General features: G+C 39.5%; 13 protein-coding genes, 1 long non-coding RNA gene, 1 other non-coding gene and 2 pseudogenes across 18 annotated transcripts in view; 5 read left to right on the top strand and 12 right to left on the bottom strand.

Annotated features, from left to right (window-relative positions):
* The window catches only part of LOC110057588 (uncharacterized), a 7,760-nt gene extending 3,546 nt beyond the window's left edge, over positions 1-4,214 (top strand). Inside the window, exons 3-9 of the mRNA XM_089273946.1 lie at positions 1-473; positions 877-939; positions 1,355-1,584; positions 2,053-2,391; positions 2,888-3,087; positions 3,277-3,428; positions 3,827-4,214. The exon at positions 1-473 is cut by the window's left edge and continues 534 nt beyond it. Coding sequence (XP_089130072.1) covers positions 1-473; positions 877-939; positions 1,355-1,584; positions 2,053-2,391; positions 2,888-3,087; positions 3,277-3,428; positions 3,827-3,852 — 1,483 coding nt within the window. The 3' untranslated portion in view covers positions 3,853-4,214. The remainder of the gene's footprint in view (positions 474-876; positions 940-1,354; positions 1,585-2,052; positions 2,392-2,887; positions 3,088-3,276; positions 3,429-3,826) is intronic.
* Positions 4,215-5,121: 907 nt separating this feature from the next.
* On the bottom strand, positions 5,122-15,436 carry LOC110057586 (ubiquitin carboxyl-terminal hydrolase 46-like). The gene is made up of 11 exons (XM_020764178.2): positions 15,333-15,436; positions 15,171-15,248; positions 14,863-15,076; positions 13,319-13,399; positions 12,207-12,397; positions 11,669-11,745; positions 10,596-10,679; positions 10,024-10,156; positions 7,130-7,194; positions 6,351-6,429; positions 5,122-5,946 (listed from the first exon to the last, which is right to left on the bottom strand). Exons 1-11 carry the CDS (start codon positions 15,333-15,335, stop codon positions 5,845-5,847), a joined length of 1,107 nt encoding a protein of 368 aa, XP_020619837.1. The 5' UTR covers positions 15,336-15,436; the 3' UTR covers positions 5,122-5,844.
* Positions 15,437-18,020: 2,584 nt separating this feature from the next.
* On the top strand, positions 18,021-19,284 carry LOC110057554 (uncharacterized). Its single transcript, XM_020764146.2, has 2 exons — positions 18,021-18,161; positions 18,522-19,284. Exons 1-2 carry the CDS (start codon positions 18,064-18,066, stop codon positions 19,252-19,254), a joined length of 831 nt encoding a protein of 276 aa, XP_020619805.1. The 5' UTR covers positions 18,021-18,063; the 3' UTR covers positions 19,255-19,284.
* A 3,343-nt stretch (positions 19,285-22,627) lies between these two features.
* On the bottom strand, positions 22,628-22,925 carry LOC149103311 (signal recognition particle RNA). Its single transcript, XR_016202258.1, has one exon.
* Positions 22,926-32,738: 9,813 nt separating this feature from the next.
* On the top strand, positions 32,739-33,485 carry LOC110057607 (cyclic nucleotide-gated channel rod photoreceptor subunit alpha-like). Its single transcript, XM_020764203.2, has one exon. It carries the CDS (start codon positions 32,739-32,741, stop codon positions 33,483-33,485), a length of 747 nt encoding a protein of 248 aa, XP_020619862.2.
* Positions 33,486-34,567: 1,082 nt separating this feature from the next.
* Positions 34,568-38,176, bottom strand: LOC110057620 (uncharacterized). 2 transcript variants are annotated; one of them, XM_020764218.2, is made up of 3 exons: positions 36,686-38,176; positions 35,490-35,689; positions 34,568-35,276 (listed from the first exon to the last, which is right to left on the bottom strand). In XM_020764218.2, the coding sequence occupies exons 1-3, from the start codon at positions 36,881-36,883 to the stop codon at positions 35,102-35,104; spliced, it is 573 nt and encodes a 190-aa protein (XP_020619877.1). In that variant the 5' UTR covers positions 36,884-38,176; the 3' UTR covers positions 34,568-35,101. The 2 variants fall into 2 exon arrangements, with proteins under 2 accessions (XP_020619877.1, XP_020619878.1); XM_020764219.2 differs by having other exon boundaries at positions 34,568-34,725; positions 36,686-38,175.
* A 3,047-nt stretch (positions 38,177-41,223) lies between these two features.
* Positions 41,224-44,684, bottom strand: LOC110057569 (uncharacterized). Its single transcript, XM_020764160.2, has 3 exons — positions 44,489-44,684; positions 43,657-43,719; positions 41,224-43,249 (listed from the first exon to the last, which is right to left on the bottom strand). The coding sequence occupies exons 1-3, from the start codon at positions 44,682-44,684 to the stop codon at positions 43,170-43,172; spliced, it is 339 nt and encodes a 112-aa protein (XP_020619819.2). The 3' UTR covers positions 41,224-43,169.
* On the bottom strand, positions 44,635-46,503 carry LOC149103310 (somatostatin receptor type 4-like). Its single transcript, XM_089273918.1, has one exon. It carries the CDS (start codon positions 46,293-46,295, stop codon positions 45,261-45,263), a length of 1,035 nt encoding a protein of 344 aa, XP_089130044.1. The 5' UTR covers positions 46,296-46,503; the 3' UTR covers positions 44,635-45,260.
* An 860-nt stretch (positions 46,504-47,363) lies between these two features.
* LOC110057601 (uncharacterized) lies at positions 47,364-79,183 on the bottom strand. Its single transcript, XM_020764194.2, has 6 exons — positions 78,603-79,183; positions 78,251-78,417; positions 72,067-72,342; positions 70,714-70,839; positions 69,618-70,052; positions 47,364-53,658 (listed from the first exon to the last, which is right to left on the bottom strand). The coding sequence occupies exons 2-6, from the start codon at positions 78,321-78,323 to the stop codon at positions 52,244-52,246; spliced, it is 2,325 nt and encodes a 774-aa protein (XP_020619853.2). The 5' UTR covers positions 78,324-78,417; positions 78,603-79,183; the 3' UTR covers positions 47,364-52,243.
* Positions 61,116-68,460, top strand: LOC149103309 (uncharacterized). 3 transcript variants are annotated; one of them, XR_016202118.1, is made up of 5 exons: positions 61,116-61,914; positions 64,559-64,682; positions 66,481-66,608; positions 67,053-67,275; positions 67,589-68,460. It is a non-coding gene; the product is annotated as an uncharacterized LOC149103309 (long non-coding RNA). The 3 variants fall into 3 exon arrangements; XR_016202117.1 differs by having other exon boundaries at positions 64,377-64,682; XR_016202116.1 differs by lacking the exon at positions 67,589-68,460 and having other exon boundaries at positions 64,083-64,682; positions 67,053-67,235.
* A 4,698-nt stretch (positions 79,184-83,881) lies between the features above and the next one.
* LOC149103308 (uncharacterized) lies at positions 83,882-84,689 on the bottom strand (annotated as a pseudogene).
* A 6,112-nt stretch (positions 84,690-90,801) lies between these two features.
* LOC110057557 (uncharacterized) lies at positions 90,802-107,363 on the bottom strand. Its single transcript, XM_089273910.1, has 7 exons — positions 106,623-107,363; positions 106,245-106,375; positions 97,487-97,762; positions 97,131-97,406; positions 95,654-95,791; positions 94,619-95,038; positions 90,802-93,069 (listed from the first exon to the last, which is right to left on the bottom strand). Exons 2-7 carry the CDS (start codon positions 106,294-106,296, stop codon positions 91,790-91,792), a joined length of 2,442 nt encoding a protein of 813 aa, XP_089130036.1. The 5' UTR covers positions 106,297-106,375; positions 106,623-107,363; the 3' UTR covers positions 90,802-91,789.
* Positions 107,364-107,934: 571 nt separating this feature from the next.
* On the bottom strand, positions 107,935-112,832 carry LOC149103307 (uncharacterized). Its single transcript, XM_089274175.1, has 3 exons — positions 112,771-112,832; positions 112,305-112,570; positions 107,935-109,026 (listed from the first exon to the last, which is right to left on the bottom strand). Exons 1-3 carry the CDS (start codon positions 112,830-112,832, stop codon positions 108,212-108,214), a joined length of 1,143 nt encoding a protein of 380 aa, XP_089130301.1. The 3' UTR covers positions 107,935-108,211.
* Positions 112,833-121,403: 8,571 nt separating this feature from the next.
* LOC110057555 (kappa-type opioid receptor-like) lies at positions 121,404-123,800 on the bottom strand. The gene has a single exon (XM_020764147.2). The coding sequence runs from the start codon at positions 123,711-123,713 to the stop codon at positions 122,706-122,708; it is 1,008 nt and encodes a 335-aa protein (XP_020619806.1). The 5' UTR covers positions 123,714-123,800; the 3' UTR covers positions 121,404-122,705.
* Positions 123,801-123,877: 77 nt separating this feature from the next.
* LOC149103306 (rhodopsin, GQ-coupled-like) lies at positions 123,878-126,805 on the bottom strand. Its single transcript, XM_089273919.1, has one exon. The coding sequence runs from the start codon at positions 126,486-126,488 to the stop codon at positions 125,469-125,471; it is 1,020 nt and encodes a 339-aa protein (XP_089130045.1). The 5' UTR covers positions 126,489-126,805; the 3' UTR covers positions 123,878-125,468.
* Positions 126,806-128,824: 2,019 nt separating this feature from the next.
* On the top strand, positions 128,825-130,399 carry LOC149103305 (rhodopsin, GQ-coupled-like). The gene has a single exon (XM_089273926.1). The coding sequence runs from the start codon at positions 128,960-128,962 to the stop codon at positions 129,827-129,829; it is 870 nt and encodes a 289-aa protein (XP_089130052.1). The 5' UTR covers positions 128,825-128,959; the 3' UTR covers positions 129,830-130,399.
* On the bottom strand, positions 130,253-139,312 carry LOC149103304 (uncharacterized; annotated as a pseudogene).
* Between the last annotated feature and the right edge of the window lie 2,537 nt (positions 139,313-141,849).

Genomic DNA, 141,849 nt, shown 5'->3' with positions numbered 1-141,849 from the left:
CACACCACCATTGGAAACTGCTGACGATTTGACGCTTCCAGATGAAACCGGATCAACACCAACTGTAGCTAAATCTACGATTGTGACAGTTACCTCGGCAACTGTCCTTTCATTGCCGACTCCTCCCATGGACTTACTCAGCTCTTCCAAGGATTCTAAAGAACGAACGAACGCCGTTGCCTTGGAAACAGGTACCACGAACTCTTCGACAGAATCCTGTAAGACACCAGTTGCTCCATCCAGTGACGTCATGATATCAATGGAAGATGACGAGTTGAAGTCGCCGTTGTTGATTTCGGAAAACGAGTCCTCGTCCGCGGAAATGATCTACGTGAGAGGAGAATCAACAACGGAGACGAAGGTTGACATTGATGTAAAACAAGGACCGTGTAGTGAAGTTATGAACACGAATGATGATGAAGGAGCACAATGTGATAACGATGACATGGCTATGAAAGACCTTTCTGACGAAGGTAAGCAATTTGTCATAATCCATTCTAATGACCCCTGCAGACGTCTCCTTCACAATAATAGATCGAAGAAAATTTAAACTCGTGGTATTGTATTCTAAAACAAAGAATTCAGGGGTGAAAAGGTCTGAAAATACGTTAATATCCATTAATAAAACTGATATCCAAATGGCCTGGAGATATTTACATTAAAATGTCAATTTCAATTCTAAACAGAGATAGCGGGATTGAGCAACACTGCTGGACTGTAAAATATATTGCTTTACTTATTATCGAGGAAAATATTTATAAGAAGGTTTTGAGAACGCCAAAAAAATTTTTCAAGGGGAAACGGTGGGGCCATATTCAAATCATAAATCATTTAAACAGAACAAAATTGATTGTATTTGTATGCTATGATTTGTAGGCAAGCCACCATTGCCCCCTCCACTAACCCAGCCTCCATCCGCTACCATGGAACTGCGTCAAGGTAAACATATATACTAACAATATAGTGTAGCTAAGAAGAAAGCTGATCGTAGAACGAACAGAACGATAAAAAACTATAGTCATTTGATTTAATGGAATCGCAGGAAGAGACATCTTTAGAAGAGGATCAAAGTAGTATTGTTTATTATTCATTATGTTAAGTTGTACAACTTTCATAACTGGTAGCCTCACATTAAAATTTATGCTGGAACTACTGAACTGCTATTTAGGATGACGTCATGCAGACTCTTGTTTCCTGGCACCTTTCTGAAGAAAAATCGGGGAAACGAGTGCAATTCAATGAACCCGCAAAACACACCTTTATCTGGATCTGATACCGTGGACCTTGGTATTTTATGCTGTTGACGATCTGTGCTGCGGTATTTAGTTACATCTTAAGTTTGATTTTCTTTCAGGAAAGTCGGTGATTGGCGGACGGAAGTCTTTAGAGAATCGGCGTTTTATCAAGCATCTTACATCCAGGCAACATTCTAGTGGTTTCCACGGTGACCTTCACAAGGCTCTGGACAAAATTATGATTGGGAATAAACACATGGTGGATAAGAGCAAAGAAAAGAGAAAGGTGATTAAGCAGCAAACGAAGGAGACAAAGACGTCCATGGCAGAGAATATAAAACTGGCAAAGGTAAACTTTTCACAACAAATGGTTCAAGTGTGAGGAAAATGATGGAAACTTTAGCCAGGCTCAATGTTCTCTTGGGGAGGGAGAGAAGTATTTGCGGCCTGAAAATTTAACGGAGAGCGAGGACATAATAAATTAAGTAATCAGTTTAAGTAATATTCTCATATTTATTTCTATAACAAAGACCATTTTTTCAGTCCAAGGACAGGAAAATCGATTGAATAGTGGAGGGTGGAGAAGTTTTCAGAATCTGCTTTTAATTAATCAACATGGAAAAAGTTTATTAAGAGATAGGAGATGGTGAAAGCAAATAAGAGAATAATTTGCAAAGATTTCAGTGGTATGGTTAAGACAGTGAGCTAAAATGGCGTGAAAATGTTGTAAGTAGATACGGCCAATATATTTCTTCACTCAAGCCTGTGAGCACCTCATTCTCAAGCTTTTCCTTTCTAATCACTTTATTTTGTTTAGTCACTCATAATGAACGAGCAACTGGACAGCAAGCGAGACAGGAAATCTGCTTTGCGTCGCCGCGTCATCCATAAGGCGCTGTCACATCCGGCTGATTCAACCATTCGATCCCATGCTCCTCTCTCACAGCAAGTCGCCTTTGCAAAGTCAGTGATTTTACCAAAGCCTACTGATCCAAAGACTGAACAAAAGACCAAGGAACGACGTAAGGTCGTAAACGAATTGGTGGACGAATTGAGTAACCCCTCGTTTGAGGACGTCATAAAAATCTTTGCTTCAACTTTCAACCCTGATGAAAGAACACGAGACCTGAATGAGAGAAACAAATATAAGAGAGGTGTAAGTATTCAAAAACGAACCGGCTATTGAAATAGAATAGTCACGTGTTGATTAATATAAAGAAAAGCAGAAACCTAGCATTTGCACCAACCTAGAACTAGAATCCCCACAAAACAGTCCACAGCCCTTGTACTATTCTATTACCCACAATACACAAGACCGTTTCAAAGTGAACGGCTTATAGCCCGAGAAATTTGGCTTTATGTCTGTCATCTTAGTGGTGAACTGTTTTCGAGTCCTGCCGGGTTTACTGTGTTGCGTTCTGGGGCAAGATACTTTATCCTTAAGACAAGATATTTTACGTCTTCTGAGGGATACTTTACTTCTTAGACAAGATACTTTGTTGTTAAAGATGTGAAGTACCCTGTAGGGGCGGCTGAAGGGCTATGCATCCAAGGAAATAGCGATTTTTCCCGGCCGCAACATGGTAAAGAAAGTTGGGCACCGGGGCTTATGAACGACAAAACTTGAAATGCTTTACTTATTTAACTTTCAGGTCATTCAGATGGACGCAGTGTTGCTCAAAGAGAACAATCAGAAAAGTTCTTTTCCATTGGACATAGAGTTTGTCAGAAATGTACTTTGTGGTCCCTCTACTCTTGATCACGAGGAAAATCCAAGATTGGGATGCCAGTGTTATTATTGTGAGAAGCATTGGAAGAAAACAGGAGGCCCTCCCTGCTTCAATCCACCAAGGTGCGCTTTGTGTTGGCTTTGGCGGGAAAGTAATTAGTCTTAGTTCCTCAAAAACACCGAGAAACAAACAAACCATAGCTATGTTGGTTTAATCACCAGATTTAACATTGCATGAGTTAGACGATAATTATCAGATAAGAAATCAATATATTGTGACGCAATATTTGTTTCTTCGAATTTATTTTTTAGCAATTACGACATAGCCAAGGACGTGTATTTGATCGATGGCGAGATTTACATTCAGAAACCCCAAACTTCAGTGACTGCAGGCGCCAGCACGAGTGCCAGCAGTTCATCAGAGTACCGCCCTGGAATTGATACTGCACACGTATTACTCATGGGTAAGTGCCGGATTCACGTGCCTGGTAGATCTGGTCGATAATTGGCAAAATAAATATTATGCAGTCGTCAAGACCTCTGGCCAGGGAGCTGGTTGCGATACGTCTAGACTTTTTTGTTGTTGTTGTTGCGATTTTTAAAAATTACCTTGAAATTGTAAGAGACTTTGCTAGGAACACTAGAGCGCGACAAATGCGTCATCTTTGCGTTGCGACACTGAACACCTACCTCTGAGCGAGCTTTGTACCCAGTTCTCTCCCTCTCACTCTCTATTTGGCGGGATACTTTATGACGTCACTAAGGGTAACTTGTTCCTAGGCATTATGCTAAGTTAACGGGGTGTGACAAATTTAATATTGCGTTATTTTCTAAACATTTCCTTTCTTATTTTCTATTTCAGGCAACTTCACTACGAATTTCCTTTAATGTATGATCAACTCTCTTTTAATAATTTGATTGGACAAGTCTGTTTCTTTCTGCTTATTTTGTTGTGTAAATTGACACATTTTTACAGACACGTCCTCATCGTTGACAACGCTGCAAATGTTGAAGAAAGAAAATTTGTGAATGTAATAAAATGAAGCTTTTTTGTATGTAATTCGTTTACTGTATTGAGACGGCCTGAATTGAGTCGCCTGCAGGGCAACAAGCAAGCGATCGTCAGTGGTCATAGGACAATGGCGACCTTTTCGAAATATTCCAGCTACTTTTAGTTAATTGTCTTGATATTCATTGCAATACTCATGTAGCGTATCTATACGACAATCTCGATCGTGATTGGTTCTCCGCGCGCCTATTTGTCACGTAATCAGAGCGCGATCACGTGGGTGTCCAATTACAGGTATTCAATTTGAACTTTTTATGATTGGATACCTATAATTGGATACCCACGTGATTCGCACGTCAGTTACACGAGCTTTAATAGCTTCCTTCTTAATGTTTCCAACAGTTTCAAAACTTATGTTAAACGCTACTGATCTTTTCGTTAAAAAGAACTTCTCCAAAGACTTTTTAATTTCGAAATTTGTTATAAGTAAGATTAATTAGTAACTGGACCTCGTGTCGTTCAATTTAGGGAGTAATCTTGCTCGTAGTTTCAAATCGGCCTTGCGCTTCGCGCTCGTCTGATTTTGAAATTACTCGCGCGATTACCCCCTAAATTGTACTCCACTGGGTCCAATTACTATTCTCAATAAAGTAAGCGTTACTCCAAGTCATTGCGACTTGCACCCAAATTCTGATCGGACAATTGATTGATTGAATCGAATTTGAACACAAACCGAAGCCGTCTTTCGTGAGAGGAGTATCATTCAAGGTAAACAATCAGCAGCAAATGGATAAATGAATGAATGAATGAATGAATGAATGAATGAATGAATGAATGAATGAATGAATGAATGAATGAATGAATGAATGAATGAATGAATGAATGAATGAATGGACAAACGAACAAAGGAACAAAAGATCGACATTGCGGAGTGAAGGAACTGTCGATCAGCTGTCGTCTTGGAAGAAGAAAAAAGACGGCCTCGTCTCCAGGCGTCCCTCTAACCATCAAGCAACGCACTCCCTATTCCCGCTCCTCACTGACGAAACGCAATGGCGTTCTAGGGACGAGGTGGGAGAAACAGTATGTCGAGACAACTGGAGGCATTTACACAGCTTTTCATTAGGTTGACGATATACAATACAAACTGTAGATGACAAGGATATACTTTATTAGCAGCGCAGACTTAATCAAAATATTTAACAACAAAATAATACAAAATTAAATACCAAGAGATTAACAAGACTACTCGTTCAAAACTACGAAATGAGAAATGTACATTTTAGCATTGCAGGTCAACTGAATGCATTTTGAAGTAAAACAGCTACATTGTACATGTAATTTCTTTTCAACAGCCACATTGAGGCCTAACATAGTAATCATTTACAGTAACCTGCCACAAGATCTTCTTCCCCTGGCCAGGGGGAGAGGGGAGGGGGAGGGACTCTCGTCTGAAGGCTTAGGATGTTTGACGTAGAATCCTAAAAGAGACCAATCTGGGTGTGGTTCAAGCTGTATTTGACCCCTACGAGATACCATAATTTTATTGTAAAAACAAATTCACACCTGATTGGTCTAGACGATCAGCACAACGTGATGGCATTTTGCACATACAGCCCTAAACAATACTTTGAGGGCTAAAAATACTGAACTGGATACCCTTAATGATACTAAAATATTCAATGTACACTCCTAAACAAGATGTCAAGCATCCCGACCCTTGCACATGAAAGTCTCCCATGGGCTTCTTGAGAAAGCAACAAAATAAATCCAACGTGAATATACATTTAAAACATGGATATTTTGTAAGTCCTCTGAGTATCTTTCAGTGCCCCTTATAAATTATTATCAGAGTTTTTCGTCATTTAATTCTATCCCCTTGCTTCATAGAAAAGGATGTAGCCTGATTCTGACGACTTCTGGATTTCTGATGTCAAGCCATAGAATTCTTCTATCGCTTGAGCTTCAATTTTCTGAAAAAAAAAAAAAAAAAAAAGAAAATGTGAAAAACAAAGTAAATGACGTCTTGGCACAGAGTGAGGAATATTGCATACCATCAAATTGATTGCTTAAACAACGTAATTGAACTGAAAGCTAAACATTATTTTGCTTTGACCAAATAAAATTTTGCTGCTTTTATTAGTTGTTAAGTCAGCAGAAAATTTCAAATTGAGGTAAAATGCCAATCAAAATGTGGTTTCCAGTGATAAGCAACTCGCTGCATACAACAAATGGTCCCATAAATAAGAATTTGTCACATACAAATTTCAAAATAAAAAAGTTTGGTGAAAACTTGCTAACTGACTTAACGAAGGTTTTTTAAGCCTACACTGTTACTGTTGGGTTACAAGTATTTCAATATGACTACTACACTAACCTCTACAATATCATCATCAAAGAGAAGCCAAAGACCATGACTTTTCACTATTGTGATATAGTGACCCCTGTTTGGTCCACTAAAAGAACACAAATTAAGCAAAATACATCACAAAAATTGCCCAAAAGAGACAGACACACACAGAGACAGACAAACAGACAAACAAACACCCAGAAGCAGAGTTTGCTTTGATCTTCCAGCAGACTGAGAGATGAATAGAGAGAGTAAGTTTCTAAAGAAACTGTGGTGCTGTGTCGGTGGGGAGTATAACAAGATAATTTGGTTTTATCAACTGGGTTGATAATGTAAATTGGCCACTGTAAAGAGATTCAAATCTCTTAACGGTGGCCAATTTACATTATCAACCCAGTTGATAAAACCAAATGGACTGAGAGATGGACAGACAGCAAGGGTCACTGATCTTATTGCACGATGTGAAGTCTTCATGATATCTTCATGATATTTTTGATAGGTTCAAGAATATTTTACTTTAGATAAAAAAGGCCACACTATTGGGCTTGCTCTTCTCTTTTTCCATGTAGCATGTATTTCATTACTCTTAACTTTAGGGCAAGGAGTACATATCCTCTACATTTGTCAATTACTTTTTCACAGTTTAGGAAACTGGTCTGAAGAATTCATAATTACTATTTCCAAGCTCTGTCATATATTAATGATAACTGTTTCAGGTGTTTCTTAAAACAAATAAGGATACTGCTAAATAAATAAAAATATTCATTATGATGTATTTAAAATGTTAAATGATGTACACTGTTTACCTGCCACAATGTATGACAACAGCAACCAGGTCATAAAGTTTTTCATGATTAATTGCATCATCAGACTGGAAAAAACAAGTAACCAAAATAAATTTATAAAAAAGAAGAAAACACCTTGTACCTGGTTAATGCCAAAAACAGAAAAAGAAACACTTATTAACAAGTTAAAATATATTTCTTGCAAAAAACAGCAACTTCAGTAATGAACTCCTGTATGTGGTGTGTTTCAAGACAATATTTACATCATCAGAAGTTTGGTGAAAGCCAATCTTATTTGCACTGCCTCACTTTTTGGATTGATATTGTCAGCTACATCGCTAAAGAAGAAAGATGGAGTTTGGTTGAATTCTTGTGCCTTTGCTTGTGCTTATTTTACCCCAGTTACCATTTGTGAAATACGCAAACACTAAGTGAAAAAACCAAATGCGCAAGCACCAGAAAAAGGGAAATGTTACTTTCTTTTTCTTGTTCTTATGCTTACTTCACAAGTGTGAACCAGGTTTAATGTTTCACATGTACAACTATGCAGTGAATTTTATTTGATCACACCACACTTGTCAAAGTTACAGAATGTTACAAATGACTTGTTTCAGTTTATTTGTTTGACTAGTACTCGTAGGTTGATATCACACAAAAATATCTACCTTGGGACAGATAGACTACAATCCTGGTCAAAGTCTTGGCCAGGGACACTTTGTACTTTTGCCAACATAAAAATTATGGTCTTTCTGTCCACCTCCACCTCCACACCCCCAACCGGGGTCCAAAATTGCGCTTTCCTGGTCGCCAATGCGACTAAAAATTTTGCACTGGCGACCAGAATTTCACAGCTGGTCGCCAGCGGGCGATTAACTATTTCAAGCCACAATAATTACACTAACTTAGATTTTCAGCCAAATTGATTAAAATAAAATTCAAAGTCGCCCACCAATTGGTCACTTACTTTTAACCTTTCTGCTGCTTTTGAAGTATAAAACCGATTTTCCTGTTATTATAACTCTACCACAACGTTTCACAGCTACGATCAGTGCGAAGCTTTGCTGCCATGTTTCTCCAGCGGTTTCCCATTACATACGTATTGCGGGCGCAGAAGGCCACGTGCATTCTTTCGTCATGAATATTTATTCAGGCGATGTGGTGTCCAAAGATGTCCTAAAATCTTTCCGTAATTTATTACAAAGTGGAGACGGAACATCCGCGAAGAAATTAGTGGAAGATTTCAATATTCAACATGGTGATCCGTCGATTGTCTTGACAAAACGCGAAAGGAAAGATCATTTTGCACATAGAGCAAAGAACCAAACGGCAGTTTTCAGTCGGGTACATTTCTTCTCCAAAAGGTAGAGACAAGAGAAGGTATAAAATTGACTTGAAACATTTGGCTGTCGCACGAAACTGCGTATATGCCCAGCATTCGATTCGTTCGTTGTGGGTTTTCAGTGGAAGGTGTATAAATAATCAGCGTGTTTGTATTTAATCTTATCGTTAACGGAAAAATTGCCATCATTGCGACGCCAAACGCGTTCTCCTCATTCCGATTCTTAAAAGAAAAAATTGGCGAGCAGAATTTTCCATCTGGCAACCAAAAATTTTGGTTTGTGTTTCGCTGCGAAGGAAAATTTTATTGACACTTTTTGGCGACCAAATTTTTCCATATGGTGACTGAAAAAAAAATTTCAGTTGCCAGTTGGCGCCTGCCTAAAAAAGTTAATTTCGGACCCTGCCAACACAATGTTGATGTTGATTCATCCAACAGAGACCCTCTATTCCAACATTGTTTTTGGGGGAAGTGGGGTTCGGCAAATTATATAATGACTTCCCACTTCAAATCATGCATCACCAGTTGTCACTTTGTCAAGTGTCCCAAGGACTTGTGGCCAATTTTGTAGATATTAATCTAAAGAATTTATCTTCGCTTGTATGAATTTGGTGATTCCAGAAAATATCCATATCCTACCACGGGCAGCATGAAAATTTTAACACCCCCTTGCCTTCGGAAATTTCAAAATACTCTATCTCCCATGCCCTCCAAATTCCAAAATCACTAACCTGCCCCCTCCCTTCTGGATTTCCATTTTTTACTTCAACCATCTGGAATCCAAGTTTGACTCCCAAAGACTTCCAATGAAAGTGATTTGACACTTTTACATCTTCCCAGAAGTTTACCAACTGTCTACAGGGTTTCAAATTATGACTATTACGATCACATGCATTCTTGACTAAATGACTAAAACTTCCTCCAATTCAGTCGCAACTTTGCAACTAGTTTTCGACTTAACTAGTGAACAGAAGGAACAAAAATTTCAATTGTTTTGTGTGTTAATTACTATGGAAATTAGAACATACATTGGCAAATCCTGCCTAATTTACCTTTGATAATACAAATACTATTCACTTGTTCAGATGCTATTTGAGAAGTTTCCTTATGAATATGTATCGCTGGTACATAGTAAACAAACATGGCGGGTCAGGGTTTGTCACAAACGATTTTCTGACAAGAAATTCATCAACCTTAAGGTCTCTGGAGCCAAATGTACAACCCAGATTTTATAGTTTTCTGTCTGTAAATGAACATGAACACATGCATGATCGATCAATGCTTGTCTTGTATCTTGCTTTCCGCATTAGTTAACAGTGTTGTCAGTTCGTTTGTGCTTTCACACTCTTGTCTGTCCCCTCTAGAAATCCCCCCCCCCCCCCCCCCATGCCCTTGGATCTCCAATCGTAAGTATCCCCATGCCTTTGGATTTCCAGTTCAAAGAACCCTCCCTTGCCCTCAGAATTCCAAAAAGTCACCCATGGTATACATATGGATGTTTTCTGGAATCACCCATTAATACATTTATTGATGCAAAGAAATATTAACTTGTGCAAGTGGAGCTACTTGTACTTACTGTGTTAAAGAGCCTTAGTTCAAAGGGAAACACTACTCGGTAGGATAGCTTTGCATATCTCTGCAGCTGTTCCATGTATTTAAACCTCTTCAAGTGAAGTGCTAGAATCTTTGGTAGTTTCTTCACTCTCATTCTGAAGGAGAAATGGGTATAACAAATACATGAACATGATTTTCCAGTTCACCAATGCTGAGAACTATACTTCAGTCCTGGGTGGAAGAAAAGAAGCATCTTGCCTGATCATGAGTAGGCCAACATGTCTCTTGCCATCTTTATAGAAACTCTCAGCATGGCTGACGCACGGTTATGTGTCAATAACTTTTTGTACCCTGACAACTTAAATGAAGTCTCTAACTTACAAAACCAAATGTGGGGCCCCAATACACCTCAGAGACAGCATTTACAGTAATGTTATATAACCTACATGTACCAGTAATGTACATAGTGATACTGGCAAAGGATGAAAGGTAAAACTTTTTTTTAATGATTTGCAGCTCCCAGAAGTAATTAATTTAAGCATAATGTAGGGCTTGTTCCTGTACAATTTTAAGAGCAAGGCAACTGTAAAATACCTTTTTTGTGCCTCTTGCTTACTACAGCATGTTTCACAGAAGTATTTGTGTTCACTGCAAAGTGTCTCAGTTGATGAGAAGCCTCTGGTTAAGAACAAAACAAAAGAAAGTTCAGTGCAAATCAAATGAAATAAGTATCTGGATTGGGTGGAGTACAGTGGAACCCTGTTAATCTGTCATCAATACATGTAGGCCACAGAAATCTAGTTACAAGTATTAATTAACAGAGTAGCTGTACTAAGGGGGTTCTTTGAATAAGACAAATAGTGACTGAGCTTACAAGTTGGGGCCAGAATAAAGTAGTCATAATGGCAAGAAATATCATCTCTGGGCAGTGAGACAGAATCCACCAGAAATTCCAGTAACAAATGGACAAAAACCTAGTACCAAGATTATAATTTTACATTGCATTGCAAACTTCTGTGCGACTGTTTTAAATATCTTCTTAAAAAAAAAAAAATCATTTCTAGCAACACCAAATGTTGAAAACGAATGTTGACCTTCGTATGAAATACTTGAAAGTACTGGTAAAATGAAACTGATGATGGAATTTTGCCTGTGTTTGCAAAAGTGCCCTGAACTTTGAAATTTATTTTCTCTCGTTCCCATGGGAAATTGTTTTCGGTGTTATTCCCTGGGCAATTATTTATGTATTTAGCTTCAAGAAAATGTAAAAATGACTGTAAAATACTTAAAATTATTCTGGTACCAGATGTTTGTCCACTAAAACCTGAAATTGCTTGATTTTCTATCGGATTTGGTCTTAATATGATACAACTTTTGAGCTGTAGAAAATTTACCCAGAAGACATTGGCCAGTAAACGGCAATCTGATCAGCTGATTTTAGCTATTGCTCAGTTAACAATGAACAGAACAGAATTTACCAAGAGTACAAATTAGTTATTAGTAATTGGACCAAGTCGAGTACAAATATTCAGGCAGCACTGGCCTGAAAAATGTCAAAATCAGACAAGTGCCAAGCTGATTTGAAATTACGAGACGTGCGCAGAACCAATCATGATCGAGAAGTTTGTTATAGATACGATTAATTTAATAGTTATACAGTTACTCACTTGAGACAATGTGTTATTGACGTATTTTGTTCGACATCCACCGAAAGATCCAGAAATGATTCATCCTTGCTACTTACCTAAAAAAAGTTATTATTAATGAAAACAATAATTATTTACTTCAACAAAAGGAATTATGTTTGGTTAATATTTAATAACCTACTACAGTGTATATGAAAATAATTTAATAGACGGTTCACAGCTAAATAACTCAACATTCCCAGTCGGTTTCAACCAGAGTAGCACCACACAACACGATGTACATTTTTGTACATTGTTCATATCATGGTTTAAATTTTGTTCTTTGTTCCAAATTTTTAAATCAGTTTGAATTTTCCTCTGCTTCAATTATACTTTATGAATATGAAACAGTTGGAAACTTGAACTTAAAAAGCAAACTTACTCACAACGTACCCCTGTACATACAAAATGGAAAAATTATCCTCATGAAGCTATGAAAGCATGACAATTTCAAACTATCATTCCAGAAAACTACATCTGTCTCCAATAGCATTCAGTTTGGATGTTCAAGTTAACTTACTGTTTCACAGCAGAGACATCTTGTTTCATTTGTAAGAATTCCTTCAAAGATATCATGAACCCATGTAGGCTCTGTTTTGGAGTTTTGCTGTGATCCTCCGTTTGTTGTTCCCGCAGAAGAGATGCTGCTTTTACTGCTGACACTGCTAGTGCTGCTATGTTTATCTTTTTCTTTCTCCTTTGCTTTTTCTCCTTCAATTGAAAGTTTAGCATAAGTCAGTCCATCGCAAGGTTACCATCCCCCCCACCACACCTTAAATTTATATTAAATTTACACTTAGGTACTCATTTAATATACACCTGTGGGTAGCAAGGCATTGTGAGAGTAAAAGGTGTTTTGCCCAAGAACACAATGCAATGACCCTAGCCAGGGCTCAAACCTGGTCTTTTCAAATGCAACCATTAACTCCTTATCACTGATATGTTGGGTGATGTAGCAGCTCTCGTAAGGTGTCACATGAATGGCTTGATAGCCTTTGAGAGAACAATAGAACAAACAACAGAAACAATGCACCTAGCCCTAAAACAATAACAGCTATACACTATGATGACAAATAGAACAACAAGCTTATGAGAGCTGCTACACTTCTGGATATGTCCCTACACAGGCCCCCATTAAAAGCTAGTTCTGAGATGTTGAGAATAAGAGTATGGTCTTTCCTGGGCAAAGTAAAGCAGTCAACTCATGGAGCAGTAGACAAATAGCAATAATTGCTCAGTAGCAACAGGCAATTTACACAATGACATCATTTGACTACAACTACAAGAATCACGCACTGTTTCTTTTTCTTAATTAACACAATTGTTTTTTAAAAGTAAACTCACTACAGCTTTAAAACTCATAGAACAGAGGAAAATGAAATAAGTTCTAGTATTTGCAGCCAAAATAGATTGTGGAAGTCTGCCACTGCAGTGGAAAACCACCTTCCTTTGTTATGCAGCAAGTTTCTTCAAACCTTATTACTAAACCCCTGCATAAGGAACACAAGACAAATTTTCTTTGCCAAAGAGTGATAGAGTAGCATGACTTGCATGCAGTGTACAAAACCTAATATAATAAATTATTGGATAGTTTGGGGTTGACATACAAAATATTAAATTTTACATGTGTACCTTGTAACAGGTCTGCTATTGTATTAAGAAGATAATTTAAGAATTCATGTGCATCTTGTTGCATGTAGTTGTCAAAAAGTTCTGTGAAAAGAATGAATTAAATTCCATGAATAATCAAAGTGACTTTTTTACAACTTGAAAAACATCCAAAAAAGTATTTATGAAATGTTCCAGCATCAACATCAATGCAATGGCCAGGCTGCAGCTCAAACATTGTGTCTTGATCTATAGTGTTAAACATCATTGAAAATGAGTAAACATTTTGTTTTCTGATTCTGCTGAATTTGTATGGAATATAACAAAATTGCTTAGGAAGGTTGGGAAACACCTAAAAGAAACAAGTAATGCTTTAAAGATGGAAAACAAAAGTATCCCATCATTACAAGGGAGGACAAAAGACTCTGAAGAAGGACCAGGGCTGCAATTGAAATCCACTGAGAAAGATGAATGTTTTGACATTCTTATAAACAAGGTAAGTAAATATACCCCGCAGAATACTTTACCAAACAAAGTTGAAGGATATGGCCAGGCCAAGAGGTAAGAAATATAATTTTCACCCTCCATAATTTTCCCACCAACTGCTACTTGGTTTTGCAGACAAATTTAAAATGTAATTACTTCAGAGAAATTCCAGAAATTTAAGTACATTTGTAAGCATGCCCAATTAGATACAAGATGGCCAACTTTCACATGTACATTTCATGTAGTAATTTTTGCTGAGTTTGCCAACCAAAATGGCTAGAAGAACCGTGGGAAGGTCTGTGACTTGGAAGAGAATTAACAAATATTAAGACATCCCCCTGCTACCATAGAAGAATAATATATTATATTAAATATCACCAAATTCCATCAACATCTCTATATCACTCTTTCCTTTGGATATCATCATGATCAACATCAACTGATATTCATGAATAGAGTCACTAGCATTAATGATGATGACTGCACATTAATTGACATACACTTTAAATATATTGATTACATCATCCTTATTGCTAGACATTCAGAATTTTTACAAATTTTTGATGTGTATTTTTACTCCAAAGGAAAACATCTGTCCATCTTAGTTTCATTTGTAACAGTAAAATAGATTTCTACCAACGGGCAACACATATATGCAAATTATGCATTATCAGAGTAAACTCAATTTTAACCCACAGTGCTTACTAAGCATTTTCATGGAAGTTACTACAACATAATCACATTCTTCACTTTTCACGAAAAATTCCCCGAAAGACTCCGCTTGCTTTGGGTGGGTAAGAAATTCTGATCCTCAATTAATTAGCACCTGGAACAAAACTTAGTTTCAACTCACTCGGTTCAGTTCTATCGCTGTATGCCATCTTTCGAACACATTTATATACCGATCTATCGACTTTTACAAGGAGCAGATTTATTCAACGAAAGGCCAAAGCCATGGACTCGATAAATCTGGTCATAAGCTTGCATATAAACGGGCAATCAAAACTATAGGCTAGATAAACTTCTGCCTGCATACTGCAGCTTCGATTCCTTAAACTGCAGATCTCCGTAAATCAACTTACCGTTCTCCTTTCTAAGTCTGGCTACGAATTTCTTGGGTGCCAAAACACCAACTTTCTTCTTTTGAGAAGCGATGTTGCCAAAAAGATCAGCCAAACAAGTCAGCAAGGATTCTTTCCTCTTGGAAAGGGGTTTGTACCCCAGCACCCTCTCTCGAAATGGACGACAGAAAAATAGCGCTTGCAGCACGGAGTTACAGTAACAAGTATTCCCAAACTGCAACGATGCAATAACAATTATGACTTAGCGCATTACACTAGGAATTCCATTTTTTACATACACGACTGAAGGAATTCACGCATGTACTTACATTTACCAGACCAAAATAATGTTCATTTTGAGGAAATTCATGACCGATTTCCTTCTCCAGTTGCGACGCGGTGGCACCCTACAAATTAAAATCCCCGAATTACTAAGTCGTCAAATTATACAACAAGACACTTCAAACACACCGGAGGCTACGTTGTAATACCATAGTTATCTTTCAACCCATTCTTTTAGCCCATTTCTTCCACGACAATGCTAAAGTCTGTCAAACCTGCCATTGGTAATTAGTTGAAAACCAAAATAAAGGTGAGAGATAGATCTGCGCATGACTGGCCAGTCACCAGTCTTCTTCGAGTTTCTTCGCGTCTCAGAGCGTCAGCACACAGGTTGTTCATTCGATTGCTAAACGCGTCACATGATTGAATACTGGGGAATATCCGAGTGATATTCCTCAATTTTCATATCCTGGGTGTTGCGAAAAATATTTGAAGTATGATAAACACAATAGCCTCCGTTTGACTTGAAAAATATATGGATATGTGTGTGGGGATTACCTTGGTTTTCTTGGGCATTTATCTGTTCCTCGGAGCTAACAGTTTTCGTCGAGCTTCGCGATCTCGAAAAACTTTTTGCACCTCGGAACAAATAATGTCCGCGGACAAATATCCGAGCACATTTTCGCACCAAATGGAGGCTATTGTCTATATATGGCACAAAGTGCTATCACACGTACCTGATTACTAGGTAAGGGCCTGTTTACAGGGAAGGAGGGTACCCCGGCTAACCAGGCTACCTGGCTAGAAGGGTTGACACATAGCCCGCCTTTACATGTAACTCACCTAACCGGGGCAGTGAGTGGGCTGCGTGGGCTATCTTTTGAGCGGCCGCTAAGCACAACAAACAAAATGGCCGACCAAAGAAACTATTTGACACCTTATTTCAGCTTCTTGCACGGGCACGGGCCTGTTCTCTGCCTGAGACTCATCTGCTACATTGATCTCTTCAGATTGACCGTCATTCTGTTCGGCAGATAACACTGGCAAATGGTAACTACAAAAAAATTCACCTCGCGCCGCCATGTTTTTGCGGTTTATCCCCGGGGGGGATACTTTGGGAATTTCTGGGTAGGGATGTGCCGCTGGGACCCTGAAACCCTTAGCCTAAACCAGAGCTAGTTCAGCTGAATTTTGCTACCCTATACTAGAGTTAACTCCCCAAATCCCCCTATCTGTCGACACTGTGGAGGCTTATTTGCGTAAATTTAAACTTACCGATTTGATTTTTTTTATATTTTTGAGTGGCAATTCCTGGTTTTCATAGTCTAGATAAACTCTTCAACCAACTGGTCAGTTTCGTGAAAAATGATACCCTATTCTAGACCCAAATGCTCTGATTTATATACCCTATCCGGTTGCTTGCTTAAACATTTTATGGCCTATCCTAGAGTGAACTGCTTAAAAACCATACCCTTCACAGCGGCACATACCTATATAGCCCATATATGACAGTACCCCCCCGTGGGGGGTTATCTCACCTCGGCTAGCCGGGATAGCCCGGCACGAACCGTTTACATGGTTAAAAGATATCCCACCTACCCGGGTGCCCCGGGCAAGTAGACAGGGTGCCGGTGCCCCGGGTAGGCGGGCTACCCTGTCTAGCATTGAAACGCTTCAATGCGTTTTCTAAAGAAACGTATCAGAAGTTAGCCCTCCCAGGGTAGCTCGGTTAGCCGGGGCACCCTCCCTGCATGTAAACAGGCCCTAAGTCAGTAATAACCAAAGTGCAAAGGTTAGGCAGTGCGGGCGGGGTCGATGGAGGGAGTTGGAGGATAAATAAACGTTTTATTAGACGTGTAGTACCATATAACAGTCATGCATTTATGCAGCTAAAACTGTATCTGGTATGCGCCAAGGTTATCAAGAAGCCAATTTTGATCTGATAAAATTCTATCTTAGGGGTATCGAATGGTCTTAGTGAGCACTTACAAACATGCGAGCAGTGCGTTTGTTTTTGCAAGCACGAGCAGTGATCACGTTTACCTTGACTGCGAGACATGGGGCATAAAAAGCATAGATATATTCATTCCCCATCCTCGATCTGATTTATTTATTTCACAAGCCTTGAAGCTATTTTAAATGTCAATAAATCGAAATAGGCCCAGAATTGTGAGCAAGGCGAAATGATGAAACACAACAAAAAAATTATTGTAAAAAGTAACAAGATACAAAACCGATATGTAACTACGGCCACCCTGACCACCGTCACTGCACCCTCGCCACCCTAGCCACGGTCCAACCCTCGCCGCTCTGACCATCTTGGCAAACCTAACCACTATCGCTGCCCCCACAACCCTGACTACACCCTAGTCACCTTTTCCATGCATCCAAGCTACCTCGCCACCCAAGTGACCCCCGGTTGCAGGCCATCCTGGCCACCCTCACCACCCTCGTCATCCTTATCATCCTTGCTACCGACATTACCCTGGCTACAAAATGTTTAAGCAAGCAACCGTGTACGATGATCCTGCTGGTTGGATCAATAATGATCTAACTGGCTTATCATAAGAAATGAGGAATAATATAATCGGTACTATAATCGGCTGGCAAAACCAGGCGTGGGAATTCACGGTATTACACTAATATTAACAATAATTATTATCAATAATTATTGTTCTGCCTCAGAGTAAAATTTGAACCCTGGCCACCGTTGCCTCCCCATTCTTACCACCGGCTAGGCAACCCGGCCACCCTGATTCTGCGTGGCACTTTTTTGCTTGGCCTGAAAACCCTTAGGCTCGATTTCCAGCCGTTTTGGGAAGGCGGTTGTTTATCCTCCGAGCAACGAGCTTAGAAACCAGGGCGAAACCCTCCGCTCCCTCCGCTCCCTGCGGACAGTGGGTCACCTCTGACCAAAAGCGCGCGGGCTCTGCAATCAAGATGGCGGCGGATTATTCGGAAGTTTTGTTATGTGCTAACTGTGGACGTAAACAAAGAGTTATGAAACTCTGTACCGCCTGCAGACAAGTGTTTTATTGGTAACATTGATATATATTGTTTCTTACTAAGTATTATTGGTCAGACATGTTTAAATTGCAAAAACCTGAAAAAACCTTGAAAACCAAAACAACAAAAATTATGAATGATGTCAACTGTGATAAGCTCATGACATATTCTACATAAAACAATCTGCATGTTTTACGACGGAATGCTTACCATCTTAGCAGATTAACAGCTGTTAATGGGTCTTAACAAATCTGCTGGGTTTTTTATACAGCCCAAGAATGGCAGAGACCTTGTTAGTCATGATTTATAATTAGTTCATCTTATTTCATATCATTTCGATTCCTAACAGAACTTGTCATTTGATGACTAACATCAACTGTTTGTGAATATAGTTGTAAGAAGTGCCAAGTATGTCACTGGCCATACCACAAGCAAAGTTGCCAGGATTTTAATACCAGGGACAGTGAAAGGAATACATCTCTAACTTCTGTGCCTTCTACACGACCTTCTAATTCACTACTCTGGAAATCGTCTTTTTCGGTGGATAACAGTGGCTTAGGTGAACTATATAAGAAGGAAGACATATCTGACGAATATTCCAACTGTTCCTCTCATGTTATAAACAGTAACAGTTCTGTTAGTGAAGGAGAGTGGAAAAAAGGTGGAGAAAAAACTTTTGACTCTGATAAACTTAGTAATGCAATACAACAAATCTGCTTGCCATCTTCACAGGAAAGCAACAAAACTGAAAATGTCGCAGAGAAGGAAACTGTTAAAATTGTCATTAAACACAACAAAGTGAAGCAGGAACTCACAGTGTCAAAATCAGACAATCATGGTGATTCAATTTTACAAGTTATTTCAGATTCTGTTAGCATCCCAAAATCAAAGCTAAAACTTATCCATAAAGGTAAGATTGTGACAAGCGATAATATAAAGGAGATGCTATTTGATAAAGCTTTATTTTTAGCATTTGGAGAAATTTCTGAAAGTGAAGAAGGCTTAGAGAAGGCAGACATTGACTTGATTGTTGAGCAGCTTGGCATAGATAGAAATCTTGCTATCAGAACCTTAAGAAAGACAGGCAATGTTCTTGATGCTATAATCGAGATTGGAAATATGTGAAGATGTGTTAAATAAAGTGAGTAAAATATTGCTAGGCCTGTTTGTTCAATCCTAGTCTGTCTTAATGCATAGCTAGTTACTCTTAATTAGTCATCAGTTCATGAATGAAACATTGGCGATAATTGTCAGGAACATTTTAAGACACCTTAAAAGCTGTCAGAATTCATGCTAGGGGGCTTGACACAAGTCAAGTTTTAACCCTGAGAGGTACACATCATGCGCATAGACATTAATATTGATGAATAATAAGTAGTGTAAGTGGTACCGGCCATCATCCAAGAGCCACAAAAAAAATCACAGACAGAAAATACAGTAAATTCACCTCTTGACATTTAGTTCAAAAGACAGGCTTACATGTATCTGTGGCTTACTAAATATACCATTGATGATATGTAAGGGTAAAGTCTGCTTTGAATCGTAGTGGCTGATTAGGCCGACACTTATCTTCAATTTCCTTGACATGAAGTAACTAAGAGCTCAACTGACAGAAGGTTGGATGACAGAAGGTGGGATGGTGCTATGGTGGGGGCTGGGGAAGCACTTTTTTCCTGCCAGTATTGCTAGGGTCCCCTGAGGAGGAATCTAAATTTAAGGTATTTACTGGTTGTGTCAGCCAAAAGACTAGGTGACTGAGAGGGTTTTGGTCTGAAATAATGTTATGAAGTCAGCATTTTGGTCTGAAATAACTTGTTATGTTCTATGTTCTGGAAGGGACTTGAAAAACCATACATCAGCTGACACCAAATTGTTGCTGTGGGTATCAGTGAAAATAACCAACCTTCAAGTCCTTCAAGTTAACAAGGAAGATTGAAAAAGAAAACCGAAAAGTTAGATTGATCAATCACCACTTATGAAAACACCATTCTAAAGTTAGATGTAAGAGGCCTTATTTTCAGGATTTCAAAACAATTTTCCTTTTGTACCATAGGTTCTTAGAGGCTCAGAGGTTCCCTATAATCATCAAGAGTCTGGACTCCTGGGGATACTTCCTTTTATTATATAAGCACCAGTGAAATACCAGGGTTTTTCCTTTTACTGAAAAGTCATATCTTCATCACATGCAGTGAAGTTACTATTTTTATCTTTCACATTGTGAAGATGTCATTCCTTTTTGATAACATTTTTTTTGTCCCTTTAACTACACAAATTTGTTGATGTGTGATCGAAACATCTTCGGATCTTCTTTGGCCGTCTTTGGTAATCTGCAGGAAATGTTTGGAAATGTTCAGAAAATGTTCAGAAGCGTTCATCTGGCCTTAGAAACAATTTTGAAAAATTTCAGAAATCTGCGGAAAGTGGTCGGAAATCTTCGGAAAATTGTCAAAAACGTTGTCATATGTATGTTTATATAATAAACAGAATATTAAATGCCCCCTTGTGGATACAAATTTTATCTTCTCGTGTTCAACTCAATATATCGAGCATGCAAAGATAAAATTTGTATCCATGCGCAGGCATGTGATATCTATATATGGGCTATGTAGGTGTGGTCAGAAATGGGAGTATGGTTTTTGCACTAGTCTTGAATTGGGTATGTTTTTAAGAAGAAGCTATCCTAGCTAACAAAAGAATATAAACATTGCCCTTAACATTGATCTGAACTAATTATGAGGCAGGACTGAAACAGGGTATTGATTTAAGGGCCAGGTCTTAAGTAGGATATTGAATTTTTGGTCAGGTCATAAATAGGGTAGGGAAAATTGTAGATTTTGGTCTTAAAGAGGGTAAGGGTTTTGGGAAGTAGGCTGTACAACACCAAATTTTCTGGGAGCACCCCTTTGCCCTTGGGGGGGGGGGGGGAAGGGGGGAGGAACTGGCCTCCAAATTGAGTGATCTGGGTTTGAGCTCTCGTTGGGGTCACTGTACTGTGTTCTTAGGCAGGACTCTTTACTGTTCATGGAGCTCCTTTTCACGCAAGTGTATCAATAGGTATTAGTAATGGTAATAGGACTGAGTGGAGTCCAATTCGGTCGGTTATCATAAGAGTGATAACAAAATCGTATGACCACGCAGTGGGAGTCTGATTTGTTTATCACGAGTATGATTACAGACCTAATAATATACATGAAAAAATTCCTCGATTCTGATTGGCTGAGAGCAGTGCAGTTCAAGTGTAACAGTGCAAAAAGTGTAACACCAGTGCAAATTACACATCGTAATTCTCGATTTTAATTGGCTGAAAGGCAATAAGAAATTTTCTAAGCCAATGATGTCATGTAAAATGATGACAAAAATTTTGTGCAAAAACTTTGAAAAAAGTTTTCTTGAATGAGAAAAAGTGGCTTCAAGAAAGATCTTCCAGCACTTCCTCCATGCAATTTTTTTCATGTTTATATCATTAATAAGTAATCATACAGTTTTTCTTGTTCAATTTGGAATTAATTTGCACTTGTGAGTTTTTCAAAAAGCAGAAATTACACTTGCCGAAGTGGCTTGTGCAATTTCAGCTTTTTGAAAAACTCACTTGAGCAAATTAATTCCAAATTGAACTCGAAACTGTATGATTACCTAAACGAATTGAATGACACAAAGTCTTATAACCAATTAATCATAAAAGTTACAATTTCTGAGAAAAGAAGAACAGCCAAGTTATGAAAGAATGGGAAAATTTGCATTAAAATACCTACAAAGGAGATGTAAACATTCTAAGGCCACTGTGCCTCCTACCAGCAATTAGGCACCAAAAACACAAAAGCAAGCACGTGCATGCATGCATGTAACTACAACTTTGAATGTGATTGGTTGATTTAAACTACAACTTTGGATGTGATTGGCTTATTGAACTGTCCAATAACAAACTGTCCGATAACAACTTGGCAAGTGAATTAGTGGAAAATAGGAGTTTTTTAAACCAATTACAATCGAGGAAATTGTAATTTTTATGATTAACCTAATATCAGTGTTTGTTTTGATATGGTTCGAGTTATCGAGGGTAAAATCATATAGAAAATGACCTGAAGGAAACGAAAATTGCTTCGAGTTAGCGGGAGGTTCGAGTTATCCAGCTGTCGAGTTACCGGGGGTAAAATTACAGTAAATGTATGACGGAAATCCAGGGGAAATCGATTTTGGTTCGAGTTAGCGGGAGGTTCGAGTTAGCGAGGGTTCGAGTTATCGTGAGTCGACTGTGCTGTCCATCCGGGTATTTTCCTATGAGGGGCACAACTGTGTCAGTGTCTCTCCGCCGATGAACACTATCACGCTTAGGCCAATGGTGAACTATATCGAGTTACAAAAACACAATTTTCAGCCAACGTTGCTTGTAATTTCTTTGGCCATTTTTTTTTTAAACGTGGCAATGGTAAGGCCAAAGTAAACGTTGAATATCCGCAATGGAATAAGGTAGAAAAAGAAAATAAATAAAGAAAGAAAAACAGGGTCGAGTTTGACTATCTCGACCGGGCTGTGAACGACCGTCTATTCACAGGTGCTATCCCACTACTGTTTGACGCGAGAGCATTTGCCTGCTGTGTTTCCACCCTGGGCCGGTTCGCTCCTCTTTAACCAACCTGGAGAACCCAAACTCCTCTGTGTTCACCATATTGACGCCAAACTTAGCGCGGACACCCGATCCACATAGAACAGCCGCCCCCAGGAATCCCGCCCTCAAGCCATTCAACGACCCCAGCCTCCAAGTAACTGGATTACAGGCGTGCGCCACTACGCCCGGCTGACGACATTAGAGCAATTTTAACAGGTCAATCGTAACAAGCCTCGACTGCGCGCCGGAAGCTAGAAAGCTCATATCTTGAACACAAAGAGCCGTTCGTGTTTAATATTCCCTGCCTAATTCCCATCCAAAATTGTAAAGTAAAACTTAAAAATACGTAACAGGGTAGTTATGTTGCTCGCGTCGTTTAGGGACTAAATTAAAATGTAGCAATCGAACGACATTTTGTGGGCGGAAGTTATAGAGAGCTTGGATTACGAAAAGATTATTGGAACGGACTTCCGGCATATGGAAATAAAAACAAGTGTGTTCCCTGTGAAAGGGTAACCCGAAAACACTGACCCCCGGTCCGCGGACCCCCACTACGGACCGGGTCAGGGGACTACCCTACGGACCGGTCCATGGACTACCCCTACAGACCCCTCTACGGACCACCCTAAAATAGTGTAGACATAATAAATAAAGATTTTACTTATAGGTTGTCTAATAGTCACAGACTCGTGTCGGTGATTTTTCGAGTGTTACACTGTGCAAATGTAACAGACTTGCGTTTTTAACACCCCACCCCCCTCCCCCCAAAAATGCCTAAAAGCTGTTTTCAGCGTAAGGAGATAATGCCGATGGTAACAAGAAGGAAAGTTCTTGCCTTCCATTCGTGGCTCAACCTGGCTATGGAAGATATATTTTTAGGCCGTTTATTCTTGTTTGTATCTATTATTCCGCTGAGCAAATTGTGAAGCCTGGAACGAGTTCATGGACCCACGGGAGAATGGGCTGAACAAAATGGCAGAGGGGAAAGAGCACAAATTTCGAGGCTTACTGGAGGCTTTCCCGTACGCGTCTTTCATATACTTTATGACCACAGCAAAGGAAATGGCAATGTGTAATGATATAAATTGCACTCGAGCCTGAATTCAGGTCGGTTACATTTGCACAAGGTAACGTTCGAAATTTCGCCGTCACGAGTAATCTATTAGACAACCAGTAACTGAAATATTTATTTATTATTTTTATTCTATTTTGGGGGTTGGTCCGTAGAGTGGGTCCGTAAGGGTAGTCCGTGGACCGGTCCATTGGTAGTCCGCGGACCCGGTCCGTAGTGGGGGTCCGCGGACCGGGGGTCAATATTTTCGGGTCACCCCCTGCGAAAGGTGAATTGATCGACATGACACGAGCGTAGGACAAAGAAAAAAAATTTGAGTCCCCGACAGGAACCGAACTCACTGCACTAGGGCGAACAAAACTCACTAACTCCCAAGGGAAACCACAACTTGAACTTTAGCCTCGCACGTGATCCTGAGTCGTGCTCTTTATTTGTGTGTCAGTCGGTGTCAAGAAAATAATTACTCGGGCTTCCGCAGGAAAGCCCGAGTCATAAAATGCAAGCGTTTTGGTCGCCAAAAGGGGGGTCCTGGTCCCAGGCGTTCCATGCGTAGACGATGGAAACTGGGGACGAGAAACGCGACATTGCTCGCTCTTCGTGACAGAACGTGGTGTTTTTGCGAAGAGAGTTTTGGTGAGAATCGCGCCTTATATGTTCATCTCGCATACAAAGATGTCGATCGTTTTCGGAAAAGGTCGGTCCACGAATTATATTGCTTGAAAGCTAGCCAGGTAAGCAAAGGTCAAGCTCGAAACGTTCTCGTTAGATAACAATTGAGCCGATCGCGGTATGAGTTCAAACTACGAAAACAGTCAATGGAGACTTAAAGATATGGTACGGCTAGGCTGTAGTACGGCGGCAGATAGTGAAGATCACTTCCGGTGACGTCATCACGCGCGTACCAGTACGGCTTTCCCGCCGTAGCCTTGCTTTCTACTACTGGAAAGTGCCTGGTTTCACGTACTCCTCACTACGTGAGTATAAGCCCGCTTTTTACTTCTCATTTTAACGCTTTTTGCACTGTTTGAACAGCCTAGTTTGAAGAAAAAGTTCTCAATCATAAAAATCAGTTCTAAGATCATTGTTTCTTTGTCATTTGTAGAGAAAATTTGAACGATTTTAGCACCTACCGAGAGAGGATCAATTCAGTCATATTAGTATCGGGCCGAAAACTGTTTATAAGAAAGCTTCGTATGTTCTAATCTGAGCTATAATTGTTTATTACTGTTCAAAATGTATTTTATTATAATCGAAAGTTTTGTATTTATAATGGTAATAGGACTGAGTGGAGTCCAATTCGGTCGGTAATCATACGAGTGATTAACAAAATCGGACGACCGCGAAGCGGGAGTCCGATTTGTTAATCACGAGTATGATAACAGACCGAATTGGACGACACGATGTCCTGTTACCAATTAATCAAAACTATGACAAAATTCGAGAAACGAACAAACCATCGATTGATCGCTGAACGATTAAACGTCGTTACGAATGCTGCGTACTGTCCAATTACAAGCATGACGCGTACACTGTACAATTAATGTTCAAATCGGGCTGCTGATAGCCAATCACGTTCGAGAATTTTGTTATAGTTTTGATTATTCGGGCTTATCACGTAATCGTTGTACGAACGACCTGTCCGTGTTGAAATCGAGCTTTTTATATCAGAGTTTATATTTTGTTTTGTGGTTGGAATTACAGGCGGTTCTATCAAGTTCTAAAAGGCAAATCTGAGTTCTGGGAGATGTAAGACGAATACAGGAGAAGGAAATCATTGTCATTAATCAAGCCTATTTCGTGTGAAAGTAGAATGATCTCTGGTTTCCTTGAAAGTAGTCATTTTTGTAAAGACACGTAGAGACTGCACATACCGTTGCCGTACAGCAAAATCTTAATCATTTGAGTTTGGCGGGTAAAACGCCGTTGTCAGCCTAGTCCCCCACGGCAAAAGTAGCCGTAGTAACACCTCGTCGTAGCGTATCTAAGGACGGTGCCTACTTTTGTTAGTGCGCACACGTTCTGCGCATCACGCAAGCCATGGTTTAAGCGCCACGCGCGCGCTAGGGTTGACATTGACGCAATCAACTACGCTACCAAGTACACGACTAATAAATGAAAGCAAAATTCTCACTGTGACCAAATCAAGTTTAATGAACCTGTACTTAAACCAGGGACACTAGAATAGTAGCATATCGCTAACCACTAACTCTTAACGTCCTCAAGCTGAAAACCTAGCTGTTATCTGTCGAAAATTATACTGAAATCCAGCTGTAAACATGTATATTGCTCCAGTGATTTGGTTAACGTCGGTTCACAAACTGCTGTTTATTAAAATTCTATAAACACCGTGAGAACTAAATAAAGGATACAAATAAATTACAAATTAGCTTGTGAAAATAACAGGATATAAATACATTTCACATGCTTCGAAAGTTACAAAAGTGAAAGGAGAAAACTTCAGATCGATTTACAAATAACGGTAAAACGATGTCGTATACAACTTGACTTTATCTAAAACCTTAAGACTTAAATTTACAATTCACAAGCGATGAAACTGAACTTAAACGGCTAAAGATATAAACTGCTTACGTAAACAAACTAAAATAGCGTAAAATTAATTACCTTGGTGCTGCCTTGATCACCAGAACAATGATAAACTTGGAGAAACTTGTTAACTTGCGGTGAATTAACAGATCTTGCGTCAACTGATCTTGCTAACGAAAAAACTACTCTTTTATAACGCTAGTTGGGTGTCGCGGCGCTACGCGTGTGCTTTCGCGACACCACAGAACTTACTAGAAAGACCTAGAAGCAAGGGTAGCGTACACGTGAAACAAATACGCATGAAAAGACCTTAAATAACTGAATACACGTTCAAATAAACTTCCAATGACTAAAAAATAGTACTCTCAAGGCTACAAAGTATAGTAATTGAGCGTAAAACAGCTTAAATTAGAAACTCGTTGAAACTTGCGCAATGTTGCGCGTGCAAAGTTGTTGCAGAAGCGCGCGCCGCTTCAAGTGTCGTACATCGCGCGCGCACAACTTAACTGCTGTAGCTACAATGTACCTACAGATGGCGTAGTGCGCGCGCAAGAAAAGTGCGAGATACGCAAATGTCTTACTTACTGGGGAGGTGACAGGAAAAAATGCAACGGGCACCGTAAAAGTTTTCGAAAGAGATGAATAACTTTAAAAAAACGCGTGGTTACCTTCATATTTTATGTTATGAAATGGAAGTGGCAATTATGCCTTGTCATAGGGCTGTTGTTTTCGCGAAGGAGTTTATCTATTCGCACTCCAGAGGAGATATGACTCTTAAAAAGGTTTTAGATCGCGACACGGCAAAGATATTCAGCTGCAAAATTCACTCGGATCGCCACGACAAGTAAACGAACTTCGTACAATTTCTTCTAGCATGTACAATGTAATCGCCATAAGTTGTAAAAAGACCTCGAAGATTCTTTGCAAACAAGTTCTCTGTAAATGCGCAGACAGCTGTGCTTGATTCTTGAACCAAAATGGTTTAAACTCACAACTTGCGATTGGATTAGGAGGGCACTCAACGAAGCAACTTAAACAGTAAATATCTAAGCGGAACTCTTCTGCTAAAGTATCCTAATTTTTTAATTTGCTTTTATTGTGTCTAATACGCGTTTTCGGAAAGCACGATTTGATACTGCGGTGCGAAGCCCCAGTAAACGTTCTTAGAGCGTCTAGTTTTTAGGCATTTTGTTCTATTTTGAGTTGGGAGGTATAACAAAACACTTAATGACTTGGCTTACGGGAAACAGTGAGTTCTGTTTCCCCTCAACCCTCAATGTTCGCCTCGGGGAACATTGAAGGTCTCGGGGAAACAAAACTCACCGTTTCCCTTGGAGCCAGTCATTAGGTGCTTTACGTCTCCTCATGCCATATAAACACAGTTGAATTCAAATCAAGTAAAAAGACCTTGCCACATCGGTGCGCACTTCCAAACACTTCATGATGCTTCAGCTGAAAGAATTAAAACCAAGTCCTCTTAGTAATAAAAAGAGAGGACTTCAGATTGCTAACACCAAGAAACGCCGTTAAATTAAGCAACTACAAAAAAGAAAATAAAAAAGAAATCAAACAAACACAAGAACAAAACATAATAATTTTGGACGCCAGAAAAAATAAAGAAATAAACTAAAGATGACATCTGCCAAAACAAAGCAATTAACCATTACAGCATTTCACTCTTTGTTCTCCTGTGTTCCTTACATTCTCGTTCCCAGAGCCTCCAATGTTTGGTCACCTCGTCGACGAAACGAGGGCTACTGGAAAAGACATTTTAACACGAGTAACCCTGGGGACGAGTATGTGAGCATTGCAAAATGCAGTACATGAAAGTTGGTACGTTGAACTATAAACTGTACAAGAGAGAAGAATGCACAACTGACAATTTTAAATTGATAATTAAGTACCACGTAAAAAGTGGCCCGAGTATTTCATATAAAGAGGAATTAGGTAGAAAATCTGGATTACATCAGTTAATTACTTTTTTTTCTATCGGAACCATAGTTAGTAGAACTATATGTCGGAACTGAACACAAGTAATGGTGAAAGCCCAAGTGGTCAACTCCGAAAACAATGCAATTAGTTTGGACGTTTTAATTGCTGATTTCGGGGTGGCCAATTAGTGTATAGATCGTTTTCACGCGACGTCATCAAATTCCAAAATCCAAAACTAAAGAGCCACGAAAATTTTTATCCTCATAAGGCATAAGGGGATCTAAACTTAAATCTGTTTACAACTTTTAAGCTCAATAGTGTGCTTGGTTTAGAAACCAGTGCCGTTTGAAGTTCAGAGTTATGTCGGTGGGTGACATACCACTCCGATCGCGTTTGTGGAGAAATATACACTTATTTAATGATTTTTAGCCTTTTTAGGAGTTAAAGTGTTAGGAAAAGTGCTTGTTTAAATGTTTGTTGGTTCAGTTCAGATAATTAGTCACCTAGATAGCCAAAGTAAGTTCCAGATGTTTGCACTATTTTCCGGCCGCCATGTTGGTGGAGCACAGAGCTCCACCAACATGGCGGCTCCATACTGGGCTCTGTAAATTTGCGCAAAACATTTCGACGAATATCTGAAGTTTGGGAAAACGCAGAGACCCAAAAATTGGAGAAGTGTCTCCTTTACCTGTCTCCTATAATATCAAAATTTCTTGACTTTATCCACTGAATAGTTTTCGATTTATTTTTTCGTTGCGTGACAGTGAAAACCATCTATATGTTGTATTGATTCGAATCTACGGGATTAGGTCAATCCTTTGTAAAGAGCAACCCTTTCTTTTCTGCAAAATCAACTGATTATAAACTGATTTAGTCGCTGGCAAATGTCTACATCCGCAGAGATTAAGAAGTGGAGCAAATCGACCACCCTGAAGAGTGACTGGACAGTTACTTTGTTATTACACTCAATCGATCGGAGATCACGGGCTTTGTTATGTGTGTGAAAGGACAACAAAGCAATCGGATTACAGATTGCGTATTCTACGAGTTTGTTCTGTTCACTTATTGAATAGAGTCCGGTGTTATCACAAATGATTATTAAATAAAAGTCGCACGGGAATAGAACGGTTTTCAATTGAGTGTCGTAAAACCAAAACCAAACCAGTTACTTACCAATTAGACTACTCAGCCAATCTCAAACCGTAGTAAAACCAAAACCAAAGTAATTGTCTAATTACTTTCGACACTCAAATGAAAACCGCTCTAGATCTATTATTCTTAAACCAATTAGTGGTAAGTCTGTTTTTATAAGGACGTCAAGAATTGTTCGTTTACATCTGACCAACAGTTTTGACCTGGCGAGAGCTCGGTACTATTTCTTGAAAGCTGATCCGGTCACTGTGTGTACCGCAGTGAAATCTTTCAAAGAGATTACTTAAGTGTTTTGTTGGTATTCAAAGTCCAGACAGGTTATCAAGAAATAACGGTGAAGCTACAGTCTACATAGATAACAAAAACATGATTTGGTAAGTCATTAGTAAGCAATGATTTATGCCGAAGTCCAACAACAACTTTAACATGGATCATGCGATAAAAGTTTATGTTTCCCCGGCAAGCAACAGCTCGGAGTATTTAGAATCGATTTCTACTCAGTCAACTGGAAACGAGGACTCTGGCGAAAAAATGGACGAGGGTACACTTGTAAATGAGGAACTTAACGAACTACAGAAGACTTCGGGCCAATCATCTGAACCGACTAACGATTAAGATGACGACGAAGTTTTCACCAAAACTGAGGATGTAGGAGAGAATGACAATCTTAAAGAAATGGAAAATAGAGACACGAATAAGTCGCCGTCTGCATTGGCACAAGTTGCTCGCACACTACAAATGGTGAGTTCATGGTTAAATCGAACTCGCGCCAACAGCGACAAACGAGCCCCCCGCGTGGACTCTTTCCTCGAAAAGCTAGAAATGGCCGGTCCGTCCCACGTTACGCGAGACAACAACCTCACTGATTCTTCCACTTCGTCAATTTTGTAGATCCTTCGCAAGCGTTCCATTTCTACTGGTTGATGGTTGTTACGATTTGCGTGTTGTGCAACTGGATCTTCATAATTGCTCGCGCAGCATTCGCTGACTTACAGAGTCGTTCCGTAATACTTTGGCTTGTTTTGGAATACTTTTCAGATTTAATATACATAGTGGATATATTTATACAGTTTAAGAGTGGTAAGTAGTTGCTGGCATGAGATAACAACATCTGACTGTCTACATAAAAGCAAAAAAATGCAAGCAAGTTTAGAAGCTAATGTCTTTTGTGTTTAATAATGTCTTTTGATACTCCTTAATTTCGCCCTCAAATACGCAATCTAAATATAGCCAACTGATCAACATTTTACAGCCAAATTAGAATTCTAAGTTTGCCGAAATAATTGTTTCTGCCTTCCACATGGATCATTCCTGGAAAGTTATCCGTCTATCTTAAGGGCGCTAACTGACTCAAGGACAAAATATCTGTCCGCTAGAATCATATATCATTTATCTTCTGCTTTGAGGAAACAATACTTAGCGTTATTTCAGCGATATCGACCACTGCTGAATTGTTGCAAAACAAAAATGCTTGAAAATGTACAATACTTTCGCTTTTTAGTGTTTGATCTGCGGTGATCGAGCTTGCATTGTTAAAGACTGTCTGAAAAAAAATTCACGGTAGTCAAGATATGCTAATTAAAGAGTAAATCAATATCAAGATCAACTCAGTAGTAACTGAATAATGAGGGTTCCAGGCAATTTAACTCGCGCCTTTTAACGCAATAGTTATGTAATGCCGAATATTACCTGTTTTGTTATGACTGTTCTTGGTGGCAGAAGGGCATTTACAATTTTCTGTTGTAATTTTATTTGTAATATTTTGATTCCAGTTCAGCTTATAGGGCCAGCAACACATCAATTACAAACACCTTTCGGAAAGATTAGTTTTTAATAACTTTTTTAGATAAATTCAGTGAATGTTAGTGGCGCATAGCTATTCAGAAGTTGAGATAATTTTGCGACGTTCAAAGTGATGTTTCCCAGATATTTTCCAGAAAACGAAGTTTGAATTACAACTTGAAACATCTCTCGTTGTTCATGAGTCTTCAGAGAAATTAGTATTTTCATCTTCTAAGACTAAAAACACTCATTAAGTGGCCGTGTTGGCACACATTTTAAGTGAAAATGGATTGTGTGGGTTGGCCATCTATTAATGAGATTAGCAGTCAATTTAGGTCGACAGGCTCATTAGTATCTTTTGTTGTACAGGAAGATTGATTGCTGTGAAAACAAAACTCGTGAAAATGAACACACTCACATAGATAGACAAAGCATCAACAATAGCTCTTATTGAACAATTAGAATTTAGAGACGCAAAACGATTTCAGGAAGGTTGTGTTATGTGCAATTACCAATCCCATTCATAGACGAGGAATATGGGTTCTTTTGTATTCACTGTACTGTACAATACCTTAGACAAACAGGCGCCCTTCCCCTAAGCTGTTAAAGGACTCAAACAATCAGTAATTGCATGTTAATAGATAGTCCGGCGCCAGAAGTCTATCATTAACCAGGCTGAATGAAAAGCATGCGCTCGTTTTAGCATAATTTAGCCCATTCTCGTCCCCAGTGTTACCTGTTTTAAAATGTCGCCACGAGTAGCTCTGAACACCCCCGAAAATTGGGCCTGGAATTTATGCACAGCAGTGTTGATCTTAACACTGCCTTCGTGCTCGAAGATATTCAAAAGGATTTTTTTGCAAAGCCAGTTATAACCTGATAGATTGAGAGAATTAAGAGGATCACCAACTTTGCTTTGATATTCAGAAAAAGTTTCAAGTTTGTTCTCAAAGTTGTCAAACACTTGAAAAAGAATTTGTCTCCTGCTTGCCTCTTCAAAATCAGTACTTCTGGGCTTTTTTTCTGTGTAACACTAGATAATAGCGCGGACTACCTTTTTTCCCCGCACCCTCGAGTTTTCGATTGAAAACCGCTCTAAACTAACGGTATTTGTCTTCTTATTAGGCTATCTGGCGCATGGAATTCTCGTCAGAGATCCCAAAAAGCTGCATCAAAACTACATGTTGAAAGCGACTTTCAAAATAGACTGCCCTTCAATTCTTCCACTAGACCTCTTCTACTTTGTTGGAGGAATCAACATGGTTGCACTGAGGCTGCCGCGCATGCTTCGTCTGCATCGTCTCTTGGAGCTAAGGAGCACTACAGAAACCCTCTCCCGTCTCCCAAATTTTTTACGCCTGTGTTTTTTGGTTGTTATGGTTTTGCTCATCTTCCACTGGAATGCGTGTTTTTATTATATATTGTCAAGATGGATTGGATTGGGTCTACCCGAAACTTACAAAACCGGGCTTCGATTCTCTAGCGCGACAGTATCTCTTCAGCTTGAATTGGTCGTCAAGAATGCTTACAACTGGAGAAACTGAAAACCCACCCCAGACTAACGTAGAGCTCCTGTTTGTAACTGTCGACCTCACCGTCGGATTTCTTGTTTTCGCCGCCATAGTAGGTCAATTTGGAAGTATGATAACACACATGTTACTGGTGCGAAGGGAATTCCTTGGACAAGCCGAAGCTCTGAAGCAGTATTTAGTTTTTCACGGAATAGGTGACGATTTACAAAGACGAGTCGTTGCTTGGTTTAATTACATGTGGGTAACGAAGAAGTCGTGCTTTGATAGCGATAACGTCCTTTGCAAACATCCCCACCCGCTTAGAACTGAAATAGCCGTGCAAGTGCATTTGGAAACGTTAAAAAGAGTACAAATTTTCGCCGACGTTGAGCCTGGTTTACTGAAGGAAATCGTTTTGAAACTTCGCTTGCAAGTTTATTCTCCTGGCGATTACATCTGCAAAAAAGGCGAGCCGGGAAAAGAGATGTACATAGTGAGCAGCGGTCGACTGCAAGTTATGCAGGACGATTCTGAGACCGTAATCGCTACTCTGCACGACGGAAGCTACTTTGGCGAGATAAGTATTCTGAATTTATCAAATACTGGAAATCGACGGACTGCGAACGTTCGGTCCGAGGGATATTCAGAACTACTGTGCCTGTCAAAGGAAGATTTACTCGAGGCATTGACCGAGTATCCCGAGGCTAGAAAATTGCTTGAGATATGCGGGAGAAGGTTCCTCCAGAGATCTCGATAACAAAGCCCGTGACACACAACTAATCCCTTTAAAGAACTTTGGATATAGAAATAGCGAGCGTAAATAGCCCTTTTCACGGTTAATTTTTCTCATTTGCGCTACAATGTAATCCAACGTGGATGCGAGGCAATTTCGGGCTAAAACTACAAAATAGCCCGAAACTATGCCTCACATACATGCTAGATTTTATTGTAATGCAAATGAGCAAAGGTAACCGCGAAAAGGGCTATTAGAAAATGTTTTTCCCAGAGGCCGCGATCACTTTGGTCAGCATCAAGAACCACTAGAGAAGGGTAACGCGGGCTCTTAAGACGCCATTAATGTTCCCTACTGGCATCTCTTGTGAAACGAATCGCGTATTTGTTCAATCAACTTTCACCCTTGCAAACAGTCAGTAGAACGTATGGGGCAGGCTTATAGTAAGGTTGTCGCATGCATTAAACTTGTTTCGTCTAAACCGTCTTTTAAAGACAATTTCTGACACGAAGACCCTGTTTAATAATTCCCTTGTAATTCGAAATTGTTTTTGTTGGTATTTTCTGGTGTGATTTCATCCCCTAAGAGAACTTACTTAGCTTAGTGCCTCGAAGCCTTATTCGTTCGAAGTTGAAGACGCTTGATCATTCATAAACAGGAGACCGTTGTACATAGGTTTAAGTGTAAAATGCCTCCCTTCCTTACAGTTCAAGTTGTCCATATTAGTTCATTTACTGCTGATTGATTTACCTTGAATGATACTCACCTCTCGGAAGACGGTTTAGATTTGTGCACTTCTAAGAAATATATCGGAAATATCAAATTCGATCACCTCAGTGATCGAGAATTCGGTTGGAAGTCGCAATGGACTATTAACTTGTAAGTGATAGTTTGCGAGCCTCGAAGTAAGGCTTACTTTATTAATAGTAATAGCTACCATGAGATATTTTGATGAATACGAAGACCATTAACTAAAAAGTAGCTGGAATATTTCGTAAAGGTCGGTATTGTCCTGTGATCACTGACGATGGCTTGCTTGTTGCCTGCAGGCGACTGAGTTCTGGCCGTCTAAATACAGTAAACGAATTACATAAAAAAAAACTTCATTTTATTACATTTAAAAATTTTATTTCTTCAACATTTACAGCGTTGTCAACGATGAGGGTTCTTCTGCAAAAATGTGTCAATTTACACAACAAAATAAGCAGAAAGAAAGAGGGAAGAGGGCTGATCAGACAGTAAATGAAATTCGCAGTGAAGTTGCCTGAAATAGAAAATAAGATAATGAATGTTTATAAAATACAGAGATCTTAAATTTGTTACACCTGCCAACTTAGCAAAAAGGCCTAGGAACAAGTTACTATTAGTGAAGTCATGAATGTTCTCCGCCAAAGAGAGTGAGAGGGAAGAGAACTGGGTACAAAGCTCGATCAGAGCTACATGTTCAGTGTCGCAACGCAAAGATGACGCATTTGTCACGCTCTCAGTTTTCCCAATCTTGAGTATCCCTAACAAAGTTTTTTTTCCGATTTCAAGGCAATTCTTAAAACTCGCAAGAACAAAAAAGTCTCAAAATCAGTTCCCTTGCAAGAGGTCTTGACAACTGCATAATATTTATTTATTATTATCGACCAGATTTATCAGGCATATGAATCACACTTAATCATGAGTAATACGTGTGCAGTATCAATTCCAGGGCGGTACTCTGATGAACTGCTAGCACTCGTGCTGGCGCCTGCAGTCAATGAAGTTTGGGGTTTCCTAATGTAAATCTCGCCGTCGATCAAAAACACGTCCTCGGCTATGTCGTAATTGCTAAAAATAAGTTCAAAGAAACGAGGAGAAAATTAAAACAAATATCGTATCAAAATATACAGCTTTCTTATCTGATAATTATCGTCAAACTCATGCAATGTTAAATCTGGTGATTAAACCAGCATAACTATGGATTGTTTGTTTGTTTGTTTCTCGGTGTTTTTGAGGAACTAAGACTAATTTCTTTCTCGCCAAAGCCAACACAAAGCGCACCTTGGTGGATTGAAGCCGGGAGGGCCTCCTGATTTCTTCCAATGCTTCTCACAATCATAACACTGGCATGACATTCTTAGATTTTCCTCGTGATCAAGAGTAGAGGGACCACAAAGCACATTTCTGACAAACTCTATGTCTAATGGAAAAGAACTTTTCTGATTGTTCTCTTTGAACAACTCTGAGTCCATCTGAATGACCTGAAATCAGAATAAATAAAGCATTTCAAGCTGTTTCGTTCATAATCACCGGCGCCTAACTTTCTTTACCATGTAGCGTCTGAAAAATCGCTAATCCCTTGGATCAAGAGACAATGATCTAGGATGTAGCGCCTTTCACCCCATGCAGGGTACTTCCCATCATAGTAAAGTACCTTCCCCAACAACGCAACACATATAGCAAACAGGACTGGACTCGAACCTAGGTCAGCCCAAAGTACCAGACATATAACCAAATTACTCAGGCTATAAGCCGTTAGCATTTTAAACGGTTGTGTGCATCAAGTTAACTGGGTAGGAGAGTGGTATAAGGACAGGGTTTTGGACTGTTTTGTCATGGATTCTATAGCTATCTTGGTATCTACTGGTGCAAAATGCTAATTAATCAACACATGACTATTTCAATAGTCGTTTTGGTTTTAAATACTTACACCTCTCTTATACTGTAAATCCTCGAATTAGCGCCCGGGGCGCTTATCTCAAATTTAGGGGAAGACGGGGGCGCTTTTTCGAGGGGGCGCTTATTTAATTTTTCCCAAATCGTGGCCTGACATGATCATTTTTTTAACATATACGTCATCTGCGCGTAAACAACAACATAAGCTAATTGTCTTGATAATACCTTTACGCAGCTTCAAACATTTGGACTTAATGCAAATTATGCTCGAAATAATATCCACTAAAGTCTCGCTTTCACCATCTCTTAAATTATCTCCAGACAAACTGTTTCCATATTAACTATTAAAAACAGGTTCTCTACACCCTAGTCTCTGTTCAATCAATTTCCTTTTCTGGGTATCAATGAATTGTTTTATAAAAATAAAAAAGGATGTTGCTAAAGAGATTACTCCTTGTCTCCCCACTCTTCTTTAAATTTTCCGGCCCAAAGACTTCTCTCTCTCCTCAATAGAACGTTGAGCCTGGCCTAAGTTTCTTTCATTTTCCTCACTCTTGAACCATTTGTTGTGAAAAGTTTACCTTTTCCAGTCGTATAGTCTCTGTCATGGACGTCTTTGTCACCTTCGTTTGCTGCTTAATCACCTTTCTCTGTTCTTTGCTCTTATTCGCCATGAGTTTATTCCCAGTCATAATTTCGTTCCGAGCCTTGTTAAGATGTCCATAGAAACCACTAGAATATTGCCCGGATGTAAGATGCTTGATAAAACCAGGAGCCATAATCGGGGACGGAGACCGTAAGTCTTATGATCCGCGCGCACCTATGATATGGGACAATTTTTCTATTTTTAGAAAAAATTGCGCCACCATGACGACATGTATCTGCGCGGATCCTCGCACATGTTGGGGGTTCTCGCGTGGATGTTGTCACGTTCCGTAATCAAATGGTGAGAGTTGCGAGATTCTCTTGCAGATTTTTCACAGCGATGGTAAGGAATAACGCAATGAATAAGATCCAGGGCTCTTATGCTTTGAGCTGATGGAAAAGGTGAATTTTTCAGGGTCGAAAACAATACTTCAATTTCGCGTTGTGAATGAATAATATCTACTCGCGCTAGTTGAACGCGTAAGCTTTTGCGTTTGTTCTGCAAAGAGAAATTATGAAAGAAAACTCTTTACTCTGGTATCGAGTTAATTTGAGAGTTTCCCAAACAATGCTTAATCATAACTAAAACTTGTTTTTGATAGTTTCTTATTGTCTCTGTTTGTTTAGCGAGTTTGCAAAAGTTTTTGAGTAGCTCATTTGCATAGCGCAGCGCGCGGCGTCGACAAATCTGGATCGGACCGGATCGGATCACGGATCGGATCACGGACCGGATCACGGATCGGATCACGGGAAAAAAAAAACGGTTTTAAAGAAAAAACAACAACAAAAAAATCAAATCGTTTATAAGATAATAATAAATAAAAAATAAAAGTGGAAAACTAAAATATGTTAAATGAAAATAGGAATTCCGAATTTGACGCAATGACATGTTAGTTACAGATAATGACAAGAGGTCATTTAAAAAGCCACATAAGCGCCTAATTTACGACGACTTTAAATTGTAATGAACAGGCAGATGTAGTTATATTTGAACGTTAGTTGGCTCGAAGCTTGCGTGAACCTCCCATTTTCGTTTTTGAAGTTGTTGTTAGTATCAGTGGCTAATTCTCGGCTACATTTTCGTGTCAGATGTGAGTGTTACAGTTGGCGTTACAGTTAATGAGAAAGCTTACGTACGAAAGTTTAAGGACATGACTTGCTTTAAAGGAGCTACGTCACGATTTGAGCTAGCCTAGTTTTTCAAGTTCGTCATTTGCAGTCCTCGTTAATCTTTGCCATCCTTAACGATCCTTACTCCGTTTTGATTTGTTCTTGCCTCTTAAGAGTCCCTGTCCATAAAAATGGAAAATAACTCGGCAACGGTCGAAAATTCGATTTCGCTCATATTTTCATGGTAGATAGGCTAGGGCATGACAAAAACTACTGGATAGTTTTTTTGGCAAAATATCCTTTTATTTCAAAGAAATATGCAAATTACCAACTTCCGTTAAAATCGCCATTTGACGCACCATTTTGTTAAACAAGTTTGAGAGCCTCGCATGCAAAACCACATCATTCTTCCGTCTTTAAAAACACTCAAATATTTTTGTGCAATGTTTAAATGTGTACTGGGTTGATCTAAGGGAATGTTGCGTTGTCTTTTTGGGTGCAAAATAATTAAATTTCGAAGACATGTATTTCATTCAGTTAAAAGTACTTCGTGAAAATAATTAATTTTCACTATGTGCGAAACCTTCAAATGGATTAAGCTTCTGGTGGTTGAATCGCAGAAGGATGGTCTACAGATTCCTGTAAAAATTTCTTTGGGCAAATGATTGTGAGCGACGCGAGAGCTTTTCAAAGTACGTTAAAAATGCAAATATTTGACCATCCGTCGTCAAATTTCAATTTACGGGTTAGACATATATTTTAGCATGCGCCACATGACTTGACCTATGTTAAGTTGAAATAGACACAGAGCTGATAATTTCGAAATGTTCTAACCTCATTTGCTGTAAAAGGCAGGTCCAAAGTCGATTTGACGTGTTTCTCTCACCATTCGTCGCACGTTAAGCAGAAGTTCGCTTTTGTTTACATAACGTCCGATGTACATCGCCAACTGTCAACTTATTTAATGGTCGAATACCATGAATCTGTGACCCTCTTTCGACACATACGACCATCACTGCATCTAAGTCAAAAACGGCTAAGTCATTTGTAGATAGTTGCTTGCTTTGCACTACACCAAAATATTACGTTTAATCATCATAGTTTGAATCCTCGCTTGCAGCGGTTCCTTGTTCGTCACACAATGCTGTCATCCCATTTTAGGGGGTAGGGGTAGGACAATTTCTATCCTAATACTAATCCTAAGACTCCGTAAGGCTTGGAACCACTGGGAGCACACAATCGTGTTGAGTAAGAAGAGATTAAATTAAGAAATGAAAAGAACGAATAGTTTACCATTGCCCCTGTTGTTATCTTTTACTCGACCACCGCTACCTATATGCCCTGCGAAATACCGTAACGCTAGACTCATACCTAGGTCTTTTCGCGCTGTGCAATTATTTTTGGTTTACATGTAATACAGTGGACTACCCTTGGGGAAATGGGTGGTGACCGCTTAATGGGGCTAGCCGCTTAAATAGAGGTCGGTGTACCTTAAATATTTAATTTTTCACTATCGGGTTATAAATTTCTTGGTGAACATGGAGTCAATTCAAGACAATCATGATAGACGTGTGTTTGAATTATCACTCGTCGTCATGCACCTTCAATTTCAGACTCTTATCTGCCATCGCCCTTTCCAAAATAAAGTTTTTGAATTTTAGGTGGCCGCTTAATAGGGGTAAGGACAATAATGAAACCCTTATCGGAACGACCAAATGGTGGCCGCGGAGGTAACCGGTCAATAGGTGTTTTATTTACAATATTTTACTGACAATAAGTTTGGACTGTATTGACAACAGTCCTCTATTTCCTAGTACAAACATACCAAACATACCTCCACTGAGCAAACAAAATACGCCAAATAAAATAGCATGGCCAGGGCTATTTACTCACGTAATTACTAATTAAATTTAGTCTGTTTTTCTCACGAATTAGACTCGTTGTGATTTCCTATTTTTATTTCAGCTAGTTCTTGCTTCATTGATCTATAATTTGTTTATGACGATTTTTTTAAAATTCTAGTGAGTACAGCCACTAGCTTTATCAGCTGTTGTCTGAAACATCAGAACGTACAACAAACGTGATTTGGAGCGAGGCCACGTACACTATAGAATACGATTATTTAAATATACACATATTATTACATATATGAACAAACAGATGAACAATGACTAAATTGTTTCACTTATCCTGAGAGTGCTTTATACAAAATAGATCAAAATGTGCAGCATATGCCGTGACAGCATTGCGTGACGAACAAATAACGGCTGTAAGATTGTGCTGCGCCGACACGCTTATCAGCAATGGTCAGCGATGCGATCGATCAAACGTAATATTTTGGCGCAGTGCAAAGCAAGCAGCTATCTACAAATGACTCAGCCGTTTTTGACTTAGATGCAGTGATGTTCATATGCGCAGAAAGATGGTCACAGATTCATGGTATTCGACCAATAACAGGTTGACCGTAAGCGATGTACATCGGATGTTAACCTTGTGTAAACAAAAGCAAACTTCTGCTTTGTGAACGACGAATGGTGAGAGATCGACTACAAACACGTCAAATCGGCTTTGAACCTGCCTTTTACAACAAATAAGGTTAGAACATTATCAAAATTATCAGCTCTGTGTCTATTTCAACTTATTATAGGTCAAGTCACGTGGCGCATGCTAAAATATATGTCTAACCCGTAAATTGAAATTTGACGACGGATGGTCAAATATTTGCGTTTTTGACGTACTTTGAAAAGCTCTCGCGTCGCTCACAATCATTTGCCCAAAGAAATTTTTACAGGAATCTGTAGACCATCCTTCTGCGAATCAACCACCAGAAGCTTAATCTATTTGAAGGTTTCGCACATGGTGAAAATTAATTATATTCACGAAGTACTTTTAAGTAAATGAAATACATGTCTTCGAAATTTAATTATTTTGCACCCAAAAAGACAACGCAACATTCCCTTAGATCAACCCAGTACACATTTAAACACTGCACAAAAATATTTGAGTGTTTTAAAGACGGAAGAATGATGTGGTTTTGCATGCGAGGCTCTTAAACTTGTTTAACAAAATGGTGGGTCAAATGACGATTTTAACGGAAGTTGGTAATTTGCATAATTCTTTGAAATAAAAGGATATTTTGCCAAAAAAACTATCCAGTAGTTTTTGTCATGCCTTAGCCTATCTACCATAAGAATATGAGCGAAATCGAATTTTCGACCCTTGCCGCGAAATTAAGAATTTGTGTGATTCTTACAGGCAGACACTCTTAAGTGTTTTCTATCCTAGAACACGATTATTTTAAGGTTTTATTCTATTTAAAGGCAACTCTTTACGACCCTCAAAATGACTCTAAAAATCGTGACGTAACTCCTAAAATGTTGTTTATTCTCGGGTTGCGTTATCGTTCACACTATCGATGTTATTCCTATAATTTTTTGTAAAACAGCTATATTTCCTTGAAATACAAATGATTTGTTTCGTTTTATTCCAGTGCGAAATATCGTATTCCAAACTCACATCTTGTAAAAGTATAGACTTGTCTCAAAAAACGGAAATTGTTTGAAATCATCAGGTGTTTAACTTTTTAGTGTTTTAGTTTTTGTGTTTCTATTCACACATTCGTCCTATTATTACCATGCTGACTCGTTTTATGACAGTTTACCTTTGATGCAAGTGAATATACGAAATATCATTTATCTGAACTGCGGAGAAAGATATGAAGACATGATTGATCATCGCAATTATACACACAACTTAAGCAGTCGTGAAATTAAAGCCTGAAAAAAAATTCAGGCCTGAACGGGATTCGAACCCACGACCTCTGCGATACCGGTGCAGTGCTCTACCAACTGAGCTATTAAGCCATCTGGGAGCTGGTTACATTGTGAGTTCGTAATGTACCCGTAGATGGTGAAGAGTGCAAGTGAATATACGAAATATCATATAGTTGAACTGCGAAGAAAGAGATGAAGACACGATTGATCATCGCAATCAAGACCTAACAGCCTGAAAAAAATTCATCTGTGACCAGCTCCCAGTTGGCTTGATATTATAAAAGAATAAAGGAATATCACACCTGAATTAAATGAAACGTTCTGCTCACAGTAGTCACTCTAGTGTAATTTGCTCAACAAAATTTTGACTTTTGAATCTTGAATTTTGAATTTTGAATTTTTTTCCTTGATCCGATCCGTGATCCGATCCGGGATCCGATCCGATCCGATCCGTGATTCGGTCCGTGATCCGGTCCCTGATCCGATCCGTGATCCGGTCCGGTCCGGTCCGATCCTGCTTTTGTCGACGTCGGTGCAGCGCGTGCACTTTCAAGTCCGAGTCGGCGTTTTCAATTGCCAATAAATCTTGACAAAGATTTCTTTCGTTGTCTTTTGTGCTGAGATGCTGCAACAATTTTTACCAACGCCAAAAGGCTACTAACATCATGTGTGTTTCTTTAACACAGTGAAAGTTTACACTACGAAAATAAAATAGACAAGGAGTTTTGATAACTCAACCAACAAAATCGAAATCCTTGTTCGAGTTGATTAAAGAAATCGTCATCGTAACTTTGCCGATTATTTCTGCTGTATTCACATATTTTCAGCTAAGCTTTTAATATGTTCTCAAACATTTATCAACCTTAAACATATTTAAAAACTAGAGATGTTATTTGAGTTCGATGTACATTTTCACAAACAAAACTGAGCAGCATCTACAGACATAAACTTATTGTCACTTATTGGGCCTTGATGAAACATCAAGCGTTGCTTACAATTTAGGCAAAACTCAAACTTGCAATTATTTTCTTTTTACTTTTCGGCCGCGATATACTCTGGCGAAATCCTCGCAAGCGTGTGGCAAGAGGAGGGAAACTTTGAAGTCCTGGAACGCTGCTATATCCAACTATATCCAACTAGTTTTTTGCTGTGTTATGGAAAAGCTGTTAATCTTCAACATATGTGAAACTTAGAGTGGAGTAATGTGGAGCTCTTGTAAAAGAAGCAGCGGAACATAACTTGGTCAGTGATATAAAGCGGGACATAACTAAATTCGACGCTGTTTTACTTCATTCAAACTGGAGCAGCTTAAGACGAAAATACTGAAGTAAAATTCCAACAGACATGAACGTATCAAGTTATGGGCCAAAAGTACCAAACATTTCGGGAATTTCCGACGCCATTTCCCCGCGCTACATCCGCAAAAATCTTCGCAGCGTGTACGCGCGTGTACCGCACATGATGGCGCAATTTGTTTTAAAAATAGAAAATCGTCTCGTATCATAGGGACAGCCCTAATACTAGAAATAGCGCGCACTTACGGTCTCCGTCCCCGATTGTGGCTCCTGATGAAACGTCGATTCTCTAAACCCTTCCGTCCGCCAATCACTGACTTTCCTGAAAGAAAATCAAACTTAAGATGTAAGTAAATACCACAGCACAGATCATCAGCAGCGTCGGTATCAGATCTAGATAGAACTGTGTTTTTAGGGTTCACTGAATTGTGTCCGTTTTCCCGATTTTCCTTCAGGAAAGTACTAGGCAATTATAGTGTGTACGACGTCATCCTAAATAGCAATTTAATAGTTCCAGCATAAATTTTAGTGCCAGTTTCCTAGTCATGAAACTTGTAGAACTCAACATACTTCATAAAAAACAAAGCTAATACAAGTTTGATCCTCTTCTAAAGATGTGTCTCTTCCTGCAAATCCAATGAATCAAATGACTATAGTTTTTTATCGTTCTGTTCGTTCTATGATCAGCTTTCTTCTTAGCTACACTATATTGTTAGTATATACGCTTACCTTGACGCAGTTCCATGGTAGCGGATGGAGGCTGGGTTAGTGGAGGGGGCAATGGTGGCTTGCCTACAGATCACAGCATACAAATACAATCAACTCTGTTCTGTTTAATTGATTTATGATCTGAAATGCATTCCACCCTTTCCCTCACGAGAACGTTTCCTCGGTGTTCCTCAAAGGGTCCATAAAAATTTTGTTGACGATAACGAGTAAGGCAATATATTTAACAATTCAGCAGTGTTGCTCAAACCCGCTGTTTCTCTATAGAATTGGAATTAACAATTTGTGGAAAAATTTCCCGGCCATTTGGATATCATTTTTGTACATGGGTATTTAGAATCTTTTCACCATGGTATAAGTAAAGGTTTCTTAAAACTTTTAACGATAAAAATCAACGGTAAAACACGACGTTTCGACCGTACTTCGGTCATTATCAAGTGAATGGTAAAATTGAACGGTGAATATATATATGCACGTAAGAAGTATAAAAAATTTGCAGGTGTAAACGGACAATAAAAACACTGATACAAAGAAAAAAATCTAATGAAAAGCTGATTAAAGACCTTAGCACGAATTGAGTCAGATTGTACATTGAGAGTAGGTCTCAACTCCTGGATAAAAAACATCTCATAGACGAGGTAGTCAAATTTGGTCGTGCACTTCATTAAAACGCTAAAATTCTTTGTAAGATCTTTTAGAGCCAAAGAATGTTTGTCGCGAACCATGATAATCTTTATTTTAGCATACAATACTACGAGCTTCCATTTTCTTCGATCTATTTTGTAAGGGAGACATCTGCAGTGGTCATTAGAGTGAGTTGTAACTAATTGCTTACCTTCGTCAGAAAGGTCTTTCATAGCCATGTCATCGTTATCACATTGTGCTCCTTCATTATCATTCGCCTTCATAACGTCACTACTCGGTCCGTGTTTTACATCAATGTCAACCTTCGTCTCCGTTTTTGATTTACCTCTCTCTCTCCTCTTATGCATGTTGGCAGAACGAACAAGGCATACACTCCTTGTTCGCATTCAAGACTTGAAGCGCTCACTCCTACAAGCCAAGCATTATGTACAAACAACTAGTGCGCCCTGTGAGCGTTCCGTGCACACTCAAAGCCTATGGAATGTATGGAGAATGCTACCTACACTGCAATGCTTTAATTTATAATCTACCCGCTCAGTAAAATGACTCACAGACTCAGTGATAATTCAATAGAATTTAGAGCGGTTTTCACTTGAGTGTCGAAAGAAATTTGCACTTGCTTTGGTTTTGTGTTACTACACTTAGCGATTGGCTTAAAAAACTCGCGCCACTTTGTCACCTGGCAATCAGAACTAAGATGAAAACCAAACGTTACTCGCTTGCACAAGTTTTCCCGCGCTTTGCGTCGGCTACATGTGTCTGCTTTGAGTTTTGATTGATTTAGTGGATTGACTGTGTAATACGTGTCTCTGTTTCAAAACGAATCCAAGTGCAAAACCTTTCATATGAAAATGAGTTTGATTTGCATGAAAATGAACCCGAACGAAGAACTCGTTGTCATATGAATTGTTTCGCACAAAGACTCGTTTTGACACAGAGGCAAATGGCAACTCGGAAATTGCCTATTGTGATTGGCCAGGACCATTACTCAATTGAAAGCTGCTCGTAACACCTAAAGAAATTGAAAGAGGAACAATTGCAGATCGTGTGCAGGTCCTCTTAATATCCGTCAGTGAATAGTCGTTTGCCTTGATAAACGACCTGGTAATGCTTGGCAATCTCTTTCTTCTGCAACAACAAAAAGCCAGTAGTTTGACGACTTCTTGTCGAAATCTCGGACAGCGAAATGAGTAAATCACTGGGTTAGCTGTTGAACCAGCCATGGCAAGTAAAACAGAAAACAACTCGAACTTCCAGGCTTCTCTGATATCCACAAACAGTGTAACGATAAGTCTTCCAAATGTAGGAGTCCAAGTAACTATGAATGTTATGGTAACGAAGATAAAAAGTTTTGTTAATTTGCGTCGTGACTGTAAAAGTGTAGTATTTGTCGTTCTGTCGGCTCCAGTATTGAACCAGAGGTGATAAATAACCCGAGAATAGCAGAAAATCGTCACAGCGCTCGGTAAAACAAGACCAAACACGAGGAGCACAAAACGGTAGGTTATGTTAAGAGTTTCAATCCAAACGGGCATTTCATTTGTCCCATTCATGATAGCGGCGTTTTTCCAGGTGTGTTGTTCACTTAAAAAGGTGATAGCGTATCCCGGCGCACTCAAAACACCAGCGAAAATCCATATCACGATAATAACTTTCCACAGCAGAGATTTCACCGCTCTTGTCAAGTGCACAAAAGGCTTCAGAATCGCACAATACCTCTCCACTGCCAGGGCAACCAACATGTAAATGGAAGCCAAAGCGTGGAAGATGAATTCTGCAAAGGAATAAACAACCTGGTCTGAGAGTAGAAATATGTCCACGCATGTAAAAACGGTGAACAACAAATCCGAAGACGCGAGGTTGGCCAGCAGGCACGTGTTTGCATTATTTAGTTCCTTGTTTCTCTTAATAACTGCAATGACGAGAACGTTGCCAACAACATTGCAAAGGAGAATTAAAATGGAGACGCAAGCTATAATTGTAACAAAGATATCCATTTGCTTGGATGTACAGAAATGATGAGAATATTCTCGTGCTACGCGAGGAAAAACTCGGGTTCTGTCACGATGGCGATTTAAATTAGTCAAGTCCGGGAACTCTTTGCTGTAAAGCTAAACAGGTTTTTATTAAGAAGAGAGTTTATTGTATTAAAGAGTGGGTAGTGCTCTTCAGCTGAACAAACCCGCTTAGTGGCTGACTTAAAAAAAAACATTAATTTCAACTTTCATTGGATCGCTAATATCAACAGGCGTAAATCATGCATATAGGACATTTTAATATGAAGGACATTGCATTTTAACAAAAGGATTCATGAGGCTGTGTGAAGACCGGTTACGTAGTTGGATTTTACACGGGAAGGCTTTCAAGGTTTAGTGCTGAGTTGAATGAGGATTTTTATGCAAGAGATTTTAAATATAATTGGCAGGCTGCTAACACATGCTGATCCTTGCGTCGCTTGTAATATATCAAATTGCAGAATATTGAAACTGTAAAAATTATGCTGAAGTTAAGCGTTGCGCATGCGAGGATGACGAGGTAGTAAGTGGTGGAAGAACTTGATAATGAGGTTTGGGATCGTGTCAAACAACACGTCCAGACGAGAGTAATTCGTAACAAAACCTTCGTAAAAACTAAAATTCAAGTTGGAAGACTCAGCTATGAAGTATAGCAGATCCAGTCGGACTCGAATGCTCGAGAGTATATTCTGCTAATTTCTCTGTATTTTTTGAAATAAAATGTTCTCTACAAATGATTTTGTTTTGTCGACTAAAGTTAAGAGTAAAAAGTTTACAAATCAGCAAAATTTAAGTGGTTACCAGAGAAATCATAAGTTTTTTCAGGAATTTGAGTCAACGTGACCCTTTGGGAAGCGGTTGTACAGTAAAATTTAAATTGTGAAATGATCTCTTATTTCTTGTTTCTGATGGCTGACAAAAAAAACTTTTCTAGAAGGTCAGTATGAGAAGTTTCAGCCATAATTGTTTTACATTCTGAAGCAAAACCTCGATTAGTTTGTAGAGGATTATATTGATCCAAAATACAAGGTGTATCTAGAACTTTCGAGCAGCAACAACAACAACAACAACTTTATTATGACTCGCATATTTACAATTTTACAGAAATATATATACATTAAGTTAAAAAAGCTTGACAATAGCGACAGCGCGAACCCGCAGGTAGCCTGGGCTAATCTAGGCGGGACCTTAGACCATTAATACATAAATAAGATTGTTATGCAACTACTTATAGAAGGATTTACAAAACCGTTTGATAAAAGTACATTTACATATTTTGATTGACACTAGGAGCTATGAATAACTAGAAATAAACTAAACTATGGGCATTCTAGTACATGCTGAGTATATACAGAGCTTAATTGTACTATAGATATTGACCTCTAATAAGGACCATAATCGGGTCTCTGATTACCGTAAATCCCATAATTAGCACCCTCTCTCGAATATGCACCTCCTTAGAATAAGCGTCCCTCATATCAGCTGAAATTTAAAATAAGCGCCCTTCCCTCGAATAAGCGCCCCCCTCCCCTCCCCCCATTTTGTGGGCGAGTAATTAGACAACAGAAGATGTTAGTTTTCGTCGTGTTTAATCACTCTCGTTCAGCTTTTTTTATACAGTCATTAGTCACAAGCTAACGTGATGGCTGCAAAATAATAAACAATAGATGACTGTGAACCAAAAATAGTAAATTTTATAACAATTTTTGAGCTTCATACCAGTCATATAAAACAAATAGATTCCATGTTGCAGTGCATCTTTTAAGTAATGAGGGAGCTTAAGAGTCGCTGACTGGAAATATCGAGAATGGCTGGCCAGGTTCGAAAAATCGAAAATCCTGAAACTTTGCCTAAAGAACGCTTTTAGGGCGCTACTTTCGAAAATGTTATTCCGATTTTCTTAGAATTTAAAGTATTCGAGAAATTCGCAAAAAACGAAAATACAGCTTTTTGCCTCATTAAATATGCAAAAAATATCTGGAAAGTTGACGAAGTTCTCGGTATCGCATTGAAACAATTTACAAAACTAGAACACGGGGTAAACTTAGCATAGGAACTTTACCTTTCTTCTATCTAACAATAGGAAGTTTTAAATTTTTCAGGCATTTGGAAAGATTCCGTTCACCGTCGAAGAATCGCCTTTTCAAGCCCCTATGAAAACAACAAAAATTGCGTAGTTTTACGGGCTTAAAACGCGTCTTGGTATGTCCGATATGGAACTAAAACAAGTACTGTGCAAAAGAGTGTCGTTTCTACTATAATAATATGGAAAAAAAATTTCTGGGCAATTAAGGTTCACACAGGTAAAATGCAAAACTTCGCGACAGTCTCTTCTCAAATTTGCGTAATACGGTATGTTCAAAGAACTCTATATTGTTGAGTTTTGTTCCATTTGTGGGCCATGCTTTGTGGGAAATATACAAAACGAGAGTTGATCCATGTCGTTATTACACCATCGTTTCATTATTTCACGCAAAGTACATAAAACTATAGAAAAAGTCCAAAATGTAAGTTCAAAGTCACGTAGACTAAACACGCTACATGTATTGCGTGACTGGCGTCACGTATTATATATTTTCGGTTAGCTCCAACTGGAATTACTAACTAGGTTTAGACAATTGCTTATAATAGAAACATATTAGGGTTTGTCTTTCCGTTTATATACACTCGATTAGCCTGCAAATATTCGAAAGGAGACTAGTCTTTTAAAGTAAATTTTAGCATGTGTCTCGATTTTGATCTTGATGGAAAACGAATTAATTAGATACACTAAACGAAACGAAGAGGTTTTATTAACGTGATCCAGCTAGACCAAGGGAGCAGCTTTTCTTGTAAAATAGAGTAAGACTGTTTGAAAACTATCCCGCGAGCTGACCTCAGTTGGAATTCGGCTTAGCCCAAACGTCGTGCTTCTGCCGTACCGACCTCCAATAAATTTTTCCTGGTAGTGGCAGTGACAAGAGAACAGCGGTGATTCCAAACGTCGAATTTAATCAGTCGCGCTGAAGATCGGAAGACGCTTGCTTTGCTGAAGGCCATTTTAAATGCTACAAACATTAGCAACGGCAGCTGATGCAGCAGGCTATGAATTCAGTTCGACACGGTAAGAGCACGCCGAAGCTAAGTCGCGCTGCACGGCATGCAAACTTTAGTCATCCCCGGGGGGGGGGGGGGGGGGGAGGAAGACTCATATAAAAATAACGGGGCTGCTTGTCGTACAATTTAGGGGTTAATCCTCCAAAGGTCCACCGCGAGAGGTTTTGCAGTACCGTTTAGGGGATTGAGCCAAACTATGCGTTATGTAAAACGGTTGACAGTTTAACCATCGATTTTTCCTCTTTCTTTATCATTTGAAAACTATTAAGGCTAAGTAATTGAAGACACCAACAACGACAAAAAAAAAGTCGTTAGAAATATATCGAGTAGTCATTCTATAAAGAGACTTTTCAATTTTTGTCAATTATGCAAATAAGTTCACTTAGCCTCAAAAAGGTTTGTATCTGCTGGCGCGCGTTCTTACTGCCCAGGTTGTTTGTTTCAAATACTGATTGAGGAAGACCAAAAGTTCCATCAAAGTATTTATTTCCACTCGATATTGGGCAAACTAAGACGCGTTTTAAGCCCGTAAAATTACGCAATTTTTGCCGTTGCAATAGGGGCTTGAATTCTTCGACAGTCGACGGAACCCCTCAAAATTTAATTTAATGTAAAGCTTTCATATATGCTTAGTTTATCCGGTGTTCTAGTCTTGTAAATTGTTTCAATGCGAACACCAAGAACTTCGACTCGAGCGCGGAAGTAGCATGACGTTTGAAACCATGCATGCACTCAGTTCGGCAGGGTGAATTGAAGTCGGCGCGACTACTTATAGCACGGCAGGCCTAATGCCGTTCCGCACGGCAGTAGCGCGACCTGGCTTCGAACGGCATGCTGTTGCCATTCACGTGCCGAACTAAGCCCCTCCCCCCCCCCGCACTTTTTACTACGATGACATTTTATTTTGTTTCAGTATGAGGTACACATGAAGAAATAGGACTAGGCCGAATTCCAATCGAGGTCAGATCGCGGGATAGTTTTTAAACAGTCTTACTCTATTTTTCAAGAAAACCTGCTTCCTTGGTCTAGCTGGATCACGTTAATAAAACCTTTTCGTTTCATTTAGTGCATTTATTTAATTCGTTTCCCATCAAGATCAAAATCGAGACACATCGTTAAAAAATACTTTAAAAGACTAGTCTCCTTTCGAATATTTGCAGACTAATCGAGTGTGTATAGTCGGGAAAGACAAACCCCAATATGTCTCTATTATAAGCAAGTGTCTAAATTAAACCTCAATAATCTAGGAATTCCAATTAATTGGAGCTAACTGAAAATATATATTAGGTGACGACAATCACGTAATAAATGTAGCGTGTTGAACTTATATTTTGGGCTTTTTCTATAGTTTTATGTACTTTGCGTGAAATAATGAAACGATGTTGTAATAACGACATGGATCAACTCTCGTTTTGTATATTTCCCACAAAGCATGGCCCACAAATGGAACAAAAACAGACTAGAGTGCTCAACAATAGAGTTCTTTGAACATACCGCATTATGCATATTTGAGAAGAGACTGTCGCGAACTTTTGTATTTTACCTGTGTGAACCTTAATTGCCCAGAAATTCTTTTCCATATTATTATAGTAGAAACGACACTCTTTTGCACAGTACTTGTTTTAGTTCCATATCGGACATACCAAGATGCGTTTTACGCCCGTAAAACTACGCAATTTTTGCCGTTTTCGTAGGGGCTTGAAAAGGCAATTCTTCGACGGTCGACGAAACCGTTCAAAGTGCTTGAAAAATTTAAAACTTCCTGTTGTTAGATAGAAGAAAGTTAAAGCTCTTATGCTAAGTTTACCTCGTGTTCTAGTTTTGTGAATTGTTTCAATGCGAATACCGAGAACTTTGTCAATTTTCCAAATATTTTTGGCATATTTAATGAGGCAAAAAGCTGTATTTTCGTTTTTTGTGAATTTTTCGAATACTTTAAATTCTAAGAAAATCGGAATAATATTTTCGAAAGTAGCTCCCTAAAAGCGTTCTTCAGGCAAAGTTTCAGGATTTTCGATTTTTCGAACCTGGCCAGCCATTCTCGATATTTCCGGTCAGTGACTCTTAAGCAACGACGACGAAGACGGCTAGGACGAGGCCTAGTAAAAAAGGAAGTTATATTTTAGAAGCGAACTTCGCCATTGTCTTGATCTGTTTAGTACGCTAATGGCTCTAAAAACGTGCTTAAGTTAAATATGGAACGACGGCGTTCAATTCCAAAAGGAAATACGAAAATTGGCCGTCGTTGTCCACACGTTCCGTAGACGGCGCAGAACTTGGTCATTTCACGTTGTTGTTTTGCAGAGGACGCGAAGGAAATATACAAAGATTTAAAACGCACGTGCCCAGCTATTGTTTTGCTCATTAAACCTTTTGTTTGGTGACGTTCTCGTTGCCGTCGCTGTCGTGCTTTGCTTAAGCTCCCTAATAGATACATGTATCAGTAGACGTCAAAATGTGGTAAAAACATCAGTGAAACTCTCGCCTAATGGCTCGTGTGCCGGGTTTTGTTCTATAGGACTACGCCTAGTCAAAAAAAAAAAAAATTTTCCTAGCGAAATTCGAAATGGTCTAGATTTGTTCAGTACGCCAATGGCTCTGAAAACATACTCAGGCTAAATATGCAACGACATAGGCAGAACTTGGTTATTTCACGTTCTTGTTTGGAATAGGACGGTAAAGAAATGTACGAAGAATTTTAACGCACGTGCACAGCCGTTGTTTAGCTCATTAAAACTGTTGTTAAGCGACGTTTTCGTTGCCGTCAACATGCTCGGAGCTTTTTCAGCTGCGGATCAGTTTTACAATGCCTGCTGCAGGCTACCCAGGTCACGTTATACATCACCCAAGTTAATGTGAGAAGGCGCAACGTCTATATGCTCGGTTCCAAATTGTTTAAGCCTAACGTCTTCGGCGAGCAAATAATACTCCGCGGCCTGCTGCAGATTGCCCATGTCACGCTGTACAGCACCCAACTTAATGTACAAACGCGCAACGTCAATATGCCCGGGCCCAAGCGTTTTCAGTCTTATGTCTAGAGCACGTTCATAATACTCCTTGGCCTGCTGCAGGTTGCCCATGTCATGCTGTACAAGACCCAAGTTGTAGTACGTAGTCGCAACGTCAGTATGCTCGGGCCCAAGCTTTTTCAGTCCTATGTCTAGAGCACGTTCATAATACTCCTTGGCCTGCTGCAGGTTGCCCATGTCATGCTGTACAAGACCCAAGTTGTAGTACATAGTCGCAACGTCAGTATGCTCGGGCCCAAGCTTTTTCAGTCTAATGTCTAGAGCACGTTCATAATACTCCTTGGCCTGCTGCAGGTTGCCCATGTGATGCTGTACAAGACCCAAGTTGTAGTACATAGTCGCAACGTCAGTATGCTCGGGCCCAAGCTTTTTCAGTCTAATGTCTAGAGCACGTTCATAATACTCCTTGGCCTGCTGCAGGTTGCCCATGTCATGCTGTACAACACCCAAGTTGTTGTACGTAGTCGCAACGTCAGTATGCTCGGGCCCAAGCTTTTTCAGTCTAATGTCTAGAGCACGTTCATAATACTCCTTGGCCTGCTGCAGGTTGCCCATGTCATTCTGTACAACACCCAAGTTGTAGTACATAGTCGCAACGTCAGTATGCTCGGGCCCAAGCTTTTTCAGTCTAATGTCTAGAGCACGTTCATGATACTCCTTGGCCTGCTGCAGGTTGCCCATGTCATGCTGTACAACACCCAAGTTGTTGTACGTAGTCGCAAAGTGAGTATGCTCGGGCCCAAGCTTTTTCAGTCCTATGTCTAGAGCACGTTCATAATACTCCTTGGCCTGCTGCAGGTTGCCCATGTCATGCTGTACAACACCCAGGTTGTTGTACGTAGTCGCAACGTCAGTATGCTCGGGCCCAAGCGTTTTCAGTCTTATGTCTAGAGCACGTTCATAATACCCCTTGGCCTGCTGCAGGTTGCCCATGTGATGCTGTACAAGACCCAAGTTGTAGTACGTAGCCGCAACGTGAGTATGCTCGAGCCCAAGCTTTTTCAGTGCAATGTCTAGAGCACGTTCATGATACTCCTTGGCCTGCTGCAGGTTGCCCATGTCACGCTGTACAAGACCCAAGTTGTTGTACGTAGTCGCAACGTCAATATGCTCGGGCCCAAGCTTTTCCAGCTGTATGTCTAGAGCACGTTCAAAGTACTCCTTAGTTTGCTGTGGGTCAGCCATATTGAGCGCAAGTTGTGGTACTTCTTCAGAAGAACCTGTAGCAAAAGATTTTAATTTACAAAAAGAAGTAAAAATAGCACATTAACTTACCTCACTAACTACATGACCTGTAGTTAATTATACCATACCTTGGGTTTAAGGGTCTGGTTTTGGCTCAATTACTTTATTGGATTTTTTCAAGTCATCAGCTTGAATAACGGCCATATTTGTCACAAGGGAAACAAAAGTAAATATCAGTGAATCAGAGCAGCCATGGCCAAATTCATAAGTTATAGAGCAATTTTACTCTTAATTTTTCAGTTGTAGCACTACGTACGTACCAAGTGGAGTTTGTTTTTTTAAAATAATCCATAAAACGCCGGACACAGAAAAATGACCGGTCATCACACAACGATTGGCATTTAACTTTGCGAGAACACAAAATTTTACACTTTGCGCATTTCGCTATACATTAGGGTAACATTTCGCATGTTGAATGGCATGAATGCTGAACGTTTATTAGTCAAGATTTGGCTATCAATTTTGTAGGCATCTCGGTATAAAAAACCTGTTTCAGGACCTTTAAAACATTAAACACAGAATAGAAAACGACCCAAAAGATTTTCGGCCAAAGACAGCACAAAATATGGACAAAAAACTAGGTTCGAACTTTTTAACGGTTTCAAACAACATAAAAGTTACACATTGTTTACACAAAAATATATGAGGAACGTATCAAACTTTACTCATACTTCAACCTCAATTTTGCCCCGCACGAACGACTTCACTGTCGCAACTGAGACATGTTCTAAATCAGTTCATTCAAAATAAGTCCCGTTGTAAAAATCTACGTTGCTGGAAGCTTTGATTTAAAAGGGAGAAACGCCTAAATGCCTTGCTATACTGGAATAAAATAGTTACATTTTAAGGAAAAGAATAACAATATCAAAAAGAACACTGACTGCTTGGAATAACCTCTGGGGCTAGAGGCAACAGGCAGACAATAGGCCTTAAAAGGAAAGGTATATATCTTTCACTGAAGCACAATCTTTTTTCTGTAAGAACGTTTAATTTCCGACGAGGCTGAGCGTTGTTAGTTTTTTTGGGGGGGCATTTGCGCTTGAAACATTCTCGAGATGTTCTTTAGTTACCATTTCCATTCGTACTTAATTAAAAGTCTTAAGTAGTTTTCGCCATATTCGTGAATGAAAAAATACAGATAACCATTTAACCGAAGGCATTCTACAACGAACCAAGCGTCCGGTAAGACAAGCTCATTGTTTCTGTTCAAATTTGTTCCTAAAAGCATTTAGTTATTGGACTGACAAGACTAACTTTTACATTTTACCATAGGTCATACTGTTCTTTCAAAAAGTTGTCAAAATAAGCTTCCTATGGTGACTGTCTGTCTGGGGTGTTTTCTTGGCATTTTCTCAAAGTTTGAGTTGATCTCGGCGTTTTTATAAAAGAGGTCCTTACCAAAATACAACCGAGTCAATACGAAAAGTGCCAAAAAAGTCACATAAAATCTAGACGTTTTAAGCTTAGCCCTTCTGCAGTGGATCATGCATTCACATGGTTTTGGCTTCTTTGTCAACACTTGTAATTTTCGCAGTTTTCCCTAGTTTATGGTAATTTCGTACGATTTGTAATAGGCGAATTCCGATCTATATTAAAATTCTAACTTGGCTCTGAAGGATAAAACAAAAGAAATCACATCGGGGACGAGGGATGAATAATTAATTTTTTCTGTTTTATTCCTCTAGGCTTCGAAATTGGCCTATTTTAGTAGGTTCCCTTGGTGCCATTCATTAACCTCTTATCTTAATATGGTTTGTCGATCACTTCGATGTTAATGGAAATTATTGTAATTGTCTAAGTTTTCGTAAATTTCGTAAATTTGCAGTTTTCGGTAAATCTGCGAAGAGTACGAAAGTTGCAAAAAATACGAAAATAGCAAAAACTCTAAGAATAAAAAAATAAAAGTTTAGAAACAGCCCACTCAAAAAAGGTAAAAATTTTAAATTTCGTTATTGTGTTTAATACTGGATATTACCCAAATGAGAGGCCACCGGTGATGAAGGTTGGGATTATCACAGGAAAATGACCAAACAAATGAAACTCAAGGAAATGACCGATACTTAAAATGTAAACTGTAAGACATGGCTGTTTGTACTTGTTCACGCATAAAGACCGCAATTCGATGGAGAAAAAACTCTATAATAACATCATTCTAAGAGTTGAAAACAGTAAAACGTACCCACGTGTCTTTTGGTCTGCGCCAACCAAAAGACAAGTGGGCTCTGGGAACGATATTGCCATGTTTTAAACCAAGGCACGCATGCGCCGTGAAACCGGAACTCCTAAAATCTTGGAGTCTGGAAGTTGATTATTCCAGAGCTCCGTGTCTTGGCGCTGACCAAAAGACACGCGGGCTCTGGGAACGAGATTGATTTACGTGGGAAAACAAATTATATGTCTGAGACGTACAATACGTTTTACATTAACGGCATCCAGGTAAATACGAGATGTATAAAAATCGTTGTTGACAAAGAGCTGTGTGTGTCGTCTGATAGTCCAGTGGGGATTACGCAATTCACAAGTTACTTGTAATTAGTATTTATATATATAAATAAGTGATTACATTTTTAAAATTGGAAATATGTTTAATATTTGTTGTGTAATAGGTCTTATGCGCGATTACGTAACATGCTCAAAATTTCCCACCAAGCCTCGTTTGCGCGACATTTTCTCAAACCTTAGTTGCCTTCGTAATGTTTTCACGTGGGTATTCTTTTCATCATTGCTGCTTTGGGAATTAGTTCATAATAAAATTTAAAATTTGCATTCTCAAACCGAGGTTTGGTGGCGGTTTTAGCTAGTCTGATGTCATCACGCAACAACAACAACAACAACAACCATGTTATTTTCCTTAATACAGAGAATATCATACAGCAACAGAATACATTTAACTTAAATAAGCAAAAATACTACTCAAAATAGTGAGAACTAAACGAAAACGCATTAAACGTAAACGTATTAAACGCATAAGGGCTATTAAGTTAGTTTCATAAAATACGGACTTCTTTGAGTTGGAGGTCCAGGACTGTCATTAAGTTTTGAGTTACCTGTAGCCTTGTTCTCCACATCCGTAACAAACTTGTTGCTTTGTGGGTAAATTCTATGAACAACAGGCAATTTTACCGGTAGCATCAAGGGAAAGTAAGCATACTCAGATACAAGCAGAAAGAAACAACTTTCACAAGGCCGAACAACAAGACTCAGAATCTGTTAGGCAGTACTTCGCCAAGCTCCAAAAGTTAGCGGAGTTTCTATCGTGAGGAAGTCATTCGTGATCAGTTTGTTTGTGGTTTGCGAGCAAAGTCAATTCAACGCAAGTTACTGGCTGAAGTTGTGTTGCCATTACCAATCGCAGTGGAAAAAGCCTGTGCCGCTGAATTAAGGGTAAAGGAAGCCTCGTGATTTCATGGTGACCCCCACGGCATTAACAAAGTGGTTAGAACGTTTCCCGAATGTTTCAGAAACGGTAAACAAATCATTCTACGGAAAATTATTTTCATCGGAAAGCTCAACGTCACGGATGGCAGAAGCTTGCTCACATCATTATGAAGTGCCCAGAGAAGCGTACTCAGCGGAAACCAAAAGGCAAAAGAGCAGATTATAAGAAAAAGGAGAAGAGCCCGGTGGAATCCATAACGTTAATGAGACGGAGACGATGGCCAAACCTGTTGATAAAACCACCTGGCATATGTTTTCCATGGTCGATTGTACCCGTGTAATAATTGATAGCTATTGATGAAAGTCCGTGAATATGCAGCTGGATATGGATGCCTAGGTGACGATCATTCCCAAGACTGTGTGGATTGATTTACTGTGAGCGAAGTACCTACAGAAAACTGACGTGAAATTGCGCAGTTATTTAGGCCACGAAGTTCCCGTTATTAGTCTAGCCTGTTATTGGGGAAGCCATGGTCCATCTGTCTTATGGTGATCAAGAAGCGTACCTTTCAGTTATTGCCACTGCAGGTGATGGGCGAGCACTTATGGTACGAAACTGGTTGCCTGTTCTTAAATTGGACTGGAAGCAGATCAAAAAGATGTCTCTGGAACCGGTTTACAAAGTTGAGACACTAGTTTCTAAGTAAGCACCACTGTTTGATGGGGGCCTGGGTACAATAAAGGAAGTGACCGCTCCTCTCAAGCTCAAAGAAAATGCCACCCAGCAATTCCTTCAGCCAAAACCATTTCCTTTTGCTCTGAAGGAGAAATTGCAGACGAGCTCAAGAGGCTGGAAAGAATCGTTGCGCTGGAGAAGGTAGAGTTTTCAGATTAGGCCACGCCTATCGTTCTAGTTCTAAAGCCAGATGGTACAGTGAGGATCTGTTGTGATTACAAGGTCACTATCAACCCTGTTATAGACGCACCCAAGTATCCCATGCCAACTACGGAAGAGCTATTTACGCCGTTGAATGGTGGTGAGAAGTTTTTGAAACTAGATCTGTCCTCGGCATATCACCAAGTGCTGTAAGATGAAGAATCCAGGCAGTATGTCACAATTAATACTCGTCTGGGACTGTTTCGTTACACGCGCTTACCGTTTGGAGTGGCGGCAAATCCGGCCATTTTCAAGCAAGCAATGGATTCTATCATGAGTGGCCTTAACGGAGTTGGTGGAATCCTGGATGTCCTGATTGTTACTGGGTCCAATGAAGAACAGCATCTTTGCAATTCTGAGAACACTCTGAAACACTTGGACAGTATGGGTGTGAAATTAAAGGGGTTAAAGTGCGTGTTTATGAAGACTTTATTTAAGTACTTCGCGTTTGTGGTGGATCGGAATGGAATTCACTTTTCGCCGCGCAAAATGCAAGCCATCCAAGAATTTCCTGAGCCGCAGAATGTAACGGAGCTGAAAACTTTCTTGGGGATGGTAAATTACCATCGTAAATTACTATCGTAAATTACTATTGTAAATTCATTCCTAACATGTCGACCGTTGTCAACCCACTGAATCACTTGTTGACTTTTTGATACACCCTGGGCATGAACAAATGCCTGTCGAAAAGCTTTCAAGAAGTTAAAAGAAGCGCTCCTCAGCCCACCATTATCGGCACACTATGATCCGAATCAACCAGTTCGGTTTGCGGTTGACGCATCATCACTCGGTTTGGGAGCTGTCCTATCGCACATCTTTGATGAAGTGCAAGAAAGACCAATCTCGTATGCATCCCTCAGTCTCTCAGCAAGTGCGCAGAATGATTTCATGTTCGAGAAAGAAGCTCTGCAATTGTCTTTGGTATTAAGAAATACCATCAGTACCTATTTGGAAGACGCTTTACATTGCTTACGGACCACAGACCTCTCACATTGTTGCTTGGCTATCCCTGTGCTGGCGGTGTCCCGCCTTCAACGTCAGGCTCTTCAGTTGTTGCCTATCAGTATGACATTGAATATTGAGCTTCCAAGGATCATGCCAGTGCCGATGCATTGTCTCGATTACCAAAAAGGACTGTGGAAGAACCGAATGAGTGAATATCGAGGCTGATCAAGTGAATCGCGTTCAAACGGAGCGAACACCAATTACAGCGTCGAACATCCGCGAGGACACACCATTCTTTCGCGCGCGATGTACAACATTTTGCACGGTTGGCCAGCAGAGGGTAACATCACCGAAGAGCTAAAGATTTATTACAGTAAACAAGACGAGTTTACCGTTGAAGATGGCTGTATCCTTCGTGGTACCCGAGTGGTTATTCCAATGAAATATCAGGCGGCTGTTTTGTTAGAGTTGCACTTGAATCATCCTGGGATGGTCTTCGCTACTGGGATTGTACATGCGCGTGTGGTGGCCAAGTCTGGATCAAGATGTGGACCAAACAGTACAAGACTGCTACGCCTGCCAAGCTAACCATTCTAAGAGCCCTCTTAAAGTCAGCAATCCTTAGATCTAGCCCACCCGGTAATGGGAGAGGATACACGTTGACTTTGCTGGTCCATTTAATGGTGAAATGTTTCTGCTCGTAGTAGATGCGAAATCTAAGTGGATTCAAGTTTTCCCAATTGAGTGCGAGAATGCGTACGAAACCACTGCGTCAGCCACTATTCGGGCTTTACGTTTCCTGTTTGCAAGTCATCATTTGCCTGGGGAGCTAATCTAGGATAATGGTCCGCAGTTCTTGACTCAAGAAATGAAGGACTAGAGCACGGCCATAATACTCCTTGGCCTGCTGCAGGTTGCCCATTTCACGCTGTACAACACCCAAATTATTGTACGTAGTTGCCACGTCAATATGCTTGGGCCCAAGCTTTTTCAGCTCTATGTCTAGAGCACGATCAAAGTACCCCTTAGTCTGCTGTAGTTCAGCCATATTGAACGCAAGTTGTGGTACTTCTTCAGAGGAACCTGTTGCAAAAGATTTTAATTTACAAAAAAGAAGAAGAAATAGCAACTATCATACCTTAGGGTCAAGGGTCTGGTTTTGCCACAATTACTTTATTGGAATTTTTTCAAGTTATCAGCCTGATTAACGGCCATATTTGTCACAAGGGAAACAAAAGTGAATATCAGTGAATCAAAGCAGCCATATATGGCCAAATTCGTAAGTTATATAGCTATTTTACTCTTAATTTTTCAGTTGTAGCGCTACGTACGTACCAAGTGGAGTTTATTTTTTTGAAATTATCCATAAAACGACAAGGAAAAATGACGGTCATCACATCGCGATTGGCATTTCACTTTGCTAGAACACAAAATTTTACACTTTGCGCTTTTCGCTATACATAGGGTAACATAGCTGGGAATCTTTCTCAAGTTGAATGGCATTAACGCTGAACGTTTATTAGTCAAGATTTGGCTATCATTTTTCCATGCACCTCGGTATAGACAACTTATTGTTTCAGCGCCTTTAAAATGTTCAACACAGAATACAACACGACCCAAAAGATCTTCGGCCAAAGACAGCACAAAATATGGACAAAAAACTTCGAAATTTTTAACGGTTTCAAACATCAGAAAAGTTACACATTGTTTACACAAAAATACATCAGGAACATATCAAACTTTACCCGCACTTCAACCTCGAGTTTGTCGCGTACAAACGACCTCACTGTCACAACTGAGACATGTTCTAAATCAGTTCATTCAAAATAAGTCCTGTTTTAAAAATCTATTTTGCTGCAAGCTTTGATTTAAAAGGGAGGAATGTCCAAATGCCTTGCTGTACTTAAATAGTCACATTTTAAGGAAAAGAATAATAATATTAAAAAGAACACAGACTGCCTGGAATAACCACTGGGACTAGAGGCAACAAGCAGCCAATAGGCCTTAAAAACGATAGGTATATATCTTTCACTAGAGCACAATCTTTTTTCTGTAAGAAAGTCTAATTTCCGACCGAGACTGAACGTTCTTAGTCTTTTGGGGAGCCATTTAATCCTCAAGTCACTTGAGTTTACGGTAAATTTCGTATGATTCGTAATTTTAGTAGCGGAGCCCCGGCGGAGCCCCATACCCATATAGGGAAGAAAAGGAAACCCATGAATTGATTTTCTCATGGTTATCATGGCTAGCGGTATTGCTCGTGGGCGCGTACGCACGACGGCGACGACGACGACGACGGAGTCGCGCAAGATGGCGGCCATACTCCAGCTAATAGGTTGACAGAGACATGCACCCTCAGTTGGTAGCGGGTGAATGCCATTTTTCTTGGCGGAATTTTTAAAGAAAAACGATAGCGGAGGTTGATTTAATATTTTTAAGACAGGGTTGCGCTGAAGCAAAAGACAGAAAGCACGAATTAACAGGCAAAGAAGTAGCGAAGAAGATCGTGAAAAAGACTGAGCGGGCCAGCGCTGGGGAAGGAGGCGAAACAGTACTGAACAATGCCGTGAATTATAGCTAGTCAAGGGCTAGAGAAAGGAGGTGAAATAATACCGAACAATGCCGTGAACCAAAGCTAACGAGGGCTATAGAAAGGAGGCGAAAGTACCCGACAAATTGATTCAGAAGACTGCCGAACTCCCCATGGCCAAGTTCAAAATTCGCGCGAACGTGATGCTGTGCAGCCGTGCAAGAAAATTCAAAAGTCACCTGATTTGGTCAAGTGATGAACATTAGAGAAATCGAACGTACCCGAGTGTTTTAGAGAAATTGCAAAACAGTAAACGTAGCGGAAAGAAGTGGTTGATTCGTTGATCTATCGAAAATATAACTTCAGTTTAGTCTTCACAACTTTTGCTGCAAGTTTCTGCCTGGAAGATTTACACTGGCCGAACTGAATTGCCAACTTGCGGTAAGTGACTTTTGTTGTTGCGTTTGGTATGAAAATTAACAAGTTTCCTCGGCGATATAAGCTTATTTTCAATTGGAACCATTAAAAGTCTTCCTTATTTGAAGCCATGCTGTAAGAGATTTTAAAAATTGCATCGTTTTAATTTCGCTCGTCTCTAAACAATAACACGTGGGTCGCTTTGGAGGTTGCTGTAAGTTGTAAACAAATTATGTTTTCTATCGATTTTCGTCGTCAATTTAAGCTTATAATCTCACATCTAAAAATAAGCTTAACCAAAATCGTACTTATAAACACGGCCGGGCGAGTTTTGAAGTTTTCTCTGATTTAGTTAGCACTGCCGCTTCGTAGACTGCTAAAATTTGTTCTTCTGTTGTTGAAAACTGAACCAAGAAAGGTCTACACACCATTTTAAGCCGAAGCGAACAGGATTTGCTAAATTTACTTTTGTTCCTATGTGAATATTTGCATATTGTGATTACAAAGTATGGAGATTTCCTCGTTTTGTTAGTTCAATTTATTCGGTTTGGCGAAATGCTTTTGTGAATTCCGAAGTTAAATTGGTTGAAGACTGGTAAAGCTACTGCCAATAAAATGACTGCATAGCTAAATTAAGCCGTCGGCAAAAATACAGACTCTCCGTAATATTCAAATTTAAGCGTGAATAATTTTTCAACTTTAACACCGCAAGCTTAAACGAATTATCTTTATCCTCTCTTTTATTCGGTCACCGTTCATTGAAAAGGGATTTGCTGTTGACACTCGAGCTCAGATGTAGTGATATGCATCTTGTGTTTATAATGTAGATTTCCTCGTTTTATTTTGTTGTCTGTCCAATTAGTTCGGTTTAGTGAAATGCTTATATAGTCCAAAATGTCGAGTAGACGATTATGCATGGCAATCCTGTCTGCAAATAAAGCTCTGCTTTGATTTTGATTGGCTATTTCATGTTATTTGTGCCATTGCTTTTGGTTGGGGGTACATGGACCGTATTTTGTTAATAAGAGGTTATTCCCCAATGCGGTATTTACACTTAATATGGAAATGTTCCAAAAAAGTGAGATAGTACTAATTAACTCGGTAAATTGAACAGTGTAATAGAAGTTCTTGCCCTGACCATTTCTCAGTAATAAGAATAACTTTTACATACATATATACACAATTTAGTTGGAGAGAGCGTTCTCCTATCTCCACTCTCTCTCTCTTTGCTCTCTTCTTCACACTAATTTTTTATTTACTAACTTATTAAATGAATGTCACTGACTGTTTTCTTTGTTGTGCATGCATACTTTTTTGCTGGGCGAAGAAAGTTTCAGTTTCTTCCTGGCTGTACAGTTTCCTTTCTCCTGTCCTGTACCAATTTGTTTGTGATATAACTTTGTGAATTCTCTATTCTCCTTAAATTTTATCTCATCAGGTTGATAGAATGCACTCTCAGAGTGTTCCATCATTGTCTTCAGTCGCTACAATTTTCCGGAAAAAAGCAATGGTTTTCGTAATATCCTTTTACTTTGTGTTACGACTTTTTAGCATGCCTGTAATTGGCCCATGGGCATTACGGGAGAATAATTTTCAAGTAAAGAATTACATTCGTTTTAGTGTTGAGTATTTTAAATTGTTATGAATTAGGCATTTCTTTTTATTTTTTATATTTTTTATTTTAGTCGCACGCAATGTTTTATGGTTTTACCGAGGTATACCATGTAAATGTAAATAATGCACTGGAATTGGTCAATCAGAGTGTGCATTATATCGGCTTTAAACACAAACCACATATTATAAATGACTCATATGTAAATGATATTTTTATTACAGAGAACTGGACAGGGCAAGAACTTCTCCTTCTTTTGTGAATTTATATATTAATTCCTCTCAGTGCTGTCAAAATGTCTCAGGAACCTTCATTTCTGATAATCTATTATTTTCCACCATACCTACAGCACAGAAGCTCACCAAATCCTAACTGATAACTAACATGTGTGTATCTGTAGCCTTTGCTGTGTGCTACATGTATATTCTGTTATCCTGCCTTAACTGCTAGGAAAAATTTTGGCAGAGCTGTTTCAACAGTTTCACTTAAATTGATTTCCAGTAACAGCGCTACATGTAGCAGTGTTATTGAGTGTGAACTTTATGGAGGATTTTAAATTTTTATTTTTTTATGATTACAGACGACAACAAAATATACATGTGTATACATAACCTGATGTTGGTGTAATGGTTACAAACCGTAGTTCATAATAGTCATCCTATTACAGGTAAGGGGGAAAAGTTCAGAGAGTTTAGAACATTTCTTCCCCCAGCACACCTTCTGTCTATAGGTGCAATAATTGAGAGGTTATATATATGTACGAAGAGTAATGTAAAGTTACTGTATAAACTTAGCATTAAAATCTGACATTTGAATGCCTCCTTTGCTAAAATTAGTCATGATTTAATTGTTATCACTCCCCGTGAATTCATAGAGATTCCAGAGGCAAATTATAACCTAATGTGGAAGTCCTGTCTTCAAGTGAGGGAAAATGACACAAAAGAGTTACAATGAAAGTAAAGAGAATTGTGAATGTTGATATGGTGTACATTATACATCATGTAAAGGTATTTGGTGAGTGCCAAAGGCATAACATTTCATGTATTGCTTTTTCAGGACAAATTATATAACAGTGACGTTTTAAAAGGTGTGATCAGAAAAATAATGAGCACATTGTCCAGGCAGCATCAGTTTATGGACAGCATATGCAGACAGTAAGAGGAACTGTAAGCACTACCATGTAAGTTAGTTTTATGCTTATGACTTCTTGTTCTTGAATTTTGTGTCATTTCATCACAAGAATAGGTAACGAAAGATGCAATAGTTGTTGCAATATATTTTTGAAGGAAAACTTATAAGTCTGCCTATGCTGGATAACAGCCATGTGTAAACTGAATGTGAAGCAAACAATATGTTAAATATGGGGCAACCCTAAAACCCAGAAACCGGAATCCGGAATCTGGAACCAAAAACCGGAATCCAGAAACTGGAAACCAGAATCCGCAAATCAAAGAAAATAAGTTCTTCAAATACGCGAAAATTGTTTTGCTTAGCTTTTCGACTGTAAAAGTAAGCTGCCAAGTAAAAAGGACCTCAAACTTAACCTTTTTTGAAACAAAAATTCCCCGTCTGTTGAAATTGTGCAACCGTTATTTTTAGTGAGGGCTATGATTACGAGAATCTCAGTAAAGTGCGTCTTAATTTTATTCCAAGCACCTCGAGAGTGTCTAAAATAAGCTTGCTGGTAATTGCCATTTTGTTTAATAAGTGATCTTCAATTTACCGGAAGTATAAATTTATCCTTTATGTCTAGTACATACTGAACAAGATAGAAAATGTCATAGAGAACAGGATATCCATCAGTAGCAGCCCCCTGTACATTGACGGTCACGCCCCCCAATTTCGAAGTCCAAGGGCTAACCCGTCTGGTCTAAATATGAAATGTGATTTTTCCAACAGATACGAGACCAATTCCAGATTAACACAATTTCCACACTGATACTGTGACAAATCAGCATTTCATATTCTTGGCGGCCATCATATTAAAACAATTTGTAGAAATGTTGCACACTTTAATACTTCCATCTGCTTCTCACTTGCTGACAGATCAGACCACATGCTGTTCAAAGATGCTAAAAGACTGCCAGAAACTCACTGCAATAGCCTATAATAGCTTGTTGTTAATGTGCTGCTCACCAGTCTTCTCAGAGCAATTTGATCTAGACAAGAACCGGGCTCTCACCAGGGCCAGCTTGAACAAAAGATGGGTAACTTAGCCTATGAGCAGGCTCTCGTGTTTGGGCTGGGGGTGTGAGTGGCAAGGCCACATGAAGGCTCTTGGTGACATGCCAATGCAGAAAAACACTAGACACCTATTTAGCCTGCTCAGACAATAGAGACAGATACTAGAGCCTGCTTGCAGGCTATGAGTAACTCTATCCACCCAAAAAATCAGTAACCCTGACTGGATAGTGATGTACCCAATGAATAGCTTTATGCAGCTTTTGAACAACGGGGCCAGATATATAGCTAAGGGTTCTTCAGAACTAGTCAATAATTTTTTAGCAATTACAGTCTGTGGCTGAAGTAAAGCCAAGAAAATAAATAACAACAAAATGATTTTTGCTCATATTTATTTATTAGACATTGCTGAAGTGAATTATTCCTATCATCATTCATAATATCTGGATTTCAGATTCTGGTTTTGGTTCTGGATTCTGGATTCCAGATTCTGGATTCCGGATTTCGGTTTCCAAATTCAGTGTTTTAGGGTTGCCCCAGATGATGTATGTGCATATGTTAATCTTGAATAGTCTGAAATTTCAGAGAGTTTAAAAATATCATATCATATCTGTGATGGTTCTGAGGTGGAGGGCTGTTACATGTACATGTAAATGTCTCATGCACGATTTTTCACTCATTATGATTCAGGTGCAAATAGTTTCTGTATCTGTTGATGTGCAACAATCTACACCAATATTTCAACCTAATAATGTACAGCTTATATTAATTAACCAAATTATGCTGTTTGTTTTTAGTTGGCCAGTGCTACTACATAGTAATGTGATGTTGAAGTGCACAAATTTACAAACATGCCCAGTGTCAACTTGTCAAATACATGTATATGAACTGGCCAGACAGTGTAGATTACAAAATTCTCTGAAAGGTAAGATGTTTCTTAAACATTATTTTGTAATTAATGATTTCTCAGACATTGTTTTCTTCAAGAAAAGATTCATACCCCACATGGAGGTTTTTTCTCTATTAGAGCTCTTGATTCCTGATACTTTAATTTGGAATTTCTAAAGGCTGGCCGTGAATGGGTGTTGGGTGTGAATATCTTCTGGAACTGCACATTCATTCATTGAGTAAGCAAGAACATCAGTATTTATCCTGACAAACTCTGATTTTCTTCTGGAAGCTGAACTCATATACAGTTGTACAGTTATATGTACAACCAAACAGCCTGGATGACCCTGTGATTGGGACTCACAGTGCACATTGTTGTAACCCTCAATGTTCCAGTTGCTTGTTTGAAGCAAATTGCATTTGCACTCGAAAGCAAGTGGCGAAGTTCATAACAGTTATGTAAGTTTGCTTTGTATCTCAGGGCAGAGCCTGCCACAGTGAAAGTTGGAGTACCTGGACCCCCTAGCATTTGATTCACTACTAACACTCAGTAAACAGCTAACAGTGAAGTACACTGTATATCAAAGAAAGGAATTACATGCCTGTTCCTGTCAGTCAATATATGAACAGGTTACAGATGGGGAGCCTGTATTAAAACATCAAAGATTTTCAAAGCAACCATGGCCTGGTGAGATATTTCTGAGGTAATATAAATTTAAGGTCCTTATGATTGCTTATAGGCATTGATTTTTATTGTAAACAATATCTTACTGAGTGTATTTTTCTTGTGTGCTAATTCTTGGAGAACACAGAGGTCACTGTTATGACAGAGATATTAATTTGTGAAAAGTTCTATAAACAAATGCATCTGGGAACAAATTAATTTATCATGGATGCAGCTTCTGAGAGATCCCCAATATTAATGGAACATACACTGTTCATACAGTACATGTAAAAGAGTTTAGTAATTCATTACTTATGATTGTAATGCTTTGTTTGGTTTCTCTGTATTTACAGACAACTTGATGGGATTATAAATTCTGCACCAAGTTCATTGAATAAACTGACTTGGAGGTTCAGTTCTGCAACCCATCCTGTTTGTAGTAATATCATAGCTGCAACATTGTGACAGATACACTGCATTACATTATTAAGAAACACATATTAACTAATTATTTTTAAGTGCCTGTTAATTTAATCAGTTTTTCTTAGAGATAATTTACTCATGGTTTATTTAAATAATTGGCTTTTTGGCTTTAAAATGATATTTATTGAGCTTTTAAATCAATTTTGTGATAATCTGCATTGGACATGGCATAAATTGATATTTTGCCAACATGAAATGGAGAACTGGGTCTTAAGCAAAGTTGCAGGATTAGCATTTTTGTAGAAAGAAAGGGTTGAGAAATTTGTGACATTCTACAGACAGCCTTGCCATTCGCAATGTCCGATAAGGTTAATTTGTTCCATTCTGTTGTAGAAATAGTGTTCTCTAATTTATAAATTATTTCAATCCGTTGTTTAAACGATTGCCTTATAACCCCATGTCTGGCTTTGGTGCATGTAGGATATTGATGTATTTTTTTATCCATTTTGCTGTAAATTATCTTAATTGATGTGTCAATCAAAACATATCTTGGATATGCTGGGCTCTTCTGACAAATGTACCTATGCCTCATAACCTTTGAGTGCATTTGGTTGTGTAGTGCAGACACAATACATGTACATAATATAACTTCCTCTTAGCTCACTGATAATTCTTGGTATAATTTAATCATAGCAAAATTAATCAATGGAACCCAATCGCAGCTCTAGTAGTCCACAATGCCAGTCGAGAAAAAGAACAAATCACATTGAAATTGAATAATAAAATTATTATTAGAAGCCTATGCAAGTATTCATGATCAGCAAAAAAAAAAAATATCGTAATTACCATTCATGCGAGGGTGATTTGTTGCAAACCCTTCCAGCAGGAGGAGACTCCATACAATAGTGAAGATGGCTAAATGTATCTTTGGGGACAAGTTAGAAAACAAAACTTTCCAACTTTTCACATATGTATACTGTTTTGGTATTTTTGTGAGATTTCATTTGGTAGAGATTCAGGGACTGAGTATATTGTAACCACTGCATTTCAATCAGTCCCCACAACAAAAAAATGTGTAAACTTCTTTTGTGTGGGAGTCCCCATGTTAACTAAGGAAGAATATAATGATTAATAACAATGCCTTGTCTTTCTGAATAAGGTAGGAAAGAACAAGAAATGCCACCAAAAAGCACAGAAGACAGTTCTGTTATGTGATCAAGATTTTTGGTAGCTTCCCAGAAATCCTTGAAATCGTGGCTCTATATTTCATAATCACACCATCTTACACCTCGATCTGCTGATGTAATACTAGTTCCGGCTGAAACTATTAAATCATTCGCAATTTACCTCATACATGTTGGATTATTTTCATTAGTAACAACATTCCGAAAAATAACTGAGGAGCTCCGCTTTTGGGCTGGCCTAAATCTATATATTAGATTAGTTTAATTGCATGTTAACGTGAATTATTGCAATTTCTCAGTGTCCGTGAATTTTGTAAAATTTGTGATTTTCGGAGATTTCTTTTTAAAGTTTTAAATTAAATTTTCGATTTTCGTCGAGTTTTCGAGATTTCTCTATTTTTTTTTGCGACTTTCGTAATTTCGTGGATGCCGTTTGGGGACTTCCTTACGAGTTTAGCGATCTTTTCCTATTTTCGTTTATCTCGCAGTGTTTGCAAACGGCCTACTAAAAAAGGTAAAATTCTAAATTTTCGTTACTTCGTTTAATCCTGGACATTACCCAAATGAAAGACCACTGATGAGAGTTGGGATCATTACAGGAAGATGACCAAACAAATTAAACACAAGGAAATGACCGAAACTTAAAACCAACATGCATGGCTGTTTGTATTTGTTCCTTCATAAGGACTCCAATTCGATGAAAAAACAAACAAACAAACAAACAAACAAACTCTATAATAACATCGTTCTAATAGTTGAAAAGAATAAAACGTACCTGAAACTTCCATTAAAGACAATTTGCAAGCCAAGTAGTCTTCTTCCATCATAGTGGTTACTAACTTTATAGTCTCCATACCAAGCGCGTCCTTAACCTTCTCTGTAATGAGGCACTTCTCGGCTTCTGCATTGAGGCGACCAGAGCAATAATCCTCCCACAGGCCTTCAAGAATCCCCAGGCTACGGCACTTGACGGTTGTTTTGATGCTACTCCTCTCAAAGGTTACATTCCATAGATAAAGTTTTCCTACTAAGTATGCGTGATAAGCTTCTAGTCCTTCAAGAGAGGAGAGATCAAATGTTCCCCTCATGACCACGTCAACAGCCGTCTGTGCCATGTATCTGTTCACCCTTTCACTTTGTTCTTGAGGATCTTGCTCCTCTGAGTTTCTGCTGGTGGCACTAACACAGTGAATCTTCCAAGACAACATACCTAATAAAGAAATAGTTCGTCATCTTGCAGGATAGTATTTTGCCGTTCAATTGTTATTATTGTTAATTGTATTTGTTTGTCTGTACTACATGGATTTCTTGTGACTGTTTCAACAACTATCGATCCATCAATCAATGGATTAATGGGTGGGTTTGTTGAGAGGGTGAGAGGGTGGGAGGATGGATGGAACACTTTTATTATTTTCCTGATTAAAATCAGGGGAGCATTCTTCATTCTTCTACTGTGAGCTAATCTGTTTGTCGCTTGATTACAAAATGTAGTTGAGTGGATTCACAAATGAGTTCGTCTGTCTTATGCGCCTTGTATTTACCATATTTACCTTATGCATTTCGTATTTACGTCTTAGACGTATAATGCGTCTGTTTTATCAGTCTTCCAGACAAATAAAACTGTTAAGTTCTTCTGAAGTTTACTGCGTCTCACTTTCCGTATTTACTATGAGGCATAATACGCATGAGAAGAATTACTCGCCTGTCTGGGTAAATACGACCAATGTCTAATCATTACACCACAGGAAAAAAAAACAAAGACAGACTATTATGGTGAAAAGTGAAAAAAGTAAAGACTCCAATATATAACTAAACGTTGTTCAATTTACTACAAAAACCTCAACACAATCATCTTCGGCAATTATAAATACCTCGTTCACGGCTTTTCCGTTTTGGACCACTTCTCACTCCACTGGAGTCTCTGTTGTAATGTGTTCTTGAAGTAACACCAGAGACTTCTCCTGTTACTGTTCCTTCTGGTACTGGATCAGCGGGTGCTATAAAGACATGCAATAACGACTTTAACCAAATGAACCATGAAAGAGACAAAACTCTTGGGTTCCAGTGGATATATTGTGAGTCAGATTTAGCTATCCAGGTTTAAAGCATGAACAATTCTCATACTCTCCCGTAAATACAAGGGCGTAGCCAGGATTTTTCAAAGGGGGGTCACACTGTGTCAAAGTGAGGGTACTCACCAGATCGTCATGGCGTTTTCGCCACCCGTTGTAAGTGTTTGCTTCAAAAAGGCTTACAAAACGGGGGGGGGGGGTGATCACGGGCACCCCAGGACCCCCTAGCTACGCCCTTGCATTATCATTCTGTGATGTAGTCTGGGAATGTCAACCTTAATTTAAACATCTTTGTACAAGTACACAAAATCAAAATTACTGTCAACTCTACCCACTACACAGCGTGGAAAGAAATGTTTCATTTGATATCAGCAAAGTAGTTTTTTTACCAAGGATGACCTCTCATGATACGTAAATACTGCGTAACTATAAAACTCATTCTTTACATTAATTTACAGCTTTGAAATGAATTTAGCCTGTTACTAGCGAGGAAAATGGTCTCTTTCAGCAGATGAGTCCTGACATTGCCATGCCTAATGAATTCAATTTGTCTGAATGTTTCTGCTATTCAGTGTCCAAGCCACAAAGTAGTCCTTAAATTGACCACAGAGCATTTCAGTGAGAATTTTTTAGTCATGTGATCAGGTGTTTCTATGGCAACCATGTTTTCAAAGGATGTCTTACCTGAACATAACGTTTTATATTTCCTGTGGTAGTGAAATTCTGGGTACAAGGATTAATTTATGCCAAAATCATCACTTTTAAAGTCCTTGTATAGTTATATTTTCTGATTTTTTTCAAATAAATTTTGAAACTGTGTTTCTGAAAAATTGTTGAAATCCAAGATGGCAGACATTTTCAAATATGACATCATTTGGGCATGATATGAAATCATGATTGACATGTGACTATCACTTAAGTAGACAAGTATGTATGCTTCATATGCAGTCAATAGGTTAGATAACATTTTTTAGGTCATTGTCTTAACGTGTCTTGCATTCCCTGTTGTATTATACACCTGGGTGAAGAGAGGTATTGTGAGAGCAAAACACAGTGACCTCACTCAAGGCTCCAATCCTGACACGCTTGATATGGAGTCTATCACACTAACCATTTCAGACCCATTTAATACAATTTGTAGAGCATAATTACCATTAATGTAACAAAACTGTACTGCCAAGTCTTGGCGCTGTACAAATTTATGTTTTAACGCATCACACAAAGCCTGGTAAGTCGCAGCAGGACCTTTTTCTTGTTTCCAATGTTTTAACATGTGGTATCCCTTTTCAGACAGTTGGTCATGAGCTTGATTTATTTCATGAAGCTTTGCATCACTGACATCTAGGCGACGCCCAAGCTTTTTCCATTTTTCTACAATTTCATCACCCAGTTCTTCTAATTCATCATCTTTGGGTGTGCCATGTTTTACTACAAAGAGAAATGATTGTACCAATAAATTGTAAGTGTCGCTGTTATTGTTGCTCAGAAGACCAAATAATGGGTTTTCTATCTTCAAAATATTCCATCACAGCTACCCCAGTAATATTTGAAAATTACCTCTTTAGCTTTAGTATAAACTTTAAATATTTTGCCAAAGAAATAAAGAAAATCTCAGTGGTGTCAAAATTAGTTGCTTTAATAACATTGTGAAGCTCTATAGGTCTGTGTGTTGGAGGATAGTGAGAATGAGAACAACTCCTGGTCTGACTCAGTTTTGACTGAGTGACGGATGAGATTAAATAAATACATCATTTCAGCCTTGAACCTTCCTCAGATATATGGTAACTATTTACAAGATAATATATAGATTTAGGCCAGCCTAAAAGTGTAGCTCCTGGGCCAGGTTGTTAGAAGCCCGATTAAGCTAACCCAGGAAGAGGTAGAATTTTGATTTTGAGTTTTGTAACTTTGCAGTGAAGTTTTCTGTATATTGTTTGGCCTTCTGTTTTGAGTTTTAATAATCACCAAATACACAAAACAAAGCAGCCAAAAACATTTGTACAGAGGAAAAAGTTATAATTCCGTTAACTTTTAATCCTGGGTCAGCGTTAACCGGCTTCCAAACAATCCTGCCCTGTTTTCAACAAGTTAACCCGGCATGAGCCTGCAATCCAATCAAAAACCAGCACTTGGTCAGTGGTCAACTTTAAAAAAATGCGTGACCTTGATGAGCTGTAAACTTGAGCCCGTGATATGGTCACATGATACTGGTCAGTGGATACCTTGTTTTGACAGGTGTCAATTGATCATAACATGGATGTCCAATATCAAAGAAGTACATGGCAAACCAAGGCTGCATGTCTCTGTCAGCCTATTATTTGGAGTTTATGGCCACCATGTTGCGCGACTCTGTCATCGTGTGTCGCGCGCCCATAAGCAATACCACTAGCCATGGTAAACAGGAGAAAATCAACTCATGGGTTTCCTTTTCTTCCTATACGAGTATAGGGCTCTGCTTAGTGGCCCTTCGGGCTGCCGGAGCTCTGCTAAAAATTTTAAAAACTGAAAAATCCAAATTTCAAGTCTGACAAAACATACAGAAATCTGTCAAATGGATTCAGTGCCAGCTTAAATGAGAAATCAAGGTGAGGGCCTCCCAGATGGGTAGCATGTTCCCTTGATCTTGGGGAGGGGAGGGGACAGGGGGGTGGGAGCCCAGGATATTTAAGGGGACAGGAGGGGAAAAGGCAAGAAGCAGGACTTCTAAGAGGGCTAGAAGCAGAAGAGAAATGCATTTATTATGCGTTTGAATACTCTCAAAAACAAGAACCCAAAATGTTATTTGACTTTCATTTAGTATCTTCTGAGACTTCTGAGCCAATCTGAATGACCAAGCAGAAATTCGCCCTTTGGGCTATTAAAAAGTGGGCTCACTTCCAGAGACATTGTAAGCCCTTTTACAGTGGTTAAATCAAAGGTCAGAAAATATCAAGCGGCATGGGTGCACATGTGTGGTGTAAGCTGTCAAAAGAGGTTGGGACCTGAGAAAGGTGGATTACCAATATTTTTAAAACAAAGGAATTTTAAATGCCTTAGAATAGAAAAGGGTGGGAACTGGGCTATAACAGTGCAGGAAGCAGGAGGTAACTTAATCACTTGACAGTTTCAATTTTTCTCCCTTGTTCCCAGCTCTATTTAATTTATTAATTCCATTTTTCCCTAAATTCCCTTTAATGGTAGAGATATCAATTGTTCGCTCAAATTATCCTCCAAAATAACCCTTGTTTCCTTGAAATAAAAGGCCATGTTGAGTGACCCTTGTTCTCCAATTTATTAGCCCCTGGAAGGCACTCTAAGGCAGCTCTCAGATCCCCTTCTACAGAATTCTTGAAACAAAAGGTACAAAGCCACATTCTTTTGAGATAAAAAAAATTCTATACTGGCAACTCCCTACAAATCCATCCATTATGCTTGGAGAGCTTGAATTAAGGAGCTGCAGATTGCAAGAACAATGTGTAGTGTAGTCTAAACGAGACTAAACGATGCTAACACAACGGTTTTAATGAAGCTCATAAAAGCCCGCCATTACTAGCCGTAATACAACAACAACTACATCCGGGATACATCTCATTCTACTGCGCAAGCCCGAAGGACCTATGACATCATAACATCATTACACAATGCAATCATGGGGGCACATTGTCTCTAGAGAACAAGCTTGTCTAAAAATGTAAAGACATGTGACTGAAATTACACTAGCACTGTGTCTTAAGAGTGTTGTTTGCATGTTACTGTATGAAGTGATAAAAATGTATTAACCTGTACTGGTGATGGACAAAACACTGCCCTCCAGTCCATGGACTACTCCAACGGGCTACTCATGACAAATAGACTACCCAAAAATGGACTACCCCCTGAAAGTACTGTTCCAAATAAGTACCATTTAATGTCCAGCTGCTTGTATACTTATATTGCACGTTAAACTTCTGCTCACACAGCCTCAAGCCACTGGTTTGAATTAACAAGCAACTGCTTCAAAAACAAAATGGTGCATTAAAACAATGAACTCAACCAAATTTAATCATTTGATTATGATCAACGACTGTTATCAATCAGCTGTACCAATTATCAGTATCAGGCTCAAACTTTACATTCTGTAAACTTGTGAGTGAGGAACCCAGTTTAATATTGATTTAGGAATAGCACAGTCAAAGCGATTGTCAATCTTATTCCACGTGATTCAGTAAACCACTTAACACATGCAGCTAAAAGATGACATTGAGAGAGGAGATGACAAGAGTATGGCTGTATAGTCAACCTTCCAGGAACAGTTCATTAAGATCATTTTTGACATAAATAGCAAGGCAGTGAACATTCAGGTCCTTAACCATTTATTAATAGCCCTAAATTTTTCCACAATAATTTACAACAGACTGAATCTGAGTGTTTACAATGGCACGCAACGCATGCAGAAGCAAAAATAATGACTTTTAAAAATTGTTCCTAACAGATTGGAACATACATGTAAACAGACAAACTGATTCTTAAACTAAACTGTAGAACTTTTGTGTTAGAAATTTTAGTGGTTTACATTTAGGGTAGTCCATTGGTAGTCATTCAAGTAGGTCATGTACCACATCCATCGTGTTGATCCATGCGCTAGGGGTGAGCAAAATGTACCAACCCAAAAGAAAGATTAATAGCTACAGCTGTAAATTTTCCAAGGCATAATAAAGGAATGATGATGTCACACAATGCGTCATCACTTAAAAAACCACTTAATGTCACTGGTGCTAAATGTAATTTAAGTGGTTATAGCTATTTGCAGGGGCAGGTCCAAGGGGCATTCAAAATTAAAAGGAGGGGGCAATTTTGGCCCTTACAATAATCTGCAACTGTAAAGTAGGGTGGGGGCTCCATTAAAGAACTGGATCTAGTTTAAGTAGCTTGCAGAGCAATAAATAGGCATAATTTCATCATAGACACCAGAATAATAAGTTATAAGTCAGGCTATCTTGAGCCTGGAACATTACAATTGTAAAAAATACACCTAACTAAGTCATAGTAATACTGAACAAGTGGAATCTACTTGTCTATTTTGTGTTCAGTTATTCTAGAACAAAAAAAGACAGTTAAGTATAGCAGCCTACAATTTAAAATAGTACTCATTTGGAATATTACTTTTAGGGGTAGTACATTTTAGGGAAGTCCATTTTGGTAGCCCATTGGGGTAGTCCATGGACTGGGGGTCAGCGTTTTGTCCATCACCACCTGTACCAGGCTTTCATTTTCTTATATTAAGTATACAAAGCAGTGCAAGAGAATCAGTGTCCGTAGAACAAGGATTTCATATTATCAGAGGGTAGGAGAAATTACATAAGCTTTTTGTTGGGTCAGATAAATCTGTCCATAATAAGCGGGTGCCCCAAAAAGGTGGGCATTGGCATCCCTTAAAAATGGGTTCCACCATACAATAACAGTGTACTTCCCCTTAGCCTGCATAAGTCAAATGGGTGCGTGTTGCTCAGAACAAAAGTCATATTATTTTAACCTAACTTGAGGTCGCCTCTGTTTAGAGCGACCATTGAACCAGGCCACTTTGAAGAAAACCAGCCAATCAGAGTGTAAACTGAGAACAATGGATTCAGGTATTTCTTTTAAGAAGGCAAGTATTAGGGTCTGTTTGACCTCAATACATTGAATTAGTATAACCGATACCCTGTATTTAATAAACACAGATTCAGTCCTAGAAGGCAAATTAAACTAATAATTATATAGATTTAGGCCAGCCTAAAAGCGTAATTCCTGGGCCGGGTTGTTCAGAGCCCGATTAAGCTAACCCAGGAAAAGATAGAATTTTAATTTGAGTTTTCTAACTTTGTGGTGAGGTTTTCTGTATATTGTTTGGCTTTCTGTTTTAAGTTTTAATAATCGCCATATACACAAAACAAAGCAGCAAAACACATTTGTATAGAAGAAAAAGTTATAATTCGGTTAACTTTTAATCCTGGTTTTGAGTTAACTGGCTCCTGAACAATCCTGCCCTGTTTTCAACAAGTTAACCTGGTGTGAGCCCGCGATCCAATCGAAAACCAACACTTGGTCAGCGGTCAACTTCAAAAAAATGCGTGACCTTGATGAGCTGTAAACTTGAGCCCGCGATATGGTCACATGATACTGGTCAGCAGATACCTTGTTTTGACAGGTGTCAATTGATGATAACATGGATGCCCAATATCAAAGAAGTACAAGGTAAACCAAGGCTACAGGTCTCTGCCAGCCTATTATTTAGAGTTTGGCGGCCATGTTGTGCGACTCTGTCGTTGTCGTCGTTGCCGTTGCCGTCGCCGTCGCCGTCGCCGTCGCCGTCGCCGTCGCCGTCGCCGTCGCCGTCCCCATCGCTGTCGTGTGTACGGGCCCACGAGCAATACCGCTAGCCGTGATAACCATGAGAAAATCAACTCGTGGGTTTCCTTTTCGTTCCTATATAAGTATGGGGCTCTGCTTGGCAGCCCTTCGGACCGCTGGAGCTCTGCTATCATCATTATACATTTAACTTGGAAATTTAGCTCAAAAACTCATTTTGCAACATCTATTTAAACTGCAACGATATGTACAAAATTTAGGATCGAAAGTAGCCAAGTAACAAATGGTTCTTGAGAGGTCTATGTGCATAACACTTGACTCAGCTGTTCACTCTCCTGTTGGGTTTCCAATTTTGCTATAGAGCTATTGTTTGTATTCTTCATCATGTTATTGGTTTATTTGAGAAATCGCCATGATTTGTTCTCAAGAAAATATGTTCTAATTGGTTTAAACTCTTTACCAAGTGGCCCTGAGTTTAAGTAGTTGCACTTTAAAATTTCACACCTTAGTTCCTTCAAGTTATTATAATCCAAACAAAATGTATTGCAAGACAACAACATCATGTAATACAACACTATTAATTTAACAGAACAACAGAAAATTTATGGCAACTTTAGCTAACTAGTGAGAGTTAATTGTGGCAGGTTGTGTTACAGATTCTATCTTCTGATTTAAGTTTACATAATATTATGGCAGAATATCTTGATACTCACAGGACAATTTGAAAATCTCAATAAAATGTAAATGAATAAATAATTGTAGATACAAGATATAAAATAAATTAAATCAAATAACTAAATAATCGATATAGCTCAAATATCAGATAGTTAAATAAATAAATACATACATGTGAGATTCATTTGTTTTTCTTGTTGGACATGATATGCAAATTTTACTTGACTCCCCCAGAGTTCCCATTCCCTTAGCTTATTTAATACTCCACTCTCCCCACTTGGATCTTCGGACTAAAATTCAAAACAAACGAACAAACAGAAAGTACGATTACTTTCCTAATGGTAATGATTCCTACCTGTTCTAGGCGCAGCTTGCTGTGAGAAGCGGAAGGGAGAAATTTCATCGATGTCTGCAGCTCCCTGTGCCATGTAGTTGGCCGGAAGTGCCAATGAAGCACTGAAAGTTATTTCTTAACTGTCTTCTCTTTGCAGCTTAAAATAATTCACATTAAGTTCCTTTTTTCTGCGGTCGCAAAAGACATAACAGAAAAATTCAGTGAGAGATGTACTGCCCTCTCTCAAGTAATAGTTAGGGCACTGTACGGTCGATGCCTGTAAGCCAGACGCATATCACCTAGTCGAGGTGATATGCTTCTGTGTAAGCTTATGAAGTAGTAGATTTGGTTAGAGTAACGACAGTAAGCTTACCTCCTAAATTCGCAGTTTTTGGCTCAAGACGAATCCCTACCAAACTGGAAGACTGGAGAAACTTAAAAACACCATAAACTACTAAGCAGCACTGGCTGAATCCAGCTGCTAGAACTCCAGGCAATAACTCACAACAATCGATTTGAAATACCCACTTAAGTCCTCAACGACGCTCGCAGTACAGAACCAACAACACTTCGATGGCGTTGTTTGTTTTCCAATCGTTTTGTAATCCACCAAATTCTTATTTTAACTTCAACTCTTTTTTTAGAACGTGTGATTAATTCCTCCGGCAGACGCTATTTCGACGCCCAGAGAGATCTGTGGGAGCTCCGTATGCGGAAGATCAAGTTTCGGCTCATCACGCAATATGTAGCATACTTCCCGTTACTGCGGTTTTGGTGCTGTGTATGGTGGCCGAGAACTGCTATTAAAAATATTCAAATTTGTAGGAATTATTTTTGTTATTTTTTTTTAAATTTTGATTTATTTCTTATTTTTCTTTTTAAAATAAAAGCAAGTGAAAGTAAAATGTAAAATAGAAATAAAATGAAACCAAAGATAAATGAAATCAAATCAAAATTAAATTAACTACCCAGCCGAGCGCTGCCACTAGTTTTTTTTTTTTTTTGGGTCCAAAAAAAAAAAAATTGTTCATGGCCGAACGCTGCCACATGGCCGAGGGCTACCAAACAAACCCAGAATGCTTTGCATGATCCCATGACCTCTGGGTTCAAATTCCATTCGAGCCTGAATTTTTTTCAGGCTTTAATTTCACAGCTGTTTAAGTTGTGTATATAACTGCGATGATCATGTCTCCATATCTTCCTTCGCAGTTAAAATATATGATCTTTCATATATTCATTTGCTTAAAACAGATAAATTACTGTGAAGTAGCACAAGCAGTACATTCATTATCTATTTCTGTTGTGTTCATGTGGTAAGTAAGATTCTCTAATAACTTTGTTATCACCCACAACCCTTTTTCATTAAACTTTTATTCGCCCTTTCCAGTGCCAAGATGGTAATTAAGGCAAATTATCCGCAGCACTGTAATTGACATCCATCCAGAGCTAATTATGTCCTCAGATCTCACTTCTCCAATGGGGAGAAGAATCCAGGAGAGGCCAGACAGAAAAAACGCAATAAATTCAAATCTCTTCCTCTGTAAATTAGTTCTTCACCTTCACTCTTTTTGAAGAATATATTTTATAAAACATCAAGGCAGAAATTTGCAAAATTTTAAGAATATTTTAAGAATAAACCTCTAGCTGAGGATGAGATTTTGAAAAGAATATTATTTTGTGTTGCAATTTGTAAATACAATTTTAAAAAAGCAACGATAACAGCACTAGCTGTATATTCGATGCCAATAACATTTCTGCCAGAAGTTATAGGCATTGTATCAATAAGTCTTAAATGCCTGCAAGCTGGCTCTAAAATTACTTTAACACCATCCAGACACCAAATATCCTTGACAACAGAAGTGTCATATATATTTATTTATTTATTTATTTATTTATTTATTTATTTAACTTCATCCAACTAAAATACTTAACTTATATACATCAAAATTCATTTGGCAGGGAGATCACTACAACGTAGCCAATTACAGTGGATCCCTCGGTACATATGCTTTAATCTAAGAATATTCACAAGAATATTTTCAACCTAAAAACGGTAGAAAAGTAAAATATTCAGCCTCTGCATGAAAAACAATATCATTATTAGGAAAAGAGTGTATTTGAAATAGCAGTTGAAATAAGCCTAAACCTAATACAGAAAGAAAGCCTATACTTAAGGAACACGTGTCCGGACACAAGAAAATAGAAACAAAATAGAAATATTTCGAATTTTTTTCGAAATCTGACCTTTTAGAAATAAAACAAAATCTATGCATAGCTTAATGAGGATTAAAATCTAAATATCAAATCCATGAAAAACATCCCGATAAAGTAATTTGCCTGGGAGCCTTTGCATTTTTTCAGAACCAGTCACATGACCAAGGGTGTGGCTTGATGACGTCATCACTGTTGTTACTGGTCATGAAGAAGTTAAGGTAATTCCCCTGAAATAGAACTGCACATAGGTTTTGGTTCAAACTTTGTCCATCGAATATTTATCACACGAGAACTTTAATTATAAAATAAAAAAGGGGGTGCCTATGCTCGTTAAGGAGCAGTGGGGAAAATGTCCCATTTTAGCGTTATTTAATGCTTTTTACAAGAATGCATTCCAAGTTATTGTAAACTCTTTGTGAGCCCAGACTCATGAAAACATGCCTCAAACTACAGTCAATACTTGTGTCAAACTCAAATAAACTTTTTAAGTTTGATTTTGACAGACAGCTGAATCCTTGTTAAAATATTGGAACCAAATTGCTTGCCACGGCTATCAAACTGCAAAATAGAAAAGACTATAGTGCAGCTGCTATTTTCCTTATTTATTCAATTTTCAACAATAGAAATCAGATCAGTCTTTTCTCATACAAAGCTGGTGATTAGTTGATTAAAATGACTGAAAAAAAATTTGGGATGCCCGAGCTCGTTAATGAGCTATAGCCATTTTTCAGCTGACAGAACTCAATATCAAGGCAAATCCGCCATGTTTTCAATGTGCGCATGCACGAACGCGTGCTAATGACGCCATAAATTATGTGCAGTAAGGATGCGCAATGCAATACTGGGGTTAAGGTGGCTTACTACAGTGTTTCTGAGACTCAATAGCACGCGCTACCATTGCCTGCCAAGCGTCAGTCAGTAATCGCGCGTTCAAAAAAGACGCAAGAACCCCAAGAAGAAATGAAATCACTTCAGCACTTGAAAGGCATTAAATTACTTTGGTATACATAGCAATAGTTTCAAACTCTGTTCAAACACGTGTTTAAGTCTAGGGCCAAAAAAATATGACAAAAAGAGCTCTATAAATAGCTGGTGAAAGCTCTAATTTACTCTTACTTTCTCGCGTGTGATACATGGCGTCACATGAGCGCGCGCTTAAATAAATAATCACGCGTAACACCATGCGTGTTTTTCTGATTTTTGTGACGTCAGTGTGACCAAATGAATGCTATTTTCTCGTATTCCCTTCGGTGAATTTTTTGTTTTCATTTGGCTCAGTTCTAACCACATACTGTTCCTATAAAATACCCTGTTTTTTGTTAAAATCGGTCAGAGCTAAACTAGTATATTTAGAATAATAACAAATTACAGAATATTGGAAAAACCGTCTGAACAACCTTGACTTTTTACCAATTCAAAATGTCAGGTAATATAATTTCCATTATGTGGCGAAGTATGAGAAAATTTCACTGAAGGAAAGTATAAATATTAAAGAGTTTAGGCCAAATTGAGGAATATATCTGCCTGTCATTAGATGAGCTGTTGCCATGGTAATGGCCTAAATCCAAGAATTGACAACCAAAAGATAAGCCTTATTTTCACAGTACCCATACTGGTATATCGCTACAGGGAAAACTTTAAGATAAATTAACTAAAAGTTTCCTTTTCTAACTCGCGCTCTATAGGGAGGGTGTTCGCAATTACTCTAGGGAGCCACCTTAAAACACATCAAATAACTCTAAACTGAAAATGATGGGATTACATGAGAATAAATTTTCCTTAGCAACGGCTTTAAAAGATCAGTTAATGGGCCCTTAAAGTCTAACGGAAAAGATTCACTTTTCGAGTCGTTAACGGTAGTCTGATTCAACATCGCTTGAACTGAACTGCAATACAATCTCCTGTATCCCTTTCTTATTTGCATAAACACTCGTTACGTCCGCCATATTTCTTTAGGATGTATTTAAACCAATCAGCCTGTTCGTATGAATGAGCCAATCATCAAGGGTGTTAGCTCAGCATTGCCAAGGGTTCCTGCCAGCCATTTTGTAAAGTGGAGAAGGCCCTGGGGACGAGGTTGCCTCGGAAATATATTCGATCGATTTGCATGTTATTGACGCTGAAGGGCGTGAAATTTCACGGGAGAAGAGAATAAGTGAATAAGGCTAATATCTATGGAAAAAGTTGATACATTTTTTGCGTACATGCAGCGGTGGATCCAGAGCTTGGACTAAGGAGGGCGGGGACGGTTTTATTTTGGTCGCCTTGGCAGCTTTTCTTCCCTCTGTGATTTCTTCTCTTTTTTACCCAAAATAAGGAGGGGGGGGGGGTGGCCCTCCCTAGATCCGCCACTGACATGTGCGGAAGTGAATTCGGCGTTTACCATGTGGAAACGTTCTTGCCTTGTGGTTGACAAGTTAAATTTTGCTTCAAGTCAGTAAAATTGTGTTATTTGAGACAGGAAACTTAGCTGACGAGAGTGCTTTAAAAATGTTCTTGAAAATATTGTCGGTGATTAAAAATAGAAAATGGTGAGAAAATGTTCTATTAAACCCACGAGGGATAGGCCTGGTCTGCAGGGCCGAATTTGAAATAAACCGGACCCTGGCATTTAGTCAGGGAAATACAGTATGTCTTTTTATTATTAATATTATTTACAAATGTTTTAAAAAGCTGTGAATACTAATAATACTTAATATTCCCAAAGTATACAAATTGTGATTTCTAATACCATTAACAAGCTAGTCCAGTCCCTGACCTCTCCTTTCTTCCCGCCCCATATAGGGGCTGAACCCAGGCGAGTAATGTCCAGGATTGAACGCAGTTACGAAAACTGCGAAATTTGCGATAATTGTCAAGACCATCGACAAAATCTTCGAAATTTATTCAAAGGGTAGCAAGGAAGGTCCTTCCAAAGTTACGAAAACTGCGAAAATTACGAAATTTACGAAAACTGCGATATTTACGAGATTTCGCTAGCCCATCAACGAAAGTTACGATAATTATTCAAAGGACCACATTATTGTCCTGATGAAAATTACGTAAACTGCGATATTTATGACATTTGCAAAAGCATCGACAAAATGTAATGTTTGAAATTTTTTCAAGTGATTATTGAAAGCCCAGTTTATAATTTTTGTCATTTTCAGTTTGTCTTTGAGGGGTCATCAGCATGCAACTTTATATTATTTGGAGAGGCCTATATAGTGAATGCAAGTTAAACCAAGATATTAAAATGAAGTACATTGCACTCTCAACTCACAACAAAGTTAAATTTCCGTTCAAATTATTTGCTTTATTTCTAGTGGGATATGCAAGATCAATTAATAGTGTAAATTAAGTAGCTCATTTCGCAAGTAATTGTATTTTCTGTAAGAAACTGTATTCAATATTGTATTGCCAGCATAAGTAACCCGTATTGTAAGTAACGTAAGTATTGTTCTGCAAGCAGAGTAGCGTAATGATACCTGCATTGTAAGTAATGTTTGTAGAATTGTGTTTTGTAAATTAAAATATTAAAAATTAAAACAAATTAAAACAAAAATAGTAAGGATAATAAAGAGTTTTGTTAATTCGCGTCGTGACTTGGAAACGGCAAGATTTGTTGCTTTGTCGTCGGTATTGAACCGGACGTGGTAAATAACCCGAGAATAACAGAAAATAATCATAGCACTCGGTAAAACAAGACCAAATGCCAAGAAAACAAATATGTAAATCGCGTTAAAAATTTCGAATCAAGCAGGAACCCCTGTTGTTACGTTCGCCAGCTGTAAGTTGCTTGTTCCATCATCGGAGCATTTTCACAACAATGCTGAGAACCCTAAGAATTAACAACGTACCCTCCAGCGCTCAAAATGCCCACCAAAATCCATATAGCGAGAGTGACTTTCTACATCAGAGATTTGCTCGCTCATTTCAAATGCACAAAGCGTGTAAGAGTAGCAAAAGCTCCACTGCCAGTGAAACGAGAAAATAAGTTGAAGCGAAAACGTTCGCGACGAATTGAAAAGAAGAATGTGAAACACTGTTCCAAATAAAAATTATGACGAAGAAAGTGCAAATGCAGACTCCGAAATCTGACCAAGCGAGGTTGGATAAAAGGCATGTGTTCACATTCTGCAGTTTTTTTTTTTTTTGGGGGGGGGGGGGGGGGAATTACGACAAAGACGAGAAAATTTCCAAAAAGAGTGAAAAGGAGAAGTGGAATGGAAATTCCAGTTATGACGAAAGGTAACGCATCTGTTAAGTATTGAAATTACGTTGTTTCCTAGAGGAATTTATGTTAGGTGTCAGGCGTTCGCGAGGAAAAGGACTGGACATCCTGGTAAATGTCATATGACGTAAAGTGCCACTGAAACGAAATTTTTGTATGTGAGATTTTTGCTTAGTAATAAAGTTTCAACCTTACTTGGAAACACTGCAAACTTTTTTTTCGCATACGGTGAGCGAAAACTGCTTTTTGAGCCGTTCAAAGTTGGCTGGTTAGGCCCAAAATTGGCGGCCATTTTGGCGCGGCCAAAGCAGCCTAGTGACGTCACTGGTTGTATTACTCTCATGCCGCGCTGAAAATTTAGAGTGATTATGGGAGAAGAGATTACTGTTCGAAGCCCCTCAAAAAACATCTTAAAGATATCTCACAGCTGTAAAGCAGATAATAACAGTAGCCTTAGACATGAAGAGGTGGAGAGTCGATCCTGGGGCTTTCCAGTCTATTTAATTGGATATTTGCAGGATATTTTATGTAAGCAAGCAAACGAGTGGGAGTTCTTAGATCGCAAAATGATCGGGACTCTTGGTGAAATGGCCAGCACGCAATTAAACAATATCTACACTCGTAAAGTGAAAAAGACATGAAAACAAGAGAAAGCGGCTTTTGAAAATATCATCCGGACTGCTGCTGCACGAATCGCAGCAACAACGCTTCGAGTTTTCGAGTCGCTTCGCTTCGAGGAAACCGGACACTTTGTGAGTTTCACAGCGGACGAGATTGTGCCACAGTGACCTTTAGTCCAGTTGTATCTGCTACATCCTACAAGTTATCGCAACAGTAACAATTTAAGAAACCCTCTTCTTTTATATGAGGCAGCGAATTTAAACTATAAAGGTAAACTAAGCTGCCATGACCCTACAGGTATGTTTTCCGGAAACGAGAGAAAGCGTGACAATGTCGGCGGCGAAAAGTCATATATGCAAATTAGTTCAAATTCTGTTTAATAAACCTTCGAAAGGAGTGTAAACTAGTGACGTTTTGAACTTGGATACTATTAAATGAAGATCATAGACGTAAGTATGTGCTAAAGAACTCAAAGTAATCCATCGGCCGTGAAATATTGCAATTGGGAGATACGTGTAAAAGAGAAGCGAAATTCCCGCTTTGTTTACACTGATACGTAGCGGCGATAAAGCAAACCCTGCTGCGGATCACAATTTTCAAAGAAACACTTTGTCTACCACAAGAATTCTCACTTATTAGTATCATAAAAAGATGCCCTCTGTGTGCAAAGAAGTACTCGGCTCAAAGCTTGTGGACCGTCAATAACTTCGTGATTGTGCGGGATGGCTGATGCGCTTACGGCTTTTAATTATGCAGTAAAGTTGCCGAGGATATATTCGAACCTTGTTAATAGACCTTAGATAAAGGTGAGAATCAAAATTTCAGAACCAGGCTGAAAACAGACGACGAAATATAGTGTTTAGGCTTCAGGACGTGATATAAAAGTTGCCACACTCGTCTTCGAAATCTCCAATCGAGTACTCAAGATGTTCGAAAAGTATACTGAGCTGTTCTAATCTGCAGCATTTATTTTGGTGAATCTACATTGTCTGGCGCCTTCCAACGTTTATGATGTGTATTTCCTGTCAAGGCTCGACAGAAATTACAAGGTAGAAAACTAGTAGGTATCGACAATATGAAGAATAAACTTGAATAAATCAAGTGAAAACAAGAGAGAATCTATAGCGCTTCTTGCGTGAATACAACCAGTGACGTCACAAGGTCCTTAAACTCGGTTCCAGAGCCCGGACACAGTTTTGCTCCAAAAAGTCGATTTCAACAGCTGAAAAAAGCACTTTCCGTTAGGATTTGACAGAAATAAAGTTCACCATTACTTTAAGCACGTTTGAAACTATAGATTGGGATAATAAAAGAGAGTACGAAAATTTCGTTTCAGTGGCACTGTAAGCAAAAACCTTGTGCGAGAGAATCGAGCGATAAAAAGTTGTGAAGAGGTAATCTTATGTTCAGTTGGCAAAGACTACACGTGGAAAACCTAAAACCGTGTGGATATTTTATGTAACATTTCTGGGGGCCTGTCGGGGAGAATTTTTCGACGGAACTATGTAGATTTGCCTGTATTGATGCTTGTTTGATCACTTCGTGCGAGGACTTTATGTGGACCGCCGCCATCGCATGTTCAAGCGCATGGCGGATTGCACTGGAAGACTTTTGCCGAGAAGAATTCGACGGATTGTGGTGTGGGAGGGCGTTTGTCACGGGCAGCTGGTGAAAAAGGTAGTGGAACGTGGTAGTGAGGCTGTTGAAAGGTAGGAACGCTGTTTTATTTAATGGATTTTGTGGGTTTCTGATCGTGTTGTTTACAAGTAAGCTTAGGCTATAAACAAAATGGCGGAGGAAAAACTGACTCTTCTGGATCGTAAGATTTTGTCGCGGGACTTGAGTGCGTTATGTGAATTTGCTCCTCATGCGAAAGTTGAAAAGTCGGCAATAGAGGGCAAGGGAAAATTGAGTGTTATTCGGGCCATCAGACACAAAATTGAGGATTCGTTTGAGAATTTAACTGGCGATGACCAAATGGAGTATGTTGACGAATTAATTGTTCATTTGGGCCCTCCGCAACTCGAGGGAATGGAACATGAGTATGGCCAGGAGGAATTAGAAACCAAAGGTGAACTAAAGCAGCTCCAAAAGGAACTGGGTGATTTAGAATCCAAACAGAAGTTAGTCGAAGAGAAACTGGCCGAGATAAAGAAAGAGAAACCTACTGATCCAGTAAAGGGCGAGGGTACAATTAACTTTCCTGTGAAGGGGGTTGAGCAAAGCATATTCCGCAGGGATTTTAAAATCCTAGGAGTGGTGGGTGAACCTGGGCAGAAAGACAAGCTGGGTTATCAGGCGCTGATCTCCCAAATAGAAGCCGGGCTTGCGAAGGGATATTCAGAAGTTGTTAGTGCTGTAGTCCGTGCGGTACAGCCAGGTTTACAACTGAGAAGTTATTTAGAGAATATGACTGAGCTCACCCTGCCAAGGCTACGTAAAATTCTTCGCTTCCATTTCCACGAAAAGAATGCAACAGAACTTTACCAGCTGTTATCAAACATTGCCCAGCAACCCAATGAAGATCCTCAGTCATTTTTGATGAGAGCACTCACCATAAGGCAAAAAGTGATTAGTGCCTCAAAAAAATCTGGTAGTGGGATCAAATATGATGCCTCTTCAGTGCAGAGTCTGTTTCTTCATGCCTTGGAAACAGGTTTGGCTGATGAAACCATTCGTGCAAAAGTAAGACCGCTCACCCTGGACCCTGAGGTTGCAGATGAAGATCTCATAGAAGCCATGAGCCTAGCCATATCTGCAGAGACAGAGAGAAGTAATAAGTTTAGTCTTGCAAGCAAGGGAAAATCTGCTAAGATGTACACAGTAGAGAGTTCAGTTGATACAAGTACAAAGAAAGAGGAGCCGAAGGAGCAGCAGAACGATCAGCGCATTCTAGCAACCCTGAAAGCCGTGCAAGCAGATCTGGCTTCAGTGCGGTCGGAAGTTGAGACACTCCGTGAAACAGCAATTAGCCAGAAAGCAGACTCCATAAGGCCTGCTCGTCCTGGAAATGGAGTGACAATGGGAACAAAGTCACCTGGTTGCCAAGAGTGTAGGGGAAAGAGGGAAGGCGACCACTGCCCACATTGCTATCTCTGTGGTGACCCAGACCACATTGCACGCTATTGCCAAACCAAGTATAGAAGTCATCCGGGAAACGCACCCAGGCTAACCCCGCGGGACAGGGAGTGGCCTCGCCAGAGGAAAAGAAGTCCCACCGGCACCAGTGTAGTGGTTGCCTGAAATTTGATTGCCACACACAGTTATTACAGTGTTCATCGTGCCAGTCTGTGCGGTACTGTTCCGTGGGTTGCCAGAAGGCTCATCGACCAAAACACAAGGTGTTGTGCAAGGCAATCAAGGAACTCTCTGAGAGAGGAGCTCGTAAAGGAAAGGGGTTAGGAGATACCCAAGATGAGAATGTGTATGCTAGCCATATCACCCCGAGGGAAACAAAAGCGTATAGCCAAGCTGGTGAGAAGGAAATGCTCGGTGCAGTGGTACCTAGATGACAGGCCTTTAGAAGTTTTATGGGACACCGGAACCCAGGTCTCTATTGTGTCCGAAGGTTTTCTGAAGAGCCAGCTATCGTCTGTCCAAATACAAGATGTTGAACGGTTACGTGGTTCCAATGGTTCTATTAGTTTGCAAGCAGCAAGTGGAACTGATATCCCATATTGTGGGTGGGCAGAGATTGGTGTGAGGTTATCAAATGAGAATGAGGCAGAGATAATAGTTCCATTCTTAGTGACGACGGAGGACATTGAACAGCCCATCATTGGTTTTAATGTCATAGGGCTAATGGTCAAGAACACTGAAGGCGAGGTGGATGGGGACAAATTACTAGGAAGGATGATGAAAAGCTTCCACTAAAGTAGAGATAGTGACATACAAGCCTCGATAAGCATCATACGTGCTACTAATTCTGATGAGCTTTGCCTGGTTAAATCCACTAAGAAGGCACATATTGTCCCTGCTGGACAGGCTGTTCGTTTACCTTGTCGTGCCAACAATGGACCAATTCACCGCAAGACACCGGTAATTTTTGAACCAGATGAGTTGGCTACCTTCGCGCTCTACAAAGTTCGGGGCGCCGACGGCGCGGTGAAACTTCAATAAATCTTTTCACCCTTTCGCTCCTTTCGAAGTGATTAAAAGGCCCTGAATTCTCTAAAATTGTTTAATCGCCGGTAACAAGACCTACACTTCATTCTGAGGTAAAGATGAGTCAAACATCATACACAACCTCGGCCGCGGTGTGCAATTCTCCATTCACCTTCTTGAGGAGATTTTTGCAATATGTAACGTCCTTCACTGAACCATACAACCATCAGCGACTTGGATTTCCGCTATCAGATGATGGATAAGTTTTCCCCGGTGTTCGTAGAATATTACCGCCGGATATTGCCGCAGAACATCATATCGTTCTTGGTTTACTTTGGTGACAACACATACCGCACTACCGTGGGCTAAGTATAGACAAAATTCTTACTAGGCCACCCATCCCTTCAATAATTTAATTGTCATCTCCCAGATTCTGGGAGACACGTGACCAGACCCAACCAGGGTCTCTCTTCGCTCGCTCCAGGGGGCTGTAAGATGAGAGACCCTGGGAACGAGGTTGTGAGTTGGGCGGCTACATTCTCCAGTATCCCATGCCTTTCTTGCTCTTCCTGCTTTGCGTACACGTCCTCTATCTGCACCTCTTGGTTCCCCTGTCTTCTACGTGTGGCCGCCAGTCTCGAGAAGAAACCTTGCACTTGACTCTTCGTTAGCCAGTCTTTTCTTTCAAACATCCGCGAACCATTTGGTTTCCTCGATGTTCTCATGTCTGCAGCCACTTTTCCGGGATCTGCTTTGTTGCCAGTTCTCTCTCCGAGGTCGAATCTCGTGGTTAGGTACTGTTTAACCTCATCCGTAAACCGCACAGCTTGACCTCGAGACTTGCATGTGTAAAGCCCAGCCAAGCTGTAAGTCACTACAAGAACCAGAAGCTTCATTTTTGTCACTTTGCTCATCGCTATGTACCACAAGTGCGCGGCCGGTTTCCTCGTTGTTGTGACAGAGCAAGTGTATGTTTATTTTTCTGGAACTATTCTGCCCGCTCGGGACTATCCGCCGCATCCCGCAAGAAAAATTAACCCCGAAAGCCAGGCAATAAATCCTTTATTGACCAAGCTTGTTCGGTCAAGACGGCTGGATATTGGTCACGTTCTTTTTTTTTTTTGAGAGACTATGAACATTGACTCCTTCTCGGTCCATAAACAGGAAAAAAAAAAGAAAAGAACTTGACCAACATCCAGCCATCTTGACCTCACACTTGGTCATGAACCCATATACTGCGTGTTACTGAACTAGCGTGAGGTCCGTAGTGGGGAAGTATTCGTCTAAAAACTTGTGAAAAACAAAGGCGAGACCAAATTTTTTTAACACCTAACGAACAGATTTTTTCCCGGTAAAATGAGCGCGCGTAGAATTTACTTTCGTTTTACTGCCGATCGCTTTCGTGAAAGATATTGTCCGCTTAACATGAAAGAAAAAACTTTTAATTCAAATCAAGTTTGTTACACATTGCACGCCACCTGTCAACGATTCTACGGTATCTATCTACTTTTGCGATAAAGAATTCATGCGCATTTACATGCCAAATTTTTCAGTAAGAAAGTTACTCGATCTCTAGAATCGGAGCTACTACTGTTTGACATTCAGAGAATCATAATGATATTAATCAATCTTTGTACTCGGAATTGTTGGAAATATTTAATGCGTGACAATCATTATTAATTACACTGTACCTAATTATGTATACTTTGAACAAAGGTTTTAATAATTGTATTATTTAATGGGTAACTAACTACAGTCGGCGACAAAATTGTTGACACATTCACCTTTTTAACCCCCTACTTTTCGTCATCGCGATCCCTTTTTGCCCTCCTAGCTTATCCTTTTAGCCCCCCTCCCCCACAAAGAATGTTGTGCGGCAACTCTTGTGATCTTGAACTATAAACAAGCAACATTGAATTGGGGAGCGGGGTCTTTTCCACAGTTCATTGCGCGATAGAAAGAGGGGTGTTATTTGGTGCACTAAAAGTACTGCTATTGAAAAACAATGTGTCAACTAATTATGTCGCCCATTGTAGTTTAACTTCTTACAGTTATTTTAGGTGCCCTGTTAAATAAACTATTGTTGTTGTTGTTGTCGTGACAAACATTTAACGTTATCTTTGGTATTACAGATGACGTCAATCGTATAACCTTAGCGACCTTAGCAGGCATTTACTTTTAGCGAATTTGTTTGGACTCGGTATTGCCGGAAATTTTTAGAGCGTGACGGTCACTATTAGAGACAATAATCTACCATTATATTTGATAATCATGATAATCTTAGCAATGACGTCAATCGTATTACCATAGCAGCCTTGTCAATTCAGTGGTGTACTTTAGGATCTTTCCTTGAATTTACAATCAGTAGATAAGACTTTTTCGAGACATAGAAGTGATTTAACTGACCATTAAACAAGTTTACAATGAAGTTGAGAGTGACTAAAGCTGTTATCCACATTTTCAGCACTAAGTTTTTTTAGTCTTTTGTCTGAAGCGCGTTCATGATATTCTTTGGCCTGCTGCAAGTCCTCCAAGGGAAGCATGTCAGTAAGTACGTTTCTTGTCAAAACGCGCGGGTGCAAGCTTTTTAGCCTAATGCCTGAAGTACGTTCATCATATTCTTCGGCCACCTGCAGGTCTTCCAATGCATTCTGTACAGCACCCAAGATGTTGTCAGTACGTTTTACGTCAATATGCTCGGGCCCAAGCTTTTTCAGCCTTATCTCTAGAGCACGTTCATGATACTCCTTGGCCTGCTGCAGGTTGCCCATGTCACGCTGTACTACACCCAAGTTACCGTACGTAGTCGCAACGTCAATATGCTCGGACCCAAGCTTTCTCAGTCTAATGTCTAGAGCACGTTCAAAATTCTCCTTGGCCTGCTGCAGGTTGCCAGTGTCACCCTGTACTACACCCAAGCTATTATACGTAGTCGCAACGTCAATATGGTCGGGCCCAAGCTTTCTCAGTCTAATGTCTAGAGCACGTTCATGATACTCCTTGGCCTGCTGGAGGTTACCCATGTCACGCTGCACATCACCCAAGCTATTGTACGAAGTCGCAACGTAAGCATGCTCGGGCTCAAGCTTTCTCAGTCTTATGTCTAGAGCACGTTCATAATGCCCCTTGGCCTGCTGCAGGTTGCCCATGTTATGCTGTACTACACCCAAGTTGTGGTACGGAGTCGCAACGTAAGCATGCTCGGGCCCGAGCTTTTTCAGCTCTATGTCTAGAGCACGTTCATAACACTCCTTGGCCTGCTGCAGGTTGCCCATGTCATGCTGTACAACACCCAAGTTATTGTAAATAGTCGCAACGTAAGCATGCTCCAGCCCAAGCATTTTCAGTCTAATGTCTAGAGCACGTTCGTAATATTCCTTGGCCTGCTGCAGGTTGCCCATGCCATTGTGTACAATACCCAAGTTGTAGTAGGTACTTGTAACGTCAATATGCTCGGGCCCAAGCTTTTTCAGCTGTATGCCTAGAGCACGTTCATAATACCCCTTGGCCTGCTGCAGGTTGCCTATGTCACACTCTACAGCACCCATGTTATTGTACGTAGTAGCGACGTCAATATGCTCGGGCCCAAGCTTTTTCAGCTGTACGTCTAGACCACGTTCAAAGTGCTCTTTGGTTTGCTGTAGGTCAGCCATATTAAACGCAAGTTGTGGCACTTCTTCAGAGGAACCTGTAGCAAAAGATTTTAATTTACAATAAGAGAAGAAAACATAGCAACTTAACTTACCTCACTAACTACATCACCTTTTCTTAATTATACCATACTTTGGGGTCAAGGGTCTGGTATTCCCAAAATTACTTTATTGGATTTTTTCAAGTTATCAGCTTGAATAACGGCCATATTTGTCACATGGCGAAACAGAGGTAAATATAGTGAATCAAAGAAGCCATGGCCAAATTTATAAGTTACAAAGCTATTTTACTCTTAATTTTTCAGTTGTAGCATAACGTACGTACCAAGTGGAGTTTGGTTTTTTAAAATAATCCATAAAACGACACAGAAAAATGACCGGTCATCACACCGTGATTAGCATTTCACTTTATGGGAACACAAAATTTTATACTTTGCGCTTTTCGCTATACATTAGGGTAATATTTCGCATGTTGAATGGCATTAATGCTGAACGTTTATTAGTCAAGATTTGGCTATCAGTTTTGTAGGCATCTCGGTATAAAAAACTTATTGTTTCAGGGCCTTTAAAACGTTCAACACAGAATAGAACACGACCCAAAAGATTTTCGGCCAAAGACAGCAAAAAATATGGACAAAAAACTTGGTTAAAACTTTTTTAACGGTTACACATTGTTTACACAAAAATACATTAGGAACATCAAACTTTACCCCCACTTCAAGCTCGATTTTATAACGCTCGAACGACCTCACTGCCACAACTGAGACAAGTTCGAAATCAGTTCATTCAAAATAAGTCGTGTTTGAAAAGTCTACGTTGGTGCAAGCATTGATTTAAAAGGGAGGAATGCCCAAATGCCTTGCTTTACTTGAATAAAATAGTTACATTTTAAGGAAAAGAATGCTAATATTAAAAAGAACATTGACTGCCTGGAATAACCACTTGGGCTAGAGACAAAGACAGACAATGCGCTTTAAATATATCTTTCATTGGAGCACAATCTGTAGAACGTCTAATCTCCGACCGATCGAGACTGGACGTTCTTAGTCTTTTGGGCGGCCATTTGGGCTTGAAGTCATTTGAATTTACGGTAAACTTGGTATGATTCGTAATTTTAGTGGATTACTTTAATTCGGTGTTAACGGGAATTATTGCAATTTCTCAGTTTCCGTAAAATTTGTAATTTTCGGAGATTTCTTTTTAAACTTTTAAATTAAATTTTCGATTTTCGTAGAGTTTTCGCGATTTCTGTATTTTTTGCAACTTTCGTAATTTTCGTGGATGCCGGTAGGGACTTCCTTACGAATTTAGCGATCTTTTCCTATTTTTGTTTATTTCGCAGCCTTTGCAAACAGCCTACTAATCCAAATGTTAAGACTAGTGACGAGAGATCATCACATGAAAATGACGCAAATGCTGAAACAAATTAAACACAAGGAGATGACCGGTACGTAAACCTACATGTAAGCTGTAATGCATGGCTGACTGTGTTTGTGTTTGTTCATTCATAAGGACCTCAATTCGATGAAAAAAATAAACACTATTGATAATAACATCATTCTAAGAGTTGAAAACAATAAAACGTACCTGAGATTTCCATTAAAGACAATTTGCATGCCAAGTAGTCCTCTTCCAGCAGAGTGGTTGCTAACTTTATAGTCTCCATACTAAGCTCGTCCTTAACCGTCTCTGTAATGAGGCACTCCTCGGCTACAGCGTTTAGGTGGCCAGAACAATAGTCATCCCACAGGCCTTCAAGAATCTTAAGGGTACGGCACTTGACGGTTATTTTGATGCTACCCGTCGTATAGTTAACATTCATCAGGTGAAGCTCTCCTACTAGGTACGCATGCAGACGACGTAACCCTGTAAACGAAGAGAGATCGAATACTCCCTTCACCTCATCAATCTTCTGTTCCATGTATCTGTTCACCTTTTCTCTTTCTTCTTGGGGATCTGAATTTCTGCTGGTGGCACTAGCACAGTGAATCTTCCAAGACAAGATACCTGGAAAAAAGTCAGCTTGTCACCTTGCAAGACAATGTTTTGTTGTTGTTGCTAATTCTATTCAACTGTCCGTCTACATGGGTCTCTCGTAATTGGTCCAACAAACAATGCTGGCCTGTCCACGAACTCTGAAACTATTGATTCAATCGATGGATTGGTAAGTGGGTGGGTGGAAGCACGAATGGAATACTTCAGTGATCTATTTAATCAGAACTATAACAAAATTCGCGAATCTGATTGGCTATCAACGCGCCCAATTTTAGCCCAAAAAGGACAGTGTATGCCTCATGCTTGTAACTGGACAGCGTTGGACAGTACGCGTCATTTTGTGTACGCTCTTTCCTGGACAGTTCTAGATCTACTTGAATAGATTCCATTTCCTGTACATCTTTGTCAAAACATACTCAACTGCATGTTAAAAGTTTGAATTTTTATTATGATCAAGACATTTCAATGATGGTTATGGCCAACAACTTTTGTTAAGGTTTTGCTTAACAGGACTTCGTGTCGTCTGATTCTGTCTTTAGAAAAGAATGTCAAGACTTTCTTCGCTTTCCGCCCTACATTAAGATTTCTGTAACTTAACATATTCATCTTCGGAGCTGTTATACATACCTCGCTCAGTATCCGGGTCCAAACTTTTCCTTTTCAGAGCACTGCTCTCCCCAGTGGAATCTCCGCTGTCACGTGTTCTTGCAGTAGTACCAGAGACTTCTCCTGTCACTGTTCCTTCTGGCGCTGGATCAGCAGGTGCTATAACGACATGCAATAATTGTTATCGCTGTTTCGCCATAGTATTAATCAAGTGGAAGCCAAACTGGCACTAAACTTCAAACATCGTACGACTTTATTTCTTTACACGAATACGGGTTTGACTACGAAAAATGACAAGCAAATAGAAAATGAATACAGAAATAATAGATGACGGAGGGCAAGCAAATAATAAAGAAAACCATAACAAATATGACTTACAGAAATTCCACCAGTATGATAAAGCAGGAACTGAACAGATCCTGCATGCATACGCGATGCACAAAACGTAAATTATTTGTCCCGTAGGAATATCATGATTTACATTGGGAACGAAACAATAAAAAGCAACGCAAGAATGTCACAATAATAACTTTCATGAAATGGGTCAAATGGTTCAAGGGTAAGCAATGTCCAGCCCCGGGCAATAATATAACTTCAAATGCCGTTGCCCTGAATTTTTATGGATTAAATGACTTAAATAACGAGTGAGTAAAATAAAAGGGTTAATTTAGATTCCATTGTTGAGATACTTCAGATACACCAACCAAAAGATAAAAGAAGTAAAAAAAAATGGAAAAAATCAACAGACATGAATTTTAAAGGTTGTAATGTTTGTAAAATGAAGATCACCACAGCAAGTCACCCATATACATTTGTTCTGTTCCATTTCGCACGCAGAAACCATTAAAATTCACGCGGACTACAGACTGCATAAAATAACACGACGATGTAGCTTGAACGAACAGGAAATATCAAAACACCCACTCAACATGGTTCATCGAACAGGGACCAGATGCATTACGTCACCCACCCAGTTGTTGATTCAACGTTTTGTTATGGTAACCTATTGTGTGACGAAAATGATAACAACGCGTTCGCCAATGGTTGGGCAGTTTTTTGATACCACGATTGTAGCATCAAGGGATAAATAGTGGTTATAACGGCCCATCAAAATCTAACTGCTGGGAACTGTTTTGAGCCACCTTCGAGGAAAGTAGTTAGCTCTCAGTTTTGAGCCAGAATGGAAGAGGGTCTTACGGTCTTAGTTTTGGCAATTGGGAGAGGGGTCTTACGTTCAGATTAGTTCTACAATCCAAGGTCTTAGGCCTTTAAGTGAGTGACTCATTGACTTGAACTGGTGCATTTTTATTAAATAGACAAATTCTCATAATTTGTTGACTAGTATCTTGCCCTGTTTCTTACACCTGCACGGGCGAAGAGAGATAAATTGTGTTTTATATTAACTATTATCCCCAGCAAGGGCTAAACCCAGACTTCTCAATCCAGAGTCCTGAGCTCACGTAAGACCATTAGACTTAATATTGTAGAAAATAATTACCCTTTATGTAACAAAACTTCTCTGCCAAGTCTTGCCGCTGTACTAGTTCATGTTGCAATGCATCACACAAAGCCTTGTAGGTCGCGGCAGAACCCTTTTCTTGTTTCCAATGCTTTAACATGTGGTATCCCTTTTCAGGCAATTGGTCGTGAGCTTTATTTATTTCTTGGATCTGTGGATCATTGACCCTAAGGCGACGTCCAAGCTTTATCCAATTTTCTGCAATTTTAACACCCACTTTTTCTAATTCATCGTCTGTCGGTGTGCCGTGTTTTACTGCAAAGAGAAATAATTCAATACGAATAAATTGTTTTTATCGTTGTTGCGTTAGACTTAATATTGTAGAAAATAATTACCCTTTATGTAACAAAACGTCTCTGCCAAGTCTTGCCGCTGTACAAGTTCATGTTGTAATGCATCACACAAAGCCTTGTAGGTCGCGGCAGAACCCTTTTCTTGTTTCCAATGCTTTAACATGTGGTATCCCTTTTCAGGCAATTGGTAGTGAGCTTTATTTATTTCTTGAATCTGTGGATCACTGACCCCAAGGCGACGTCCTAGCTTTATCCAATTTTCTGCAATTTTAACACCCAATTTTTCTAATTCTTCATCTGAGGGTGTGCAGTGTTTTACTGCAAAGAGAAATAATTCAGTACGAATAAATTGTTGTTGTTGTCGTTATTGCTGACAATACTTTAGAATAAGGGCTCCTAGGTTTCTTAAGTATTCTTTTACAGTCACCCCAGTAAATTATGTTTGCAGATAATTTTTAGTATAAAACTATAAATTTCATCAAAAAACAAAACAAAATTAATATTTTTGTAATATCAAAATTATTTGTCTTGACAACTCTGAGGCTAACAACTTTAAAACTAATAACTGCAGAAATTTAGTTTTTCTAAATTAAGGTTACAGTATACCTTCAGGTCGGCAATTTTTTTCAAATTTGGATTTTTGGGTCAAAATGGTCGTCGAAGAATAATCTCTAATTTAAAAAAAAAAAAAATTGAAAAAGGCTACATATTGGCGGAGAAATGACGGTGCTACGTTTTCGCCGGAAGTGAAGTTTACCTCTTGATTGACAGCCCTATGGCGCGTATGCAATCAACCGAGACGGTTTTCGCGGGAATTACCTATACGGATGTCACGAATTGACTACTCGGCTCAGTTGATCAGCATTGTTGTTCTGACTACCAAGCGTTTTTGGTATTAGGTGTAGTTCTATTAAGTTATAAGTAAACATAGACCACGTTAAAAACATGGAACAGTTCGAAAAAGCAAAAACAGCGAAGAACGATTGAAAATACGTCAATGAGTGAAGAAGCGAAAGTTCGCCTCGCGGATGAAGCTATAACTATCGTCAGGAGCCGCATTCGGGGACGGAGACCGTAAGCGCGCGCCATTTCTAGTATTGGGGTTGTCCCCATGATATGGGACAACAATTCTATTTTAAGAACAAATTGGGCCGTCGCCTGCGGCACACGCGCGTACATGCTGCGAGGATTTTTGCGGATGTCGCGCGGGGGAAATAGCGTCCGAAATTCCCGAAATTTTTCAAGTTTTTGGCCCACAACTCAACGCGTTTACGTCTGTTGGAATTTTGCTTAAGTATTTTCGTCGTAAGCTGCTCCAGTTTGAGTGAAATAAGACAGTGTCGAATTTAGGTATGTTCCGCTTTAAACTTAGATATAAATCGCTGACCAAGTTGTGTTCCGACGGATGCTTCTTTTACATGAGCTGTACATTACTCCACTTTAAATTTCACATATGTTGAAGATTAACAGCTTTTCCATTACACAGCAAAAAACCAGCTGGATATATTCAGATATAGCAGAGCTTCAGGACTTCATAGTTTCCTAGCTCCTCTTGCCACACGCTTGCGAGGAATTTGCCAGTCTATCGCGACCGAAAACTAAAACAAAATAATTGCTAGTTTGAGTTTCGCCTGAATTGTGAGCAACGTTTGATGTTTTATCAAGGCCCAATAACTTTACGTCCGTAGATACTGCTCAGTTTTATTCGTGTAAAAATCCAGTAAATTCTCTGTTGTCGATGAATGAGAGCGCCCGCCGATGTATGCTTTGTACAGTCAGTAAACATGACAAATTGTACTTCCGCCGCACTTTCGTATGAAAACGCACTTCGAACTCAAACAATAACTCTATAGTTTTTAAATATGTTTAAGATTGATAAATGTTTGAGAACATATTAAAAGCTAAGCTGAAAATATGCGAATAAAGCAGAAATAATCAGCAAAGTTACGATGACGCTTTCTTTAATCAACTTCGAATAACGATTTCGATTTTGTTGATCGGACTTAAAATATCAAAACTTCTTGTCTATTTTCATTTCCGCAGTGTAAAACTTCACTATGCTTATGCTGAAGAAACACACATGATGTTAGTAGCCTTTTTTGCGTTCGTGAAATTTGTTGCAGCATCTCAGCGCAAAAGATAACGAAAGAAATCTTTGTCAAGATTTGTTGACAGTCGAAAACACCGACTCGGACTTGAAAGTGCACGAGCTGCACTGTGCAAATGAGCTAATTGTACGCGTCAGACTTTCCTTTCAAAAACTTTTGCAAACTCATCAAACAAGCAGAAACAGTAAGCAACCATCAAAACAGGTTTTGGTTATGATTAACCATTGTCCGAGAAACTCACAAATTAACTCGATACCAGAGTAGAGAGTTTTCTTGCTATATTCTTAAGTCAGAACAAACGCAAAAACATACTTGTAAGCTTACAACTAGCGCGAGCAGATCTTATTATTCATTCCCAGCGTGAGATTGAAGTCTTGTTTTCTACCCTGAAAAACCCACCTTTTCCGTTGGTTCAGAGCATAAAACTACATATAAGCGCCCAGGTTCTTAGTCCCTGCCTTATTCCCTGCCATCGCTGTGAAAAATACGCAAGAGAATCTCTCAACTCTCACCATTTGATCATGCAACGTGACAACATCCACGCGAGAGCCCCCGACGTGTGCGTGAATCCGCGCGGATATATGACGTCAGGATGGCGCAATTTGTTCTAAAAATAGAAAAATTGTCCCATATCATAGGTGCGCGCGGTTCTCAAGACTTACGGTCTCCGTCCCCGATTATGGCTCCTGCTATCGTATAAGGCGGGCAAAAAACTCGAGGTAAGAGAACAGAAAGGTTCTGTAAAAGTTTGGGAACTTGAAAGCAATAACAGGGAAGTTGACAGAGACTCCGATGAATCCGATGTCGACGAATCACCGGACTCATTGAGACCCATCAGGAGCCATAATCGGGGACGGAGACCGTAAGTCTCGGGATTCATCATGTGTGTTTCTTCAAGCATAGTGAAGTTTTACACTGCGAAAATGAAAATAGACAAGGAGTTTTGATAGCTCGATCAATAAACTCGAAATCGTTATTCCAAGTTGATTAAAGAAAGCGTCATCGTAACTTTGCTGATTATTTCTGCTTTATTCACATATTTTCAGCTTAGCTTTTAATATGTTCTCAAACATTTATCAATCTTAAACATATTTAAAAACTATAGAGTTATTGTTTGAGTTCGATGTACGCTTTCACACGAAAGAGCGGCGGAAGTACAATTTGTCATGTTTACTGACTGTACTGAAAACACGCATCGGCGGGCGCTCTCATTCATTAACAACAGAGAATTTACTGGATTTTTACACGAATAAAACTGAGCAGTATCTACGGACGCAAAGTTATTGGGCCTTGGATGAAACATCAAGCGTTGCTCACAATTCAGGCGAAACTCAAACTAGCAATTATTTTGTTTTAGTTTTCGGTCGCGATAGACTGGCAAATTCCTCGCAAGCGTGTGGCAAGAGGAGCTAGGAAACTATGAAGCCCTGAAGCTCTGCTATATCTAAATATATCCTGCTAGTTTTTTGTTGTGTAATGGAAAAGCTGTTAATTTTCAACATATGTGAAATTTAAAGTGGAGTAATGTACAGCTCATGTAAAAGAAGCATCCGTCGGAACACAACTTGGTCAGCGATATATATAAGCTTACAGCGGAACATACCTAAATTCGACACTGTCTTACTTTACTCAAACTGGAGCAGCTTACGACGAAAATACTTAAGCAAAATTCCAACAGACGTGAACGCGTTGAGTTGTGGGCCAAAAACTTGAAAATTTTCGGGAATTTCGGACGCCATTTCCTCCGCGCGACATCCGCGAAAATCCTCGCAGCATGTACGCGCGTGTGCCGCAGGCGATGGCGCAATTTGTTCTAAAAATAGAATTATTGTCCCATATCATGGGGACAACCCTAATACTAGAAATGGCGCGCGCTTACGGTCTCCGTCCCCGATTATGGCTCCTGGACCCATTGAAATATTATCCATGCACAGTTGACCACGCACAGTTCCTCCTCTGCACTTGCTTTATTTATTTTCTTCGCTCAGCCACTCTAGCGTTCGTATCCTTTTTCGTGTTCCCCATTTTGCCAGAGTGACCAGCTTCAAGAAAAACAAGCTACAGAAAACTTATCTCTCCCCCTTCGGCACCTTAATCGCATTGCGAAACACAAGGGTCTTTTAGAGATTCGCGCGTAAATTTCAGCAGGAGGTTAACGGTAGTAAACTTTCCCTGCACTGATTGGCTCAGTTATCTGAGAACCCAGTTGAAGGCGTTTGTGGGCGGAGTTTGTTTGCGAAGTAGAAGATTTTTCTTAGCGCTCTTTTCTCGAATAAATTTTTTTGCTCGAAGCAGACACTTAAAAGAGTTATAGCGGAGCTCCGGCGGTCCGAAAGGCCGCGAAGCGGAGCCCCATACTCATATAGGAAAGAAAAAGAAACCCATGAGTTGATTTTCTCATGGTTATCATGGCTAGCGGTATTGCTCGTGGACGTGTACGCACGACGGCGACAACGGCGACGACGGCGACGGAGTTGCCCAACATGGCGGCCATACTCCAAATAATAGGTTGACAGACATGCAGCCTTGGTTTACCGTGTACTTCCATAATATTGGACATCCCTGTTATGATCAATTGACACCTGTCAAAACAAGGTATCCGCTGACCAAGTGCTGGTTATCGATTGGATCGCGGGCTCATATTAGGTTAATTTGTGGAAACAGGGCAGGATTGCTCGGAAGCCGTTTAACGCTAACCCAGGATTAAAAGTTAACCAAATTATAACTTTTTCTTCTATACAAATGTTTTTTGTTGTTTTGTTTTGTGTATAGGGTGATTATTAAAACTCAAAACAGAAGGCCAAACAATATACAGAAAACCTCACCGCAAAGTTACAAAACTCAAATCAAAATTCTACCTTTTTCTGGGTTAGCTTAATCGGGCTTTGAACAGCCCGGCCCAGGAGCTACGCTTTTAGGCTGGCCTAAATCTATATATTAACTCAAAGGGAATTTGTTCAATTGCCCTCAAATTTATAATGGTAATTGAACTGAGTGGAGTGCAATTTGGTCTGAAATCATACGCGTGATTTCAAAATCAAACGAGCGCGCAGCGCGAGTTCGATTTGAAATCACAAGTATGATTTCAGATCAAAATTGCACGACACGAAGTTCAATTGCCACTTTATTAGATCCATTTTGAAATCGCACAATTTTATCGCCTTAATTTTTAGATTTTTGATGTATTGTTCCAGTAGCCGGTTTGTTAAAAAAAAGCGGAACCGGAAACGCCTTTACGTCTCATTTAGTATGCAAAACGATGTCATGTGACGAAAACTCATCCGAGCATGACAAAGAAACAAGCGGTTTTGAAGTGGGAACGAAAATAGTCTATTTCAGGTATAAAAGTTCAATTCTCGTCGCCTGAATCAATGATGGAAGGTCTTTCTTTCTTCTGTGGTTGAGGCTGAGACTTTTCGTTGTCTTTGGAGAAGGAATTTGAAGGTGCATCCTGCGTAATTCTGCGATGGATTTCTTTTGAGTTGTGAAACTCGAGTGCACGATGCCCAGTGGATGGTACGTTTTTTTTTTTCTTTCATACCGTTTAATGGCAGGATTTTAAGGGAGTCCAGCTCGTTATCATCTCCGTTTCTTTTTGTGACCTCGGTGAAGGACTCAACACTCAGGACCTTGTCAAGTTCTCGCGGCGCCATTTGTTTCAAGATATTTCCAAGATGGCGGGACTAGCACCAGCTGCGTAAGACGTTCATTCATTCACTGTTTTGTGGCGCGGGACGTATTTTGATTATGTTTATTCACAGCGACAGAGTTGAGCTCTTTTGTTGCTTTGTTTGAAACTACCGGAAACCTGGAAACATCTACCTTCTTGAGATGGCCCTGAATTTGTTGTTGTGTGGTTTTCGTTTGTTTATGTTTTACTGGACTCGATATCATACGGATTTTGAGCAGATGTTGAAGAAAAATCGCCAAAATATTCGTCAAAATGGACACTGAAAGTTGGAAACTTCCATTAAAGTAGGTGTTCAGCCTGAAGGAGCTCATAATCGTCATTTAGAAACTGTAATTAATTACATTCTTCAATTTTTTTGGAAAAAAAAACAAGAACAACAAAGTTTTGGCAATAGTAGTTGCTAAATTCTCCACACAATGGCTTTTTGCCTCTCATTTTCCTGAAATTTTATTGTTTACGTTAAACTAATATTGAAATCTGATTGGTTGTTTTGTTTTACTATCCCATTCTCAATGGCTGAGAAAAAGATGCGATTTAGAGCAAAAAATAGTGCGATTCGTGAATAAATCGCACCATTGAGAGCCAATCAGATTGCAAGGATAACCAGTGATTTCAAAATGGACAGTAACCAGTTTAACATATAAACTACAAAAAGTGTTTGCGAATTCTTAATTTCGAAATATTTTTTCTTCTAGAGCGACTTTTGCACGATCACTCTACATTTTTTTTAATCCCATGTCGAATATGTTTTGTAACTTTTTACTGTAATTGAATATGGCAAAACGCAGACACGCTTTTTTAAGCGCTTTGGGCCCTGAAACCGAGGAAAAAATGAAATTGGCGAAAAACAAAATTCGCTTTGACTTGTAGCTTTCGAAAGGTGATTCGGGCGCTCGCATTTAGTGGCGTGAAAAATTCGACAATTCATTTTATTTCAAACTTCTTGGTATAGTTTGATAGCCAGCTCTATAAGCTTTAATTTGATATGGGGGTTTAGGTATCTACCGCTTAAACTGCACGCGCTACGTTGCTTGCACGTGAGACACCCCTGAAGGTATACGGTAACCTTAAACATTAATTTTCTTAACTGACAAAATTTGTCAAAGTACAAAGGTATGCATTCTTTTATGCTTACAAGGTTATATACTTGAGATGATCAAAATATGATGAGTGACAACACCTCATGTCAAACACTGAACAAAGACGACTGACAGAAGATACAGAAGGAAGTTCAAGGCCAAGTGTAGCTGAGAACTGAGTAAAATTCTGTTTTTTTTTCTGAGTAAAATTCTTGACAGCTGAGGACAAATCTATCCAGTAGCAAGGAGGAGGACACGAACCTGGGAGCTACAGATTACAGTTTGTGTCCTGACTAAATTGGCTCTTTTTGAGTAAGACATAATATGTTTGTTCTGGCTTCTTCCGTCGAGTGTTAACTGTCCCTAACTCAAACACCACAGAACAAAACATCATGCAACAACGCTCTTAATTCAAAACGGTCAAAAACAACGGAAAATTGTAGCAAACTTCAAATAATTAGCTCTTATTAATCGAGCAGTAGGTCTGTATGGGAGAATCTTGACCGAGGTCGTGAGTACAAACCAAACGCAGTGAGGTCTGTACATACGACCGAGGTCAAGATTCTCCCATACAGACCGACTAAGCTCAGTTAATAAGCTGTTTATTATATGGCAAGCGAGAGAGATCTAATTCGTTTAGTGTAACTGGTTTGTACCCGCCGACATTTTGCTTGCGAACGGCGATGAGCTGAACTTAATTCTGCCGAAGTCTGCTCGTCCTCTTAACTTTTCTTTTCTTTTCTTATCAGACTTTTTGGCATTGCCATAAATAAATATTGTAGAAGAAAATAGTCAACATTTTTGCATTAAAGTTTGCAACTTTTTCACCACAAAACATTACCGGTCTAAATGCCGGTCTAGATGGGAAAATCTAGACCGCTTTCAATATCGATTTCAGCCAATCAACTTCTTGAATTCGGTAGTTCCCTGTCCTTGTGAGACACAGCCATATAATAACTAGTGTGTATTAAAGAGTTATTGTAGGAGGTGAAGTCTGTGTAGGATTAAAACAATGCGTATTCGTGACATTGCATTATTACGAGTATTATGAGATGCATTTGAAAAACCACGCGGTCGAGATGGTGGCAAATATGGAGTCGATCATGTCGAAGGAGTCTTTACGGAGGTTTTTTGTTGGCACTGCCTGATCCCCAGGCGTCCCTCTCTGTTAAGTGGTTGTAGTGCGGAGCCCTGTGGTGTTGTGGGCCTGTTGCACAGGCGAACCATCAACACCGCGTAAATTAGTTGTTTCCCGCTCTTCGCCGACGAATTGAAATGCAAGGGGGCCAGCCTGTGAGTAGGCTCTCGTGCGCTGCGGCACATCAAGCAAAGGCGAAGTCGGCAACTGAAGCGAATCAGCGAAAAAGCCTCTTGTTTTCACTGGCTCTCTTCGCTCGCCGATTCGTCTCTCGCGGCTTCGCCTTTGCTCGTGGCGTAACAGCATGAGGGTCTGCTCGCAGGCTACAACGGCGCCTGTCGATATCACATATGTAGCAAGCAATCTATGAGTAAAATTTTCGTTTCTCTGTGCTGGAGATTTCGCCTGTTTAATCATATGTGTGTTTCGTGCAAAGTAATTTGTTTACAACGCTTCAAGTCACCTCAAGCCAGTCGCTTTGATCGTTGCTCAAGCGCGACTTTTCTCTGATTCATTCACTTCTAAGAAAGTTAATCAAGTGAAAAAATTCTCGTGTCATTGAAATTCAAGCGCATTTTGATTAGGTCTACAGACGTCTGATTTAAATAATCAAACTGGCAAGATATCTTAACAAGAATAACAAGAATAACAAGAGATCTATAAGAATGACGGATGTTTTTATGTCTTTCCTTTAAACTCTATTAGCTTATCACTCCGCTCTTCCACTGCGATCTCCCCACTAAAATCTAAAGCAAAAGAACAAAAAAGTTACAATGAAACTTACTTGTTCTGGGCACAGTTTGCTGCGAGAGGCGGAGAGGAGAACTTTCTTCCATGTTTACAGCTCCGTGGAAATGGATAAGCCGGAAGTGCCAGTGAAGTTGTTGGATGAATTGGAAGTTATTTCTGTACCGCCTTCAGGAAATAGTATGTGTCGTGTATCAGCTAAAAATATTTGAATCCAGTAATCTTTCTTGCTGCCGCTAATGACAATTGTGGAATGCAAGGCTACTTCCAGACAACTGTCGATACTTCGGTTATTAGTACCTCGTATTTGAGTCGACAAGAATTACTACCAACTGGAAGGTCGATGAAACTTGAAAATAACTGCGTTGCAGCACTGGTTGAACCCCAGGCAATGAATCTATTTAAAATAACTTACCCTAGACAGACTTTGTCTGCTATGTTACTTTGTAGTACTCCACTATGGTATCAAGTCCTTAGCTCAACGACGCTCCAACGACAGTTCAATGGCGTTGTCTACTTGTCAAACGTTTTGTAATCAGACAGACTCCAATTCTAGCTTCATTTGCTTTTCTTACACCGTGTAATTAACATCGGCCGTCTGACGCCGTTTTCACGCCCACCTCACGCAAACAGCTAAGTCACGCTAGGATGATCGCAAGGATCACGAGAGATCTGTGGGAAGTAACGCAAACTGGATGTATATGCGTTCCGTGACTGCTTTAGGTCCCTCGGAAATACGTTTGTATATGATTTTCAAGCTCGGTTGGTTTCAATTTTGTTTTTGTTTTTGTTTTGTTTTGTTTTGTTTTGTTTTGTTTTTATTTATTTATTTATTTATTTATTTACTTATTGTCATTTCCAAAATCATGTATTTACTATCACCTACTTTAAGTAGGTAAAAATGTAATTAATTAAATAACTAACGATTAGAGTTACAGTTTATAAAGCACATAGTTTAAAATAATTGTGGACCTAATTGTTTAAAAGATTCATTTCCTCAGACATTCTCCTATTTCCTTCAACAAATTCACATTATTTGATTTAAAAGAAATATACTTTTTAGTTTGATATTTATTTAGTAAAATTCTTTCAAAGGGCGAAAGATGGTTTCGTTTCTTTACACCAGCAAGTCCACAAGTACGTTTTCCCTAAAATGAATCTATAGTTTAGCAGTCTCAATTACATATAAACGTACTCTCCCCTGCAGCCGTTATTAGTGTCTTCATGTAGTGCAAATCCTAATCCAATCACTGAACTCTCTCTTCCCCTCACTTTATCCAGGATAACTTATGTACGCATCATCAGAACAAACCAATCAGTGTGTGGACTGTGGAGCGCGTTCGGCCCCCCGAGATTTCCGATTCCTTCTGCTTTTCCCGACATACGTGTGAAAGGAGTGTCGGAACGTGTTCGACGCATTTTGAGCCGCGAAAACATCAGGACAGCTTTCAAACCAGTACAAACATTGAGAAATGTTTTCAAAAAGCCCAAAGACCAGCCGACAAAAGAGCAATTAAAGGCATTGTGTACAAAGTGACCTGTAGGACATGTTCTTTCACGAATGTCGGGGAAACCAGAAGGAATTGGAAATCTCGAGGGGCCGAACACAAGCCCGGAACCAATGGAAATGTCAATTCCGCAATTAAACAGCATGCGGAAACCGGCCACGATATACATCCTATTTACGCCAACATTCTTGAAACAGGTGTGAGCAGTAAGAACAAAAGACTGTTTCTGGAATCCTTGCACTCTTTCTTAGACAAAAACTCCGTAAATGAAAGAGCACCCTTCCCAAGGGTTTACGCGTCACTGGTTGCCTCCCTAGGGGGGCAACGAACAATAACGTCCCAGCTTATTAAAATTCTGTGAATCGGGCGAAATCAATTTTCTCTGAAGAAGACCGCAGAAGGCGGTCGAAAATTTAGAGACAATTTTACTTTTTTAGATCTGTTTTACACGTTTTTTTTAAAGAACTGTGAGCACAGATCGCTCCAACAGTTTTATTTATATCCCCCAGTTCTCTGGTAACAGATGGGGAGGCACGATTGTCGGTTCTTGGTCCGCATCCTGGTCGAGGGACTTGAATTTGTCCACCTGCAACCGCGATAAGGCGTCAGCTTTCGTATTTAAAATCCCGGGCAGGTGGATTGCTCTGAATAGAATATTATGCCTCAAGCAGGACAAAACCAGGGCGCGGACAAGAACCAAGAGCTCCCTGTCCCTTGTTGTTTTCTTATTTATAACCTCCGCTAGCACCTGATTGTCAGTATGAAACATGACACATCCATTGGCTAAGTTATCCGCCCAGATTCGGACGCTAAGTACGATCGGAAACATTTCAAATACTATGATATTCTTAGATTTCCATTTGATGGGCCATTCGCCGTTAAACCACTTATGTCCAAAAACGGCAACATAACCTAAAGATCCGGAAGAATCCGTGTACAAATGTAACGTTACTGAGGAAACCCAAGTGAAATCTAAAAAGAATGATTTGCCATTAAAGTGGTAAAGAAACTGTAACCATATGTTAAGATTCCCTTTCACGTCACGTTTTAAACGAATTAAGTGGGTTGGTCGACGTACACCCACTGTGACGTTAATCATACGTCTAAGAAAAGTCCGACCTGGTAGAACTACTGAGCAGGTGAAGTTCAATAAACCAATAAGAGATTGCATTTCTTGAAGAGAAACCTTTCTACGCTTTAAAAAGTCTTGCAACATGTTCCTACATTTCTCTAACTTGTCGTGTGGAAGACGAGCTTCCATTTGATATGTATCAAGCTCAATACCCGCGAAAGATAAAACAGTATGCGGACCTACGGTTTTTCAGGTGCCATTGGCGCTCCTAGCTCATCACAAGTCTTAAGAAATTTAGAGAGGCTATTAGAGCAAGTTGAATGGTCGGGCTCAATAATAAGGAAATCATCTAAGATATGCAAAATGCCCGGAATTCCTAATTTATGTCGGGCAATCCACTCTAAAGCTGAACTGAATGTTTCAAAAATCTTACAGGAGCTTGCACACCCCATAGGGAGGCATCGATCATAATAGAATTGATTCTCCCAAAACATTCCTAGCAGATCATAATCGGTTGGTGAAACCGGGATTAAGCGAAAAGCGTTTTTTATGTCTGTTTTGGCTAGCGCGCACCCCCTGCCTGTGCGACGTATTAATCTGACAGCATCGTCTATTGATGCGTAATGAACGCTAGACGCGATTTTAGGAATGTGAGAATTAACAGATTTACCAAATGAAAAAGACAGGTAATGAATTAAAGTGCACCTAACCCCAAAATTTTTTTTTCGCTATAACGAATCTACTTATTATTTGAAATAGTTCTGCGAAAAAATTCTTGGATTCCGTTAAATCCTCGATTTTCTGTGCCACGACGAAATCTCGAAAATAGCTCCAAAACACCGCCATTTTGTTTCACGACCGAGTTTGAGGAGAATGGGTCCAGCGGCTCTTGTGACGTCTACCCAGGAAGGTTGGATATCTCATTTCCTCTCATTTCCTTCAGGATGGTGCAATACACATTCGAAAAGTGCGCAGAAACGCCTTCCAGAGGTGCTATCGGCTGTTGCGGCAATATTCCAGATTTAAAGAGAGATATACTGTACAATTTACTGACGATGATCGGCTAATGGTGCAATAAAGACGTAAACGATGGTTGATTTTGTCGAACCGAAACAAGCGAACTGAATCTGTGAGAACCATTGAAGAACTCTCACTGGAATTTGTTCCGCAGACTTTCGAACGCTATTTTCGTAAATTTTCTGCTTAAAGCTAACCAGCAATTTGTAGAAATACTACCGACAACCTATGTCTTCCAATCCCGCAGTATTTATAACATAACCGGCAAAGTTGTGTGATCCGGTCATGATCAAGAAGCGTTATATTAATTTGTAAATAGATCGCAACTGTACGCCGCTAACCAACACTTATTTCTCTTTCGATTTAGATGAAAGTCGAAGATTAATCCTCTAGAATTACATGATAACAAAATTGTTAGACTCACAGAGTTTTTCGAAGGTTTGGAAATCAGCAGTGCGACAAAGATTCTGTGCAATAGCGTCGAAAATATGACCGCGTAACATTATCTGCGGACCGCTTAAGGAACACATCCTTTTCGCTTATCCGACGAATTTCACTGTAAACTTTGAGAACAATTTACATTGGTTATTTGGAGTTACGACTTAAAACGTGTGACAATGTGAAATCGGTAATTGTATGAAATGTTTCCTTCCGCCTTGCTTCCCGCAGCTTCAAAAATACAGGTCCAAACAATACGATTTTCAATCGATCGAAGCCAATGTTTTGGAGGTCATCAAGTCTCGAAAACTGCAACACGTACGTCGCTCTTATAAACATGAAGCATTCAACTGAAAGTAAAACACAAACTGGATTTAACGGAACCTTGACAAAATACATTCTCGGTAAGGACAAATGTAAACGGGCTATAAACACGCGTGAGAATCTTATGTTTAGTTGACGAAATTACCATCCAAAGCAGTCCTTGAGTTTTCTTTCCTGCTTTTCGTTTGCCCGCTCCTCCACTTCGTATCTAGCTTTCCATTCCTAATATACAAGCAGCTCGGCCGCAAAGACGTCTTCCCCGTCGTCGCTTGAAATATTGTAAATTGCTCTCAAAGCTGTAAGCAGTGAGTTCACAGTTGTCGAACGTGCTCGAGCGAAGTGTATTTCGGAGCCTTCCGAATCGAAACTTAACTCTGACTCCAGTGACGAAAAAGAAATAATTCTGAGACAAAACTTGGACGTTTTAGTCCCGAAATACATCGGAACGATTAGTTTTGCATTCTATTTTCTCGAGCAAATACAGAGAGTTGACTGAGGCGCTATTGTGTTTGGTTCCTGGGTAGACGTCATCAGGTACCGCCGCCCCAGACTTCCTAAAACGCGGTCGTGAAACACTTAATCGCGACTTTGAAAGGGCATAGAAAATCGAGGATTCAACCAAATTCAAAAATTTCTTCGCCCAAATGCTTCAAATAAAGTCTAGATTTGTTTTAGCGAAAAAAAATTTGGGGTTAGGTGCACTTTAAGCGATATTCTCCAGGCGTTTTCTTAGGAATCAGACCTTAAGGCGAGATGCGCAAAGACGGAAGAGGCCGTGTGTTAAATGGCCCTACTATACGACCTAAATTTATTTCCTTATTGAGCTTTTCATTTACAGCTCGAGATTTTGATGTGCTGACAACAGATTAACGCAAGTGGCCGTTTCTCTAGGTCCAACATAATCAAGTGAAAAACCATATATTTAGAAACCATTAATAAGATATTGTTTCCAAGTTAAAGGATAATTAGCTAAGTAAACACTTAATTTATTTACCCGTATTGGTGTTGGTAGAGGTGTTGGCTGGGACTGTGCGTGAGGTAGCAGCTGGGGGTTTTGAAGAACGACATTTAGATGTTGGGTGTGCGGCACCGCATTTAAAACATTCGCGTTTGAAATTACACCCAAAACACTTGTCCCCTTAGTGAAATTTCCAGTAGAAGCCTCTCGGAAGGGGCTGTTTAAAAGGCCTAGTACTAGAGCTACCTGACATGGCGGTCTGTGATGAATTCCGGTTCATGTGGTGCGCCTGCAACCACAATTCCCAGTGGATATCGTCCCATGGAGAAAGTGACTTCTGCCTTAAATACCGAAAATTTTCGTCGTAGTATTTCCAGTGGGCATTTTTAGCTGCTAAATCACGCACCGTCGCACTATATTTCATTAAAGCCGGGGCGCTCTCAGGAAAGCGAACCGTATATATTGCAACAAATATTTGAAAGGCAGAGGTCCAGTGATCTATTGTGATGATACGCTTAGTATTCTGGACAGCCTCGAGAGTAACAACCGGCTGGTTTGACGTGGCTGGTGTTTTGACAGCAAAATTGTATTTTGGGTCACCCAGGATAGAAGAACACAGACTACCGAGCTCGACATACTCATTGGCCCAAATTTTGGCTTGAATTTTTTCAGGCACCCGACTTGCTCAGGGAACGCAAATCAATTTATGTACCTGTTGTGGCCGGTTGTTACTATCGAGAGTGTCAAGGTGATTAGGATTCAAAATATCATGGCCCTCACCAGTTAAATTGTCTACTACATCAGCAACTGACACCTGTACAGCTGCAACAGTCTGGGATGTATTCTGCGCCACATTGGCGTTGGTACTGGGGAAGATACCGGCATCAGTAAGACCCTTGATCACTGCCGCTGAAATCGTCGATGTCAAGGCGGGGATGGAAGAACCTGAAGGGATATTTGGAACGCTAGAACTGGATGTGGCCGGGGTCCCAATATCAACACTGGGTACAGTTTGTGGAGGTGCTAATGGCTGACGCTGTAGCTGGCTGGGATGAGAACCGTTCAGGCTGTTAATCCCTCGGCCTGTTCGAGCGCGCTTAGACACAGTAGGTGTGGTGCGCTTCGAGCGTGCCTTTTTGCATCAGCAGACGTACCAATGGTGCCTGGGGCCGCACGGCGTTTTCCACGAGTCAACATTATTGCTGGGTTGTAGAAATCTATAACAGCAAATCTAAGTCGGCCTTACGTTTCACCAGATTTCTTAAGGGTGAAATATGCGGAGTAACTGCGACCAGGATACAAGAACATTATGGCAAAGGCTGAGAAATCTACAGGACATTTACTGAGTAAAATATTCAAGTATGTACAGGAACCAAACAAAAATCAGTAAATCGGCAACATGTTTAGCAAACCCAAAAAATTTAGATGCCGCCAGGAACATGCTATACTGCCGGAGATAATACAAAAAACGGACACCGCGGAAATACGTTTTTGGGGCGCGATACAGTATTTCGCTGGTCAGCGGTACACCTTAACAAATCTACAAAATGCCTGCAACTTTTACATTGTTATCGCAGCGAATCTTGTCGACAGTGAAAAAGATACAAAACTTAGAGCGCACACTGTAAACGTAGCTTTTAAACTCCGCTCATTTGTTGGATAGTTCTCAGTTAATATTATATATTGTGCCAAAGCCAAACTGAACTTGCACACGGTGTGAAATTGTTGTTGTTTCGTGACAGTTCATGCTCGCAAGCGGCGAGCCAGTGGCAATTTACGTTACGATGTGCGCTAAGGCGAAAACTAGGCAGCTTTTGTGTTGCTGTAACGGTGTTCTGAGGACATCAACTTCTCAAGTTTGTTGAATTGATGGGCTTGAACCGTATGAATCGGTATGTCAACGGCATTTCGATCAAAATCGTCGGGAAGACATGCTCGTGTTCGTCCTCTTGTTCGATTGAAGGCACTCACGTAAGTAATCACGGTCATCCTGTCCTGACTCGGCATCACCGAATTATAGACCAAGTTGGCCGAAATCGAAGCAGTGCTTCGTATAAATCTTGGACACGTTGGTGTAACAAGTGTAGGACTGAGTCCCCAAAAGGGTTCAAAATCTGGCCTCAACTCGAGGAAGAATTCACCGAGGTATGTTTTCTCATAAAATATCCAATTTTAATTATACTGTACTTCAGGAAGCTTGAGGCTGGCGAAAATAAAATTTTAAATTTTCATGTTTATTACTGTTTCTTTGTTTCTTGTCATAATTTCGAATTGTTGCAGTTCTGTATTTTGCTTTTAGCGCCTCTAAAGTGTGAAAATTATTTTAAACTAGTTGCATAGCTGTTAGAGTTTAGAAAAAAAGCTATTTAGCTATTAAAAAAACCACAAGAAGTACATGACATCTGATTATCTTTACATGGCAGAAGACATGGAATACAAAGCTGTTAAAAGTGTAATTAAAAATACATGCATACAAGACAATAAAATTACCATAAAATCTGGGTAATAACTTTCAGTTAAAACTCAATAAATGAATTTCATTTTTAGTTATAAATAGGCTATCCCCCCTGTATTCACACAACAATCTTCTGATTATAAGGCCACCCAGATAATTTCTGACCACATTACCTTAGAGCCTGAGACTCTATAACTTTGTAACATTAATATTTGTTTACATATTACTATTATCTGGATTTCCCAATAGAAAACTTCTTCTATTGTACATTTTTTTCTATTTTGGCTCAGCAAAAATCCTTTTAGATACTGTCCATGGATGATTTCCACAACATCAATGCTGTAAAAACACCCACTGAGAGAACACTGACCAATGCTCTCCATATGGCAACTCCTCTCCTGAACATTCAGCCATCTGTTGATGGTGGGGAGAGGCAGGGGGCGGGAGCCCGGGAGAATAGGGGGTAGGAATCCGGAGAGAAATGCAAAATGCTAATTTTTGTCATTCATTAAGGCTTCAAATACTTTCAAAAACAAGAACTGAAAATGTTACTTGACTTTCATTTAGTGTCTTTAGAGACTTCTAGGCCAATGGGCAAAGAAAAATTCACCCTTGGGCTCAAAATGAGGCTCAAAATGAAACCCTTTGACAGTGGTTACGTCATAGGTCATTCACTTGAAAGACGGGTAAGAGTAGCAAGGCTGAAAACGAAGGAAAAAAGGAAAAGGAAATGCCTGAGGACTGTGCAGCTCAATGACTAGGATGTGTTTTGAGTCTCTTAATTTACAGGGGACAGGAGCAGGATGAACAAGGTTGGGAGTCAAGAGATAGAGGTATGGGAAGTGGGAGAACAGGGTATGGGAAGTGGGAGGTTCTGACTCCGCTGTCCCTCCCCCCACTTGATGCAGTACCTTGTCCCTAAGTAAAAGGTAAAGTCTGCATAGAGCCAAGTGGCCCATCAGGCCAGGCTTATCTCGGTTTCTGCACCATGAACCGACTAGGAGTATTTCTACTACCTCCTGGATAGGATGCTAGTCTATCATAGGGTTACCCCCAGCATTAAATTCACCAGTACCCATATGTACACCTTTGTGGAGAGAGGCACTGTGAGAGTAAAAGGTCTTGCTCAAAAACACAACACAATGTCCTTGACCAGGGCTCAAACATGGACCGCTCGATCCATTGCTGAGCGCACTAACCACATGGCCACCGTACCTCCCACCTTGTCCCTTAGGCCTAACCTTAACCCTAAACCTAAAAAAAGGAGTCTGTAGATTTCAGTCAAGTTTACCTCTTATCACTTGTGTATTTGAGACAATTTCTAATTTCCTTGCTTTGCCATTCAGTTTACAGCACCAAAGCCTGACTTTAAGTGATTCGCAACTACTGACGGAACTTGTTTTTGCAACTTACAACTTCAGACTTTGCACAAAATTTCTCACTAGAGAAAAGCAATGTTGTAGAACTAAAGTGATGAACTAAATGCAATAAATATTACCAATGGTTTGTAGACGACAGTAAGCCAATTCAGAGACACAGTGGCATAAACAAACCCACTTGTTAGCCAATTTATCACAGGAAAAAAATAAATACCTATAATAATATTATACATATATAATTTATTGCCATCAGGTGCTATTATGTCTTGTAATAAAGTGGTTACAAGTTAAGTAAGAATCTTACAGAAGGGAGGATGATACAATACTATTACTAAGGCGATCATAATTAATTTCATATTGTTTCAAAGCATGTGATATGTACATGTATGATTACAATGTAAAAATTATTTTGTAGTGATTGAGCAAAGCTCATCTGAATTAAATTAAATGAAAGGAAAAACAACAACAGTCAATTATTTATGAAAGTTGATACAATGCACATGTAAGATAGGGAAATAAAAATCGAAAAGCTTCAAATGACTGAGTAAACAAAATAAACTAGTGGGTTTCATTGAGGAGTTGATTACTGCCTCTCTGAAATGTTGAATGTCTTTTCAGCATCAAAAGAAGTGAAACATGACCACATCCCATAAGTGGAAGCGGTTTCGTGTAAACAAATACAGGTGTTTGGGCATTTTAAAATATTTAGTTACATGTGCATACATGTACAGGGAAACGGTCTTGAAAATTTCCATGTGCTATCAACATTTAATTGATGGAAACAAAAAAGACCTCAAAAAAGGAAAAATTGTCAATGAACCGAAGATATTGAGCGGTCTTAAATGTTTACAGTATTTCCAGCGTTCCCTGCGGCCAACAAATCATAATATTTTCGATTTCTACTCCCTTCGCAAACGCCACAATTATATAAATGTAGGCTTAAACAATCTTTAATGATAGAGAAATATCTTGTGAATGAAATGAACAAATGTTTTATTCTTACAGCAAACGGCAGGTACAAAAAAAAATATTTCACCTGTTCCAAAAGGCGCAGAAAGTCAGAGAGGTGATAGAAACGCCTAAACGCCAGTCTTTAAAGACAAATTCTTATCAAAGTTTCTTTGACGCGTTGCGAAATACAATCTCAATGAACAAGCACCACATGTCGGCGCAAAGTGAGTGTGAATAAAACGGTCCCGAGTTACATGTACCTTAACCATTTCGTGCAAATTACACTTTAAATCCAACCAGTCTTCAAAATCCTTGCAAACGCTGCACACAGGACAAATTTTCTGCTTTGCTGGATACCCATCGTTGATTTTCACAATTCTGAGGCGAGGGCGGCTGAAGCAACACGATCCACGCTTCGTCCGCTCGAGCTGGCTCGAGTCAGCAAACTACACATTACTCCACAGAAAATGACTCCCCTGTACCGCTATTCTTTACGAACATTGCTTGAGTATTAAAAACCCATTTCAGGATGTCAAACTCACCAATAACGAGAACTATCAAGGATATTTTCGACCTTAAAACGAAGCAAAATACCGATCTCAGAGACAGCTCCGATCGAAGGACAGCACAGCCCGATGGTGATGACCACTGACCAGTTACTGTGACGTCAAAAAACGTATTTCCGCGGTGTCCAAAAAACGGCCCTGAGAAAATTAAATTGTTAAAAATCAAAGCGCTTAAAAGCGCAAACGTAAATGCCTGATAGATCCGACCTGTTTGAAGCGGTCATTGAGGCAAGACCTTCCCAAGTGTAATACGCTGTAACGCAATCAAAATGGCACCTCTATAACCTCGGTAGAGAGTGTAGTTGCCCTGGTCATTAAGGTCAATTCCGTCCCTCTTCAAGACAGTGATCTTAGGCTCGCGCAGGCCTTTGTGTCGCCAGAATTCAGCGAACGATAAAGGTTCAAGAACCACGTCCAGGTATTTATTCAATGTGTCTACAGAAGAATTATACCGTGGACAATGGGAAGGGAGTGTCGCTCTGTGGATGACCTGACATAGCATGATAAAGGTTACATTGCACTCCTCGTGAAGTTTACAAACTAAACTCTCGATAGAGGAACCCACGGTTTCGGGGCGATGCCCAGCCTCACATAGGTCATTAGACCCAATCTCTAAGACTACAATATCAGGCTGCAAAGCTCTAACGAGGTCCAGGTCAAATGCCAGAATTTTAGCGACAGTTCGTCCCCCAATCCCCAAAAAGTGAATTTCTACTGAAGACAAATCAAGTCCGGGAAAAGTTCTAGAATCAAGGCCTTCATAAAGGAAAAATTGAAAACGTCTCACAAACGAGTGCCCCAAAATAAGAACTTTGCTCTTGCTATCCATAGCAAAAATACTAGAGAAATATATCTGTTATAGATATATACAGTATATAAAAGGAGAAAGTACTTAACTTTGTTTCCTTGCTTACTTTGATTGATTGCTTGAACGACTTCAAGATTTAACGTTACAGATTAAGAGGGCGTGTCACAGCTAGCATCGCTCTTTTACCCTCTTGTGCTCCAGTAAAAAGAGGCTATGTACTTTTACTGAATAGGGTGTGACAATTACAAAATCCTACTTTCTATTGTCATGAAATTGCCTGACTGTCTCGTGATTCTTGCACAACTCCAAGGTATTGTCTAGGTATCAAATGACCGTAATACGAACGCAGCAATCAACCCACCTCTACCCTTGATGACCTAAGCATGTCATGTCAACACCCAATACAAATTAAATGTATAACCGAGGAGGTGACATAAAAACTTTTATTTGCATGCAAATAAATTCATTTTATACCATGACGAGTAAAACACTGGTTTCCCATCTATTCTTAAAACGTTTCTTCCAAATAGTTTCATTCTGGTAGTCCTTAACTGTGGAAGGGTTCTTAGTGTGTAGCTCCTGCCAAACAATCAACATAACTGTAAAACTTTGGCACATGTGAAGCCAAATCTAAATCGCGTGTATCAAAATTACGATCGAAGATAGCTCGTCCCCCATATTGAGATGTAACCGAGGAGAAGAGAGAGCACCATTTACTACCATCTGCCTCACATAAGCGTTTAACCCACGCTGCTTTATGGGACTTAACCACCATGTCGAAGACAACCTTATTCAGACCACCCTTGTCCACAGGACCTATTATCGTGTGACGTTTTACCTTGTCCGGCTTAAAGTTTCAAATAAATTTGTGAGCAAATATCGTTGACTTTTTCAGCGAAGTTTATAGGCACTGTAAGAACGGACGTATTGTAAACTGGCTTAGCAATGGCGAGCGTCTTAACAATACAAATCCTTCCTATGAGAGTTAAATTCTGGTCGTCCATTGATTTAAGACTTTCTTTAGCGTGACAAGCTTTCCTTCAAAATTAATTCTATAACTAGTGGTGGAGTCATAGGCGAACGCGATACCTAGCGCGAATACATATTCTTCTGGCCACGCAATGTGAAATGGAGCAAGTTTACCTAAGTTTTCAGATCTGAACAGGCTCCAAAATCATTTATGAGCTTGAATAAGTGGTTAGCAGAGCACTCATCCTTTATAAAAGCTGCGGTAAGGTCGTCTGCATACATACTTAGTTTTAATTCAGTCTCGTTAATTTTCAAACCACACGCGCACAAATGTTTTCATTTTGTCTGATCGCTTGTGCAAGTACCTCTATTGCCAACAAAAGAAGAAGCCCCGACAAGGGGCAACCATGTCGAACGCTTCCACAGAGCTGAAAAACGTCTGACGCGTAACCATTGTTCATAGCACAGCTTGTGATGTTAGAGTAAAAGGTGTGAATCCATTTTCGAAACATCGGGCCAAAGTTCATAACCTCGAGTGCTTTGAACAGGTAATTCCATTCCAAGGAATTAAACGCCTCTATGGAGCTGAAAAACGTCTGACGCGTATCCATTGTTCATAACACAGCTTGTGATGCTAGAGTAAAAGGTGTGAATCCATTTTCGAAACATCGGGCCAAAGTTCATAACCTCGAGTACTTTGAACAGGTAACTCCATTCTAAGGAATTAAACGCTTTTTCAATATCTTCAAAAAGTAGCATGCCTGGCAAGTTTTTTCCTCATACGACTCGATTACATCAGTAATCAACCGAATGTTTTCTCCATTGAAGCGATTTTTGACATAGCCCGTTTGATCTCTATTGATCAGTTTTGGCAAGACTTTCTCTAATCGCTTCACAATTCATTTCGTAGCTTTTTTGTAGTCAATGTTCAACTAGCTAGTCGGTCGCCAATTTTTTAGGAGAAGAGTGTCTTTGTTCTTTTTTGGCAGCAAGGAGATCACGCCCCTTTTTTGTGAGATCGAAATTTCACCACGCTGATAGGCGTCGTTTAGACAGCCCTTTTAAAAGGTTGCAACATATTCCCAAAAACACAAATAAAATTCCGCGGTGAGTCCGTCAGAACCCGGGGTTTTGTTTTTCGCAAATTGTTTGAGAGCGGATAGGCGTTCTTCGGAGATAAGTCCTTCGCAGGTTTTCTGCTGTTCACCATCAAGTCTCTTTAATTTATGTTATTGCAATTTACAAAAGGCGATGCAGAAGCAACAACGGAGTCCTCTGATATTTGGGAGGAATACAAGGTCTTATAAAAGTTTTCCATTTGGAAAAAGATCTTATTTGGCTCTTCTAGATATTGGTTTTCATTTATTTTCAATTAGACAATGTGTTTTCTTTCATACGAGCGCTTTTCTAAATTCATAAAGTATTTGCTGTTTCTTTCGCCGTGCTCATACCACCTAGTTCTGCTTCTTATAATCGCACCTTTAGTTTTATGTTCAGCGATTCAGTTTTGTAATTCAAATCTGATGCGTTCAGCTTCTATTGCTAACTTTGTATCGTGAAGATTTTGATAAAGAAGCACATTCAGGTTTTTTAACTTGCAGAGCAGGTATGTTTCTCTTCTCTTTCTGTCCTTAGAAAGCCGTTCTGCTTGCCTGGCAGCAATCCTTAATTCCTTCCTTCCTTCCTAAATTTCTGCCTTTCTGTATCTCTTCCTTCCTTCTTTATTTCCTCAATTACAAACTTATTGTTAGTGAAAAAACCAGAACATGCTCAACTGGTGTAAGTAGATCATGGCTGGAGAAAGCTTCCAGCTCTTCAAATTTGGATATATATTAAAATGTTGCATTATTACGTAAATGTGCGGTTATGTCAGTCCATATATGGATTATTACTTCGATAATATATAATTACATTTTATAAAGCAATGTGTTATATTTATAATAGCAACTACGGCGTGTATTTCTTTGCCAGTTTATGTTAACAATTCTAAGCCAGTAAGGAAAGAAAAGCGTAAAAATTTGCAAGGACTATAACTGATAAAAAATAAACCCAAGACTGATTAAACTGTTTTGTCTTAGGCTCCGTCCACATTGCGCCGGAGAAACTTGAAAACGGTGTTTTCATTCTGAAAACCCATCAAATGTTTTCCGTACACACTACGCCGGAGAAATTTGAAAAGGCAACAATCACCGGCCATTTTGGATTTGTGTTTTAGGAAAACTCGGGCAGGGAAACATCATGATTATCGTGACCTCATCTTTTTCTAAAGGCTCCGTTTTCAAAATGTTTTCCGTCCACACTAAAACGCAAAGCCCGCGTTTTCAAATTCCTCCGGTTTGAAGAGCGTTCTCGAAAAGCTCCGTTTTCATAACGGATTAGAGAGGACGGTATGCCTAACCGTAAAAAAAAAGCTGCATTTTCAAATTTCTGAGGCGTAGTGAGGCGTATTCTCTATTTTGTCGGTTCCAAGCAAGCTGCTCGAATCTGAAATCAATACCGCCATTGTCAATCATGTGACGAACAATAACTTGATAACTCCTAATCAGTGGGCCTATAGGAAGGCTCACTCTACTGAGCTACTTCTCATTCATCTCACAGAGAATGGAGGAAGTTTGTTGATGACGGCCTCACAGTTGCTGTCGCTTTTGTAGACTTCAGGAAAGCCTTTGATAGCGTATTACATTCGCGCCTATTGGACAAATTACATGGACAGTTCGGCATTGATGGTAAACTCTATACATGGATGGATAGCTACCTTTCGAATCGAAAGCAGTTCACGACGATAAATGGAAAAGAATCATCGAAAATGTACGTTAGGTGCGGAGTACCACGGGGCTCGGCGTTGGGTCCTACTTTGTTTACGCTTTTTACGAACGATTTACCTTCATTCATTAAATCTGGAGATACTTTTATGTACGCTGATGACACTACGGTTTTCTGTACAGGCTCCTCGCAAGACGTCGCCTGCAATTTACTAAATCGTGCCCTGGAAGAACTTTTCACCTGGTGTGTTAACAACCGCCTTACTCCACATCCTGGCAAGTGCGAGGTAATGTTACTCTCCAAAGCTCGGCTTATTGGTCCGCTGCCTGCCATTTATATTGGCAAGTCCATCATTGAATACAAGGCTACGGCCAGGCTTCTGGGTGTTACCTTGGATCAAAACCTGAGCTGGATACCTCACCTGAAAGAAGTCATTAAAAACTTTGCAAACAAACTGAGCCTCCTGAAGAAATCCAAGTTTCTACCCAGTCATGTGTGCGAGTCACTTTACGTAAAGGTTATCCAGCCATCCATTACGTACGCAATGCCCGTCTGGGGCGGGGTTAATCAGACAGAGTTATTGAAAACATTGGAAAGACAACATTGCCGTGCTGCTAGAATTATTTTTGGCTTTCCACCGGACATGCCAACAGTTGACGTTTTAGCTACCGTTAAGTGAAACACTTTAACATATATGTATAAACGTTCTTTAATTAAACTTTTTTTCAAGGGTTATCATGGCATGCTCCCTAGCACTTTGGCTGAAGAGTTGATTATCCACGGCGACAGACCTTCTTCACGACTGAAGCATGGGCTGATAGTACCGAGTTTTGCCTCCAAATACGTTAAAAACTCCATTTCCTATAGAGGGGCTGTCCTATGAACGCTATAGGGCGAACTAATAGACCGATACTAGAGAGCACAGACCTGAAATCTTTTTTGAAGAATGTTGTTAATTGTAACACTTTTAAGGAATTTAATTTTAATGTTTTAGCCCCACAAATAATTAACAAAATATCGGAGAATTTTATTTATTTTTAACTATTGATCTCATTCCTTGTTATCAAAATTATATTTTTTATAAGAATTACTTAATTCTTGTATTAATTATTTATCTATTAATTGTAGTTATTTTATGTATCTTATTAGTACACGACCCCACAAGCTTGTTAGCTTTGACGTCTATTGTCGTGTATAAATAAAGGTTGTATATGTATGTAGTGTGGCCGTTAATAATTCACACGCAAAGTAAATGGTGTACATGCGGGTCTAATGGTTGTCCTGGAAGATTTAAGCGCGGAATGAAATTGAAACCAGCTCAACAACAGATCTCTCCTTCTTCGTTTCCTTCAAGGAAATGCTCTTTGTCACGAAAAAGTTGTTACCGTTCCGTGATCTCTTTCTTTTACAGCAACAACAAGATAGCAGTTTGACGACTTCTTGTCGAAATCTCGGACAGCGAAATGAGTAAACCACAGGGTTAGCCGCTGAACCGAACAGAGCAAGTAACATGGAAAATAGTTGGTATTTCGTGGTGTTTTCTCCATTTCCAAATCGCTCCACGATGGGTCTTCCGAATGTTGGAGTCCAAGTAAATAGAAATGTTATAGTAAGGATAACAAAGAGTTTTGTTAATTTGCGTCGTGACTTGAAAACGGCAAGATTTGTTGCTCTGTCTTCGGTGTTGAACCAGACGTGGTAAATAACCCGAGAATAACAGAATATAATCACAGCACTCGGTAAAACAAGACCAAATGCCAAGAGAACAAATATGTAAATTGCGCTAAAAATTTCGAACCAAGCTGCAGCCCCTGTTGTTACGTTCGCCAGCTGTAAGTTGCTTGTTCCATTCATGATCGGAGCATTCTCACAACAATACGGAGAGCTTTCAGAATCAACAATGTACCCTCCAGCGCTCAAAATGCCCACCCAAATCCAAATTGCGAGAGTGACTTTCCACATCAGAGATGTGCTCGCTCGTTTCAAATGCACAAAGGGTTTCAGAATAGCAAAATAACGCTCCACTGCCAGTGAAACGAGAAAATATATGGAAGCCAAAGCGTTCATGACGAATTGAAGAGAAGAATGTGGAACACTGTTCGAAATCAAAATTATGTCCAAGAAAGTGACAACGCCGAACCCGAAATCTGACCAAGCGAGGTTGGATATTAGGCATGTGTTCGCATTCTGCAGTTTCTTGTTTTTGGTTATTACCACAAAGACGAGAAAATTTCCAAAAACAGTGAAAAGGAGAAGTGGAATGGAAATTCCAGATGTGACGACAGGTAGCGCTTCCATATACAGATAAAAAACGACAAAAATTTGAAACGTTTTGAAATTAACAGCCTGCTAACTTCACGCAACTAAAACACGAAACCCTCTGTCATTTAAAAAAAATAATAAATTTAAAATCAATGTGTGCATGTAAAATACAATAAAAGTTTTATTCATTATACATGAGATTATTGTTAGTTGGCCAAACAGAGCTGGAGCGGAAATTAAAGCATAACTTATGATTTTGATTTCATTGGCTCGGTAAGACTACACAACATGTTTTCCAAGTAAATTGATAACAGTAAATGATCTATTGAAAAAAAAAATGCACATAGGAATTACAATAAAAACTCCATTTTATACATACAGAACACAGCGATTATACATGTTTGTTTTTTTTTTCCCAAAATGTTTCAGACTTGAGGTATATAGAGTAAGTCAAGTTTAGTTGGTTCTCGTTAATTCTTTTTATGTGATCAACAAACAATTTTAAATATTAATTTCCTGTCACTCAGCAAAGCATACAAATAATCATCTTGTTTTAAAAACTAACTTCTATCCTGAGTGCTTGTAATGTTCATACCTGCAGCTGATTTATCATAAAGCTGTTGGATTATAAGAACATCAAACTGTGCTTTTGTCTTATAGTCAAATAACTGCAATGTTTAATAATACATCTTCCTTAAAAACCTGTAATCCGAGGACTTGTGTCTTGTGTTCCTCGCGTCATCACCTGGATATTCCTCCATTTCACAAGATCAGCTAGTATATAGGCCAGTGGCAAAATTCAAAATTGTGATATACAACGTTTGACATTTTTCACAAAGGGAGTCGGGACTACATTTTAATCAGGCATCTTAAGGTTTCTGCCGTAAAAGTGAAGCTCAAGCATTAAATTTACATATAAATATTGGTCGGATCAACATAATTAAAATTTTGCATCCGATATTTTTGCCCGCATTTCAAATACTATGCCAACAGAGAGGCAAAACAATTTTATATGATGATGATAAAGGGATATGATTTTTAAACTCGTGGAGGTCTTAAGGAAAGAAAAAAATTGAAATTGAAAAAATTAAACAACTAAATCGACTCGTGTTATCTACTTATTAATCACTTTTAATTGAAAATATAAAGATATGCTGACTTTAAGGGTGGTTTATTTAGATCGTATTTATTCTTATCTAGTTCGGTCTCACAAAGCGCGAAATGCATAATCATAGAAAACAAGAACATACTCAATTTATCTCTACGAGATTAACTGTAGGAGGAAAAATTATTTTCTTTTACCTTTCAGGTTGATGCACAACACGCTGCCTGTGTGAATAGCGTGATAAGCTCTCAACAAAACATGAAAATAAAACAATCAGTTTTTTTTTTGCGGAAATGAAAACAGAGAAAATTTAGTGATGTTCGATGAGATGAAATATAATACCCGGTGATTTTTGTCTTCTTTTTCAGTTTGTACAACACCCTGCACAGCACGTTGTCCGTGGGAATAGAGTAACAAAATAAAACCAAAACCTGCAAAACACAACATAAGATCTAAATACGCGAACTAAAGTGTTTGCGGAAAACAGAAAGAATTTAGTGATGTTCGACAAGATGAACAGTGATGCAAAGTGATTTTTGCTCTCTCTTTTGTTGTAGTTATCAGCTACAAAAGTTATTTTCAATGAATTCAAACACTCTGTCTGCATCACCTTTGGCCTTTATTTGCCTGCTTTAGGCCACAAAAGCACGCCAACTTTGCTTGGTGTAAAATCTAGTTAACGGTTGTCAAGCAGCGCGGAATGAAATTGAAGCAGGTTCAGCAATAGCTCTTGTCTTCTTCGTTTCCTTCAAGGAAAAGCTGTCAGCTACAAAAATTCTGTTTCTGTTTACTTGCCTCTTTCTTTTGCAGCAACAACAAGTTAGCAGTTTGACGACTTCTTGTCGAAATCTTGGACAGCGAAATGAGTAAATCACAGGATTAGCTGCTGAACCGAGCAGAGCTAGTAACATGGAAAACAGCTGGTATTTCGTGGCGTTTTCTCCATTTCCAAATCGCGTCACGATGGGTCTTCCGAATGTAGGGGTCCAAGTAAATAGAAATGTCACAGTAAGGATAATAAATAGTTTTGTTAATTTGCGTCGTGACTTGAAAAGTGCATGATTTGTTGCTCTGTTGTCTTCGGTGTTGAACCATACGTGGTAAATAACCCGAGAATAACAGAAAACCATCACAGCACTCGGTAAAACAAAACCAAATGCCAGGAGCACAAAAATGTAAGCTGTGCCAAGAGTTTCAATCAAAGTTGGACTCCATTCTGTTATGTTCGAAAGCGGTGAGCGGCTTGTTACATTCGCTCTAGCGTTTTCCCTAGAGGGAGATTGCGAAGCCTGACCCTCTATGATAATTCCTGCAGTGCCCAGAACACCTACGGCAATCCATATTACGACAAGGACTTTCCACATCAAAGATTTTCTCGCCCTTTTCATGTGCACAAAGGGCTTCAGAATAGCAAAATACCGCTCCACTGCCAGAGCAGCAAGAAAGTAGACTGAAGCCAAACCGTTGATGACAAATTGAAAAGAAGATATTTGTATTACAAATTTTTGCGAAACGCTAAGTATCTCGAGGAAAGTTACGACGCCGAAGCCGAAATCTGACCAAGCTAGGTGGGATATCAAGCATGTGTTTACGTTTTGCCATTTTTTGTTTCTGTTAACGACAGCACCGACGAGAAAGTTTCCAAAAATAGTGCAAACGAGAAGTGGAATAGACAATCCAGTTATGACTAACGTTAGCACATCCATTTGCAAGGAAAAAACTTCCGGAATGGCAAAGCGGCAACGCTTTGAATTTACTGACGTATTAAATGTGGAAAACCTGACCCCTTTCTTCGTTAACGAAAAACTAAATTACAACCCACTTCTTGGAAGTATATGTAGATATAATAAACGTCTTTTTAATAATTTACACAAGAGTTTATTGTAATAGTCCGTTGGTCAAACAAAGCTGCACAAGTTTTAATTAAAGCTCAACTTTTAATGTTGATGCACAACACCCTATCTACGTAGATAGGATAATATACTGTTAACAAAAACACACAGATAAGAACATCCCAACTAAAAAAGAAGACAAAAGTCACCGTGTATTTCTTTCTCTCTGCCTGCCGTGGAAACTTGTCGCAATTACTTTTTATCTTATGAACATAATATTTTCACTATAAATTTTCCTCTTTACTAAGCAAAGTAAACAAAATCAATTTTTTTTGACAAATCACCTAGATTAAAGTGGTTTCTCAAGTGCTTGTCATGTTTATTCCGCGAACTGAGTCATCTTATATTTGTGGCAAGCACAAAGAGCGTAAAACTGCCTTCTTTTTTCAGGTGATCAAACAAATATTAGCTAGTATTTAATAATACATTTTTCCTCTAGGCCTGAAAAGTCACTTAATTAAACCACCTTTTTCGCCAACGTTATTTTCTATGTGTACCCTGTTTAACTCGATCATTTAAAGTAAAGCAAACGGCCAATATCACCGAATCCCTATAACTCATACAAAAGTATAGGTTTAACTCAATGCACATTATATTGTCAGTATAAAATTTACAGCAGATTTTGCAATGAACCTCGCTTTAATAAAGCAGAGGGAAAAAAGAACTCAGCAATGGGCTTTTGTAAATTATTGGGGAGTATTAGATGATCAGTAATGTGCAAACATGGGCAGTTTTGCTCCCACAAAATAATACGATTTTCTTAAAATTCCAACATTCTTTATAAAGGTCTTCAAAAATCAGAGATCACTCATATCTTTCCTGCATGGCTAAACAGGCGGCTAGAGATGCAATCAGTGCGCAAATAAATAGGTCTATTAATTACTGATATTTACCACTGAAAATTTGAATCATAATTAGGACCGAGGGCATGTTTCTCGAAGGTCGATCCCGCGAAATTTTCGCACCCGGAAAGCCGTAGCAAAATCTCAAACCTTATGACTACAGAGCTGTTTTATTTACATATTCTTAATATGAACAGAAGTTCCCTTCATACAAGAAGTTTCAGTCGAATACAATTTTCTGTTTTTAGATACAAATTAACTAAAAATCCTTTTTGGGACCCGAAAAGTTTCCGGGGCGTTCAAGAAACAGACCCCGGGTCAAGCGCCGTACTTCACATAAGCCCAACCCAATTCAACCAATTAGGCTCATGTGAAGTTCGGCGTTTGACCCAATTAAGTTCGACTGACTTTATTTGGAGCGGCTGAGGCGTTCTTCACGCCTGGTCAGCCGTGAGTAACGCCTGAAGACCGACTTTGGGTCAAACGGCGATCTTCACAAGAGTCGAAACGCATAATCAAAGGTCTAAAGGCCGCTTTTGTCATCTGTTTGGTGTAGCAGAGCGGTTCGACTGAATTAAGTTCAACGTTTGACTCAAACAGGCGTTCTTTTAATTTTTTAAGTCGACCCAAACTGTCATTAGGTTCGGCCCATGCGAAGTACGGCGTTTGACCCGGGCTTAAGAAGCACTTTTCCGGCGCATCCTAATAATATGAATTTAATCATATGGTCAAGGACGAAAACCTGCCGAGACTAAATTTTATAGTAATATTAAAATTAACGAACAAAAACATAGTGATTAGCCATGTAAGAGCCTTTAAAACTTTGTTTGTTGTTTTTAGTTTAAATAGAAATGTCTTTTTAAACAAATAGCTCACAGCTTATAAAAGGTTGTTGAGAACAGATGTCATTCTACATTTTGCAAACAAAAAAAGATTAATTTCAATCTTGCTTTCCTGCGTCTGTATTATTACTCGAGTGAGAAAACTACTTCATTGTGATTGGCTGAGACGAGGCCAATTTAGGCGCTAATTTTTAATTTGCACTGCAGTTCAAATGCAGGCGTGTTCGTAATTTTTCTCAAAGATATGATAAATGAGTATTAAAGATTTACACTACTCGTAATATTCCAATATTCTATCAAATTGCAGACTCGCCTAAAGGCTCCTGCAATATTGAGGGAATTTTCAAATATCACCAGTAGTGTAAATTTTTAATTGCACTCAAAGTCAGTTCGATTACCTATACTTATTTAAATACGATCCTCAGCAAATAAGCTTGCAAATGAACCGGATAAAGTAAAGGTAAACAGTGAGAAAGGTCATCGGCTAAAGAAATTCGAGAGAGCTTTATTTTATTTATGGATCTTAAAATATTGCTTAATTAATAAATTGGGGGAATTTTGCTGCAGTTCCCTCGTGCTGAAGTTTGTCATAGTTGTCACCATGAACGAAGATTTCATTCTCGCTGCAGAGTGTATATCACTGCCAATTTTTCTTTGCAACCTTATTGGAAATTCCCTTGTCGTTATAATTGTTGGAAAAAACAAGAAGATGCAATGTCCCAACACATTCCTACTATCTTACCTCGCAGCAGGTGATTTGCTTTTTGCAATTATCGCAAAAACCAATATGGTTCTCTTGGCCACAGGTTCAAAGGTTCGCCTACAAGCGACGTATATGTTCTACACACTGGTTTCAGTCCTGATACTCATGTTACTTGCGATTGAAAGATATCTTGCAATTCTAAAACCGTTCTTCTACAAGGCGAAAGTCACGAAATCTCTGGTGCGAAAACTCATTTTGATCATTTTGGTATTTTCTGCAATGGTTTCAGCGCCGGCTTACTATGTATTCGATAACAATGGTAACGCTTCGGATTTCTGTGTGAGTTCCAAGTTTGATGAAACTCTCATGGTGAGTTATGCAGCTACACTTCTTGTATTGTCCTTAACGATACCTGGAAGTGTTATGATTCTGTGCTACAGTCGAGTCATACTTCATATATGGTTCAACACCGAAGAGAACAAAGCGACGAACAAAGCGATTTTAAAATTACGTTGGAAATTAACAAAACTATTTATGACAGCGACAGTAATATTTATCGTAAATTGGTCAACGTCTTTCGGTAAACTTTCCTCTAGTAGTTTTCGCTGTAGCGAAAGCTTTCAAGTTTACGAAGTAATCTCAATTTTGCTAGCGCTGTTAGGATCAATGGCAAATCCCATATTGTACTCTTTTCGCTGTCCTCGCTTTAGGCAGGCAGTTAAGGAACTGATTTTCCCAAAGCGATGCAAGAGGAACTGTTTGTGTTGACCGTGCGAGACATAAACTAATGCGGTAGCAGGCTGTTTGACAACAGCTTATACAGGATCAAAACAAACTATAATAAAGTAAAATAGAGTAATTTCTGATAAAGCCTCCCTCCGTCCGAAAAAAACTCGACCGATCGAATATTAACTTTCAAGTCTGAGAGGGAAGAACACTTTTTTTTCGGTAATATTTAGATTATATTTAGAGCAAGCTGCTTTAAAAGAAAAAAAGAACTTCCTCTGACAATAAGCGGTCTAGACTAAGAACTGCCTCCTCCTTCTTCTGTTCTTGCTCCTCCTTCTTCTGCTCTTCCTTCCCCTTCTTCTACTCTTGCTCCTTCTTCTTCTGCTTTTCCTTCTTCTTCTTCTGCTCTGCCTCGTTCTTCTGTTCTTCCTCCTCCTTCTTCTGCTCCTCCTGCTCCTTCTTCTACTCTTCCTCCTCCTTCTTCTGCTCCGTCTCCACCTTCTTCTGCTCTTCCTCCTTCTACTTCTGCTCCTCCTCCTTCTTCTTCTGCTCTTCCTCCTTCTTCTTCTGCTCTTCCTCCTCCTTCTTCTGCTCTTCCTCATTCTTCTTTTGCTCCTCCTCCTTCTTCTTCTGCTCTTCCTCCTTCTTCTTCTGCTCTTTCTCCTTCTTCTTCTGCTCTTCCTCCGTGTTCTGCTCCTCCTCCGTGTTCTGCTCCTCCTCCGTGTTCTGCTCCTCCTCCTCCTTCTTCTGCCCGTCTTTCTTCTTGTTCCTGTGCTCCCCCTCCTTTTCTTCCCCCCTTTCCTCCTCCTTCTTCTGCTCTTCCTCCTTCTTCTTCTGCTGCTTCTCCACCTTCTTCTGCTCGTCATTCTTCCTGTTCTTCTGCTCCTCTTCTGTCTGCTGACCGTCCTCCTCCTTCCTCTTCTCCTCATCTTTCTTCTTCTGCTGCTCTCCCTTCGTTTGCTTCTTCTTCTTCTCGTACTCGTTTTCCTCTTCCTGCGGCAACTTCTCCTTGTTTTGTTTCCTCGTGGTGCTATTCAACTCCGTTTTTGCGTCTCCTTCCTGCCCCTCAAGCTTTTTCTCTTCATTGATCCACGCTGCCTTCGGCCCTCTTTGGAACTCTTGAAAAGTAGTCACGGTGTTGCGTCTCGTTTTTAAAGATCTTTCAATTATAATTTTGTTCTTTGCACAGTGTGCGTCAGTTGCTCGTATCACTTCAGATGGTTGCCTGGTAGTGTCCAAGGGGACAATTTGCAGCAGCGATACATTTCTTCTAGATGAACGCTGTTTTCTGAACTCGTTTGCCCTGCATGAAGGCACATTCCCCAGCACTTCTTCACTTTCTTCCCTTGTTCGCTTTTCTATCTTCTCACAAGATTTTCGTTTACAAGCGCTTCGGCTTTGCTCTCGGGTTTCTCCGTGTTCCTTACTTTCGCCGGTTTCATGCAGGTACGAACGGACCTGGAGACTTGGCTAAATCCATCGCGTCATTTTTTAGCTGGACTGAGTATTCATGCCTTGTTTGGTTTCCATCGTTGTAAACTGTATGCTCGTCTTCATAACCATTTCTTTTGCTGTCCTCTTTTCTTGACCTATCTTCCCCTTTTTGTTTTTCTTCCTTGCTGCGGTCGGTTGATTTTTCTTTGAAGTCGCTTGATCCGAAGGGATCTTTGAGAAACTGCTTGAAAGCTGAACAAAATCGATTGGTTCGAAGATAGTAGACGATCGGGTTCACGGCGCTTGAGATGTAAAGGCTGTACCACGCGAAGAATCCAAACCACATGTCAGCGATTGTTCCCTTCTGATGACCCCAGACTCCATAAATGATTGCAGGAACATAACAAAGGAAGAAGCCAGCTATTGTAATGACGATAGTTTTGGTAGCCTTAATGTCTCTTTGTAGTCGCGCCTCGGCTTGAAGAGGAGGTAGGTTCAACTCAGCTCTCTCTGAATAAAAAAATGATAATTTCTATGAATTACTAAATACGGTAAAGAGCAATAGCCGCGGTAAGAAAATCTGTGTGATAATAATGAAGTGACATTTAAAATAACCAAGGCATATAGAGGGGCACAATCGGCCTCGAGCGACAAAAGAAGAAAGGGGGCTTGGCTTTCCCGCCGCGCCGCATTTCTCACTAATGTTTGACATACGTAACGGCTGTATAGAATTTATGTTATTTTCTTGTCGGCGTATTGGTAAAACTATCATTTCCACTGATGTTATCTCCGATGTTATCCTTTTCGAATTTTGACGCTGTCGCAGATGTTCTGTATAAAATATCTCCGACAATATTACATCGATTTTTTAATCGACGTTGTTCTTGGCGTTGTCGTCGTTGTTCTTAGCGTTGTCCTCCCTTTTGTCGTTTTGGGCGTCAAGTGTCTGTCTGTACTTTGGACCGAGTTCAAAACTAGTATATAATTTAGGTATGCCTAAAGGCGGAGCTCCCACAAAAGTCGCCATAAAATACTAATCATTTACTCGACACAGTAACCTTTAAAAATATTCACCTGGAAAGCATTTCACCAACCCGAATGAATTAAGGAAATCTCCATTAGGTAAGTAACAATTTTATTTTAAGAGGGTGATACAAAACAGGTCATTTCTGATAAACTAGTGACCCTCCGTCCCAAAAAATTATTCATAGTTAAAAATACACCTAAGATAGTCACTGTTGGTTACAACACTGTATAAGTTAAAATGCTAAGACTTCATAAACAATATGCAAATCACCAGGTGCAATGGTGAATAACAAATCCTGTTCGCTTTTAAAGCATATAATTCGCAACGAAATATGGTCGAATAAACCAAATGTTGAGGAAATTTCATTTAAGATCGATCATCATTTAATATAAGGCAAGAAATGCATTTACAGCTCGGGAGACAACTACGTGAGAACCAAAACTTTTTCACTCCATGGGTTACCAGATTTTCTTTCCTATAGCGATGGGCTAATGCGTCTTCGGAGCCAAGGGGCTCCGCTATGAATCAAAAACGAAACACACATTTGTCGATTCTTCGAAGTTTTCAACAACAGTCCGTTTCTTAAAACAGTATCTGAGATTGGGGCTAGCTCATATCAGTCCTCTTTTTATGAGAAGTTTACGAGTTGGCTTATAGAACGCTTTGATTTTATAGAACGCGGCGTTTGTTCCAAAGACATCACTTCAATTCTGGCATCCTCGAAGCATTGGGAATTTAGGAAACTTGTTACATCAGCCTTGGACTTGCCTTGAGATGAACATTTTTATTCTCCATTTATTCTGATCAGTATAATTGTCAGAGGTGAATATAAGAATCTGGTCTTTTGATTGGTCGTGAAATTCAGTCTATAGCCATCTTCAAGGCACGGTTGCGAAGTAAGTCATCGCCACAACAGGATTTGAAAAAGGTTTACCCGAGACTTTGTAGTCTTTTCAATGTAGCATCACTACCTTGTGCAGGCATAACCCATCACATACTCTTTTCAAACATCCAGCGAACTTAAATAGTAAATTTTTAACAAAAATACACCATTGAATTCATTTCATTTAGGTTTTTTTCAATAAAAATACAGTGGGTCTTTCAGGTGATTCCTGAAACTTGCATTGCGCATACCTACAGCGCAGGATTTTCGCCTCATTAACTCGCGCCCACTCGCTCGTGCACGTACAAAACATAAGTGGTAGCACAGCAATTCGCATAAAGAATAACAAAAACTTTGGGCCATAGATTCGTGCAATTTTCTACATTAATTGTTATTATAATTTCAACCCGTGCGGTATTTTTGAGAAAATGACATCATTTTCCTCAATACTTAACCATGCCTCGGAACAAGGAAAATTAATGGCGGCCTTAATTATCGGAAATAAATGTCCAAAAACCGCGATTTCTACTGTTCGTATTAGATTGAAATTTGGCAAGATATCTTGGAAATACCTATTGTGTACGAAAATGTAAAGAAGTGGATATCGAGAATTTCATCATAGTAGCACTTTAAGACTGATCATCCATAGGTCATGTCTACGATACTGCCCATATTTAAGCACCTGAATAGAGAGGTTCATTTAAAGCATGTTCATATTCAAGAACGCTTTCAGATCGAACACGCTGAGTGTTCGCTGGCCGGCTACAAATCCTTTTAAAATTGAAAACAAGGACGTCAAGGAATGGTAGACTACAAAAATGTGCGGAGAATGTAACACTTACCTTCTTTTCGTTCTTCTTTATTGCGCGAGTTGTCAGAAAACCCAAAACTCCACCACGTACGATAGAAAATCCAGTTAACGATCCTACGAAGTACTTTCCCTGTTTGTAGATCTCTGCTCTGTAATCGCGGACGCGAGCGTCTGCAAGATTGATGTTGAGGAGTGGTATTGATCCCAAGATCGTCACCACAAGGCTTATCAACCAAGTAAGGACAACACAGATCATGGCCTTCTTCTTTGTTTTCCAGGCAAGGTACTTGAAATCGAAGGCAATGGCCAAGAACACATTCGCCATCATGGCGAGCATTGATGCAAGGTTGAGAATCGCAAAGACTCGGCTTAGGAAGGCTGTCACTATAGCCAAGGTCTGGCCTCTGTACTAACTGGCTTCTGAGTTGGAGATCATATGGAAAGGCAGGTTAACAGCTGCGTAAAGGAGGTCCACCACAGCGAGATTGGCGACGAGAATGTTCGGAACTGTTCGTAACGATTTAAACCGAGCAATCGTCGCGAGAACGAAACTATTACCAAGCACAGAAGCCGATGTCAGAAAAGCGCCTAACATGTTCATTACAACCTTGGTAAAAAGCGATTTTGCTGGATACATTTTGAGATGTATTCTTTAACGTGCAGTGGAAACGTCTAGCGATGTTATCACACTTCGAAAGTAATACGATCTGACTTAAACAATAACCCTGGAAAATACCAGCTGGGTTACATAGGGTATTTATTATCATGTAAAATGTCCCGAACAAGAGTTATGGTTGTACAATATAATTGAAGTTGGCTGCAGCCATCGACACCAATTTACAGTGCACGGAGAACCTGACCACGGCAAAACTATGATCACAGTCAATAGATAGACAGTGACGTTTTTTCCTCCGTTGATAAATTATTGTTATTCAAGATAGAGCTGGAAATTTGTGCTAATCACCTATTATATAAATGATTCTGATTTCCCGGCAGCTTTCCCACGCAAGTCATTTGCTATTTTTAAAACGCGTCAAAACTGTGAACGCTTTCGAAGAAATTGCATTGAAAAACTAACATATCCAAGATTTAATTTCATTTTTTAACGCTGTCGATTGAGTCTTGGACTAATGTCTTAGCTGAATTTTGTCCGAAAAAAAAAACGACATGTGTTTTGCTTTCCAAGTGACACAAAAGCTCCGGACGTAAAATAAAGCAATGTTTTCGTTTCAATTCAGCTTGTGGCTTTCTTTTGTATCTGATGAATTAACTCTGGTGTTGCAAACAAATCCGGCCTTTCTATATAAATATACTCGTCAATCTCTCCTTGTCTTCTTATTTCTCTGAAAGTGTGATGGTTTTACCAGGACGCGTTCATTGATCAACTGATAAATCAAACAGCTTACTGACTGAATGTTCCAGCAGGCAAAACATGTACAGAACATACACGAACTAACACAGCAAGACGGCTAACTATAACATGAAGTGTTTTCATGAACAACTGAGCATCATTTGCATACGTGTACCAGATCGCAGCCAACGTTATCAAAGACGTTTAAAAAACACCCTGTAAGAAAGCACGCACTATAAGCTGTGATTTTATTTAATCAAAAATTCTTTCTTATCGCTGCTTTTGTACGAGGCTGTTCCAAGTTCATCAACGATATAACACGCACTATTATAAATGTCTAGAGCGTGTTCAACAATTCTGCACGATTCCAGCAAAGAGCCCTGGGATTATTTTTAAAAATGAGACGTCACGATAATCACGTGATTTCCCTGCCCGAGTTTCCTTGAAAACAAATCCAAAATGACCGATGATTGCTGTGTTTTCAAATTTCTCCGGCGTAGTGTATACGGTTGCTGAGATTTAGTTCGATCTGAAATACAAAACAAGCATTCAAATATACACACAAGTTTGAAAAGTGAATGACCAACATGACACGAGCGTGGGACAAAGAAAAAATACTATGAGATTTTTGCTTTGTCCCACGCTCGTGTCATTTTGATCAGTTCACTTTTCACATTTCATTACCGAGCTTAACATTCACCATCTTTATTCGCTTATCACGCACACCAGTTGTTATGGCGGTTATCACTCATAACCTTCACGCGCCGATCGTCTGAAACTAACAAGTCAAATCTGTGAAAGCTCTAGGACAAATTTGATTGTAAAACACTGACACAGCAAAGATCTAATTTCAACTTTTGAACGATAAATCCAATATACTTTAAGAAAATTTGGAAGACAGGGAGAAAGTGAGGAGCATATTTATAACCGATTTCTCGATTTTTTTGGCAACACCAATGCTTCATTAAGTACAAAAGAAAGCCATAAACTGAATTGAAACAAAAAACCATTATGTGAAATTATTTTTTTTCTCAAGCATCTGAGCGGGCCGGATTCCTAAATCCTCGAATTTGATTGGCTAATCACACGCACGTGACCGGTCCAGCTTTTTACGATACGGCCCACGGACTGGATTTTTTCTTCCCTGCTTAAATTTCGCTCCTAAAAGTTAGCGGTATTCGTCAATCTTGCCTTTTTAATAATAATAGTAATAATAATAAAATATTTATATAGCGCCAATATCCTAAAAGTTCAAAAGCGCTTTACAGTTAGAAATATTAAAAACACTTAAGACAAATAAAGTAAAAATAAAAAAAAAATAAAAAAAATAAAAAAAAAAAATGTCGCTAAAAAGTTATAGTCACACGGCCATCGACGATTAGTCAACGCAAGTTTATCTCTGTTCACTTTAGAATGGCAAGGAAAGTCACTGTAAGTAAATTCAATTGAGTGTTTTGAAGTTGTGAGGGTTTGCTTGATTGTTTGTAGCTTGGCGCTGTAATGGCGCGTAATCCTGTGTTTCTCTCGCCGTAAAGTTTGAGTCAATTTCAGTCGAGTTTACCTCTCTGATCGTTGCTGTATCTAGGAGAATTTCTGTGGAATACACTTAACGGATTTCCTCGCTTTCTGCTGTTCAATTTACGGTAGAAAAGTCTGATTTCAAGTGATTTTAAAAGCAACGACCGACAGAAATTGCTTTTGTAGTAAAACTTCAACTTCGCACAAAATTTCACAGCGCAAAGACAATTTTGGAGAACTTAAATGGTGAAGTAAATGCAACTAACATAAAGTAGTTCGCAAAAATTTGTTCTACAATCCATCTTTCTTTGTCTACTATCTGAGTTACTCGTTCGTTGCTAAGTTTGTTTGCAGATCGTTAGTAGATGGCGCACAAGCCGATTCAATGACAAGAGTTGCGTAAACAAACCCATTTGTAATCTGTAAAACCAATTTACTGCAGGAAAAAAAATAAACATGTTATTTGCCGGCTTAGGGTCGGTCCGTATAGTGAAAAACTGTGACCTCGGGCTTGAAAATGCTGCCCGAGGCCTGCGGCCTCGGGCAGCATTTTCAAGACCTCGGTCACAGTTTTTCACCATACGGACCTCCCAGCCGGCAAATAACATATATATATTGAAGGGCCGCAACCAGGATAACACACGGTAAAAATTTAACGACCTCTCGCTGAAAAGATAAAAAATGACAAGCTTTAGACTGCCTGAACTACAGTCTTCGACGGCAAAATGTCGAAGACTGTAGTTCAGGGAGTCGAAAGCTTGTCATTTTTTTCATCGTTTTTAAATTTTTACCAAAAAACATTAAAATATTGCCGGGAAATGGAGCTACATCCGGAGCTATTGCGTCACTTGAAAAGCGAAACGGGTGTATATTTTTTCTTGTTTTTGCGGGGGTAGGGAAGGTGGTGGGGAAATCCAGCTCAGAGGTGAGTCGAAGATTGAACCGATGTTTCGGGACAGTTCTGTGTTAATCAACAGATAAATCAAACAAGTCACTGATACATGTACAGTGAGGAATGTTCCACAACTAATTCTCAAGAAAAGAAATCCTTGTTTACACATTCGTAGTGCGAATGCGTAACGATTCGACCGAAACAGTTCATTAACAATTTCTGAACGCGAGTTTGCAAAAAACCTTTTTCCGTGAACTGAATTACCAAACAAAGACTCGCATCGACGGAGTAGAAAAATCCGCCCAATCACAAAAGCCCTTATTCCCGCACGCTTCTTCTCCCTTGACGACAGAAACTCTGCTCTCATGATGTTGGATCAGAGCTGTGTTTGGCCAACATCCGTCATTGGTCCAGTTGCTTGCATTACGATGTTCCTGCTACCACAGCTTTGGTTTACGGCGTAGGGTTGTTAGCCGTACGCCCAATCCCCAACCTGGAGGACCAGGGTGTCTAATTTCGTCAAGCTCCTCCCCCTAGAACTGTCCAGCATTATTGAACCTGCCGGGCGAATGAAAGCCCTCAGCTAGTACAGCTCCGGGGCTCCTAAAGGTACTCAAACTACCACACCAACAGCGAGGTATAGGTACCATCACGCTGAATACTAATCAGTTTTAGCAACATGACAAACGTCATTTCGTTCGTTTCGCTCTACTTCAGACTTGTGGAAATAAGGTTCTCTCTTTGCCACACTGAATTTTAGAAAACTTTTCAAGTAAAAATTCATGTAACAGTGAAAGAAAAGGTACAGAAAAATGTTATCAATGCATCCTGGCTAATTTTACATGATACAACACAAATTTGAACGTTTCCTCATGCTACATTCAAATGAATACCCAGACCACAATTCGGTCCTATCGAGTGCGCTCGACGCTTTCATCCCACCGAAAGTAATCGCACTAAAAACATCTTTTGAACTAAATAACTCAAAGCCATATTTTATAATCGGAAGTTAATAAATACTGTCTGTGGGTAGCGAACTACACTAATATTGCTTCCACCTGTCCTCTTCTTCTTCTGCTCGTCCTCCTTCTTCTTCTGCTCCCACTCCTTCTTCCTCTGCTCGTCCGTGAACTCTCTCTTCTGCTCCTCCATCCTCCTTCTTCTTCTACTCTTCCTCATTATTCGTTTGCTCCTCCTCCTTCTTCTTTTGCTTCTCCTTCTTCTTCTTTTGCTCCTTTTCTTTCTTCTTTTGCTCCTCCACATTCTTCATTTGCACTTCCTCCTTCCTCTTTTGCTCCTCCTCACTCTTCGTTTGCTCCTCCTCCTTCTTCGTTTGTTCCTTCTCCTTCTTCGTTTGCTGCTCCTCCTTCTCCTTTTGCTCCTCCTTCTTCTTCTTTTGCTCCTCCTCATTCTTCGTTTGCTTTTCACTCTTCGTTTGCTCCTCTTCGTTCTTCTTTTGCTCCTGCTCCTTCTTCCTCGTCTCCTCCTCCTCCTTCGTTTCCTCTTCCTCCTTCTTCGGTTCTTCTTCATTCTTCGTTTGCTCCTTCTTCTTCTTCTGCTCATCTTTTTGCTTCTTCTTCTCTTCCTTCTTGTATTCGTCCTCATTTTCCCGCTATAACTCCTTCTTCTCTTCTCCTTCCTGCACCTCAAGCTTGGCCTCCTCAGTGATCCATGCTGCCTTTGGAACTGGTTGGAACTCTTGAACGGTAGTCACGGCGTTTCGTCTCGTTCTTAAAGATCTTTGAATTATAAGTTTCTTCTTTGCACAGTGTGCATCAGTTGCTCGTATCGTCTCAGATGGTTGCCTGGTAGTGTTCAAAGGGGCAATTTGCCGCAGCCAGACATTATTTCTACATGAACGCTGATTTTGGTTTCTGAACTTGTTTTCCCTGAAGGCACATTCCCTCAGCACTTCTTCACTTTCTTCCCTTGTTCGCTTTTCTATCTTCTCACAAGGTTTTCGTTCACAAGCGCTTTCTCTTCGCTCTCGGGTTTCTACGTGTTCCTTACTTTCCCCGGATTCATGAGGGTAGAGAGGGACCTCGAGGTTTCCAATGGCTAAAACTATCGCGCCATTTTTTCGCTGGACCGAATACTCAAGCCTTGTTTGATTTCCATCATTGTGAACTACATGCCTGTCTACATCGCCATTTCCTTTGCTGTCCTCCTTTTTTGATCTATCCTCCCCTTTTTGTTTTTCTCCGTTAATGCGGTTGGTTGGTTTTTCTTTGAAGTCGCTTGATCCGAAGGGATCTTTGAGAAACTGCTTGAAAGCTGAACGATATCGATTGGTTCGAAGATTGTAGACGATCGGGTTCACGGCGCTTGAGATGTAAAGGCTGTACCATGCGAAGAATCCAAACCACATGCGGCGATTGTTCCCTTCTGATGACCCCATACTCCATAAATGATTGCAGGAACATAAAGGAAGAAGCCAACTATTGTAATGACGATAGTTTTGGTAGCCTTAATGTCTCTTTTTAGTCGAGCCTCGGCTTGAAGAGGAGGTAGGTTTAACTCAGCTCTCTGTGAATAAATATGATAGTTTACATGAATTACTGATTAAGGTAAAGAGCAGTATCCACTGTGAGAAAGTCTATGATAATAATGAGATAAGATATAAGATATGATGAGATATGATGAGTTATGATATAATTATAATAGTGACATTTCAGATAACCAAGAGATATACGGGAACAAAATCGGCCTTTTCGAGGCGTCTAGTTAGTTGGAGAGTAGCGTTAAAAACGGCAAGCGAAAAAAAAAAGGAGATGCAGGTTTGGCACGGGCAGCGAATGAACGGCTCCCTTTCCCGCGCCACATTCCTCTTGACTGTTGTTTTGTTTCGCCGTGTTATGCACTGCTGCGCTCTCAAACAAACTCAACCCCTGGAACAGGCTAAGCCCCCATGCATGTCTATTATCGAAGGATGGTGCTTTTCATATTTTAAGTCAGACGTTTTGACCGATCAAATACCGTAGAATTCCGAAAGTAACGGTCCCTGTAACTTTCGGATTTAGCAGGCAAAAGGTGCCTTCACTTTCGGGTGGCTGTTACTTACGGGAAGCCGTAACTTTCAGATGGTTAAAATACGTTTGTACGGTAACAGTCGTTTTAGTCGATTTCAGGCAAAGTGTACGCGTAACACATCAAATAAAAGTTCCATTTATTTGTGTGCTTAACTTAAACTACCCACATAACCAAACAAGACTGTATAAACGAAAAAGGCCCTAAACATTCGTACTGTAGGCCGAAAGTTTAATGGTCGCAATATATCGCAGTACAACTGATTACACTACAGTACATCATTTGACTCTGTTGCTAGACAAATACAGCTTATAAATCATACTTTCAAGAAAATCACAAATAACTCTTCAATTCAGCGTTCAGTCCTGCAGTCAGGCTGCCCCATCTGCATTGCGCTAGAGAACAGAGAGTTTCTCTTTTAGTGACTTCTTTAAAGGGCCGCAACTTTCGGGTGGTTCGTTTCTTTCGGTTGGACCGTTGTGTTTGGGGTTCAATAGGAAAGCAAAACTAAAGTTACTTTCGGGGAGTCGTTATTTTCGGGGGGAACGTTACTTTCGAAAATCTACGGTATAATATTGAATTTGATTTGTTATTTTTAAATCTTCGGTAAAACTTTAAGCAGTTTTTCTGTTTTGCGTAAATTTTTTTCTCTAAGCAAAATGTTTAAAGTAATGCCACGATAATGTCAACGTACGACTGCATAGTACGTGGGCTCCGCTTCAACAAGATCGATGGGAAAGGATTTTCCTCTCTTATACAGTAAGACAGGACTGTTGATAAATATATAAACGAAGAAGACGTGCATTAATTTGGTGATTCTTCGAACTTTGGACAACAGACCGATTCCAAATGGATAATCTGAAATTCATGCTAAGTCAAGTTATGCTTATGAAATATGCATTTCAGTTCCTTCTCGATAAATTCTGATAAGTATAATTTTGAGAGGTGAATATGCTATGCTGGCAAGAAGTAGTATAGGTCAAATTAAATTTGGACAAATTTAATAAGAAGTGGGATTTGTGCATGGGCTCTGTACCTTAACTTGCAATCTGTTTATAAGTGTGCTTACACTGTGTTTTTGGAACTGTATTGACTGTAATGTAACTTTTGGGCAGC

This window comes from Orbicella faveolata, unplaced genomic scaffold (genome assembly GCF_042242905.1).
Source record: "Orbicella faveolata isolate gen_17 unplaced genomic scaffold, um_ofav_v1 contig_35, whole genome shotgun sequence".
Taxonomy (NCBI): domain Eukaryota; kingdom Metazoa; phylum Cnidaria; class Anthozoa; order Scleractinia; family Merulinidae; genus Orbicella; species Orbicella faveolata.
Note: the sequence above shows the minus strand (reverse complement) of the source record. Positions and strands in the feature narration are given on the sequence as shown.

What these genes read in the sequence shown, in the direction of transcription:
- LOC149103310 (XM_089273918.1), bottom strand. Translation starts at nt 46,295, where the DNA reads ATGGATATCTTTGTTACAATTATAGCTTGCGTCTCCATTTTAATTCTC.
- LOC110057601 (XM_020764194.2), bottom strand. Translation starts at nt 78,323, where the DNA reads ATGGCACAGGGAGCTGCAGACATCGATGAAATTTCTCCCTTCCGCTTC. An exon ending in GCAAGCTGCGCCTAGAACAG is followed by an intron (nt 72,343 to 78,250) that starts GTAGGAATCATT and finishes TTCTCTTTGTAG; the next exon opens with TAAAACATGGCACACCCAAA. An exon ending in ACAGTTTTGTTACATTAATG is followed by an intron (nt 70,840 to 72,066) that starts GTAATTATGCTC and finishes ATGTCTTTATAG; the next exon opens with CACCCGCTGATCCAGTACCA.
- LOC110057569 (XM_020764160.2), bottom strand. Translation starts at nt 44,684, where the DNA reads ATGCGAACAAGGAGTGTATGCCTTGTTCGTTCTGCCAACATGCATAAG. An exon ending in GAAAGACCTTTCTGACGAAG is followed by an intron (nt 43,720 to 44,488) that starts GTAAGCAATTAG and finishes TGTGATCTGTAG; the next exon opens with GCAAGCCACCATTGCCCCCT. An exon ending in TACCATGGAACTGCGTCAAG is followed by an intron (nt 43,250 to 43,656) that starts GTAAGCGTATAT and finishes ATTTTCTTTCAG; the next exon opens with GAAAGTCAGTGATTGGCGGA.
- LOC110057554 (XM_020764146.2), top strand. Translation starts at nt 18,064, where the DNA reads ATGGCGGCGGATTATTCGGAAGTTTTGTTATGTGCTAACTGTGGACGT. An exon ending in TGCAGACAAGTGTTTTATTG is followed by an intron (nt 18,162 to 18,521) that starts GTAACATTGATA and finishes TTGTGAATATAG; the next exon opens with TTGTAAGAAGTGCCAAGTAT.
- LOC149103305 (XM_089273926.1), top strand. Translation starts at nt 128,960, where the DNA reads ATGAACGAAGATTTCATTCTCGCTGCAGAGTGTATATCACTGCCAATT.
- LOC110057555 (XM_020764147.2), bottom strand. Translation starts at nt 123,713, where the DNA reads ATGGAAGCGCTACCTGTCGTCACATCTGGAATTTCCATTCCACTTCTC.
- LOC110057557 (XM_089273910.1), bottom strand. Translation starts at nt 106,296, where the DNA reads ATGGAAGAAAGTTCTCCTCTCCGCCTCTCGCAGCAAACTGTGCCCAGA. An exon ending in GCAAACTGTGCCCAGAACAA is followed by an intron (nt 97,763 to 106,244) that starts GTAAGTTTCATT and finishes TTCTCTTTGCAG; the next exon opens with TAAAACACTGCACACCCTCA. An exon ending in GGACCCGGATACTGAGCGAG is followed by an intron (nt 95,039 to 95,653) that starts GTATGTATAACA and finishes ACTTTTTTCCAG; the next exon opens with GTATCTTGTCTTGGAAGATT.
- LOC149103307 (XM_089274175.1), bottom strand. Translation starts at nt 112,832, where the DNA reads ATGTTCTTGTATCCTGGTCGCAGTTACTCCGCATATTTCACCCTTAAG. An exon ending in CTTAAGAAATCTGGTGAAAC is followed by an intron (nt 112,571 to 112,770) that starts GTAAGGCCGACT and finishes TTCTCATCCCAG; the next exon opens with CCAGCTACAGCGTCAGCCAT. An exon ending in TGTAGTAGACAATTTAACTG is followed by an intron (nt 109,027 to 112,304) that starts GTGAGGGCCATG and finishes GAAAAACCGTAG; the next exon opens with GTCCGCATACTGTTTTATCT.
- LOC110057607 (XM_020764203.2), top strand. Translation starts at nt 32,739, where the DNA reads ATGCTTACAACTGGAGAAACTGAAAACCCACCCCAGACTAACGTAGAG.
- LOC149103306 (XM_089273919.1), bottom strand. Translation starts at nt 126,488, where the DNA reads ATGGATGTGCTAACGTTAGTCATAACTGGATTGTCTATTCCACTTCTC.
- LOC110057586 (XM_020764178.2), bottom strand. An exon ending in AATAGCAGACCTGTTACAAG is followed by an intron (nt 12,398 to 13,318) that starts GTACACATGTAA and finishes TTTCAATTGAAG; the next exon opens with GAGAAAAAGCAAAGGAGAAA. An exon ending in TCAATAACACATTGTCTCAA is followed by an intron (nt 10,680 to 11,668) that starts GTGAGTAACTGT and finishes GTTCTTAACCAG; the next exon opens with AGGCTTCTCATCAACTGAGA.
- LOC110057620 (XM_020764218.2), bottom strand. Translation starts at nt 36,883, where the DNA reads ATGGCTCCTGGTTTTATCAAGCATCTTACATCCGGGCAATATTCTAGT. An exon ending in AGACTATACGACTGGAAAAG is followed by an intron (nt 35,690 to 36,685) that starts GTAAACTTTTCA and finishes TTCTGATTTCAG; the next exon opens with GTCATTCAGATGGACTCAGA. An exon ending in CCCGGCTTCAATCCACCAAG is followed by an intron (nt 35,277 to 35,489) that starts GTGCGCTTTGTG and finishes ACTTATTTTTAG; the next exon opens with CAATTACGACATAGCCGAGG.